General features: G+C 38.3%; 1 protein-coding gene across 1 annotated transcript; it reads left to right on the top strand.

The window, feature by feature from the left end:
* Positions 1-25,051: 25,051 nt before the first annotated feature.
* LOC133730624 (uncharacterized) lies at positions 25,052-141,872 on the top strand (the record flags this gene model as incomplete). The annotated part of the gene is made up of 6 exons (XM_062158178.1): positions 25,052-25,819; positions 77,064-77,813; positions 78,204-78,562; positions 78,698-79,442; positions 119,762-120,501; positions 140,993-141,872. Coding segments are annotated over exons 1-6 (4,242 nt in total), but the record flags the coding sequence as incomplete, so codon positions are not given.
* Positions 141,873-144,179: the final 2,307 nt, after the last annotated feature.

The raw sequence follows: 144,179 nt of genomic DNA, 5'->3' as shown, positions 1-144,179 counted from the left end.
CTTGTTTAACCATAAAATGACATTTTTCCCAATTTAGAACAAGGTTAGTCTCTTCACAACGCCTAAGTATTAATTCTAAGTTATTTAAGCAATCATCAAAGTCTTTACCAAAAACCGAAAAGTCATCCATAAATACTTCAATAATTTTCTCAATAAAATCAGAAAATATACTTACCATGCACCTTTGAAACGTACCTGGAGCATTGCAAAGTCCAAAGGGCATCCTTCTGTAGGCAAACGTCCCAAAGGGGCATGTGAATGTCGTTTTCTCTTGATCCTCATTAGCAATGGCGATTTGGTTGTAACCAGAATACCCATCCAAGAAGCAGTAGAACTCATGGCCAGCTAACCTCTCAAGCATCTGATCAATGAATGGCAAAGGGAAGTGATCCTTCCTAGTGGTGGCGTTGAGCTTCCTATAGTCTATGCAAACTCTATGTCCAGTCACAGTCCTCTGAGGCACTAACTCATTCTCTGCATTCTTCACAACAGTGATCCCAGACTTCTTTGGCACAACTTGAACTGGTGAAACCCACTTGGAGTCTGAGATAGGGTAAATGACGCCACAATCAAGGAGTTTGATGACCTCCTTCTTCACAACCTCCATCATAGGTGGATTCAAGCGTCTCTGAGCTTCCCTAGTTGGCTTAGCTCCCTCCTCAAGCAAAATTCGATGCACACAAGTGGTAGGGCTAATTCCCTTGATATCCGCTAAAGTCCAACCAATTGCAGTCTTGTGTTCCTTAAGCATCTCCACTAATCTATCCTGTTGAGTAGACGTCAATGATGAAGATATGATCACAGGTAACGTCTCCTTGTCTCCCAAGTAGGCATACTTCAAGTGATCCGGTAATTGCTTAAGTTCTAGAGTAGGTGCCTGAATCACTGAAGGTAAAGGTTTATTAGTAGATGGGGGAGATAAACAAAGAAGGACTTGACCTACTCACAAAGGGTGTTGCCTCAAGGGAGGCAACGTTTTCAAGGTGAATGTTCCCATAAGAAACCGTGAGTTCTTCCATAGGTATGGTGGCGCCATTCTCCATGTATCCAATGCCATTTGCAATGGTAGAATCCATGGTATCCTCTTCCATAATCTCCATGAATTTCTGCGCAAGATCATCAAGTACATCAATAGAAAAACATGATTGAAAATCAACTAAGGGATACCTCATAGCTTCAAAAATGTTGAAGCCAACGACTTCTCCATCAAATTCCAGTGTTAAAGTGCCAGAGTACACATCAATTTTGGTCCTAGCTGTTCTCATAAAGGGACGACCTAGCAAAAGTGGCGTTGACTTGGGAGATGGCTCCTCCATCTCTAGGACATAAAAATCAGCTGGGAAGATTAGGTCACCAACCTGCACAAGCACATCCTCTACTAACCCCTTAGGGTATGCATTAGAACGATCAGCCAATTGAATAATAACATTATCATGCTTAAGTTCACCTAGATTTAGAGTTTCATAAACAGAATAAGGCATGACATTTATAGAAGCTCCTAAATCTAGCATGGCATTTTCGAATCTAGTAGTTCCAATAACACAAGGGACAGAAAAACTCCCTGGATCCTTACACTTTTCTGGCATTCTGCGTTGAAGCACAGCTGAGACATTCTCACTTACCTTAACCACTTCTTTCTCACGGGTTTGCCTCCTTGTGGTACAAAGCTCCTTCAAGAATTTGGCATACTTAGGAATTTGTTTTATGGCCTCAAGGAGGGGGATGTTGATTTGCACCTTCTTAAAAGTTTCCAAGATGGCCTTTTCGGTCTCATCCTTCTTGGACTTAGCATATCTGCTTGGGAAAGGCAAAGGAGAAGAAGATGGATTAGCAATAACCGAATTGAAAGAGTTAGAAACATGTCCTTGAGTATTCGGTTTTGCATTGAAAGGTGGAAACGTCACTTGAGCCTTGGACGTTGCAGGGTCCTCTTCCTCCTCTATAATGGACGTTAAGTTCTTCTTGGGAGGCTTAGGAAGGTCTACAAGGGTCTTACCACTCCTTGTAGTAACGGCTTTGGCTTGCTCAAAGTGAGGATTTGGAATGGTACCACTTGGTAGCTTCCCTTGCTCATGAAACTTACCCATAAACTCCACAACTTGACTCATTTGTTTCTTTATCTCATTCACATCCGTGGATATGGCATTGATCTGATTCCCATGATGAGTTTGACCTGCAATCAAAGCTTGAGTAGATTTAGTTAGAGTTCGGATCAATTCATCATTAGAAGAAGAAGAAGCATTGGAATTAAAGTTCGAATTAAAAGGAGTAGGGTTAGGAGGTTGAGGCTTTTGATAAAAGCCTTGAGGACGAGGTTGGAACCCTTGAGGTGCACTTTGAACGTTCTCATTGTCCTTCCAACGAAAATTGGGGTGATCTCTCCATCCAGGATTGTAAGTGTTCGAGTATGGATCATTCCTAGGACGTTGAAACCCTTGTTGGAAACCTATGGCGTTGACACCTTCTTGTCCTCCACTTTCCATGAGTTGAGGGCATTGGTCAGACACGTGCCCTTGCATAGAACATACTCCACACACCATGACTTGTCCTTGTGCTCCCTGAGACACAAGAGTAGTAAGTTTGTTAATTTTTTCTTCCAATTGAGCTAAAGTACTTACTTCATGAACCCTTTCACGTGTGGTGGTGATCTTGGACCTAGAGGTCCCATATTGTTGTTGATTCAAGGCCCTATTCTCAATAAGGATCATTCCAGCCGCAGGCTCCTTGTCAACAAAAGATCCACCAGAAGCTGCATCTAGCATGTCCCTTTCCAAAGGGGTGAGACCATCATAAAAGCAAGTGAGCAAGGTCTCATCCTTCATGCCATGTTGAGGGCATTGAGTGATAAGAGACTTGAACCTCTCATAGTATTCTGCGTAGGACTCATCTTGCCCTTGTTGGATGCCACTTATCTTCTTCCTTAACATGATGATGCGAGATGTAGGAAAGTACTTCTCAAGAAACGCCTTCATCATGTCTCCCCAAGATGTAATTCGTCCACTAGGCAACTCGTAGAGCCACTGTTTTGCCTTGTCAGCCAACGAAAATGGGAAGGCCTTCAACTTCAAAATATGCTCATCAGCTCCTTGAGGCTTCATGCTAGTGCAGATGAACTGAAATTCCATCAAGTGGTTGTTGGGATCTTCCATAGGGAGTCCATGGAACGTAGGAAGACGATGAAGCAACCCAGACTTCAACTCAAAATCAGCTGTTAATCCCTCAGCTGCAGCAGGGTAGGTTATGCAGGTTGGCACTCCCCCAGGTGGGATGACGGATGTAGAGAGTTGCCTTATGGTGAGAGCCATTGGTGGTGGTGGTGGTGGTATAATCAAAGGGAGAGGGGCGTTGGGTGGTTCTTGATGTGGTGAATGTGGGGTATGTGGTGGTGATTGATCAGATGAAGTGATTGAAGCTGCTGATCCTCCTTCTATTCTGTTCCCTTCACTATCCAATTCAAGCTCACGAATTTGAAGTGGAGTGGAGACTTGAACGTCAAAGATATCCGAGTTTTGCTTTAGCCTTGCAATTCGTTCTTGAATGACGTGAAGGGGCGTTTTGGTATACTTGGGTGGTTCAGACGATCCAGACATTCATTGATTTGTAGTAAAACAAAAGAATAAAGTTAGTAAGGTATAAACAAGACGTGGACCAAGGTGCACACATTAAAAACGTCACATATATAAGCATACACATGGCCAACGAAAATTATAGTGGTTAGTTACAATCTTTTACAACTTTCGAAATAATCAACTTTAATAAGAGAATTGCAAGTCAAAGTTTAGACGTGCGGCCCAGAGATTCTAATGTTAATACAAGTCTCCCCTCCTTAATCTTTTGGTAACTCTTTTCACACAGAGCCAGGTAGTAGAGGAACGATTTTGGCGGAGCTCAGCTCACTTGATTGACAGGGGACGAGACCCTTTGTCAGCACTTCTCGTATCCAATCAACCTAGACACTCTGGCTACTAAGGTGCGCCTACTTGATAAAGAAGGTTGCTTGACAAGTATTAATAAAAGAACTCTCACCTATTCCGTTATGACTCACTTTCTTCTTACCAAAACCAATTTTCTCGAAAATTGTCTAAGTATATGATTTTAATAAAACATCATGGACTATTGTTTTGGACGTGCGGCCCAAGTCCTTGTCTTTGCACATATTTTTTCGCAAATCCTTTGGGCAACCTTACTGAAAATGGCCAGTGCGGGGGAGGACGAGCACGAGAGGTAGAAACCATTTTGGCATTGCCTTTCTAATTTCAAAACCCGTCATGAACGTTGTCCCCTTCCTAGTCACCATCTCACATAGGCTATACTTACTAGGATAAGGGAAAATTTAAGTGCAAGACATTTTTCAAGTGTTAACAAAAGCCGCCCTCAACCTTAAGAGACCTAAATTAGGTACTAATAAGGGGTTAAGGCTAATGTCAACAAAAGAGACTTCACCTATTCCATAATAGTTCATAATCCCTTACCAAAATCATACCTTAGTGGCGTTTTTCATCACATGAAGACTTTTCAATCCCCGGCAACGGCGCCAAAAATTGATACGCACAAAAGCATCGCCAATTTAAACCCTGAAAATGTCGAGCGTTAGTATAGAGTAAGCAGGGATCGTTCTAAACCGGGGATTGAGGGTGCTAACATGTGAGAAACAAATTAAAAGAAAGGATATACAAATTTACGAAATCAAAGATAAAGAATTTACAAGTTACACGAAAATATTTTACAAGTTTACAAGCATGCATAAAATTAGAACAAACAAAGAATCAAAAAGAGTTAGAGAGAGAGCACATACATTTAACATACGAATTTAGAAGACAATGAATAAAGAAAGCAACGAAATCACATATATATACTCACATAAATCGAAACAAACAAAGAAAACCAAGTTAGAATGGGTTTTGGAAATCCTACTCCTATTTATACACAATTACAAATCCATATCACATAGGGAATCCATATACAACAAGGAAACAAATTATCCCTAAAGAACACCACCAAAAATCCCTAAGAAACACAATTCCTAAAAAACACCAAAGAAATCCCTATTTTTAAGCAATCCCTAAAAAACACAAAACAATTTCCTAAAAACCACTAAATTAATTCCTAGAAAACACCAACACATATTTACTATTCACGGAGACACTATTCACGAATTTAAAAACATTTTTTTATTTCATTATTTTATTTATTTTCTAAGTTAACATGCTACCTAAAAATCTAAGTTAATTTTAATTATTTACACAAACAAGAAAACATAAAGATGGGGGGGGGGGGGGGGGGGGGTTTTTGAAGATTGAAAACTAAAATTTTCGAAAACAAATAAAAGATTAAAAACAAGAAAACATTCTATTTACAAAGGTGGGAAAAGAAGGATTTTTCGAAAACAATTCATCAAGAACCTTTCAAGAACAACATATTTCATGCATCCCTTAATCTTGTTAATTACCATGGAACATCATCAACCAAGAAACAAAGATCAACGCAACCAATGTCCCTTATTTTACTTTCAACTTAGTCAATTAAGCAACGCACTTAATCCAACATATTTCAAACGCAGGTATCACACAATCAACGCAACTCATGATCTCATGCATTCAAATCATTAAGAACAAGTGAAAGTTTGGTCAATGAACATGCAAGTCCAAGTACTCAACGCAAGTCAATTCATCACATGCATAATCTGATTTCGACCTTTGTCCAAAGCCTTTACTACTTAAGTGAATTAGGGTTACAATGCATAAACCTAATTACTAGCTCCAATTACATGCAATCACTCTAAGTTTCGAACCAAAGAACAAGAACATGCAAGAGTTTTCCATAAAACAAAATCAGATCATCATTCCATAAAATCGGCAATCAACAAGAATCAAACACACCTAAACACATCAAACATTGAAAAGACTATCCAAATCGCATTCAAAAATCAAAGTATCAAATCATTGTTTCGGTTTTACACAAAGAAAATCAAAAACAGAAAATCTAACTACAAGAACACTAAACCGTGAAGAATACATATGGAAGGTGGTATGAACAACCCTTAGAAACGTCCCAAGGTCCAACGCAGATCCAAGGCAGCGGCACCAAGTGAAGATCACGGCAAAGGTGGAGGATGGCACGGCTAGGAACTTGTAGTAGTGAAAACCTGAAACTCAAGAGCACCCAAGTGAGAAATCGAAATTGTGGAGAAAAATTGTGTGAACCTTGAGACGTCTAATACACAAGGTATATATAGGAGAACGTCTCAAAGCACTCCCAATTAGTTTCTACTTGACTTCTCCAAGTTCTTGTTGATCTAGGACTTGTTTGGCACAAAACAGATTTCCGGCAGTCTTGACCTCAGTGTACTAAAACGGCCATAACTTTCTCTAGAAAATAGCTATTGACAAGCTGTAAAATGTTCTGGAAACTAGACATCTGTAGCTTTCCAACCATATAAAGATCATAATTTTCTGAGCTCTGAGCGATTTTCTATGCTCCGTTGAAGTTGACTGTTCTGCACAGGCAGTAATCCGAATCTGTAATGGATTTGACTTTTAAAGCTTAACTTAAGTCCAACTCGGTTTTCCTTGCCATCACATGCCTCTCACATGTCTTCCACGCCTTATTGAAGAATGAAACGTCAAGAACTCCCTAGAACCTTCAAGAATCTCACGGCAATTCCAATCCATACTCAACTAGAAATCCAAACTCCACATTGCTTTGAAATCCGAATTCCTTGTTGCTTTTTCTTCCATGTGCACGGCATATGATCTTCTTGAGACTTCTAGATTCTTCATGAACGTTCCAAGGCTCTCCTAGTATGAGTAGAACTCCATATGCAAGTAGGTTTCCTAGTTGAACACTGCTTCCTTTTCCGAGATGCTTCTACACTCTTCCGGAACCTTCTTGAGTAATCCTTATCCAACAGGGACTCCTTGTCACACTAGTATTCCTTATCTGAGTAGAATTGGGTTTCCTTGTCCAGGTAGGACTCCTAGTCCAAGTCAGCTTCAGACTCCTACTTCAACTGGGATTCCTTTTCCTAGTCAGACTGGGAAAACTTCCATTTCTTCATTTCTTTCCATTTCTGCGCCACTTGTGCCTTCCTTAGCCATTTTTGGACTTTGAGACTCCATTTACACCTGTAAAACACTAACTAAGTTAAATTGATCAAGATAAAGGAAATAACTTAGCAAAATATAGGGTTTAAACATTATAAACGTCGCATTTTATGCTCCTATCAGAAGGACTTTTGCCCTTGGAAAGGCAAATGCTTGATGCTGCAGCTGGAGGAGCTTTTGTGGACAAGTCACCTGCAGCTGGGAGGGAACTTATTGAAAATCGTGCCCAAAACACTCAACAGTATGAGGGTGTGAGACAGACCACTCACAGGGTCAATGAGGTGAGCACTAGTCCTGCCATTGCGGATCAATTGAGCAAACTCACCATTCTTGTGAACAAAGTGGCGACTACTCAAGGCCAAGGAGGACCTTCTGCTTGTGGGGTATGCTTTACCCAAGGACATCCTACGGATCAATGTCCTCAACTAAGTGAGAATGGTGGTTGGGAGTCTGTGAATGCCCTAGGATGATATCAAGGGAACCAAGGGGGTCCCCAACGTCCAAGGTATGATCCATATTCGAATACCTATAACCCTGGATGGAGGGATCACCCCAACTTCAAGTGGACCAACAATGAGAATGTTCAGAACCCTCTTGGTGGGAGTTTCCAACGTCCTCAAGGACCTTCATTCCAAGGACCTTCTTTTCAAAGGCCTTACATGCCTCCTCAACACAACGTAGGGAATTCAAATTCCCACTATGATAAGACGATTGAAGCATTGACTAATTCTACTCAGGCATTGACTAGTGCCACACAGACTTTGCTACAAGGACAACAGAACCACACCAAGGACATTGCTGACCTTAAGAAGCAGATGGGACAAGTGGTGGACTTCATGACCAAGTTTCATGAAACTGGTAGGCTTCCGAGCAACACAATTCCAAACCCAAAAGGAGGCTTTGAAGGCCCACCCAGCTGAGGACGAGAGGACACCAAGTCTAGGCTGAAAGACTATAAACATTAAGCGCTGCTTGGGAGGCAACCCAATTCAGAAGTAGCTGTGGAGGAGCCTTCAACGCAGATTTACTCTTTTTCCTCCTTACTTCTTTATTTTGTCCCTTTTATTTTTCTTTGAACTTTAGTTTCGTAAAATTCCATCTCTATATGCTTAAGTGTTTCATTGCATGCTTATTCTTGATTACATTGAGGACAATGCAATATTTAAGTGTGGGGGAAGGGATTTATATTTGAGTCTTTTATTTTGAGTCATATATATTGAAAAATACAAAAAAATCGGAAAATGTCAAAAATTAAAAAAAAATAAATAAAAAATTTCGTTGCTTTTGTTTTTATTTTGAGTCTTAGGATGCCCTTTCAACTGTCTAGGATGATTCTATATCTCTGAAATCATGACTAAAAGATGATCACGAAATTGAGATGACTTAAAATGGTATTCTTTGGTTAATTGAGATATATGAAAAAGATGTGCCTTGTAGTGGATATGGATTTCGTGACTTTGGTACAGAATATGAGCATGTTAAGATGATGTAGCTTAAATAGCCTCACAATTTAACCCTGCAAAATGTAGTTGTTAGTATAGGATAAGCAGGGATCGTTCAGTCCGGGGATTATAGGGTACACCTACACAAAAAGGTCAATTAACAAATAAAAGAATAAAATGGGGGTTTTGAAATTTGGTTCCTAATCTACTTAAAATAAAAACAAAACAAATAAAACTATATACAATGATCGACTTCCCTAACCTAGACCAATACCACTCAAAAATTCATTTCAACATGCTACAAAACTGTGCCCATCTTGAATGCATAGATAAGAGCCCAAATCAAAAGCCTCAGCGGATCAATCCATTTATCTGATTCGTTCTAATGTAGGCTTGGATCAGAAAAGTCCTTACCAAGCCTAATACTACTAATTTTCGAAAACACTCAGCGTAGTTCTCTTAAGTAGTAGTATTATCTAACCCTCGAATCAACTCACACGTGCAAATTAACCATTACACATAGAATTTAACACGTAATTTCCAGAATCGTTTAATCATTAAAGCATGATTTTTACCACTTTTTAGAACTAATTGCTACTTGTTTAACTTAGCGTCTTAACAAATAACAATTACTCTTGGCAAATTAAGCAAACACACAAGAACTCTCACCATTATTCTAGCATGCAAACTTATGAACCTAACTCTGAAAATTACCTAAACACATAAAAGGGCACAAGATTGTAACATGCATCATAAAAGAATTCTCGAAATTAACTCAATAATAAACTGAAAATCTCAAAAATATTAATAAAAATATTCTGAAAATCTCATGTCTCCAATTACACAACTCGCAAATCCGAACACACAAAACCGAAACAAAAATTATAAGTAGAGTCATAGTTACACTTTGAAGCTTTCCTCAGCGGCTTGGCAACAAGGTGATGAACTCGTCTCTACTATGATGGTGGAGCGTCCTTGACTCAGCGCCTAAGAACTTCGTAGATTGATGGATGGATGGTGGTCACGGTCTTGTAAGTGATGGAAGTTTAAGGAGTGAATTGGGGAGAGTCTTGGAATAGCTTTTGGCCAGGAAGTGATAGCCGGGAAGTGATAGGCCGGGAAGTGATAGAAATTCTGTTCTGGACGTTGCCTATTTATAGGGGAGCATTGGTTGGCTTTTGTCGATCATACCCTTCATCATTGGACGGATGGGATTGCATCATAATTCCTTTAATTTTCCAACTGAAAACGTCTCCTTTATGGCCTTAACTCCTCTCATAATGGGGTCTTTTAACAGCTGAAACGTCTTTCTCCTTTATTCCCTAACTGAAAACGTCTTTCTCCTTTATTTCCCTTCTTCATTGCTTGGTCAAATGTCTTGAATGCTTTATTTTATGACTCCATCATTGCTGTTTCCAAGAGTTCCACCAGGCAAGGTTTCCTACAACAAGCAGGAGAATATCAGAATTTTCTAGAGAAAATAAAGGGAATTAAAATGTAAAGACCGCAAAAACAAGGAATCCTGATCCCGTTAGGATTTTTCATGAATTTATCTTTCTCCGCTTATTTCACGCCAAACACTCTACAAGACTCTTAAAATGACTCGATGACTCAAAACACGAAACTTAAGGAAGAAACAAGGCTAAAAATGGGGCATATACTCAATAATATCGTCGCACTTTATGCTCCTATCATAAGATGAGTTTTGATTCATATAAACCCATGTGAGATAATTGTGCCCATGTCCCTTTTCTTGGAGTGAAATGAAAAATATATTCTTAAATTCTTGGCGATGTTTTGATGATCTCATTATTCTTTCATCTTGATTGACTACTTGCCATAGATTAAGTTTGATGGACTAGAGAATGCTAGAATTCGCTCTTGTGCTTGTTGAGACGTTATATCAATACATGGCCCTGATTCTGGAAAGGATAGAGGCACCCTAGGAATTACCACCATTGCCATATAAACCTGTGTCCTTATTTGTGCCTGTCGTGGGACTCCCCTAGATAAACCCCTTTGAGCCTACGTTAAGCCTTTTCTTTCATCACCCTTAAAATCTTTAACCTAAGCCTTAGTATAGCTATAACCCTACCCTTTGTTCTAAGAACTTAGTGGAGCTAAATTGAGACTTTACTTGAAGATTTTTGGCGTCAACAATGAAGGATAAGAAGAGGTGAAAGTTCAAGTGTGGGGGTAGACTTGTCCATGGAAGAAAATGTATGAAAAAGCCGAGAAAAAGAAAAAGAAAAAAAAAAATATATGCACGGCTAGAAAATAAAAAGAAAGAAAAAGAAAGAAATATCTATGGATTTTAGTCCCCCATACTTGGTGAGTTTGGAGTTTACTTTGAATTGAAGGCCCACTACAGAAAAATTTGGCCTTTGTCCAACTCATTAGTGACCAAAGGAAGTTTAGAGTGAAGTTTGGGCCCAACATGAAGACATTAGGCCCCTTTATAACACCCCCATGGAATAGTGACATTTTTGCATACTTGGTGGATTTCTAGAAGTCTCTCTACATTTACATGAGCTCTGCTAGGTTTTTAGGACACTTTGTTAAATTCCTTACCCTTCGTTTCTTTAAACCTTGAGCCATAGCCCCATTACAACCCTTGATAAGACCTTCTTGATCCTTAAGATGGGACAGCCCTTGATGTGGAGATGAGTTACAAGAGTTGAACCTATGGCTTGGGTCCATCTGTGCAAGTAGTTGGTATCCTTCATGAGATCTTTAAAGAAAATTATACTTGTGCTTTCATTTCTTGCATTATGTGATATACTTGCTATCTTTCACATATACTTGAGTGTATAAGCTTTTAAGCATTGCCATGATCTGAGAGAAGAAAGAGTGGATATACCTTGTGAGGAATTGAATCAAACTTGTTTGAAGCATGACACGCTTTCAGCAAGCGCATAATTTAACCCTGAAATGTCATTAGTAGTATAAGTAAGTAGGGATCGTTCTATTCCGGGGATTGAGGGTACACCTGTCATTGTCAAACAATTAAACAATTAAAATTAAAACAAAGTATAATATTCACAAAGATATTCACATGTATAAACAATTATTTACGAAAAAGGGGGGATTTAGATGATACGCTCAAAGCAAGCGCATAATTTAACCCTGAAATGTCATTAGTAGTATAAGTAAATAGGGATCGTTCTATTCCGGGGATTGAGGGTACACCTGTCATTGTCAAACAATTAAACAATTAAAATTAAAACAAAGTATAATATTCACACATATATACACTATTTACGAAAAAGGGGGGTATTTTTTATTTTGGTTTTTCGAAAATAAAACTAAGTTAACAAAACAATTAAAATGCAAAAACATAAAAATACAAATGGAATGAGAGAACAAAGATCAAATCCAAACTTATGATTAAAATCGATTAAACCCTAATATTGTTCATCAAAGTCATGCAAAAGGAGTTGATCATGTAAATCGTTAGAAAGCAAACAATTCCCATATTTTACTTTTCAACGCTAATTAATCTAAGTGAAAGCACAAAGACTAATCCTATCAAACATGCATTAAAGCCCTAGCAAGCTAGTCAATCATGTCATGTTCAACGCAATAAGCACCTAGAAAGGCTATCAACTCAAGTGTGCAACTTAGTATGAAAAAGTCCACCTAATTGCAATCCTCTTTGATTAAATCCGATTTTTGTACAAAACCTTTACTACTTTTCGATTCAAGAACACAAAACCAAAAAGTTGATTCATGTTCTTAAATTCGTAGCACCACTGATAGGAGCATAAAGTGCGACGATATTATTGAGTATATGCCCCATTTTAGCCTTGTTTCTCCCTTAAGTTTCGTGTTTTGAGTCATCGAGTCATTTTAAGAGTATTGTAGAGTGTTTGGCGTGAAATAAGCGGAAAAAGATAAATTCATGAAAAATCCTAGCTGGATCAGGATTCCTCACTGTCGACCGTTTTTGTGGTCTTTACATTTTAATTCCCTTTATTTTCTCTAGAAAATTCTGATATTTTCCTGCTTGTTGTAGGAAACCTTGGCTGGTGGAACTCTTGGAAACAACAACGATGGAGTCATAAAATAAAGCATTTAAGACATTTGACCTAGCAATGAAGAAAGGAGAATAAAGGAGAAAGACGTTTTCAGTTCGAGAATAAAGGAGAAAGATGTTTCAACTGGAAAATAAATAAAGGAGAAAGACGTTTCAGCTGTTAAAAGACCCCATTATGAGAGAAGTTAAGGCCATAAAGGAGACGTTTCAGTTGGGAAATTAAAGGAATTATGATGCAATCCCATCCGTCCAATGATAAAGGGTATGATCGACAAAAGCCAACCACTGCTCCCCTATAAATAGGCAACGTCCAGACCAGAATTAGTATCACTTCCTAGCCAAGATCACTTCCCGGCCTATCACTTCCCCGACCTATCACTTCCTGGCCAAAAACTATTCCAAGACTCTGCCCAATTCACTCCTTAAACTTCCATCACCTACAAGACCGTGACCACCATCCATCCATCAATCTACGAAGTTCTTAGGCGCTGAGTCAAGGACGCTCCACCACCATAGCAGAGACGAGTTCATCACCTTGTTGCTAAGCCGCTGAGGAAAGCTTCAAAGTGTAACTATGACTCTACTTACAATTTTTATTTCGGTTTTGTGTGTTTGGATTTGCGAGTTGTGTAATTGGAGACATGAGATTTTCAGAATATTTTTATTAATATTTTTGAGATTTTCAGTTTTATTGAGTTAATTTCGAGAATTCTTTGATGATGCATGTTACAATCTTGTGCCCTTTTATGTGTTTAGGTAATTTTCAGAGTTAGGTTCATAAGTTTGCATGCTAGAATAATGGTGAGAGTTCTTGTGTGTTTGCTTAATTTGCCAAGAGTAATTGTTATTTGTTAAGGCGCTGAGTTAAACAAGTAGCTATTAGTTCTAAAAAGTGGTAAAAACCATGTTCAATGGTTAGACGATTCTGGAAATCATGTGTTAAATTCTATGTGTAATGGTTAATTTGCACGTGTGAGTTGATTCGAGGGTTAGATAATACTACTAGTTGAGAGAATTACGCTGAGTGTTTTCGAAAATTAATAGTATTAGGCTTGGTAAGGACTTTTCCGATCCAATCCTACAATAGAACGAATCAGATAAATGGATTGATCCGCTGAGGCTTTTCATTTGGGCTCTTATCTAGGCATTTTAGATGGGCACATTTTTGTAGCATGTTGAAATGAATTTTTTGTTTTTACACTTAATAATTTCTGAGTGGTATTGGTCTAGGTTAGGGAAGTCGATCATTGTATATAGTTTTATTTGTTTTGTTTTTATTTTAAGTAGATTAGGAACCAAATCTCAAAACCCCCATTTTATTCTTTTATTTGTTAATTGACCTTTTTGTGTAGGTGTACCCTACAATCCCCGGACTGAACGATCCCTGCTTATCCTATACTGACAACTACATTTTGCAGGGTTAAATTGTGAGGCTATTTTAGCCGCATCAATTTTTGGCGCCGTTGCCGGGGATTGTTAAAATCCCTAGTACTTAAAGTGTCATTGATTTTGTTGTTTATATAGAATGCATGCTCAATTTTTGTACTATACTTGTGGAATGGTGACAAATTGCGATTTATGTTAGGCCAAGCTATAATTGTGATTTAGTTTAAGTTTTATGAGTGTTACAAAATTAAACATGTCTTTTATAATTGTTGTACAATTTGTAGAAGTTTTTAAGCATGTTGTAAATTGTAGAATGAGTTTTTAAGCATGTTGTAAATTGTATGTGTTTCACTTAGATTAATAGACTTAGGTAGTCATGAATTTAGTTAAATACTTAATTGTTGTCAGTGTGTAAAATGGTATGAGTAGACAAGGGCCCTTTTGTTAATATTGGCCTAAACCCTTCATTAGTACCTTGCTAAGGTCTCTTGAGGTTGAGGGCAGCCTTTATTAGCACTTGGAGAACGGTCTAACACATAAGTTAATTTCCCAGCTGAGTAAGGGGCGCATACGGATGGTGTCTTAGGTTGGGACCCTGGGTGATGGGTTCAATTGGATCTCAGAGATACTATAGAATGAGCGTAAACCACTATGTGGGAGTAGCCGATAGGGGCCTAAACCTCAATGAGGGAGTAGCCTCCGTAGTATCACCAAAATGAGTCCTCCCTCTCACTTACCTCTTAATCTGGCCATCCAGCCTTCTGAAACAAAGGAAAGAGACTTATGTCTAGGCGACTATCCCTATATCGTATCTCACCAATAGTAGTGGTTTCTATTGGGCTCGACTTACAACTTGGGATCAATTGAGATATTAACTAAGTTTATAACAAACTTATAAAAAAAAAAATAAAAAAAAAAATTGTGACATGCTTAAGGTATATTGGATTAAACATGACCTTGTCGAGGGTAGCTGTTCTATAGTCTGATTGCACAACGAGGTCCTCTGTTCCAGTACCTAAGTATGTAAATGTAAAAGTAACTTAGAAAGTAGGAAAGACATAATGTTTGTATTTCGAACCTTATATATGTTACTAACACTTGATTGCCAGAAAGTTCTGTTATTCCAGTCCAGACTCAAGCTATTCCCAGGTAAACTTCGTTCTCGTTGGATTGGCCCATTTGTAGTTACTAATGTGTTTGTTCATGGTGCTGTAGAGATCAAGAGTGAGAAGACGGGGAAGGAGTTCAAGGTTAATGGGCATCGTCTCATGCCCTACTATGAGTACTTGGTGGAGCACACATTGGAAGAGATACCCCTCCAGGAGACACCCCAGGACATGTGAACAAGGAGAAGAGTCCAGGCTGAAGGACTATAAATATTAAGCGCTGCATGGGAGGCAACCCATTTCAACCGAAGCTGTGGAGGAGCCATCAACGAGAGTTTGACATTTCTATCCCTTCACTTGCTTAGGTTGAATTGTACTTGTGTCTTTGTTTGTTTGTTTATTTTACCCTTCCCTTATTTTTGTAGCCCCCCATATTTAGGGTCTATATACCATATTTCTTGCCTACATTGAGGACAATGTAGATTCTAAGTGTGGAGTGGGTTTACACCTTTATTTTAGTGTAAAAAAAAAAAATGTTGGTTTTATAGAGTCTTTTTGTTTGTTTGAGTCTTAGGATGTCCCTAACGTCTAGGATGAACATGTCTCTGAATTCATGGCTGAAGGTTTTCACAATCGAAATAGGACTTAATTGAATTCTGTGGTTAATCGACGTTGTGATACTTGTATGAAGATTTGAGATAGGATTGTAACTTGGTTCATTAAGCATGCTAGGATTAAGTCTAATTCATTTGACCCTAAGTGAGCTTTTGAGCTAAACTACTTTCTTTTCGAGTGCTTAATTGATAATTCCAGAATTTCATGGCTGTATTTGCAAAACCTCATCATTCTTTGAAAATCCAATGATCATGTGCCATAGATTTTAATGGACTAGAGAATACTAGAACTCGGCTGTTGTGACTGTCAAAACTTGTATGCCATAATATGCACTGATCCTGGATAGGATAGAAGGCATTAGGGTAACCACCATAGCCAAACAAGCATGTGTCCCCAATTGTGCCCGTCGTGGGACTCCTTAGAGTGAACCCCTTTGAGCCTACGTTGAAAACCTTTGTTTCATCACCCTCACTACCCTACCCTGAGCTTAGTACAGGATATCTCTACCCTTGTCCTAGGGACTTAGTAGAGCATGACATAGTGTGTAGGGGTGACGATGAAAGACAAGTGTGGGGTGGGGAAAAACCAAGAGAAAGAAAGAAAAAAAATAGCCGTAAAAAATGAAAGAAAATGGAAAAAAAGAAAGAAAGAAAAAACGGCAAAAGAAAAGAAAAATTGAAAAGAAAACTCTTGGGAAATTGTTGAAGTGTGGTTTTGGACTTTCATATTTGTAGAAGGCTCAAAGTTGAAAATTAGGCCTTTGTCCGTTTCCATGTTGGTTAGAGTGAAGGTTGGGTTCAAAACAATGATAATTGGCCCACAAAAATGGTGACATAAGGTGGTCCATATATGCTCTGCTAGGTCCTTAGGATTTTTGTATCCTTAATCTTCATTTCAAAAACCCTAGCTTAGCCCCATTGCAACCAGTTTTAAGTCCTTACTTGATCCTTGAGATGGGCAGTCTTTGGTTAGTGGAGTCAGTTACGCAGTCGAGCTTATGGTTTAGGTCCATTTGTGCACTTAGTCATTTCATGAGGTCTTTAAAAGAATTCTTCACAAAATGCTTTTATTGATGAAATATGCAAGTTGTTTGTTGCCTTACAATTTGTTCTCTTGCATATACTTGAGTGTGAAGCTTTTAAGCATAGCCATTTCTGAGAGAAAAATCGAGAGTATGCCTTGTGAGTTTGGATTGGACTTGCTCGAAACATGCTATCATTCACTGTATAACTTAAGTTCTCCATATCTTACTTAGTCATATGAGTGTCACGTGTTTATTAACCATGGAATTATCTATGCGATTTTGATTAAGTGTTTAACGTGAAAGCCATGAGTTTGGAGTCTTTGAGACAACAGTTAGGGGTAGTAGAGTCATTTACTTGCTTTTTGTGGAGTATTTGTTTTGTTTTGTATTTTTGTTTTGCTAAGGGACTAGCAAAAGCTAAGTGTGGGGTATTTGATAGGAGCATAAAGTGCGACGATATTATTGAGTATATGCCCCATTTTAGCCTTGTTTCTCCCTTAAGTTTCGTGTTTTGAGTCATCGAGTCATTTTAAGAGTATTGTAGAGTGTTTGGCGTGAAATAAGCGGAAAAAGATAAATTCATGAAAAATCCTAGCTGGATCAGGATTCCTCACTGTCGACCGTTTTTGTGGTCTTTACATTTTAATTCCCTTTATTTTCTCTAGAAAATTCTGATATTTTCCTGCTTGTTGTAGGAAACCTTGGCTGGTGGAACTCTTGGAAACAACAACGATGGAGTCATAAAATAAAGCATTTAAGACATTTGACCAAGCAATGAAGAAAGGAGAATAAAGGAGAAAGACGTTTTCAGTTCGAGAATAAAGGAGAAAGATGTTTCAACTGGAAAATAAATAAAGGAGAAAGACGTTTTCAGTTCGAGAATAAAGGAGAAAGATGTTTCAACTGGAAAATAAATAAAGGAGAAAGACGTTTCAGCTGTTAAAAGACCCCATTATGAGAGAAGTTAAGGCCATAAAGGAGACGTTTCAGTTGGGAAATTAAAGGAATTATGATGCAATCCCATCCGTCCAATGATAAAGGGTATGATCGACAAAAGCCAACCACTGCTCCCCTATAAATAGGCAACGTCCAGACCAGAATTAGTATCACTTCCTAGCCAAGATCACTTCCCGGCCTATCACTTCCCCGACCTATCACTTCCCGGCCTATCACTTCCTGGCCAAAAACTATTCCAAGACTCTGCCCAATTCACTCCTTAAACTTCCATCACCTACAAGACCGTGACCACCATCCATCCATCAATCTACGAAGTTCTTAGGCGCTGAGTCAAGGACGCTCCACCACCATAGCAGAGACGAGTTCATCACCTTGTTGCTAAGCCGCTGAGGAAAGCTTCAAAGTGTAACTATGACTCTACTTACAATTTTTATTTCGGTTTTGTGTGTTTGGATTTGCGAGTTGTGTAATTGGAGACATGAGATTTTCAGAATATTTTTATTAATATTTTTGAGATTTTCAGTTTTATTGAGTTAATTTCGAGAATTCTTTGATGATGCATGTTACAATCTTGTGCCCTTTTATGTGTTTAGGTAATTTTCAGAGTTAGGTTCATAAGTTTGCATGCTAGAATAATGGTGAGAGTTCTTGTGTGTTTGCTTAATTTGCCAAGAGTAATTGTTATTTGTTAAGGCGCTGAGTTAAACAAGTAGCTATTAGTTCTAAAAAGTGGTAAAAACCATGTTCAATGGTTAGACGATTCTGGAAATCATGTGTTAAATTCTATGTGTAATGGTTAATTTGCACGTGTGAGTTGATTCGAGGGTTAGATAATACTACTAGTTGAGAGAATTACGCTGAGTGTTTTCGAAAATTAATAGTATTAGGCTTGGTAAGGACTTTTCCGATCCAATCCTACAATAGAACGAATCAGATAAATGGATTGATCCGCTGAGGCTTTTCATTTGGGCTCTTATCTAGGCATTTTAGATGGGCACATTTTTGTAGCATGTTGAAATGAATTTTTTGTTTTTACACTTAATAATTTCTGAGTGGTATTGGTCTAGGTTAGGGAAGTCGATCATTGTATATAGTTTTATTTGTTTTGTTTTTATTTTAAGTAGATTAGGAACCAAATCTCAAAACCCCCATTTTATTCTTTTATTTGTTAATTGACCTTTTTGTGTAGGTGTACCCTACAATCCCCGGACTGAACGATCCCTGCTTATCCTATACTGACAACTACATTTTGCAGGGTTAAATTGTGAGGCTATTTTAGCCGCATCAACCACTCATACATAAACCCTAAAAGTTTCGAACCATTTAGAATTAACATACAAGAGTTATCAATTAAACAAATTTAATCAAACAATCACACATAAGCAACTTTGAATCGCAATAAAAGAATCTGAAAATTCCTCAATTAATCATAAAATTTCAGAAATAATAACTTGTTCAAACATATATGTCAACTAGTTCATATCCACGAAATTCAAGGCAAAGGTTACAAAGGAGAATCGGATTACACCGTGGATGAAGATGATGATGAACGATTGATGTGATGGTCTCTTGAATCTCGAAAGCAAACTTCAAGGTTGGAGATGGATGATGGATGCTCACGGCTATGCTTCTTCTCCCTTGGCCTTGCTTGAATTCGTGGAGATGACTAGAGGATGGAAGAACTCACGGCTATGCTAAGAAGATTTTCTGATTTTTTTCTCAAGTGTCTAACGTAAAGAATGGGAACCCTTGACGTTGAGAAGAGGTGAGTATATATAGGGAACGGCATACTTGGTCTCCAAGCCGTGCAATCTTCTTTAATTCCCACGGCAATTACTTGATAACTCCACCTAATTCCCTCCAATGGTAGCTTGCCACATAAGCCCTATGAAGTGGTGCAACCAATCACAAAATTCCAATGTTAATTCCCTAAATAATATTGCCGAAATATATAGAGATATTTTCTGATTTTCTTCACCAATTTCGGCAACAATATCTTTAGAGAATATAGGGGACGAATCTAGACTCCTTTTTGGCCGTTTCTTGGTCTCCACACTTTGGCTTTCCTTAAAACTCTCCCCTAGAATCTCTCTTGGCGTCATCCTCTAGGGTTTCACTTGACTTGGACGGCAATCCCTTCTTTTCCTCTTCATTCTTCACGGCAAACTCTTCTAGGGTAAGTCTCCAAGTATATTTCTTTCCATAAAAATAGCCCTAGAAAATCTCCATCGAAATCTTCATATATTTTCTGATTTTTCACGCCAACTTCCTTGTTTCTCTCTTGCTTTGGACGGAAAACATCTCTAAGGTTTATTCCATGCGTCACAAACCCTAATCCCTTGGGCCTTGATGGGCCATGATCCATTTTGCCGAAAATCCATAGAGTTCTTGGGCCTCGTTTCTTCATCTTCAAGCCTTCTCATTTTCCAACGCAAAACACAATATTTTTCCATTTCTTTTTCATGGTTGCGTTGGAAACTTGCTAGGGAAGCCTTCCTCCAGTTCGTAGGATTTCCTGGTTGGACTAGGAAAGCTTTTTTCTTCATTTCTGCTCAAATGTGTGGGCCGTTTTCGCTCATATTCGTTCCCCTAGGCGTATGCAAGCTCCTCTTTCATTCCGTGAGTTCATTTCCACTTTTTAGCTCGGAGGTCCTGAAAATAGAAACTAGTATGAAAAATAGAAACTTACCTAATTTGAAAAATAGAAACTTACTAAAAATGAAAAATAGAAAGTTACTAAAAATGAAAAATAGAAACTTGCCAGAAATGAGAAATGAAAACTACAAAAATAGAAACTTTATACAAATAGGAACTTTCCCAATCAAAGAATGGAAACTTTCCAAAACAAGGATTTTTCAAGGAAATGGCGCAGAAAAATGTAGAGAAATGCATTTAAAACGTCGCATTAAAATGCTCCTATCATTAGATTTTTGGTTTTTTTCGAAAATAAAACTAAGTTAACAAAACAATTAAAATGCAAAAACATAAAAATACAAATGGGATGAGAGAACAAATATCAAAAACCGAAACATATGATTAAAATCGATTCAAAACCCTAATATTGTTCATCTAAGTCATGATAAAGGAGTTGATCATGTGAAACATTCGAAAGCAAATAATTTCCCATATTTTACTTTTCAATGCTAATTAACCTAAGCGAAAGCACCTAGATCAATCCTATTAAACATGCAATCAAACCCTAGAAAGCTAGTCAATCATGCCATGTTCAACGCATTAGACATAGAGAAAGGCTATCAACTCAAGTGTACAACTTAGTATGGAAAAGTCCACCTAATTGCAATTCTCTTTAATTAAATTCGATCCTTGTACAAAACCTTTACTACTTTGATTCAAGTTTACACAAAACAAAAAGTTGATTTCATGTTCTTAAACCTAGCATCAATTATATCGAAACCCTAAGTGTTTGCAACCACATAAGATTAAAATACAAAAGTTATCTATAACGCAAATTTAATTAAACAAACCCACATAAGCAACTCTCGAAGAACAATAATATGAATCTGAAAATTTCATTCAATCATACAAAAATTTCAGAAATTAATATTCATTCAAACATATATGTCAACTAGAACAAAACCAACGAAATTCAAAGCAAAGGTTACAAAGTAGAGGTCGAATTACACCGTGGATGGAAGATGATGGTGGGTGAATAATGATGAATCCTTTGAACTCGAAAGCAAGCTTCAAAGGTGGATGGTGGAGGAATAGGTCACGGCTTCTTCTTCTCTTCGTTGGCCTTGCTTGAACTCGTGGCTTGCTCTAGAGGATGGAGAAACTCACGGCTATGCTAAGAAGATTTTCTGATTTTTTCTAAGTTGTAAATTGTATGGGAGGGAGCTTTGACGTTGAGAAGAGGTGAGTATATATTAGAAGCACCAAACTTGGTCTCCAAGCCGTGCACTCCTCCAAGAATCCTCACGGCAATTACTTGGTTAATCCACATAGTTTCCTCCAATAAAATCTTGCCAAGTAAGCCCTATGACATGGTTCAACCAATCACAAAATTCCATTTTAATTCCCTAATAATCTTGGCCGAAATACCTTGAGATATTTTCTGATTTTCGTAGTTCAATTTCGGCCAAACTACCTTTAGAGAAAATAGGGAACGAATCTAGACACCTTTTGAGAGCTCTTTGTGTTCAACACATATTCTCTTCCCTTAAAAGTCTCCCAATAAAATCTCCACGAAATCTTCTTATTATTTTCTGATTTTTCACGGCAAAACTCCTTGTTTCTCTCTTGATTTTCACGGCAAACTCTTCTAGGGTTTAGGTTTTGCGTCACAAACCCTAATTTCATGGGCCTTGATGGGCCTTGATCCATTTTGCCGAAAATCCAATTCAATCTTTGAGTTCTTGGGCCTTGTTGCTTCAACTTCAAGCCTTGTCACCTTCCAATGTCATAACACTTTATTTTTCCATTTCTTTTTCATGGTTGCGTTGGAAACTTCATTGGTAAGCTTTCCTCCTTTTCGCAGGGTTTCCTGGTTGAAGCAGGAAAACTTCTTTTCTTCATTTCTGCTCATTTCTGTGGCTCATTGTTCCTCATTTTTGCTCCCTTTGGTGTTCGCAAGCTCCTCTTTCCATTTGTGAGTTCATTTCCACTTTTTAGCTCGGAGGTCCTGAAAATAGAAACTAATAAGAAAAATAGAAACTTTCCTAAAATGAAAAATGGCAACTTTCCTAAACTGAAAATGGGAAACTTTCTAAAAATGAAAAATAGAAACTACCGAAAATGGAAACTTACTAAAAATGATAAATAGAAACTACAAAAATAGAAACTTTCTACAAAATAGGAACTTTCCCAATCAAAGAATGGAAACTTTCCTAAACAGGGTTTTAATAAGGAAATAACGCAAGAAATGTAGGGAAAAGCAAGTAAAACGTCGCATTAAAATGCTCCTATCAAAGCATGCTTAACAGAAACCATCACCATTGTTCCAACCAAGTCCTACTTGTGTATATGTGAATTATGTGTTTTAATTAACTCTCAAATGCCTAAACATTGATTCTTGGTAAAGTGCTAATCTTGGTGTTGTGAAAGTAAGAGATTGCTGAGACAAATAGTTGAAGGGCAATAGAGTCTGTTATGTGTCGAGTCTTTAATTTTCGTTGAGTCGTAGTCGTGTCTGTGTTGTGATTTTGCTAAGGGACTAGCAAAAGCTAAGTGTGGGGGAATTTGATAGGAGCATTTTAATGCGACGTTTTAACTGCATTTCCCTACATTTTTCTGCGCCATTTCCTTGAAAAATCCTTGTTTTGGAAAGTTTCCATTCTTTTATTGGGAAAGTTCCTTATTGTAGAAAGTTTCCATTTTTGTAGTTTTCATTTCTCATTTCTGGCAAGTTTCCATTTTCAGTTTAGGAAAGTTTCTATTTTTCATTTTTAGTAAGTTTCTATTTTTCATTTTTAGAAAGTTTCTATTTTTAGTACAGTTTCTATTTTCAGGACCTCCGAGCTAAAAAGTGGAAATGAACGCACGAATGGAAAGAGGAGCTTGCGAACATCAAGACAAACGAATATGAGAGAAAACGGCCCACACATTTGAGCAGAAATGAAGAAATAAGCTTTCCTAGTCCAACCAGGAAATCCTACGAAATGGAGGAAGGCTTCCCTAGAAAGTTTCCAACGCAACTATGAAAAAGAAATGGAAAAATAATGTGTTTTGCGTTGGAAGATGAGAAGGCTTGAAGATGAAGCAACGAGGCCCAAGAACTCTATGGATTTTCGGCAAAATGGATCAAGGCCCATCAAAGCCCATGACATTAGGGTTTGTGACGCATAACCCTAACCCTAGGGTTGTATTGCCGTGAAAATCAAAGGGGAGAGAGAGAAGGTGGCGTGAAAATCAAAAGAAGAATAAAAGATTACACAAGAGATTTTCTAGGGTGAAGTTTATGGAAAGAATTCATTCCTAGAAACCCTAAGCATGTTTTGGCCGAAATATCAAGAAGAAAATCAGAAAATATTCAAGGAATTTCGGCAAGAATATATTAGGGTATCTTCTTGGAGTTTTATGATTGGTTGGATGACACACTAGGGCTTACTTGGCAATTTCTCATTGGTGGAAGCTATGTGGAATTATTAATTTAATTCCTTGGAAGAAAATCAGAAAACTCACGGCTTGGAGGCCAAGACTTGACGTCTCCTATATATACTACACCCTAGACGTCTCAAAGGACGAGTACACAATTCAGAAAATTCTCTCTACGCGCGGAAGCTCTCTCCATTCTCTAGTTCAACTTTTGGCGTTTTCAAGCAAGGAAGGAAGAAGCAAGACTAGGCCGTGAGCATCATCATCCATTCCACCTTGAAGCCGTGCACTTTGAAGCTTGCTTTCAAGTTTCATTCGTTCATCATTCAAGTCATTCATCCATCTCTCCATTCACGGTGTAATTCAACCTTCTTTCTTGTAATCACTTTTGATTCTCCTTGTTTGATTTCGTTGGATGTTGCTCTAGTTAACATTGATGTTTGAACAAGGTTTATAATCTGAAATTTTATGATTGAATAAAGGATTTCGAATTCTATGTTGTGATTCCAAAGTTGCTTATGTGTGATTGGTCGATTGAATTTGCTTTATAGATATCTCTTGTATGTTAATCTTAATTGGTTCGAAACTTTTAGGGTTTATGTATGAGTGGTGCTAGATTTAAGAACATGATTCAACTTTTTGTGTTATGAACTTAAATCAAAAGTAGTAAAGGTTTTGAACAAAAATCGAATTCAATTGAAAAAGGATTGCAATTAGATGAACTTATTCATACTAAGTTGTACACTTGAGTTGATAGCCTTTCTATGTGTTTCTTGCGTTGAATATGTATGATTGAGTAGCTTTCTAGAGCTTGATTACATGTTTGATAGGATTAATCTTTGTGCTTTCACTTAGGTTAATTAGCGTTGAAAGTAAAATATGGGAAATCGTTTGCTTTCGAATGTTTCACATGATCAACTCCTTTCACATGACTTGGAAGAACAATGTAGGGTTAATTCGAATTTAATCATGAACTTGGTTTTAATCTTTGTTTCTTACATTGTATTCTTGTATTTTTGTTTTTGTTTATACTTAGTTTTAATTCTTATTTTTAATTTTCGAAAAACAAACCAAAAACCTAAAAACCCCCCTAAATTCGTGAATAGTGTTTATATGTGTAAATATTATACTTTGTTTTATTTTAATTGTTTAAATTGTCTTACATTGACAGGTGTACCCTCAATCCCCGGAATAGAACGATCCCTACTTGCTTATACTACTAATGATATTTCTAGGGTTAAATTATATGCTTGCTTTGAGCGTATCATGAATTTTGTATGACATGTGATAGATGCCAAAGAACCGGTAATTTAGGACCCAAAGATCAAATGCCTTTGAACTCTATTGTTGTTGTCGAAATTTTTGATATATGGGGTATTGATTTTATGGGACCTTTTCCTTCATCGAATGGTTTTCTCTATATTCTTTTGGCTGTTGATTATGTTTCCAAGTGGGTGGAAGCGAAAGCCACCAGGAGTAATGATTTTAAAGTTGTTGCAGAGTTTATAAGATCTCACATTTTTAGTAGGTTTGGAATGCCAAGAACTATCATTAGTGATGGAGGTTCTCACTTTTGCAACAAGACCATTGAGGCTTTGCTTAGGAAGTACAACGTTACTCATAAGGTTTCGACGCCTTATCATCCTCAAACGAGTGGACAAGCAGAAGTTTCAAATAGGGAGATCAAGAGGATACTTGAGAAAACCGTGGGGCCTTCAAGGAAAGATTGGAGTCAACGTTTAGAGGATGCATTATGGGCATATAGGACGGCCTACAAGACACCAATTGGGATGTCACCATTTCGTTTGGTGTATGGAAAGCCGTGCCACTTGCCTGTGGAGTTGGAGCATAAAGCTTGGTGGGCAGTTAAGACATTTAACTTGGATCTGGATGAAGCTGGCCTACACAGAAAGTTGCAACTCAATGAACTTGAGGAAATTCGGAATGAGGCCTATGATAGTGCACGGATTTACAAGGAAAAGACAAAGGCTTTTCATGATAAGATGATTCGTGGAAAGACCTTTGTAGTTGGTCAAAAAGTTCTTTTATTTCATTCTAGATTACGCCTTTTTCCTGGTAAGTTGCGTTCTAGATGGGTTGGTCCTTTTATTGTTACTAAAGTTTTTTCTCATGGTGCTATACAGATAAGGAGCCCCGTGATAGGAGCATTTTAATGCGACGTTTTAACTGCATTTCCTTACATTTCTTGCGTCATTTCCTTAGTAAAACTCTGTTTAGGAAAGTTTCCATTCTTTGATTGGGAAAGTTCCTATTTGTAGAAAGTTTCCATTTTTCTTAGTTTCTATTTTCCATTTTTAGAAAGTTTCTATTCTTGTAGTTTTCATTTCTCATTTCTGGCAAGTTTCTATTTTTCATTTTTAGTAACTTTCTATTTTTCATTTTTGGTAAGTTTCTATTTTTCAAATTAGGTAAGTTTCTATTTTCTCATACTAGTTTCTATTTTCAGGACCTCCGAGCTAAAAAGTGGAAATGAACGCACGAATGGAAAGAGGAGCCTGCGAACATCAAGACAAACAAATATGAGAGAAAACGGTCCACACATTTGAGCAGAAATGAAGAAACAAGCTTTCCTAGTGCAACCAGGAAACCCTGCGAAATGGAGGAGAGCTTACCAATGAAGTTTCCAACGCAACTATGAAAAGAAATGAAGAAAATAAAGTGTTGTGACGTTGGAAGATGACATGGCATAGAAGTGACGCATGGGGGCCCAAAAACTCTCAAGACTTGTTGGATTTTCGGCTAATTGGATAAAAGCCCACCAAAGCCCATGGAACTAGGGTTTGTGACGCAAAACCTAGCCCTAAAGATGTTTTGCCGTGAACTTGCAAGAGAGAAACAAGGAAGAGGCGTCCAAAAATCAGAAATTAAAAAGAGATTTTCTAGGGAGATTATCTAGGGCTATTTTTATGGAAAGAAAATACTTGGAGATAAACCCTAGAAGCTTTGCCGTGAAAAAGGAAGAGATAAACAAGGGAGAACGTGAAATTCCTAGGGTTTTGGACGGCAAAGATATTCCCTAGAGAGTTTTAAGGAAAGAGAAAAAGGTGGAGACCAAGAAAAGCTCAAATGAAGTCTAGATACATTCCTACATTCCCTAAAGAGTTTTGGCCGAATTTAAAGACAGAAAATCAGAAATTATCTCAAGAATTTCGGCAAGAAAATCAAGGGAAATATTCTAGGAAATTATGTGATTGGTTGAGACACCTTATAGGGCTTATGTGGCAAGAAGTCATTGGAGGAAATTATGTGGAAGTGCAAGCAATAGCCGTGAGCTTTTCTAGGGTTTTGGACGGCATGGAGACCTAGTGGCCGTCCCCTATATATTCCTCTCTTCTCTCAACGTCAAGAGTTTCCACTTTTGCGTTTTACAACTTTAGAAAAAAATCAGAAAACTCTCTCTAGCTTAGCCGTGTTCTTCTCCATCCTCTAGGGCAACCACGAAGTTCAAGCAAGGCCAAGGAAGAAGAGGACAAGCCGTGCACATCATCCATCACCATCCTTGAAGATTGCTTTCGAAATTCAAGAGACCATTCATCCATCTCCATCTCTTGGTGTAATTCGATTCTCCTTGTAACCTTTGCTTTGTAATTTTCGTTGGTTATGCCCTAGTTGACACATATGTTGATAGGAGCATTTTAATGCGACGTTTTAACTGCATTTCCTTACATTTCTTGCGTCATTTCCTTAGTAAAACTCTGTTTAGGAAAGTTTCCATTCTTTGATTGGGAAAGTTCCTATTTGTAGAAAGTTTCCATTTTTCTTAGTTTCTATTTTCCATTTTTAGAAAGTTTCTATTCTTGTAATTTTCATTTCTCATTTCTGGCAAGTTTCTATTTTTCATTTTTAGTAACTTTCTATTTTTCATTTTTGGTAAGTTTCTATTTTCAGGACCTCCGAGCTAGAAAGTGGAAATGAACTCACAAATGGAAAGAGGATCTTGCGATCACCAAGGGGAGCAAAGATGAAGAACAATGAGCCACAGAAATGAGCAGAAATGAAGGAAAGAAGTTTTCCTGGTCCAACCAGGAAACCCTGCGGAAAGGAGGAAAGCCCACCAATGAAGTTTCCAACGTTACTATGAAAAAAAAAGAAATGGAAAAATAAAGTGTTGTGACGTTGGAAGATGACATGGCATAGAAGTGACGCATGGAGGCCCAAAAACTCTCAAGACTTGTTGGATTTTCGGCTAATTGGATAAAAGCCCACCAAAGCCCATGGAACTAGGGTTTGTGACGCAAACCCTAGCCCTAAAGATGTTTTGCCGTGAAATTGCAAGAGAGAAACAAGGAAGAGGCGTCCAAAAATCAGAAATTAAAAAGAGATTTTCTAGGGAGATTATCTAGGGCTATTTTTATGGAAAGAAAATACTTGGAGATAAACCCTAGAAGCTTTGCCGTGAAAAAGGAAGAGATAAACAAGGGAGAACGTGAAAATCCTAGGGTTTTGGACGGCAAAGATATTCCCTAGAGAGTTTTAAGGAAAGAGAAAAAGGTGGAGACCAAGAAAAGCTCAAATGAAGTCTAGATACATTCCTACATTCCCTAAAGAGTTTTGGCCGAATTTAAAGACAGAAAATCAGAAATTATCTCAAGAATTTCGGCAAGAAAATCAAGGGAAATATTCTAGGAAATTATGTGATTGGTTGAGACACCTCATAGGGCTTATGTGGCAAGAAGTCATTGGAGGAAATTATGTGGAAGTGCAAGCAATAGCCGTGAGCTTTTCTAGGGTTTTGGACGGCATGGAGACCTAGTGGCCGTCCCCTATATATTCCTCTCTTCTCTCAACGTCAAGAGTTTCCACTTTTGCGTTTTACAACTTTAGAAAAAAATCAGAAAACTCTCTCTAGCTTAGCCGTGTTCTTCTCCATCCTCTAGGGCAACCACGAAGTTCAAGCAAGGCCAAGGAAGAAGAGGACAAGCCGTGCACATCATCCATCACCATCCTTGAAGATTGCTTTCGAAATTCAAGAGACCATTCATCCATCTCCATCTCTTGGTGTAATTCGATTCTCCTTGTAACCTTTGCTTTGTAATTTTCGTTGGTTATGCCCTAGTTGACACATATGTTGATAGGAGCATTTTAATGCGACGTTTTAACTGCATTTCCTTACATTTCTTGCGTCATTTCCTTAGTAAAACTCTGTTTAGGAAAGTTTCCATTCTTTGATTGGGAAAGTTCCTATTTGTAGAAAGTTTCCATTTTTCTTAGTTTCTATTTTCCATTTTTAGAAAGTTTCTATTCTTGTAATTTTCATTTCTCATTTCTGGCAAGTTTCTATTTTTCATTTTTAGTAACTTTCTATTTTTCATTTTTGGTAAGTTTCTATTTTCAGGACCTCCGAGCTAGAAAGTGGAAATGAACTCACAAATGGAAAGAGGATCTTGCGATCACCAAGGGGAGCAAAGATGAAGAACAATGAGCCACAGAAATGAGCAGAAATGAAGGAAAGAAGTTTTCCTGGTCCAACCAGGAAACCCTGCGGAAAGGAGGAAAGCCCACCAATGAAGTTTCCAACGTTACTATGAAAAAAAAAGAAATGGAAAAATAAAGTGTTGTGACGTTGGAAGATGACATGGCATAGAAGTGACGCATGGAGGCCCAAAAACTCTCAAGACTTGTTGGATTTTCGGCTAATTGGATAAAAGCCCACCAAAGCCCATGGAACTAGGGTTTGTGACGCAAACCCTAGCCCTAAAGATGTTTTGCCGTGAAATTGCAAGAGAGAAACAAGGAAGAGGCGTCCAAAAATCAGAAATTAAAAAGAGATTTTCTAGGGAGATTATCTAGGGCTATTTTTATGGAAAGAAAATACTTGGAGATAAACCCTAGAAGCTTTGCCGTGAAAAAGGAAGAGATAAACAAGGGAGAACGTGAAAATCCTCGGGTTTTGGACGGCAAAGATATTCCCTAGAGAGTTTTAAGGAAAGAGAAAAAGGTGGAGACCAAGAAAAGCTCAAATGAAGTCTAGATACATTCCTACATTCCCTAAAGAGTTTTGGCCGAATTTAAAGACAGAAAATCAGAAATTATCTCAAGAATTTCGGCAAGAAAATCAAGGGAAATATTCTAGGAAATTATGTGATTGGTTGAGACACCTCATAGGGCTTATGTGGCAAGAAGTCATTGGAGGAAATTATGTGGAAGTGCAAGCAATAGCCGTGAGCTTTTCTACGGTTTTGGACGGCATGGAGACCTAGGGGCCGTCCCCTATATATTCCTCTCTTCTCTCAACGTCAAGAGTTCCCACTTTTTGCGTTTTACAACTTTAGAAAAAATCAGAAAACTCTCTCTAGCCTAGCCGTGTTCTTCTCCATCCTCTAGGGCAACCACGAAGTTCAAGCAAGGCCAAGGTAGAAGAGGACAAGCCGTGCACATCATCCATCACCATCCTTGAAGATTGCTTTCGAAATTCAAGAGACCACATCACCTTTTCGTTCATCACCATCTCCATCTCTTGGTGTAATCCGATTCTCCTTGTAACCTTTGCTTTGTAATTTTCGTTGGTTATGCCCTAGTTGACACATATGTTAGAACAAATATTGGTTTCTGAAATTTTATGATTAATTGTTAATTTTCAGATTCATGTTTTGCGATTTATGGTTGCTTATGTGTGAGTGTTTGATTAAATTTGCATGATAGAAATCTTTTGTATGTTAATCTTAAAGGGTTCGAAACTTTTAGGGTTTTTATATAATTGGTGCTACGAATTTAAGAACATGAATCAACTTTTTGGTTTTGTGTTCTTAAATCAGTAAGTAGTAAAGGTTTTGTACAAAAACCGAATTTAATCAAAGAAGATTGCAATTAGGTGGACTTTTTCATACTAAGTTGCACATTTGAATTGATAGCCTTTCTAGATGCTTAATGCGTTAAACGTGTATGATTGACTAGCTTTCTAGGGCTTGAATGCATGTTTGATAGGATTAGTCTATGTGCTTTCACTTAGATTAATTAGCGTTGAAAGTAAAATATGGGAAATTGTTTGCTTTGAACGTTTCACATGATCAATTCCTCTTGCATGACTATGATGAACAATGATGAACTTGGATTAATTTTAATCATATGTTTCAATTTTGATCTTTGTTCTTGCATTCCATTTATATTTTTATGTTTTAGCATTTTAATTATTTTGTTAACTTAGTTTAATTTTCAGAAAAACCAAAATCAAAAACCCCCTTTTAATTCGTAAATAATGTGCATATGTGTAAATATTATACTTTGTTTTAATTTTAATTGTTTAATTGTTTGACAATGACAGGTGTACCCTCAATCCCCGGAATAGAACGATCCCTATTTACTTTGTACTACTAATGACATTTCAGGGTTAAATTATGCGCTTGCTTTAAGCGTATCAATTTTTGGCGCCGTTGCCGGGGATTGAAAAATCATTTGTCATATTGTGAATATATGTTGTTTTGTTTATATTGTGATCGTAAAAAAAAAAAAAAATAAATAAATAAATAAATAAATATTACTTGTTAATTATTTTGTAATTGTCGAAAATTAGTTAATTAATTACTTAGTGATAGGAGCATAAAATGCGACGTTAATAATGTTTAAACCCTATATTTTGCTAAGTTATTTCCTTTATCTTGATCACTTTAACTTAGTTAGTGTTTTTACAGGTAAAATGGAGTCTCAAAGTCCAAAAATGGCTAAGGAAGGCACAAGTAGTGCAGAAATGAAGAAAAATGAAGAAATGGAAGTTTCCCAGTTTGACTAGGAAAAAGAATCCCAGTTGGAGTAGGAGTCTGAAGCTGACTTGGACTAGGAGTTCTACTTGGACAAGGAAACCCAATTCTACTCAGATAAGGAAATCTAGTATGATAAGGAGTCCCTGCTGGATAAGGATTACTCAAGAAGGTTCCGGAAGAGTGTAGAAGTATCTCGGAAAAGAAAGCAGTATTCAACTAGGAAACCTACTTGCATATGGAGTTCTACTCATACTAGGAGAGCCTTGGAATGTTCATGAAGAATCTAGAAGTCTCAAGAAGATCATATGCCGTGCACATGGAAGAGAAAGCAACAAGGAATTCGGATTTCAAAGCAATATGGAGTTTGGATTTCTAGTTGAGTATGGATTGGAATTGCCGTGAGATTCTTGAAGGTTCTAGGGAGTTCTTGACGTTTCATTCTTCAATAAGGCGTGGAAGACATGTGAGAGGCATGTGATGTGAAGGAAAACCTAAATGGACTTAAGTTGTGCTTTAAAAGTCAAATCCATTACAGATTCGGATTACTGCCTGTGCAGATCAGTCAACTTCAACGGAGCATAGAAAATCGCTCAGAGCTCAGAAAATTATGATCTTTATATGGTTGGAAAGCTACAGATGTCTTGTTTCCAGAACATTTTACAGCTCGTCGATATCTATTTTCTAGAGGAAGTTATGGCCGTTTTAGTACACTGAGGTCAAGACTGCCGGAAATCTACTTTGTGCCAAACAAGTCCTAAATCAACACAACTTTGGAGAAACCAAGTAGAAACGAATTGGGAGTGCCTTGGGACGTTCTCCTATATATACCTTGTGTATTAGACGTCTCAAGGTTGACACAGATTCTCCACAATTTCGTGTCTCACCGGTTTGCTCTTGAGTTTCAGGTTTTCGCATCTTGCAAGTTCTTGCCGTGCCATCCTCCATCCTTTGCCGTGATCTTCATCTTGTGTTGCTGCCTTGGATCTGCTTTGGACCTTGGGACGTAGTCAAGGGTTGTTCTTACCATCTTCATCATGTTTTCTTCTCGGTTTTGTGACTTGTTAGATAGAAATTCTGTTTTTGTTTTTCTTTGTGTAAAACCGAAACCATGAGTTAACTTTCTGAATTTTGGATGCAATTTTGATATGCTTTTCTATGATTGATGTGTTTGTGTGTTTTTGATCTTGATTAATTGCCGAAATATGGAATGATAATCTGGTTTTGTTTTATAGATAACTTTTATGTGTTCTTGTTCTTTGGTGGCCAACTTAGGATGATTGCATGTAATTGGAGCTAGTAATTAGGTAAAACGCTTCGGGACCCTAATTCGATATAGTAGTAAAGGCTTTGTACAAAGGTCGAGATCAGATTATGCATGTAATGAAAAGATTCGCTTCGAGTACTTGAATTTGCATGTTTATTGACTAAACTTTCACTTGCTCTTAATGATTTGAATGCATGAGATTATGAGTCGCTTCGATTGTGTGATACTTGCATTTGAAATATGTTGGTTTGGCGCTTCGTCGATCAATTGCGTAAAGGGAAGTCATATAAGGGACATTGGGCGCTTGTAACTTTGTTTCTTGGTTGATATCTTTCCATGGTAATTAACAAGATTAAGGGATGCATGAATATGTTGTTCTTGAAAGGTTCTTGATAAATTGTTTTCCAAAAATTCTTCTTTTCCCACCTATGTAAATAAAATGTTTTAATCTTTTATTTGTTTCTGAAAATTTCTGTTTTCAATCTTCAAAAAAACCCCCCATTTTTATGTTATGTGTTTTTGTATATTTGTAAATAATTAAAATTAACTTAGAGTTTTTAGGTAGCATGTTCATATAAATAATAAATAAAATAAAAAAATGTTTTTAAATTCGTGAATAGTGATCCGTGAATAGTAAATATGTGTTAGTGTTTTCTAGGAATTAATTTGGTGTTTTTTAGGGATTTGTTTTGTGTTTTTTAGGGATTGCTAAAATTTAGGGATTCTCTTGGTGTTTTTTAGGGATTTTGTTTTCTTGTAGATTAAGTAATTCTAAGTAGATAATAACTAGTAATCCTTGTTGTATATGGATTCCCTATGTGATATGGACTTGTAAATTGTGTATAAATAGGAGTGGGATTTCCAAAACCTTTTCTAACTTGTTTTCACTCTTTCCTTCGAATTCTTTGTGTATATATATGTGATTTTCGTTGCTCTCTATTGTTCATTGTTCTCTAGATTCGTGTGAATGTATGTATGTTCTCTCTCTTTTCTTTGTTGTTCTAATTCTAAGCATGCTTGTAACTTGTAAAATATTTTTGTGAAATTGTATATGTTTGTTCTTTAATTTCGTGACTTGTAAATTCTTTTCTTTAATTTGTTCTCACATGTTAGCACCCTCAATCCCCGGTTTAGAACGATCCCTGCTTACTCTATACTAAAGCTCGACATTTTCAGGGTTTAAATTGGCGATGCTTTTGCACGTATCACTTAGGTTGTTATTTTTATTGTTGAACACGAGTTTAATTGTTAGTTGTAAATTAAAGAAGGAATAGGTGAAGTCGTGTTTATTAATATTGGCCTAAACCCCTTATTGGTACCTAGTTCAGGTCCCTTAAGGTTGAGGGCGGCCTTTATTAACATTCATTGATCTGTCTTCACACTTAGGACCTTTTATATCCAAGTAAGTATAGCCTATGTGAAATGGTGTCTAGGAAGGGGACAACGTTCATAACGGGTTTTGGATTCAGAAGTGCTTACAAATGGGCGTAAACCTCAATGAGGGAGTAGCCTATGCCAAAATGGATCCTACCTCTTGTGTTCGCCCTCCCCTACCTGGCCATTTCAGTAAGGTTGCCCAAAGGATGTAGGAGGGACTTAGTGTCTAGACGACTATACTTGGGCCGCACGTCCACTTGATTTACCGCTTGGAATTAAAGTTGATATCAATAATATTTATGACAAAAGAAAATGTAAGAAATTGTTGTGACACTTACGGTATATTGGATTAAACATAATCTCGGAAAGGAAGCTGTTACAGCCCATTGCACTCTGAGATTCCCTGTTCCCGTACCTAAGTGTTGAAAATAAATTTAAAAATAAAAGAAGAAAAAAAAAATAATAAAAAAAAATAAAAAAAAAAATAATAAAATAAAAAAAGTTAATTAGATGTGAATAGTGACGTTTTGTACGTTCTGTGAAAGTTTTGTGTGTTTTATGTCTAATTATACTTGTAAAGAAATATACTTAAAGATAATAAAATGGAGTTATGAATTTTGTTAAATACTTAATTGTTGTGAGTGTGTAAAATCGTATGAGTAGACAAGGGCCCTTTTGTTAATATTGGCCTTAACCCTTCATTCGTACCTTTCTAAGGTCGTATGAGGTTGAGGGCGGCCTTTATTAGCACTTGGAGAACAGTTTAACACATGAGTCATTTCCAAGCTGAGTAAGGGGCATTACAGATGGTGTCTTAGGTTGAGACCCTGGGTGATGGGTTCAAATTGGATCTCAGAGATACTACAGACTGTGCGTAAACCACAATGTGGAAGTAGCCGATAGGGGCGTAAACCTCAATGAGGGAGTAGCCTCCGTAGTATCACCAAAATGAGTCCTCCCTCTCACTTACTTCTTAATCTGGCTATCTGGCCTTCTGAAACAAAGGAAAGTGACTTATGTCTAAGCGACTATCCCTATATCGTAGCTCACCAATAGTAGTGGTTTCTATTGGGCTCGACTTACAACTTGGAATCAAGTGAGTTCTTAACTATGTTTATAACATTTCTATGTAAAAATAAAATATTTGTACATACCCTTCACATGTAAATTGGTTTGTTTTCTTACTTCTCTTACTTGTACACACTTTGTAAGTCTCTTTTGTTGAATTGTGAATAGTGACGTTCTTGTATAAAATATTAATTTGTATTTCTTGTATTTTGTAATTTACTAACTTGTGTACTTCTTAATGTTGTTCAGGATATCCATGAATGACCGAGCCTTCTAAAATCCCTAGTGTACGAGAGATTGAAGAAAGACTTGCTCGTTTGAAGAATCCTCCACAACTTGAGTACAGAAGACCTTCCTCTTTGCCATTCAAAGATTACAAATTTAACGAGCAAGGGAAGAGGATCTATTCTTCTGAGGAGTCCACATCACCTACACCTACTCCATCTCCACCTTCACGTACACCTTCACCTTTGGTTTCGTCCAACTCCACACCACCACCTTCACCACCACCTGAAGAAGTTCAAGAAGAGAGAATGGCATCCATTAGGGAACTATCCACAGCAACAGTCGAGGGAGGACCCCCTACGGGCATTGTGTACCCTGCCCCTGCTGCAGGAAGACAAGCAGAGTTTGAACTGAAGCGTGGGCTGTTACACCAACTCCCTATGTTCCATGGGCTACCTATGGAGGACGCCAACAGGCATCTTAGAGCATTTCAGGTTGTGTGTTCTAACATGCAACCACAAGGAGCAGATGAGAACATTCTGAAGATGAAGGCATTTCCATTCTCCTTAGCTGACAGAGCCAAAGATTGGCTATATGAGATTCCTGCTGGACGTATCACCTCTTGGGAAACAATGAGGAAGGCCTTCTTGGAACGATACTTCCCAGCTTCCAAGGTCATCACACTCAGGAAGAAGCTTAGTGGAATTGAACAAGCTCCAGATGAGTCCTATTCTGCCTATTTTGAGAGGTTCAATTCCTTACTTGCGCAATGTCCTCAACATCAGATGAAGGATGAGACCCTACTGACATGCTTTTATGAGGGACTCTTACCCTTAGAGAGGCAAATGCTCGATGCTGCAGCTGGAGGAGCTTTTGTGGACAAGTCACCTGCAGCTGGAAAGGAACTTATTGAAAATCGTGCCCTAAACACTCAACAGTATGAGGGTGTGAGACAGACCACTCGTAGGGTCAATGAGGTGAGCACTAGTCCTGCCATTGCGGATCAATTGAGCAAACTCACCCTTCTTGTGAACAAGGTAGCGACTATTCAAGGCCAAGGAGGACCTTCTGCTTGTGGGGTATGCTCTACCCAAGGACATCCTACGGATCAATGTCCTCAACTAAGTGAGAATGGTGGTTGGGAGTCTGTGAATGCCATAGGAGGCTATCAAAGGAACCAAGGGGGTCCCCAACGTCCAAGGTATGATCCATATTCGAATACCTATAACCCTGGATGGAGGGATCACCCCAACTTCAAGTGGACCAACAATGAGAATGTTCAGAATCCTCTTGGTGGGAGTTTCCAACGTCCTCAAGGACCTTCATTTCAAGGACCTTCTTTTCAAAGGCCTTACATGCCTCCACAACACAACTCAGGGAATTCAAACTCCTACTATGATAAGACTATTGAGGCATTGACTAATTCCACTCAGGCATTGACTAGTGCCACACAGACTTTGATGCAAGGACAACAGACCCACACCAAGGACATTGCTGAACTCAAAAAGCAGATGGGACAAGTGGTGGACTTCATGACCAAGTTTCATGAAACTGGTAGGCTTCCGAGCAACACAATTCCAAACCCAAAAGGAGGCTCTGAAGGCCCACCCAACTGAGGACGAGAGGAAACCAAGTCTAGGCTGAAAGACTATAAACATTAAGCGCTGCTTGGGAGGCAACCCAATTCAGAAGTAGCTGTGGAGGAGCCTTCAACGCAGATTTTCTTCTTCTTCCCTACTTCTTTATTTTTGTAACTTTTGTTTTTCTTTGAACTTTATTTTCGTAAGTTTCATCTCTTATTGCTTAAGTGTTTCATTGCATGCTTGTGATTGATTACATTGAGGACAATGCAATATTTAAGTGTGGGGGAAGGGATTTATATTTTGTCTTTTATTTTTTGAGTCATATATTGAAAACTACAAAAAAAAAAAACAAAATCGAAAAATGTCATAAAAATAAAAATTTCGTTGCTTTTGTTTTTGTTTTGAGTCTTAGGATGCCCTTTCAACTGTCTAGGATGATTCTATATCTCTGAAATCATGACTAACAGAGGATCACGAAATTGAGATGACTTAAAATGGTATTCTTTGGTTAATTGAGATATATGAAAAATATGTGCCTTGTAGTGGATATGGATTTCGAAACTTTGGTACAGAATATGAGCATGTTAAGATGAGTTTTGATTCATATAAACCCATGTGAGATAATTGAACCATGTTCCTTTTTCTTGGAGTGAATGAAAAATATATATTCTTAATTTCTTGGCGATGTTTTGATGATCTCATTATTCTTTCATCTTGATTGACTACTTGCCATAGATTAAGTTTGATGGACTAGAGAATGCTAGAATTCACTCTTGTGCTTGTTGAGACGTTATATCAATACATGACCCTGATTCTGGAAAGGATAGAGGCACCCTAGGAATTACCACCATTGCCAAATGAACCTGTGTCCCTAATTGTGCCCGTCGTGGGACTCCCCTAGATAAACCCCTTTGAGCCTACGTTAAGCCTTTTCTTTCATCACCCTTAAAATCTTTAACCTAAGCCTTAGTATAGCTATAACCCTACCCTTTGTCCTAAGGACTTAGTGGAGCTAAATTGAGATTTTACTTGAAGATTTGACGTCAATATTGAAGAATAAGAAGAGGTGAAAGTTCAAGTGTGGGGGTAAACTTGTCCATGAATGAAAAATGTATGAAAAAGCCGAGAAAAAGAAAAAGAAAAAGGAAAAAATGAAAATATGTAAACGGCTAAGAAAAAGAAAAGAGAATATGTTATGGACTTTAGTACCCCATACTTAGTGATCTTGGAGTTTGCTTTGAATTGAAGGCCCACTACAGAAAAATTTGGCCTTTGTCCATTTCACTAGAGTTCAAGGGAAGTTTACAATGAAGATTGGGCCCAACATGAAGACATTAGGCCCTTTTATGTGACCACTAGGAGAAAGTGACGTTTTTGCAATGCCTTGGTGACATATTTCGAGGACTCTCTACATTTACAGAAGCTCTACTAGGTTTTTAGGACACTTTGTTAAATTCCTTACCCTTCGTTTCTTTAAACCTTGAGCCATGGCCCCATTACAACCTTTGAGGGGACCTTCTTGATCCTTAAGATGGGACAGCCTTTGATGTGGAGATGAGTTACAAGAGTTGAACCTATGGCTTGGGTCCATCTGTGCAAGTAGTTGATATCCTTCATGAGATCTTTAAAGAAAATTATACTTGTGCTTTCGTTTCTTGCATTATGTGATATACTTGCTATCTTTCACATATACTTGAGTGTATAAGCTTTTAAGCATTGCCATGATCTGAGAGAAGAAAGAGTGGATATACCTTGTGAGGGATTGAATCAAACTTGTTTGAAGCATGCTTAACAGAAACCATCACCATTGTTCCAACCAAGTCCTACTTGTGTATACGTGAATTATGTGTTTGAATTAACTCTCGAATGCCTAAACAATGATTCTTGGTGAAGTGCTAATCTTGGTGTTGTGAAAGTAAGAGATTGCTGAGACAAAAAGTTAAAGGGCAATAGAGTCTGTTTGTTTGAGTCTTTAATTTTCGTTGAGTCTTAGTGTGATTTTGCTAAGGGACTAGCAAAAGCTAAGTGTGGGGGAATTTGATAGGAGCATTTTAATGCGACGTTTTAACTGCATTTCCTTACATTTCTTGCGTCATTTCCTTAGTAAAACTCTGTTTAGGAAAGTTTCCATTCTTTGATTGGGAAAGTTCCTATTTGTAGAAAGTTTCCATTTTTCTTAGTTTCTATTTTCCATTTTTAGAAAGTTTCTATTCTTGTAATTTTCATTTCTCATTTCTGGCAAGTTTCTATTTTTCATTTTTAGTAACTTTCTATTTTTCATTTTTGGTAAGTTTCTATTTTCAGGACCTCCGAGCTAGAAAGTGGAAATGAACTCACAAATGGAAAGAGGAGCTTGCGATCACCAAGGGGAGCAAAGATGAAGAACAATGAGCCACAGAAATGAGCAGAAATGAAGGAAAGAAGTTTTCCTGGTCCAACCAGGAAACCCTGCGGAAAGGAGGAAAGCCCACCAATGAAGTTTCCAACGTTACTATGAAAAAAAAAGAAATGGAAAAATAAAGTGTTGTGACGTTGGAAGATGACATGGCATAGAAGTGACGCATGGGGGCCCAAAAACTCTCAAGACTTGTTGGATTTTCGGCTAATTGGATAAAAGCCCACCAAAGCCCATGGAACTAGGGTTTGTGACGCAAACCCTAGCCCTAAAGATGTTTTGCCGTGAAATTGCAAGAGAGAAACAAGGAAGAGGCGTCCAAAAATCAGAAATTAAAAAGAGATTTTCTAGGGAGATTATCTAGGGCTATTTTTATGGAAAGAAAATACTTGGAGATAAACCCTAGAAGCTTTGCCGTGAAAAAGGAAGAGATAAACAAGGGAGAACGTGAAAATCCTAGGGTTTTGGACGGCAAAGATATTCCCTAGAGAGTTTTAAGGAAAGAGAAAAAGGTGGAGACCAAGAAAAGCTCAAATGAAGTCTAGATACATTCCTACATTCCCTAAAGAGTTTTGGCCGAATTTAAAAACAGAAAATCAGAAATTATCTCAAGAATTTCAGCAAGAAAATCAAGGGAAATATTCTAGGAAATTATGTGATTGGTTGAGACACCTCATAGGGCTTATGTGGCAAGAAGTCATTGGAGGAAATTATGTGGAAGTGCAAGCAATAGCCGTGAGCTTTTCTAGGGTTTTGGACGGCATGGAGACCTAGGGGCCGTCCCCTATATATTCCTCTCTTCTCTCAACGTCAAGAGTTCCCACTTTTTGCGTTTTACAACTTTAGAAAAAATCAGAAAACTCTCTCTAGCCTAGCCGTGTTCTTCTCCATCCTCTAGGGCAACCACGAAGTTCAAGCAAGGCCAAGGAAGAAGAGGACAAGCCGTGCACATCATCCATCACCATCCTTGAAGATTGCTTTCGAAATTCAAGAGACCACATCACCTTTTCGTTCATCACCATCTCCATCTCTTGGTGTAATCCGATTCTCCTTGTAACCTTTGCTTTGTAATTTTCGTTGGTTATGCCCTAGTTGACACATATGTTAGAACAAATATTGGTTTCTGAAATTTTATGATTAATTGTTAATTTTCAGATTCATGTTTTGCGATTTATGGTTGCTTATGTGTGAGTGTTTGATTAAATTTGCATGATAGAAATCTTTTGTATGTTAATCTTAAAGGGTTCGAAACTTTTAGGGTTTTTATATAATTGGTGCTACGAATTTAAGAACATGAATCAACTTTTTGGTTTTGTGTTCTTAAATCAGTAAGTAGTAAAGGTTTTGTACAAAAACCGAATTTAATCAAAGAAGATTGCAATTAGGTGGACTTTTTCATACTAAGTTGCACATTTGAATTGATAGCCTTTCTAGATGCTTAATGCGTTAAACGTGTATGATTGACTAGCTTTCTAGGGCTTGAATGCATGTTTGATAGGATTAGTCTATGTGCTTTCACTTAGATTAATTAGCGTTGAAAGTAAAATATGGGAAATTGTTTGCTTTGAACGTTTCACATGATCAATTCCTCTTGCATGACTATGATGAACAATGATGAACTTGGATTAATTTTAATCATATGTTTCGATTTTGATCTTTGTTCTTGCATTCCATTTATATTTTTATGTTTTAGCATTTTAATTATTTTGTTAACTTAGTTTAATTTTCAGAAAAACCAAAATCAAAAACCCCCTTTTAATTCGTAAATAATGTGCATATGTGTAAATATTATACTTTGTTTTAATTTTAATTGTTTAATTGTTTGACAATGACAGGTGTACCATCAATCCCCGGAATAGAACGATCCCTATTTACTTTGTACTACTAATGACATTTCAGGGTTAAATTATGCGCTTGCTTTAAGCGTATCATATGTTTGAACAAGTATTGTTTTCTGAGATTTTATGATTAATTGTTAATTTTCAGATTCATGTTTTGCGATTTATAGTTGCTTATGTGTGAGTGTTTGATTAAATTTGCATGATAGAAATTGTAATACCCCGAAAAATCCAAATTAAATTCTGTGGATTTTTAGAAATGATTTCACGATAGTGGGAGCGAGTACGAGGCTCGGAGGAATTGTGGAATTAGTTCGAACGATTAATTTTCGAAAAACGAACGTTATTTAGGGGGTCTCAAAAAGTGACTTTTTATACATTGGGAATTTGGGAAAACTTCCTTCATGAAAGTTGTAGAGGACATTAAACCGAGTGCGTGCATATGTGGTACGTAAAAATCGGAGTTCGTATGCGAAAGTTATAAGCAAAATATGAAAGTTACTGTTTATGGTAGATTGGTATAAATTTGAAATGTTACTGTAGCCAGGTAACTTTTCTTTCTTTTCTCTCTCCTTCCCCCGTGCTCTCTCATCTCTCTCTTCTGCAACTCTCTCTTTCTCTCTTCTGCAACCTCCTCTTTCACCACCTCTAGACCACCAAATGGCGAGCTGCGAGCATCGATAGACTCGTCTCTTCCTCCTTATCACGCATGTGGGAGTTGTTTACGACGATTTGGCCGGAAATGTGGAGATCGAAGCCAACATTTTTACTGTAGCAAATTAGTCAACGCCGATTTCCGGCCACCTCCAGTCATAAACCCAGGTCCATTAGAAGCGCCTTAAGCCGCTCTTCATGCTCGCCAAGTCTCATAACCCAGATCGAAGCATGGAGGAAGAAAGCATAATTGGAAAATTTCACTGTACATCGGAGTGCTTAATTGTTCGGCTACTTCAAGGTATTTTCTGACTTTGTCACAGTTGAGAAAGTGATTGGAAATGTTGAGATGATGCTGTGGATGAAATTTGGTGGCCAGAGGAGGTGGTTGACCGCCGCGTTGACCGCCGTTGACCGCCCACTGACCGCCGCTTGTGGCGGCGTATTCGACCATATTTTGAGTTTTTATTATCTAGGTGATGATCTACGCATCCTTACGAGCGTTTTGATATATTACAAGGTCATTTTAGAAAACGTTGATAAATAGTGAATTTATGTTTTGACGTTACTATTTAACGTTTTTACGTTTTATCTTCGGTTTACGATCTGTGAGGATCTGACCATCGGTTTTACTTCAAATTTGGATATGATGATCTTATGACTGTCCCAGTGGCTTTGTGTGGTCATGGGCGAAGATCCGACCGTTGGATCTTCGTATAAATGTAAAACAATGATTCGGAAGGCGATTCGTGAGAATCCGACCGTCAGATTTTCGTATAATTTTATGGAGATGTTTGTTAGAGTGATTCAAGAAGATCTGACCATTGGATCTTTGTGATAATTTTGGAGGATGATCCTAAGGGCGATCCGTGAGGATCTGACCGTTGGATCATCGTATAATTAGGATCCGACCGTTGGATCATCGTATAAATTCGATCTGACCGTTGGATCATCATTAAATTAGAATCCGACCGTTGGATTTCCGTATATGTGTTGTTTATGAATGATTGCTAAGTTAAGATCGTATCTGACTAGGTGATTGACGGTTTGAGTTGGTGGACGATTGTGGATCGTATTTTGAGCTGAATTGAAGACGCAGCGGGATTATCGAGGTGAGTAAACCTCACGTGGTTCATATTACGAACCCAATACAATTAATTGCTTATTTTGTTGCAATCATATGAACTATTGTTGGTATTACTAGACATTCCTGTGTGAATGTCTGTATATATATTATTACGTGAAATAATATGTATTGTTGGAGTTGTGTTGAGTTTATTGTTGAGAAACAATATATTGTGAGAGGTATTGAGTTTATTGTTGAGAAACAATATATTGTGAGAGGTGTTGAGTTTTATTGTTGAGGAACAATAAATTGTTGTGATCTGTGGAGATCACTAGGTCACGAGGTGACCATGGCATCTATTAGTGAATCACGCTCTCGTACCGGGCTGGTGGTTATTAATAGTATTAAATCGTAATCACGTCTGTGGCCGGACGAGTGGTTACGTTCAGTTAGAGCTCTAGTCTGTCTGCCAAATGTGGAGTGACCTTATGAGTGAAATTGAGAGTAACTCATAAGTGTCAATATATATATGGTAACCTTATGAGGGAAATTGAGAGTAACTCATAAGGGTCTATATATATATATGAGTCTGTCTACCAAATGTTGGGAAATCTTATGAGCGAATTTGAGAGTAACTCATAAGTGTCTATATATATATATGAGAGTGAGTGATCTTATGAGCTAAATTGAGAGTAACTCATAAGTGTCTACATATATATATGAGAGTGAGTGATCTTATGAGCTAAATTGAGAGTAACTCATAAGTGTCTATATATATATATGAGAGTGAGAAAGTAACGTGGGTTTGTGGTAGTCTTGAAATCTAATAAATCAACAGTTCTTTCTTGTTTACTCATACTGGCTGTAAAAAGCTTACCGGGTTTTGTGTTGTTGCAACTCCCGGTACACTATTCAAATTGTGTAGCGGGTAATCCTACAGGACAGGAGAACCAGGACGGTGATCGCGCGGTTAGAGCAATTGTTAGAGTTTTACAACAATTGTAAGTTGTGAGGTGTGTTATGCTCATTTGAGCTTTATAATATATTGTGAGAGTGAATTGTAATAATGAACTCGAAGTTTCGAGATTTGGATTTTGTAATTGTAATTATTCAGGTTTCGGATTTGAATTTATCATTCAAAATCCGGGGCGTGACAGTTTGGTATCAGAGCGTAAGGTGCATATTTGGTGATGTGTCAATACCTTCCGAGTGATGGCCCGTCTGCAGCGGATCCCCATCGTGTGCTCTTTGGTATTGGCTAAGTCATTGGGTATGCGTGAGTGTTGGGAGTTGTTTAGGCCGCTAGGTCGTTTAGGGAACGTGAATACATTCCCTATAGTATTGACTTGGTTAATATGAATTTGTATTTGACTTATACTGTGTTTTAAGTGTTATACAAGTATTAGCCAAGCATACTATACTCCTTAGGTGATGGATATTCGAAGGGGTTGTACTTAGAACCTTACAGTTGTCTTGTAGGTTCGTATGAGAATAAGTTCAGTGGCCGCGAGTTACAATCCTTGAGGAATAGGAACCTCTTGATTCAACTCTGTTAAGTCAACGAGGATTGTTTTATGGAAATGAGGTTCTTTTGATTGTTGAAGTGTTTGGTTGAAGGCATGGTCTGGACCTATGCTCGTCTGTAATGTGGATACGAGTATTAATCGATGGTAATTTTGCCTTTTTAAGTTGGATATACTAATGTTCTTGAATAGATTCTTGACTCATGTGGAGTTGTGAGTAGTGTTGCGGTTAGGGAAGGAATTATTGCGGTTACTTCTTCCTTGTGCTTGTAAGTTGTTAAGCAGGGTTTAAGGTGCGAGACAAGAATTTTATTTTGTGCTCGATGGTTAGAGAGGAGAGACCATTGTTTTGGGTTGTCGTTGAGTACTATAATTCCTTCAGAATCAGGATTGTTGGTAGAATTGGAATTAGTAGTAGTTTTGGTGATTCTGAATTTGAATTGAGTTCGCGAGATGTGTCTTATATACGTGGTTGATGTTACTTGCATCATTTTGGAACGATACGTTACGATTCACAAGGAAAACTGGATTTGAAATTTATTCATTTGAACACCATGGGTTGATGACCTGACCGTGACTTGTGAATATAGTTTTGTTCAAGTGAATGAAATTGAATTTTGTGGCCTTTGTGTGGTGAACTAGTTTTCTTAAGTTTTGGATCGTAGTATGGAGATGGGCTGCAGTGAATTTGAAGTTGTTGTGTGTTTTAAGTTTAAGTAGGCGGGACACTTAAAGTTTTGCAATGGAGTTGATTTTGGTGTAATTAATTGGGAGAGTTAGAATCAGTTCTTGTGAATGATGTTGGATGAGAGTGTGTGCCTTTGGTGATTGATTTTAGGTGTTATAGTTAAACGCAATTTCGGATATTGATTTTAGTGATTTTGTTAGGTATCCATAGTGGTTCAAGTGAATTACTATGTGATATGGAGTTTGATTTGATTTCTGAATCGCTAAATGTTAGGGATTGAATTGTGGTGAGTTTTTGTTGAAACAATTGATAGATGGAATTATCGAGATTCTATAAGAGTTGTAAGAGTAACTCTAAAAACGTGGGTTTTTCCTAGCTAACTCAGGATGTGTTTAGCTTTATAAATCCCTAATCCTATCGATGAAATTGTTGTGTTTGGTTTGACTCAGAGGATACTAGCTAGACCTCGATGCGACTTAATTGATTGTTGGATTCTTTTTGAGTGATTGTTTTTATTGCATCATTATGAAAGATGTGTGCAGTAGAGTTGTTTATGGTTTTGAAAATAGTATTGGGTGACCAAGGTTCGATCCTTGGTGTTGTTGTTGGTTAAACAAACAGGAAAGAAAACATGCACACCATCTTATTGAGTTTATATTACAAAAAAAAAAAAGAAAAAAAAAAAAGAAAAAGGAAAACGAGGACTATGCTGTACTAAGCCTAGTCAGCAGCTCCGGATGGGTTGAGGCTGAGCTCAAGAGAAACTGGAGATCCACGGTTGTAACCGCCTGAGCCACCGAAATAGTAATCATGTGCACTACCTTCCTCGGAAGTAGTCTTCAGGTTACCAAAGACGTCCTCGCCGTGCACGGGGAACAGAGGAAGAGTTTGAACCTCCTGGTGATCTCCTCCTCGTTGTTGCAGGGATGTTTGTCCTCCTGTTGTGCCAAAAGAGTTGTACTAGTATTAGTGTTGAAGTGTGAGGAAGAATATGAAACAGAATTTAAATCAAGAAATCCTACATTACCAGTAGAATAGGTGGAACCAAAGTTGAGATCAATGGATCTACCATCATCAGTAGAACTAGTGGACCCAAAATTGATGTCAATGGATCCACCAGCTGGCCCAAAATTGATGTCGATGGATCCACCAGCACCAGTAGAACCAGTGGACCCAAAATTGAGATCAATGGATCTACCAGTACCAAGAGAACTAGTTCTCATGGGCACTGGAGCGGCCTGATTACACCTATTCATCTGCTTCTCTCGAGCCCTGACGTTCTGGAACCAAAAGTAAATGTTCTTACCCTCAACATACCCATACTGGTTCAGCTGGAGACAGATCTCGTGAATCTGCTCTGTAGTTGGGCACTTAAATCCCTTGACATAGTAAAGATCCTTGAGGATTCTTATTTGTTCTGGAGTAGGAATCCACCTGGTACGGCTTCGCCAGAAATCCATGTTGGCACTACTTCCAGCTGCTTGGGTGTTTCCTCCCTCCTCTGTTGGTTGCTGTTGTTGTGGTTCCATTTGTTGCGGGGTTTGGAGCTCCATTAGTTGCAGAGTTCGTGGCTCTTGGGTCATGGGGTGAGAGGATGTGGAAATCGAGGAATACATGGTTTAGTGTTTGAGGGAGATTTTGTTAGAAGGATTGGAGTTGTTGAACTGGTGATTGGAGATCTGAGATTCTCAGAGGAAAGATGAGATCGAATCTTCAAATGGAAGAAAAGATCTGAGAAAGAAGGATTGAAGATTTGGAGGAAAAGATTGAAGATCTGAAAGTTCAGAGGAAAGATGGGATTGAATCAACTAGATGGGAGAGAAGATCAGAAGAGAAGGATTGAAATTGATGAAGAAAGGATTTGAGTTTCGAGAGGAAGGCTGCAGAGTTTGAGAGAGAATGGCTGGGGAAAATTTCTTTTCTTTGGTGTGAACAGTTTTTCTCCAGGATGCACCTATTTATAGAACGAGGTGAGCAGATCTCCACCGTTGGATGGACGATCTCTGAGATTCAATCCACGCGTTGGATTAAAGTCGCCCCGAAACCCGGAAAAGCTGTTGGCGCGTGGAGAGCGTGTAAGGGGACCGAGGGAATCTCGAGGCGCTGTGGCAGACAGCTGTAGCCGAAAGCAGATTTGACTGCCGTAAATCACGGAAGGGATAAGCCGTGACACAAGTGGGCCGTACTTGGGCCTGTCTCGGATCAAGGCATCACTGTAGCTGTGGGTGGAGGCCTGATGGGCCGAGTTTCAGAAACAGTTTTGGACATGATGGGCCGAGTTTCTGAAACAGTTTTGGATGAGTTGGGCTGGATTTCTGTAACAGTTTTGGATACGTTGGGCTGGGTTTCTGCAACAGTCTTGGATGTTTTGGGCCGAATTGTTTAAACAGTTGAAACAGTTGGTTTAAATAAAAGGATTTGTATGGATAATAACGTGAGCAGCCGTGCTCGAGTGGTTGAGTGTACAGTTCGTGTACAAGAGGTCTGAGGTTCGAACCTCGCCTCTCGTTTATTTTTATTATGTTCGTTATGACATAATAAGTATAAAATTTGTACACATTATATTAAGCACAGCTTGTGCTCCAGTGGTTGGGGGACAAAGGTTTCGTGCGGCAGGTTGAGGTTTCGAACCTTGCCTTCCCCGTTATTTTATTTATGTCGCTTATGACATAATAAATATAACACGTGAGCATATATTAATGAAGGCAGCTCTTGCTTCAGTGGTTGGGAGCAAAACCTTCGTGTTCGAGGTCGGGAGTTCGAACCTTACCTCTTACAAATATTTTTGGATCTCGTATATGCTTGATATACGGACGTGTATACGGTATGTACGGTATACATACGTATATACGGTCTGTACGGTATGTATACGTATATACAGTTGTACAGTATGCATACGTATATACGGTCTGTACGGTATACATACGTATATACAGTTGTACGGCATGCATACGTATATACGGTCTGTACGGTATGCATACGTATATACGGTATGTACAATTTCATACCGTAGCCGAGCTGGAAGTTGGTGGGCCGATTGGTAGGCCCAAATAGTAAGCCCAATTGTTCGGCCCGAATGGTAGGCCCAAATGTTAAGCCCAATCGTTCGGCCCGAATAGTAGGCCCAAATGTTAAACCCAAAGTGGTTTGGGCCGGTTCGAAATGTGGATGGTTCGGTTTCTTCGGCTCAATTGGCCAGCCTTAATGCTTAGCCCAAGGATTGAGCAAGCCCAAGTCATCATCACTGGGTCACATGTTTTATTGGCGTGCTTTGGAGAATGATTTGTTTTGAGTGATGCTAATTGAGTAGCGAAACGCTTTGTGGGAGTGTTTACTGTGCTTGTATGCCAGTACAGGGTGAAGATCTATGTGAGGATCTATGAGATAATCTCTGTGAAGATCTAAGTAATGATCTATGTGATGATCCATGTGATGATTTTGTGTAATTGATGTGGAGTGATGTTGAGCAGTTGTGTTGTGAGTTTACGTTTGTGATGAAAGGATTTAGTGGCCATAGGAATGTATTTTTATACAAAGGGCTGAGGCTTTGTAGATTACTACAGATTTGGAAAAGATGGAGATTCTATAGTTAGGTCAACCTTAATCGAGAGGAATTGACTTACGCTTAAATTTCGGGACGAAATTTCTTTAAGGAGGGTAGATTGTAATACCCCGAAAAATCCAAATTAAATTCTGTGGATTTTTAGAAATGATTTCACGATAGTGGGAGCGAGTACGAGGCTCGGAGGAATTGTGGAATTAGTTCGAACGATTAATTTTCGAAAAACGAACGTTATTTAGGGGGTCTCAAAAAGTGACTTTTTATACATTGGGAATTTGGGAAAACTTCCTTCATGAAAGTTGTAGAGGACATTAAACCGAGTGCGTGCATATGTGGTACGTAAAAATCGGAGTTCGTATGCGAAAGTTATAAGCAAAATATGAAAGTTACTGTTTATGGTAGATTGGTATAAATTTGAAATGTTACTGTAGCCAGGTAACTTTTCTTTCTTTTCTCTCTCCTTCCCCCGTGCTCTCTCATCTCTCTCTTCTGCAACTCTCTCTTTCTCTCTTCTGCAACCTCCTCTTTCACCACCTCTAGACCACCAAATGGCGAGCTGCGAGCATCGATAGACTCGTCTCTTCCTCCTTATCACGCATGTGGGAGTTGTTTACGACGATTTGGCCGGAAATGTGGAGATCGAAGCCAACATTTTTACTGTAGCAAATTAGTCAACGCCGATTTCCGGCCACCTCCAGTCATAAACCCAGGTCCATTAGAAGCGCCTTAAGCCGCTCTTCATGCTCGCCAAGTCTCATAACCCAGATCGAAGCATGGAGGAAGAAAGCATAATTGGAAAATTTCACTGTACATCGGAGTGCTTAATTGTTCGGCTACTTCAAGGTATTTTCTGACTTTGTCACAGTTGAGAAAGTGATTGGAAATGTTGAGATGATGTTGTGGATGAAATTTGGTGGCCAGAGGAGGTGGTTGACCGCCGCGTTGACCGCCGTTGACCGCCCACTGACCGCCGCTTGTGGCGGCGTATTCGACCATATTTTGAGTTTTTATTATCTAGGTGATGATCTACGCATCCTTACGAGCGTTTTGATATATTACAAGGTCATTTTAGAAAACGTTGATAAATAGTGAATTTATGTTTTGACGTTACTATTTAACGTTTTTACGTTTTATCTTCGGTTTACGATCTGTGAGGATCTGACCATCGGTTTTACTTCAAATTTGGATATGATGATCTTATGACTGTCCCAGTGGCTTTGTGTGGTCATGGGCGAAGATCCGACCGTTGGATCTTCGTATAAATGTAAAACAATGATTCGGAAGGCGATTCGTGAGAATCCGACCGTCAGATTTTCGTATAATTTTATGGAGATGTTTGTTAGAGTGATTCAAGAAGATCTGACCATTGGATCTTTGTGATAATTTTGGAGGATGATCCTAAGGGCGATCCGTGAGGATCTGACCGTTGGATCATCGTATAATTAGGATCCGACCGTTGGATCATCGTATAAATTCGATCTGACCGTTGGATCATCATTAAATTAGAATCCGACCGTTGGATTTCCGTATATGTGTTGTTTATGAATGATTGCTAAGTTAAGATCGTATCTGACTAGGTGATTGACGGTTTGAGTTGGTGGACGATTGTGGATCGTATTTTGAGCTGAATTGAAGACGCAGCGGGATTATCGAGGTGAGTAAACCTCACGTGGTTCATATTACGAACCCAATACAATTAATTGCTTATTTTGTTGCAATCATATGAACTATTGTTGGTATTACTAGACATTCCTGTGTGAATGTCTGTATATATATTATTACGTGAAATAATATGTATTGTTGGAGTTGTGTTGAGTTTATTGTTGAGAAACAATATATTGTGAGAGGTATTGAGTTTATTGTTGAGAAACAATATATTGTGAGAGGTGTTGAGTTTTATTGTTGAGGAACAATAAATTGTTGTGATCTGTGGAGATCACTAGGTCACGAGGTGACCATGGCATCTATTAGTGAATCACGCTCTCGTACCGGGCTGGTGGTTATTAATAGTATTAAATCGTAATCACGTCTGTGGCCGGACGAGTGGTTACGTTCAGTTAGAGCTCTAGTCTGTCTGCCAAATGTGGAGTGACCTTATGAGTGAAATTGAGAGTAACTCATAAGTGTCAATATATATATGGTAACCTTATGAGGGAAATTGAGAGTAACTCATAAGGGTCTATATATATATATGAGTCTGTCTACCAAATGTTGGGAAATCTTATGAGCGAATTTGAGAGTAACTCATAAGTGTCTATATATATATATGAGAGTGAGTGATCTTATGAGCTAAATTGAGAGTAACTCATAAGTGTCTACATATATATATGAGAGTGAGTGATCTTATGAGCTAAATTGAGAGTAACTCATAAGTGTCTATATATATATATGAGAGTGAGAAAGTAACGTGGGTTTGTGGTAGTCTTGAAATCTAATAAATCAACAGTTCTTTCTTGTTTACTCATACTGGCTGTAAAAAGCTTACCGGGTTTTGTGTTGTTGCAACTCCCGGTACACTATTCAAATTGTGTAGCGGGTAATCCTACAGGACAGGAGAACCAGGACGGTGATCGCGCGGTTAGAGCAATTGTTAGAGTTTTACAACAATTGTAAGTTGTGAGGTGTGTTATGCTCATTTGAGCTTTATAATATATTGTGAGAGTGAATTGTAATAATGAACTCGAAGTTTCGAGATTTGGATTTTGTAATTGTAATTATTCAGGTTTCGGATTTGAATTTATCATTCAAAATCCGGGGCGTGACAGAAATCTTTTGTATGTTAATCTTAAAGGGTTCGAAACTTTTAGGGTTTTTATATAATTGGTGCTACGAATTTAAGAACATGAATCAACTTTTTGGTTTTGTGTTCTTGAATCAATAAGTAGTAAAGGTTTTGTACAAAAACCGAATTTAATCAAAGAAGATTGCAATTAGGTGGACTTTTTCATACTAAGTTGCACATTTGAATTGATAGCCTTTCTAGGTGCTTATTGCGTTAAACATGTATAATTGACTAGCTTTCTAGGGCTTGAATGCATGTTTGATAGGATTAGTCTATGTGCTTTCACTTAGATTAATTAGCGTTGAAAGTAAAATATGGGAAATTGTTTGCTTTGAACGTTTCACATGATCAATTCCTCTTGCATGACTATGATGAACAATGATGAACTTGAATTAATTTTAATCATATGTTTCGATTTTGATCTTTGTTCTTGCATTCCATTTGTATTTTTATGTTTTTGCATTTTAATTATTTTGTTAACTTAGATTTATTTTCAGAAAAACCAAAATCAAAATACCCCCCTTTTTCGTAAATAATGTATATATGTGTGAATATTATACTTTGTTTTAATGTTAATTGTTTAATTGTTTGACAATGACAGGTGTACCCTCAATCCCCGGAATAGAACGATCCCTATTTACTTTATACTACTAATGACATTTCAGGGTTAAATTATGCGCTTGCAAAAAGCGTACCAATTTTTGGCGCCGTTGCCGGGGATTGAAAAATCATTTGTCACTTTGTGAATATATTGTTTTGTTTATAATGTGACCGAAAAAAAAAAAAAAAAAAAATTTTTACTTGTTAATTATTTTGTAGTTGTCGAAAATTAGTGGATTAATTATTTAGGTTGTTATTTATATTGTTGAATACGAGTTTAATTGTGAGTTGTAAATTAAAGAAGGAATAGGTGAAGTCGTGTTTATTAATATTGGCCTAAACCCCTTATCGGTACCTAGTCCAGGTCCCTTAAGGTTGAGGGCGGCCTTTATTAACATTCATTGAACTGTCTTCACACTTAGGACCTTTTATATCCAAGTAAGTATAGCCTATGTGAGATGGTGTCTAGGAAGGGGACAACGTTCATAACGGGTTCTGGATTCAGAAGTGCTTACAAATGGGCGTAAACCTCAATGAGGGAGTAGCCTATGCCAAAATGGATCCTACCTCTTGTGTTCGCCCTCCCCTACCTGGCCATTTCAGTAAGGTTGCCCAAAGGATGTAGGAGGGACTTAGTGTCTAGACGATTATACTTGGGCCGCACGTCCACTTGATTTACCGCTTGGAATTAAATTTGATATCAATAATATTCATGACAAAAGAAAATGTAAGAAATTGTTGTGACACTTAAGGTATATTGGATTAAACATAATCTCGGAAAGGAAGCTGTTACAGCCCATTGCACTCTGAGATTCCCTGTTCCCGTACCTAAGTGTTGAAAATAATTTTAATTAAAAAATAAAAGAAAAAAAAAAAAACAAAAAAAAAAAAACAAAAAAAAAGATAATTAGATGTGAATAGTGACGTTTTGTACTTTGTGTGAAAGTTTGTGTTTATATTTTGTCTAATTATATTTGTAAAGAATTAAAATTAAAAATAATAAAAATGGAGTTATAAATTTTGTTAATTACTTAATTGTTGTGAGTGTGTAAAATCGTATGAGTAGACAAGGGCCCTTTTGTTAATACTGGCCTTAACCCTTCATTCGTACCTTTCTAAGGTCGTATGAGGTTGAGGGCGGCCTTTATTAACATTTGGAGAACAGTTTAACACATGAGTAATTTCCAAGCTGAGTAAGGGGCATTACAGATGGTGTCTTAGGTTGAGACCCTGGGTGATGGGTTCAAATTGGATCTCAGAGATACTACAGACTGTGCGTAAACCAAAATGTGGAAGTAGCCAATAGGGGCGTAAACCTCAATGAGGGAGTAGCCTCCGTAGTATCACCGAAATGAGTCCTCCCTCTCACTTACCTCTTAATCTGGCTATCTGGCCTTCTGAAACAAAGGAAAGTGACTTATGTCTAAGCGACTATCCCTATATCGTAGCTCACCAATAGTAGTGGTTTCTATTGGGCTCGACTTACAACTTGGAATCAATTGAGTTATTAACTTTGTTTATGACATTTCCATGACAAAAATACAATACTCGTACATAACTTTCAATTGTAAATTGGTCTGTTTTCTTACTTCTCTCACTTGTACAAACTTTGGAAGTCTCTTTTGTTGCATTGTGAATAGTGACGTTTTTGTACTAAAATATTAACTTGTATTTTGTTTATTTTTGTAAGTTACTCACTTTTGTACATCTTAATGTTGTTCAGGAATTCCATGAATGTCCGAGTCTTCTAAAATCCCTACCATACAAGAGATTGAAGAAAGGCTTGCTCGTTTGAAAAATCCTCCTACACTTGAGTGATAGGAGCATTTTAATGCGACGTTTTACTTGTTTTTCCCTACATTTTCTGCGCCATTTCCTTGAAAAATCCTTGTTTAGGAAAGTTTCCATTCTTTGATTGGGAAAGTTCCTATTTGTGTAAAGTTTCTATTTTCGTAGTTTTCATTTCTCATTTCTGGCAAGTTTCCATTTTCAGTTTAGGAAAGTTTCTATTTCTCATTTTTAGTAAGTTTCTATTTTTCATTTTTAGTAAGTTTCTATTTTTCAAATTAGGAAAGTTTCTATTTTTCTTACTAGTTTCTATTTTCAGGACCTCCGAGCTAAAAAGTGGAAATGAACACACGAATGGAAAGAGGAGCTTGCGAACGTCAAGGGGAACAAAAATGAAGAACATTGGACCACACATTTGAGCAGAAATGAAGAAACAAGCTTTCCTAGTGCAACCAGGAAACCCTGCGAACTGGAGGAGAGCTTACCAATGAAGTTTCCAACGCAACTATGAAAAGAAATGAAAGAAATGAAGTATTTTGCGTTGGAAAATATGAAGACTTGAAGATGAAGCAACGTGGCCCAAGAACTCTCAAGAATGAAGTGGAGTTTCGGCAAAATGGACCAAGGCCCATCTAAGCCCATGACATTAGGGTTTGAGACGCAAAACTCTAACCCTAGAGATGTTTTGCCGTGAAAACCAAAGAGAGAAACAAGGAGATGGCGTGAGAATCAAGAAGAACCTAGAAGATTTCGGTTGAGATTTTCTAGGGCTATTTTTATGGAAAGAGATTTACTTGGAGACAAACCCTAGAAGATTGCCGTCCAAGTCAAGAGAAACCCTAGATGAGTTGCCGTCCAAAATGAAGAGAGAAACTAGGGTTTTGCCGTGGGAAAAATCAGAAAATAAAAAGAGATTTCGATGGAGATTTTTGAGGGAGAAATAAAAGGAAAGAGAAGATGTGTTGAACACAAAAAGCTCCCAAAAGGTGACTAGATTCATTCCTAGAATCTCTAAAGGAGTTTTGGCCGAAATACAAGAGATAAAATCAGATTATTGTCATGGTATTTCGGCAAGAAAATCAAGGGAAATATTCTAGGAAATTATGTGATTGGTTGAGACACATCATAGGGCTTACTTGGCAAGATTTCATTGGAGGGAATTATGTGGAGTTAACAAGAATTGCCGTGAGTTTCTCTAGGGTTTTACACGGCCTTGGAGACCAAGAAGCCGTCCCCTATATAATCTCCCCTCTTCTCAACGTCAAGGGTGCCCATTTTTGCGTTTTACAACTTTAGAAAAAATCAGAAAACTCTCTCTAGCCTAGCCGTGTTCTTCTCCATCCTCTAGGGCAACCACGAAGTTCAAAGCAAGGCCAAGGAAGAAGAGGACAAGCCGTGCACATCATCCATCACCATCCTTGAAGATTGCTTTCGAAATTCAAGAGACCATTCATCACTTCATTCATCCCATTTTCATCACGGTGTAATCCGATTCTCCTTGTAACCTTTGCTTTGTAATTTTCGTTGGTTATGCCTTAGTTGACACATATGTTTGAACAAATTTCGAATTCTGAAATTTTATGATTAATTGTTAATTTTCAGATTCATGTTTTGCGATTTATGGTTGCTTATGTGTGAGTGTTTGATTAAATTTGCGTTATAGATAACTTTTGTATTTTAATCTTATGTGGTTGCAAACACCTAGGGTTGTTATATAATTGGTGCTACGAATTTAAGAACATGAATCAACTTTTTGGTTTTGTGTTCTTGAATCAATAGGTAGTAAAGGTTTTGTACAAAAACCGAATTTAATCAAAGAAGATTGCAATTAGGTGGACTTTTTCATACTAAGTTGCACATTTGAATTGATAGCCTTTCTAGATGCTTATTGCGTTAAACATGTATGATTGACTAGCTTTCTAGGGCTTGAATGCATGTTTGATAGGATTAGTCTATGTGCTTTCACTTAGATTAATTAGCGTTGAAAGTAAAATATGGGAAATTGTTTGCTTTGAACGTTTCACATGATCAATTCCTCTTGCATGACTATGATGAACAATGATGAACTTGAATCAACTTTAATCATGAGTTTCGATTTGATCTTGCATTCCATTTATATTTTGATGTTTTAGCATTTTAATTATTTTGTTAACTTAGTTTAATTTTCAGAAAAACCAAAATCGAAAACCCCCTTTTAATTCGTAAATAATGTGCATATGTGTAAATATTATACTTTGTTTTAATTTTAATTGTTTAATTGTTTGACAATGACAGGTGTACCCTCAATCCCCGGAATAGAACGATCCCTACTTACTTATACTACTAATGACATTTCAGGGTTAAATTGCGCGCTTGCAAAAAGCGTATCAATTTTTGGCGCCGTTGCCGGGGATTGAAAAATCATTTGTCACTTTGTGAATATATTGTTTTGTTTATAATGTGACCGAAATAAAAAAAAAAAATAATAAAAAAAAAATATTACTTGTAAATTATTTGTAATTGTCGAAATTTACTTAGATCAATTATTTAGGTTGTTATTTATATTGTTGAATACGAGTTTAATTGTGAGTTGTAAATTAAAGAAGGAATAGGTGAAGTCGTGTTTATTAATATTGGCCTAAACCCCTTATTGGTACCTAGTCCAGGTCCCTTGAGGTTGAGGGCGGCCTTTATTAACATTCATTGAACTGTCTTCACACTTAGGACCTTTTATATCCAAGTAAGTATAGCCTATGTGAGGTGGTGTCTAGGAAGGGGACAACGTTCATAACGGGTTCTGGATTCAGAAGTGCTTACAAATAGGCGTAAACCTCAATGAGGGAGTAGCCTATGCCAAAATGGATCCTACCTCTTGTGTTCGCCCTCCCCTACCTGGCCATTTCAGTAAGGTTGCCCAAAGGATGTAGGAGGGACTTAGTGTCTAGACGATTATACTTGGGCCGCACGTCCACTTGATTTACCGCTTGGAATTAAATTTGATATCAATAATACTTATGACAAAAGAAAATGTAAGAAATTGTTATGACACTTAAGGTATATTGGATTAAACATAATCTCGGAAAGGAAGCTGTTACAGCCCATTGCACTCTGAGATTCCCTGTTCCCGTACCTAGGTGTTGAAAATAATTTTAAAAATAAAAGAAGAAAAAGAAGAAAAAACCGAAAAAAAAAAAAAAAAAAAAAAAAAAAAAAAGAATGAAGATAAATAAATGAATAGTGACGTTGTGTACTTTGTGTGAAAGTTTTGTGTGTTTTGTGTCTAATTTTACTTGTAAAGAAATAAAATTAAAAATAATAAAATGGAGTTATAAATTTTGTTAATTACTTAATTGTTGTGAGTGTGTAAAATCGTATGAGTAGACAAGGGCCCTTTTGTTAATATTGGCCTTAACCCTTCATTTGTACCTTTCTAAGGTCTTATGAGGTTGAGGGCGGCCTTTATTAACACTTGGAGAACAGTTTAACACATGAGTAATTTCCAAGCTGAGTAAGGGGCATTACAGATGGTGTCTTAGGTTGAGACCCTGGGTGATGGGTTCAAATTGGATCTCAGAGATACTACAGACTGTGCGTAAACCACAATGTGGAAGTAGCCGATAGGGGCGTAAACCTCAATGAGGGAGTAGCCTCCGTAGTATCACCAAAATGAGTCCTCCCTCTCACTTACTTCTTAATCTGGCTATCTGGCCTTCTGAAACAAAGGAAAGTGACTTATGTCTAAGCGACTATCCCTATATCGTAGCTCACCAATAGTAGTGGTTTCTATTGGGCTCGACTTAAAACTTGGAATCAATTGAGTTATTAACCTTGTTTATGACATTTCCATGACAAAAATTAAATACTTGTACATAACTTTCAATTGTAAATTGGTCTATTTTCTTACTTCTCTTACTTGTACAAAATTTGTAAGTCTCTTTTGTTGCATTGTGAATAGTGACGTTTTTGTATGAAAATATTAACTTGTATTTTGTTTATTTTCGTAAGTTACTCACTTTTGTACATCTTAATGTTGTTCAGGAATTCCATGAATGTCCGAGTCCTCTAAAATCCCCTTCCATACAAGAGATTGAAGAAAGGCTCGCTCGTTTGAAAAATCTTCCTACACTTGAGTACAGAAGACCTTCTTCCTTGCAATTCAAAGAGTACAAGTTTAACGAGCAAGGGAAGAGAATCTATCCTTCTGAGGAATCTACATCACCTACACCTACCCCATCTCCTCCTTCACGTTCACCTTCACCTGTGATTTCGTCTAACTCTACACCACCACCTTCACCACCACCTGAAGAAGTTCAAGAAGAGAGAATGGCATCCATTAGGGAACTATCCACAGCAACAGTCGAGGGAGGACCCCCTACGGGCATTGTGTACCCTGCCCCTGCAGCAGGAAGACAAGCAGAGTTTGAACTGAAGAGTGGGCTGTTACACCAACTCCCTATGTTCCATGGGCTACCTATGGAGGACGCCAACAGGCATCTTAGAGCATTTCAGGTTGTGTGTTCTAACATGCAACCACAAGGAGCAGATGAGAACATTCTGAAGATGAAGGCATTTCCATTCTCCTTAGCTGACAGAGCCAAAGATTGGCTATATGAGATTCCTGCTGGACGTATCACCTCTTGGGAAACAATGAGGAAGGCCTTCTTGGAACGATACTTCCCAGCTTCCAAGGTCATCACACTCAGGAAGAAGCTTAGTGGAATTGAACAAGCTCCAGATGAGTCCTATTCTGCCTATTTTGAGAGGTTCAATTCCTTACTTGCGCAATGTCCTCAACATCAGATGAAGGATGAGACCCTACTGACATGCTTTTATGAGGGACTCTTACCCTTAGAGAGGCAAATGCTCGATGCTGCAGCTGGAGGAGCTTTTGTGGACAAGTCACCTGCAGCTGGAAAGGAACTTATTGAAAATCGTGCCCTAAACACTCAACAGTATGAGGGTGTGAGACAGACCACTCGTAGGGTCAATGAGGTGAGCACTAGTCCTGCCATTGCGGATCAATTGAGCAAACTCACCCTTCTTGTGAACAAGGTAGCGACTATTCAAGGCCAAGGAGGACCTTCTGCTTGTGGGGTATGCTCTACCCAAGGACATCCTACGGATCAATGTCCTCAACTAAGTGAGAATGGTGGTTGGGAGTCTGTGAATGCCATAGGAGGCTATCAAAGGAACCAAGGGGGTCCCCAACGTCCAAGGTATGATCCATATTCGAATACCTATAACCCTGGATGGAGGGATCACCCCAACTTCAAGTGGACCAACAATGAGAATGTTCAGAATCCTCTTGGTGGGAGTTTCCAACGTCCTCAAGGACCTTCATTTCAAGGACCTTCTTTTCAAAGGCCTTACATGCCTCCTCAACACAATTCAGGGAATTCAAACTCCCACTATGATAAGACGATTGAGGCATTGACTAATTCCACTCAGGCATTGACTAGTGCCACACAGACTTTGCTACAAGGACAACAGAACCACACCAAGGACATTGCTGAACTCAAAAAGCAGATGGGACAAGTGGTGGACTTCATGACCAAGTTTCATGAAACTGGTAGGCTTCCGAGCAACACAATTCCAAACCCAAAAGGAGGCTCTGAAGGCCCACCCAACTGAGGACGAGAGGAAACCAAGTCTAGGCTGAAAGACTATAAACATTAAGCGCTGCTTGGGAGGCAACCCAATTCAGAAGTAGCTGTGGAGGAGCCTTCAACGCAGATTTTCTTCTTCTTCCCTACTTCTTTATTTTTGTAACTTTTGTTTTTCTTTGAACTTTATTTTCGTAAATTCCATCTCTATATGCTTAAGTGTTTCATTGCATGCTTATAATTGATTACATTGAGGACAATGCAATATTTAAGTGTGGGGGAAGGGATTTACATTTTTATTTTGAGTCATATATATTGAAAAATACAAAAAAAAAAAGAAAAAAAAAAAAATCGAAAAATGTCAAAAATAACAAAAATTTTCGTTGCTTTTATTGAGTCTTAGCCTTTTGTTTTTGTTTTCGAGTCTTAGGATGCCCTTTCAACTGTCTAGGATGATTCTATATCTCTGAAATCATGACTAAAAGAGGATCACAACATTGAGATGATTTTAACATGGTATTCTTTGGTTAATTGAGATATATGAAAAATATGTGCCTTGTAGTGGATATGGATCTCGTAACTTTGGTACAGAATATGAGCATGTTAAGATGAGTTTTGATTCATATAAACCCATGTGAGATAATTGTGCCATGTCCCTTTTTCTTGGAGTGAAATGAAAAATATATTCTTAATTTCTTGGCGATGTTTTGATGATCTCATTATTCTTTCATCTTGATTGACTACTTGCCATAGATTAAGTTTAATGGACTAGAGATGCTAGAATTCGCTCTTGTGCTTGTTGAAACGTGATATCAATACATGGCCCTGATTCTGGAAGGGATAGAGGTACCTTAGGAATTACCACCATTGCCATATAAGCTTGTGTCCCCATTTGTGCCCGTCGTGGGACCCCCCTAGATAAGCCCCTTTGAGCCTACATTAAGCCTTTTTGTTCATCACCTTTTAAATCCTTAACCATGAAGCTTAGTATAGTTACGACTCTACCCTTTGTTCTAAGAACTAGTAGAGCTATCTTTTGAGACATATTACATGGGTTTGGTGCTAAAGATGAAGATTGAGAAAAGGTGAAAGTTCAAGTGTGGGGGTAGACTTGTCCATGAAAAGAACAAAAAAAAAAAAAAAAAAAAAACAAAAAAATATGAGAAAGCCGTGAAAAATGAAAAGAAAGAAATGTTTATGGATTAAGTCCCCTATACTTAGTGATTTTGGAGTTCTGCTTTAAATTGAAGGCCCACTACAGAAAAATTTGGCCTTTGTCCATTTCACTAGAGTCAAGGGAAGTTTACATTGAAGATTGGGCCCAACATGAAGACATTTGGCCCTTTTATGTGACCTATATGGGGAAGTGACGTTTTTGAAATGCCTTGGTGGAATTTTCGAGATCTCTACATTCATATGAGCTCTACTAGGTTTTTAGGACACTTTGATAAATCCTTACCTTTCGTTTCTTTAAACCTTGAGCCTGAGCCCCATTACAACCCTTGAGAGAGAGGACCTTCTTGATCCTTAAGATGGGACAGCCCTTGATGTGGAGATGAGTTACAAGAGTTGAACCTATGGCAGTCCATTCGTGCAAGTAGTTGATATCCTTCATGAGATCTTTAAAAGAAAAGAAAATTATACTTGTGCTTTCGTTTCTTGCATTATGTGATATACTTGCTATCTTTCACATATACTTGAGTGTATAAGCTTTTAAGCATTGCCATGATCTGAGAGAAGAAAGAGTGGATATACCTTGTGAGGAATTGAATCAAACTTGTCTGAAGCATGCTTAACAGAACCCATCACCATTGTTACAACCAAGTCCTACTTGTGTATGTGCGAATTACATGTTTTAATTAACTCTCGAATGCTTCACATTGATTCTTGGTTGAGTGCTAATCTTGGTGTTGTGAAAGTAAGAGATTGCTGAGACAAATAGTTGAAGGGCAATAGAGTCATTGTATCTATAGAGTCTTTAATTTTCGTTGAGTCTTAGTGTGTGTCTATGTTGTGATTTTGCTAAGGGACTAGCAAAAGCTAAGTGTGGGGGAATTTGATAGGAGCATTTTAATGCGACGTTTTACTTGTTTTTCCCTACATTTTCTGCGCCATTTCCTTGAAAAATCCTTGTTTAGGAAAGTTTCCATTCTTTGATTGGGAAAGTTCCTATTTGTGTAAAGTTTCTATTTTCGTAGTTTTCATTTCTCATTTCTGGCAAGTTTCCATTTTCAGTTTAGGAAAGTTTCTATTTCTCATTTTTAGTAAGTTTCTATTTTTCATTTTTAGTAAGTTTCTATTTTTCAAATTAGGAAAGTTTCTATTTTTCTTACTAGTTTCTATTTTCAGGACCTCCGAGCTAAAAAGTGGAAATGAACACACGAATGGAAAGAGGAGCTTGCGAACGTCAAGGGGAACAAAAATGAAGAACATTGGACCACACATTTGAGCAGAAATGAAGAAACAAGCTTTCCTAGTGCAACCAGGAAACCCTGCGAACTGGAGGAGAGCTTACCAATGAAGTTTCCAACGCAACTATGAAAAGAAATGAAAGAAATGAAGTATTTTGCGTTGGAAAATATGAAGACTTGAAGATGAAGCAACGTGGCCCAAGAACTCTCAAGAATGAAGTGGAGTTTCGGCAAAATGGACCAAGGCCCATCTAAGCCCATGACATTAGGGTTTGAGACGCAAAACTCTAACCCTAGAGATGTTTTGCCGTGAAAACCAAAGAGAGAAACAAGGAGATGGCGTGAGAATCAAGAAGAACCTAGAAGATTTCGGTTGAGATTTTCTAGGGCTATTTTTATGGAAAGAGATTTACTTGGAGACAAACCCTAGAAGATTGCCGTCCAAGTCAAGAGAAACCCTAGATGAGTTGCCGTCCAAAATGAAGAGAGAAACTAGGGTTTTGCCGTGGGAAAAATCAGAAAATAAAAAGAGATTTCGATGGAGATTTTTGAGGGAGAAATAAAAGGAAAGAGAAGATGTGTTGAACACAAAAAGCTCCCAAAAGGTGACTAGATTCATTCCTAGAATCTCTAAAGGAGTTTTGGCCGAAATACAAGAGATAAAATCAGATTATTGTCATGGTATTTCGGCAAGAAAATCAAGGGAAATATTCTAGGAAATTATGTGATTGGTTGAGACACATCATAGGGCTTACTTGGCAAGATTTCATTGGAGGGAATTATGTGGAGTTAACAAGAATTGCCGTGAGTTTCTCTAGGGTTTTACACGGCCTTGGAGACCAAGAAGCCGTCCCCTATATAATCTCCCCTCTTCTCAACGTCAAGGGTGCCCATTTTTGCGTTTTACAACTTTAGAAAAAATCAGAAAACTCTCTCTAGCCTAGCCGTGTTCTTCTCCATCCTCTAGGGCAACCACGAAGTTCAAAGCAAGGCCAAGGAAGAAGAGGACAAGCCGTGCACATCATCCATCACCATCCTTGAAGATTGCTTTCGAAATTCAAGAGACCATTCATCACTTCATTCATCCCATTTTCATCACGGTGTAATCCGATTCTCCTTGTAACCTTTGCTTTGTAATTTTCGTTGGTTATGCCTTAGTTGACACATATGTTTGAACAAATTTCGAATTCTGAAATTTTATGATTAATTGTTAATTTTCAGATTCATGTTTTGCGATTTATGGTTGCTTATGTGTGAGTGTTTGATTAAATTTGCGTTATAGATAACTTTTGTATTTTAATCTTATGTGGTTGCAAACACCTAGGGTTGTTATATAATTGGTGCTACGAATTTAAGAACATGAATCAACTTTTTGGTTTTGTGTTCTTGAATCAATAGGTAGTAAAGGTTTTGTACAAAAACCGAATTTAATCAAAGAAGATTGCAATTAGGTGGACTTTTTCATACTAAGTTGCACATTTGAATTGATAGCCTTTCTAGATGCTTATTGCGTTAAACATGTATGATTGACTAGCTTTCTAGGGCTTGAATGCATGTTTGATAGGATTAGTCTATGTGCTTTCACTTAGATTAATTAGCGTTGAAAGTAAAATATGGGAAATTGTTTGCTTTGAACGTTTCACATGATCAATTCCTCTTCCATGACTATGATGAACAATGATGAACTTGAATCAACTTTAATCATGAGTTTCGATTTGATCTTGCATTCCATTTATATTTTGATGTTTTAGCATTTTAATTATTTTGTTAACTTAGTTTAATTTTCAGAAAAACCAAAATCGAAAACCCCCTTTTAATTCGTAAATAATGTGCATATGTGTAAATATTATACTTTGTTTTAATTTTAATTGTTTAATTGTTTGACAATGACAGGTGTACCCTCAATCCCCGGAATAGAACGATCCCTACTTACTTATACTACTAATGACATTTCAGGGTTAAATTGCGCGCTTGCAAAAAGCGTATCAATTTTTGGCGCCGTTGCCGGGGATTGAAAAATCATTTGTCACTTTGTGAATATATTGTTTTGTTTATAATGTGACCGAAATAAAAAAAAAAAAAATAATAAAAAAAAAATATTACTTGTAAATTATTTGTAATTGTCGAAATTTACTTAGATCAATTATTTAGGTTGTTATTTATATTGTTGAATACGAGTTTAATTGTGAGTTGTAAATTAAAGAAGGAATAGGTGAAGTCGTGTTTATTAATATTGGCCTAAACCCCTTATTGGTACCTAGTCCAGGTCCCTTGAGGTTGAGGGCGGCCTTTATTAACATTCATTGAACTGTCTTCACACTTAGGACCTTTTATATCCAAGTAAGTATAGCCTATGTGAGGTGGTGTCTAGGAAGGGGACAACGTTCATAACGGGTTCTGGATTCAGAAGTGCTTACAAATAGGCGTAAACCTCAATGAGGGAGTAGCCTATGCCAAAATGGATCCTACCTCTTGTGTTCGCCCTCCCCTACCTGGCCATTTCAGTAAGGTTGCCCAAAGGATGTAGGAGGGACTTAGTGTCTAGACGATTATACTTGGGCCGCACGTCCACTTGATTTACCGCTTGGAATTAAATTTGATATCAATAATACTTATGACAAAAGAAAATGTAAGAAATTGTTATGACACTTAAGGTATATTGGATTAAACATAATCTCGGAAAGGAAGCTGTTACAGCCCATTGCACTCTGAGATTCCCTGTTCCCGTACCTAGGTGTTGAAAATAATTTTAAAAATAAAAGAAGAAAAAGAAGAAAAAACCGAAAAAAAAAAAAAAAAAAAAAAAAAAAAAGAATGAAGATAAATAAATGAATAGTGACGTTGTGTACTTTGTGTGAAAGTTTTGTGTGTTTTGTGTCTAATTTTACTTGTAAAGAAATAAAATTAAAAATAATAAAATGGAGTTATAAATTTTGTTAATTACTTAATTGTTGTGAGTGTGTAAAATCGTATGAGTAGACAAGGGCCCTTTTGTTAATATTGGCCTTAACCCTTCATTTGTACCTTTCTAAGGTCTTATGAGGTTGAGGGCGGCCTTTATTAACACTTGGAGAACAGTTTAACACATGAGTAATTTCCAAGCTGAGTAAGGGGCATTACAGATGGTGTCTTAGGTTGAGACCCTGGGTGATGGGTTCAAATTGGATCTCAGAGATACTACAGACTGTGCGTAAACCACAATGTGGAAGTAGCCGATAGGGGCGTAAACCTCAATGAGGGAGTAGCCTCCGTAGTATCACCAAAATGAGTCCTCCCTCTCACTTACTTCTTAATCTGGCTATCTGGCCTTCTGAAACAAAGGAAAGTGACTTATGTCTAAGCGACTATCCCTATATCGTAGCTCACCAATAGTAGTGGTTTCTATTGGGCTCGACTTAAAACTTGGAATCAATTGAGTTATTAACCTTGTTTATGACATTTCCATGACAAAAATTAAATACTTGTACATAACTTTCAATTGTAAATTGGTCTATTTTCTTACTTCTCTTACTTGTACAAAATTTGTAAGTCTCTTTTGTTGCATTGTGAATAGTGACGTTTTTGTATGAAAATATTAACTTGTATTTTGTTTATTTTCGTAAGTTACTCACTTTTGTACATCTTAATGTTGTTCAGGAATTCCATGAATGTCCGAGTCCTCTAAAATCCCCTTCCATACAAGAGATTGAAGAAAGGCTCGCTCGTTTGAAAAATCTTCCTACACTTGAGTACAGAAGACCTTCTTCCTTGCAATTCAAAGAGTACAAGTTTAACGAGCAAGGGAAGAGAATCTATCCTTCTGAGGAATCTACATCACCTACACCTACCCCATCTCCTCCTTCACGTTCACCTTCACCTGTGATTTCGTCTAACTCTACACCACCACCTTCACCACCACCTGAAGAAGTTCAAGAAGAGAGAATGGCATCCATTAGGGAACTATCCACAGCAACAGTCGAGGGAGGACCCCCTACGGGCATTGTGTACCCTGCCCCTGCAGCAGGAAGACAAGCAGAGTTTGAACTGAAGAGTGGGCTGTTACACCAACTCCCTATGTTCCATGGGCTACCTATGGAGGACGCCAACAGGCATCTTAGAGCATTTCAGGTTGTGTGTTCTAACATGCAACCACAAGGAGCAGATGAGAACATTCTGAAGATGAAGGCATTTCCATTCTCCTTAGCTGACAGAGCCAAAGATTGGCTATATGAGATTCCTGCTGGACGTATCACCTCTTGGGAAACAATGAGGAAGGCCTTCTTGGAACGATACTTCCCAGCTTCCAAGGTCATCACACTCAGGAAGAAGCTTAGTGGAATTGAACAAGCTCCAGATGAGTCCTATTCTGCCTATTTTGAGAGGTTCAATTCCTTACTTGCGCAATGTCCTCAACATCAGATGAAGGATGAGACCCTACTGACATGCTTTTATGAGGGACTCTTACCCTTAGAGAGGCAAATGCTCGATGCTGCAGCTGGAGGAGCTTTTGTGGACAAGTCACCTGCAGCTGGAAAGGAACTTATTGAAAATCGTGCCCTAAACACTCAACAGTATGAGGGTGTGAGACAGACCACTCGTAGGGTCAATGAGGTGAGCACTAGTCCTGCCATTGCGGATCAATTGAGCAAACTCACCCTTCTTGTGAACAAGGTAGCGACTATTCAAGGCCAAGGAGGACCTTCTGCTTGTGGGGTATGCTCTACCCAAGGACATCCTACGGATCAATGTCCTCAACTAAGTGAGAATGGTGGTTGGGAGTCTGTGAATGCCATAGGAGGCTATCAAAGGAACCAAGGGGGTCCCCAACGTCCAAGGTATGATCCATATTCGAATACCTATAACCCTGGATGGAGGGATCACCCCAACTTCAAGTGGACCAACAATGAGAATGTTCAGAATCCTCTTGGTGGGAGTTTCCAACGTCCTCAAGGACCTTCATTTCAAGGACCTTCTTTTCAAAGGCCTTACATGCCTCCTCAACACAATTCAGGGAATTCAAACTCCCACTATGATAAGACGATTGAGGCATTGACTAATTCCACTCAGGCATTGACTAGTGCCACACAGACTTTGCTACAAGGACAACAGAACCACACCAAGGACATTGCTGAACTCAAAAAGCAGATGGGACAAGTGGTGGACTTCATGACCAAGTTTCATGAAACTGGTAGGCTTCCGAGCAACACAATTCCAAACCCAAAAGGAGGCTCTGAAGGCCCACCCAACTGAGGACGAGAGGAAACCAAGTCTAGGCTGAAAGACTATAAACATTAAGCGCTGCTTGGGAGGCAACCCAATTCAGAAGTAGCTGTGGAGGAGCCTTCAACGCAGATTTTCTTCTTCTTCCCTACTTCTTTATTTTTGTAACTTTTGTTTTTCTTTGAACTTTATTTTCGTAAATTCCATCTCTATATGCTTAAGTGTTTCATTGCATGCTTATAATTGATTACATTGAGGACAATGCAATATTTAAGTGTGGGGGAAGGGATTTACATTTTTATTTTGAGTCATATATATTGAAAAATACAAAAAAAAAAAGAAAAAAAAAAAAATCGAAAAATGTCAAAAATAACAAAAATTTTCGTTGCTTTTATTGAGTCTTAGCCTTTTGTTTTTGTTTTCGAGTCTTAGGATGCCCTTTCAACTGTCTAGGATGATTCTATATCTCTGAAATCATGACTAAAAGAGGATCACAACATTGAGATGATTTTAACATGGTATTCTTTGGTTAATTGAGATATATGAAAAATATGTGCCTTGTAGTGGATATGGATCTCGTAACTTTGGTACAGAATATGAGCATGTTAAGATGAGTTTTGATTCATATAAACCCATGTGAGATAATTGTGCCATGTCCCTTTTTCTTGGAGTGAAATGAAAAATATATTCTTAATTTCTTGGCGATGTTTTGATGATCTCATTATTCTTTCATCTTGATTGACTACTTGCCATAGATTAAGTTTAATGGACTAGAGATGCTAGAATTCGCTCTTGTGCTTGTTGAAACGTGATATCAATACATGGCCCTGATTCTGGAAGGGATAGAGGTACCTTAGGAATTACCACCATTGCCATATAAGCTTGTGTCCCCATTTGTGCCCGTCGTGGGACCCCCCTAGATAAGCCCCTTTGAGCCTACATTAAGCCTTTTTGTTCATCACCTTTTAAATCCTTAACCATGAAGCTTAGTATAGTTACGACTCTACCCTTTGTTCTAAGAACTAGTAGAGCTATCTTTTGAGACATATTACATGGGTTTGGTGCTAAAGATGAAGATTGAGAAAAGGTGAAAGTTCAAGTGTGGGGGTAGACTTGTCCATGAAAAGAACAAAAAAAAAAAAAAAAAAAAAACAAAAAAATATGAGAAAGCCGTGAAAAATGAAAAGAAAGAAATGTTTATGGATTAAGTCCCCTATACTTAGTGATTTTGGAGTTCTGCTTTAAATTGAAGGCCCACTACAGAAAAATTTGGCCTTTGTCCATTTCACTAGAGTCAAGGGAAGTTTACATTGAAGATTGGGCCCAACATGAAGACATTTGGCCCTTTTATGTGACCTATATGGGGAAGTGACGTTTTTGAAATGCCTTGGTGGAATTTTCGAGATCTCTACATTCATATGAGCTCTACTAGGTTTTTAGGACACTTTGATAAATCCTTACCTTTCGTTTCTTTAAACCTTGAGCCTGAGCCCCATTACAACCCTTGAGAGAGAGGACCTTCTTGATCCTTAAGATGGGACAGCCCTTGATGTGGAGATGAGTTACAAGAGTTGAACCTATGGCAGTCCATTCGTGCAAGTAGTTGATATCCTTCATGAGATCTTTAAAAGAAAAGAAAATTATACTTGTGCTTTCGTTTCTTGCATTATGTGATATACTTGCTATCTTTCACATATACTTGAGTGTATAAGCTTTTAAGCATTGCCATGATCTGAGAGAAGAAAGAGTGGATATACCTTGTGAGGAATTGAATCAAACTTGTCTGAAGCATGCTTAACAGAACCCATCACCATTGTTACAACCAAGTCCTACTTGTGTATGTGCGAATTACATGTTTTAATTAACTCTCGAATGCTTCACATTGATTCTTGGTTGAGTGCTAATCTTGGTGTTGTGAAAGTAAGAGATTGCTGAGACAAATAGTTGAAGGGCAATAGAGTCATTGTATCTATAGAGTCTTTAATTTTCGTTGAGTCTTAGTGTGTGTCTATGTTGTGATTTTGCTAAGGGACTAGCAAAAGCTAAGTGTGGGGGAATTTGATAGGAGCATTTTAATGCGACGTTTTACTTGTTTTTCCCTACATTTTCTGCGCCATTTCCTTGAAAAATCCTTGTTTAGGAAAGTTTCCATTCTTTGATTGGGAAAGTTCCTATTTGTGTAAAGTTTCTATTTTCGTAGTTTTCATTTCTCATTTCTGGCAAGTTTCCATTTTCAGTTTAGGAAAGTTTCTATTTCTCATTTTTAGTAAGTTTCTATTTTTCATTTTTAGTAAGTTTCTATTTTTCAAATTAGGAAAGTTTCTATTTTTCTTACTAGTTTCTATTTTCAGGACCTCCGAGCTAAAAAGTGGAAATGAACACACGAATGGAAAGAGGAGCTTGCGAACGTCAAGGGGAACAAAAATGAAGAACATTGGACCACACATTTGAGCAGAAATGAAGAAACAAGCTTTCCTAGTGCAACCAGGAAACCCTGCGAACTGGAGGAGAGCTTACCAATGAAGTTTCCAACGCAACTATGAAAAGAAATGAAAGAAATGAAGTATTTTGCGTTGGAAAATATGAAGACTTGAAGATGAAGCAACGTGGCCCAAGAACTCTCAAGAATGAAGTGGAGTTTCGGCAAAATGGACCAAGGCCCATCTAAGCCCATGACATTAGGGTTTGAGACGCAAAACTCTAACCCTAGAGATGTTTTGCCGTGAAAACCAAAGAGAGAAACAAGGAGATGGCGTGAGAATCAAGAAGAACCTAGAAGATTTCGGTTGAGATTTTCTAGGGCTATTTTTATGGAAAGAGATTTACTTGGAGACAAACCCTAGAAGATTGCCGTCCAAGTCAAGAGAAACCCTAGATGAGTTGCCGTCCAAAATGAAGAGAGAAACTAGGGTTTTGCCGTGGGAAAAATCAGAAAATAAAAAGAGATTTCGATGGAGATTTTTGAGGGAGAAATAAAAGGAAAGAGAAGATGTGTTGAACACAAAAAGCTCCCAAAAGGTGACTAGATTCATTCCTAGAATCTCTAAAGGAGTTTTGGCCGAAATACAAGAGATAAAATCAGATTATTGTCATGGTATTTCGGCAAGAAAATCAAGGGAAATATTCTAGGAAATTATGTGATTGGTTGAGACACATCATAGGGCTTACTTGGCAAGATTTCATTGGAGGGAATTATGTGGAGTTAACAAGAATTGCCGTGAGTTTCTCTAGGGTTTTACACGGCCTTGGAGACCAAGAAGCCGTCCCCTATATAATCTCCCCTCTTCTCAACGTCAAGGGTGCCCATTTTTGCGTTTTACAACTTTAGAAAAAATCAGAAAACTCTCTCTAGCCTAGCCGTGTTCTTCTCCATCCTCTAGGGCAACCACGAAGTTCAAAGCAAGGCCAAGGAAGAAGAGGACAAGCCGTGCACATCATCCATCACCATCCTTGAAGATTGCTTTCGAAATTCAAGAGACCATTCATCACTTCATTCATCCCATTTTCATCACGGTGTAATCCGATTCTCCTTGTAACCTTTGCTTTGTAATTTTCGTTGGTTATGCCTTAGTTGACACATATGTTTGAACAAATTTCGAATTCTGAAATTTTATGATTAATTGTTAATTTTCAGATTCATGTTTTGCGATTTATGGTTGCTTATGTGTGAGTGTTTGATTAAATTTGCGTTATAGATAACTTTTGTATTTTAATCTTATGTGGTTGCAAACACCTAGGGTTGTTATATAATTGGTGCTACGAATTTAAGAACATGAATCAACTTTTTGGTTTTGTGTTCTTGAATCAATAGGTAGTAAAGGTTTTGTACAAAAACCGAATTTAATCAAAGAAGATTGCAATTAGGTGGACTTTTTCATACTAAGTTGCACATTTGAATTGATAGCCTTTCTAGATGCTTATTGCGTTAAACATGTATGATTGACTAGCTTTCTAGGGCTTGAATGCATGTTTGATAGGATTAGTCTATGTGCTTTCACTTAGATTAATTAGCGTTGAAAGTAAAATATGGGAAATTGTTTGCTTTGAACGTTTCACATGATCAATTCCTCTTGCATGACTATGATGAACAATGATGAACTTGAATCAACTTTAATCATGAGTTTCGATTTGATCTTTGTTCTTGCATTCCATTTATATTTTGATGTTTTAGCATTTTAATTATTTTGTTAACTTAGTTTAATTTTCAGAAAAACCAAAATCGAAAACCCCCTTTTAATTCGTAAATAATGTGCATATGTGTAAATATTATACTTTGTTTTAATTTTAATTGTTTAATTGTTTGACAATGACAGGTGTACCCTCAATCCCCGGAATAGAACGATCCCTACTTACTTATACTACTAATGACATTTCAGGGTTAAATTGCGCGCTTGCAAAAAGCGTATCATTGAGTACAGAAGACCTTCTTCCTTGCAATTCAAAGAGTACAAGTTTAACGAGCAAGGGAAGAGAATCTATCCTTCTGAGGAATCTACATCACCTACACCTACCCCATCTCCTCCTTCACGTTCACCTTCACCTGTGATTTCGTCTAACTCTACACCACCACCTTCACCACCACCTGAAGAAGTTCAAGAAGAGAGAATGGCATCCATTAGGGAACTATCCACAGCAACAGTTGAGGGAGGACCCCCTATAGGTATTGTGTACCCTGCCCCTGCTGCAGGAAGAAATGCAGAGTTTGAGCTGAAGAGTGGGTTATTGCACCAACTCCCTAAGTTTCATGGGCTCCCTATGGAGGACGCCAACAAGCATCTTAGAGCGTTTCAGGTTGTGTGTTCTAACATGCAACCACAAGGAGCAGATGAGAACATTCTAAGGATGAAAGCATTTCCATTTTCCTTAGCTGACAGAGCCAAAGATTGGCTATATGAGATCCCTGCTGGACGTATCACCTCTTGGGACACTATGAGGAAGGCCTTCTGATAGGAGCATAAAATGCGACGTTTATAATGTTTAAACCCTATATTTTGCTAAGTTATTTCCTTTATATTGATCAATTTAACTTAGTTAGTGTTTTTACAGGTAAAATGGAGTCTCAAAGTCCAAAAATGGCTAAGGAAGGCACAAGTGGCGTGAAAATGGAAAGAAATGAAGAAATGGAAGTTTTCCCAGTTTGACTAGGAAAAGGAATCCCAGTTGAAGTAGGAGTCTGAAGCTGACTTGGACTAGGAGTTCTACCTGGACAAGGAAACCCAATTCTACTCAGATAAGGAAATCTAGTATGACAAGGAGTCCCTGTTGGATAAGGATTACTCAAGAAGGTTCCGGAAGAGTGTAGAAGCATCTCGGAAAAGGAAGCAGTATTCAACTAGGAAACCTACTTGCATATGGAGTTCTACTCATACTAGGAGAGCCTTGGAACGTTCATGAAGTACCTAGAAGTCTCAAGAAGATCATATGCCGTGCACATGGAAGAGAAAGCAACAAGGAATTCGGATTTCAAAGCATTATGGAGTTTGGATTTCTAGTTGAGTATGGATTGGAATTGCCGTGAGATTCTTGAAGGTTCTAGGGAGTTCTTGACGTTTCATTCTTCAATAAGGCGTGGAAGACATGTGAGAGGCATGTGATGTGAAGGAAAACCGAATTAGACTTAAGTTATGCTTTAAAAGTCAAATCCATTACAGATTCGGATTACTGCCTGTGCAGATCAGTCAACTTCAACGGAGCATAGAAAATCGCTCAGAGCTCAGAAAATTATGATCTTTATATGGTTGGAAAGCTACAGATGTCTAGTTTCCAGAACTTTTTACATCTCAGCGATATCTATTTTCTAGAGAAAGTTATGGCCATTTTAGTGCACTGAGGTCAAGTCTGCCGGAAATCTACTTTGTGCCAAACAAGTCCTAAATCAACACAACTTTGGAGAAACCAAGTAGAAACGAATTGGGAGTGCCTTGGGACGTTCTCCTATATATACCTTGTGTATTAGACGTCTCAAGGTTGACACATATTCTCCACTATTTCGTTTCTCACCGGTTTGCTCTTGAGTTTCAGGTTTTTGCATCTACAAGTTCCTAGCCGTGCCATCCTCCATCCTAGCCGTGAATTCTACCTTGTGTTGCTGCCTTGGATCTGCTTTGGACCTTGGGACGTAGTCAAGGGTTGTTCATACCATCTTCCCTATGTGTTCTTTACGGTTTAGTGTTCTTGTATTTGTATTTTTCTGTTTTGATTTCTTTATGTGTAAAACCGAAACCATGAGTTAACTTTCTGAATTTTGGATGCAGTTTTGATATGCTTTTCTATGATTGATGTGTTTGTGTGTTTTTGATCTTGATTAATTGCCGAAATATGGAATGATAATCTGGTTTTGTTTTATAGATAACTTTTGCATGTTCTTGTTCTTTGGTTCGAAACATAGAGTGATTGCATGTAATTGGAGCTAGTAATTAGGTAAAACGCTTCGGGACCCTAATTCGATATAGTAGTAAAGGCTTTGTACAAAGGTCGAGATCAGATTATGCATGTAATGAAAAGATTCGCTTCGAGTACTTGAATTTGCATGTTTATTGACTAAACTTTCACTTGCTCTTAATGATTTGAATGCATGAGATTATGAGTCGCTTCGATTGTGTGATACTTGCATTTGAAATATGTTGGTTTGGCGCTTCGTCGATCAATTGCGTAAAGGGAAGTCATATAAGGGACATTGGGCGCTTGTAACTTTGTTTCTTGGTTGATATCTTTCCATGGTAATTACAAGATTAAGGGATGCATGAATATGTTGTTCTTGAAAGGTTCTTGATAAATTGTTTTTCCAAAAATTCTTCTTTTCCCACCTATGTAAATAAAACGTTTTATTCTTTTATTTATTTTCTGAAAATTTATGTTTTTCAATCTTCAAAAACCCCCTATCTTTTATGTTATGTGTTTTTGTATATGTGTAAATAATTAAAATTAACTTAGAGTTTTTAGGTAGCATGTTAACTTAAATAATAAATAAATGTTTTTAAATTCGTGAATAGTGTCTCCGTGAATAGTAAATATGTGTTAGTGTTTTCTAGGAATTAATTTAGTGGTTTTTAGGAAATTGTTTTGTGTTTTTTAGGGATTGCTAAAAAATAGGGATTTCTTTGGTGTTTTTTAGGAATTGTGTTTCTTAGGGATTTTTGGTGGTGTTCTTTAGGGATTTTTGTTTCCTTGTTGTATATGGATTCCCTATGTGATATGGACTTGTAAATTGTGTATAAATAGGAGTGGGATTTCCAAAACCTTTTCTAACTTGTTTTCTCTCTTTCCTTCGAATTCTTTGTGTATATATATGTGATTTTCGTTGCTCTCTATTGTTCATTGTTCTCTAGATTCGTGTGAATGTATGTATGCTCTATCTCTTTTCTTTTGTTGTTCGAAATTTATGCATGCTTGTTCTTGTAAACTTGTAATATTTTCGTAAAAACTTATATGTTTGTTCTTTGACTTCGTAAATTGTATATTCTATTCTTTAATTTGTTTCTCACATGTTAGCACCCTCAATCCCCGGTTTGTTCGATACCCTATTTGCTCTATACTAATGATGATATTTTTCAGGGTTTAAATTGGCGATGCTTTGCACGTATCACCTTCTTGGAAAGATACTTCCCAGCTTCCAAGGTCATCACACTCAGGAAGAAGCTCAGTGGAATTGAACAAGCTCCAGATGAATCCTATTCTGCCTATTATGAGAGGTTCAACTCCTTACTTGCTCAATGTCCTCAACATCAGATGAAGGATGAGACCCTACTGACATGCTTTTATGAGGGACTCTTACCCTTAGAGAGGCAAATGCTTGATGCTGCAGCTGGAGGAGCTTTTGTGGACAAGTCACCTGCAGATGGAAAGGAACTTATTGAGAATCGTGCCCTCAACAGTCAACAATATGAGGGTATAGGGCACTCCATTCGAAAGGTACATGAAGTGGGCAGGAATAATGCCATTGAGGATCAACTGAATAAGCTCACCTTGCTCATGAACCAAGTCATAAGTTCCAAAGGACCTAGTGCATCCATAGCTTGTGGGGTATGCTCTATGCAAGGGCATGTTACTGATCAATGCCCTCAACTCAATGAAAATGGAGGATGGGAATCTGCCAATGCTATTGGAGGATACCAAGGGGGATTTCAAGGAGGATATCAGGGAGGACCTCAACGTCCTAGACATGACCCTTATTCCAATACTTATAACCCAGGATGGAGGGACCATCCCAACTTCAAGTGGACCAACAATGACAATGTTCAGAATCCTCTTGGTGGGAACTTTCAACGTCCTCAAGGGCCTACTTTTCAACGTCCTCAAGCTCCTTACATGCCTCCTCCTCAACAGAACTCTGGGAATTCCAATTCCCATTATGATAAGACGTTGGAGGCCTTGACTGCTTCTACACAAGCCTTGACAAACTCTACTCAGGCTTTAATCCAAGGGCAACAGACCCATACTAAGGACATTGCAGAACTCAAGAAGCAGATGGGCCAAGTTGTGGATTTCATGAGCAAGATTCATGAGAATGGGAAGCTCCCTAGTGTCACAATACCTAATCCTAAGGGTAATGTGGAGAATGCATCAGTTGTGACTACAAGGAGTGGAAGGCCATTTGTGGATCAACCCAAGCCACCCAAGAAGGCCCAAGTGAGCATAGAGATTGAGGAAGACCATGAACCCACAAAGTTGGGTATTGAAAAGGACCCTGCAACGTCCAAGGAAGAACTCAAGGCGTCCTCCCCACCAAAGGCCAAACCGGATATTCAAGGTATTAATTCCAACTTATCCAATTCGGTTATTGCTAACCCTTCTTCTTCTTGCATGCCCTTCCCACGCAGGTTTGCCAAATCCAAGAAGGATGAAAGTGACCAAGCTATCTTGGAAACTTTCAAGAAGGTGCAAGTAAACTTACCCCTCCTAGAGGCCATCAAACAAGTCCCTAAGTATGCCAAGTTCCTTAAAGAGCTTTGCACTACTAGGAGAGTAAACCGTGAAAAGGAGGTGGTAAAGGTAAGTGAGAACGTTTCTGCCTTGATTCAGAGGAAGATTCCTCCAAAGTGTAAGGATCCTGGAAGCTTTACTATTCCATGTACTATTGGTAACTCCAGATTTAAGAATGCCATGCTAGATCTAGGTGCATCTGTTAATGTTATGCCCTACTCTGTTTATGAAACCCTAGGTCTAGGGGAACTTAAATCTGATAATGTTATCATTCAGTTAGCTGACAGATCCAATGCATACCCTAGAGGTTTGTTGGAGGATGTGCTTGTGCAGGTTAACCATCTTATCTTCCCAGCTGATTTTTATGTGTTGGAAATGGAGGACTCCCCTGTGAGTTCCACTCTTTTGCTTTTGGGACGTCCTTTCTTAAGGACAGCTAGGACGAAGATAGATGTGTATGCAGGCTCTCTCACCATGGAGTTTGATGGTGACGTTATTGGCTTCAACATTTTTGAAGCCATGAGGTATCCTCTTGATATAAATGACTGTTATTCTATTGATATTTTGGATGACCTTGCCCAGAAAATGTTTGAGGCCATGAATGAGGATACCCTAGCCACAACACTCGAACAAGGAGTAGGGTATACAAAAGGTGGTGCCATTATCTCAGAGGAGGAATTGAAGGACACTTGTGAAGGAAAGATAATTGAAAACGTCTCCTTCCTTGAAGCATCCCCTTATATAGGTAAGTCTAATTCTCCTTTGTCCATTCAGTTATCTACTAACAAGACTTTACCTTCAGTGGTCCAGGCCCCAGAACTTGAGCTTAAACCTCTTCCAGACCATTTGAAGTATGTCTACTTAGGAGACAAGGAAACCTTACCAGTGATAGTGTCCTCTGCACTTACGACTCCACAAGAAGAGAAGTTGGTGGAGATGCTGAAGCAACACAAGACCGCCATAGGATGGACATTGGCGGACATCAAGGGAATTAGCCCTACAACTTGCGTCCATAGGATACTTCTAGAGGAGGGGTCTAAACCCACTAGAGAGGCTCAACGTCGTCTCAACCCTCCAATGATGGAAGTTGTGAAGAAGGAGGTTATCAAACTCCTAGATTGTGGGGTGATCTACCCCATTTCAGACTCCAAGTGGGTCTCTCCAGTTCAGGTTGTGCCCAAGAAATCTGGGGTAACTGTGGTGAAGAATGCTGAGAACGAACTGGTGCCCCAAAGGACAGTCACAGGTCACAGAGTGTGCATTGATTACAGGAAGCTCAACGCAACAACAAGGAAAGATCACTTTCCTCTTCCATTCACAGATCAGATGCTTGAGCGCCTAGCTGGACATGACTACTACTGCTTCTTGGATGGCTACTCAGGCTACAATCAGATTGCCATAGCCAATGAAGATCAAGAGAAGACTACCTTCACTTGCCCCTTTGGGACGTTTGCCTATAGACGTATGCCCTTTGGCCTTTGCAACGCTCCCGGTACCTTTCAGAGGTGTATGGTAAGTATCTTTTCAGATTATATTGAGAAAATCATAGAGGTATTTATGGATGACTTTTCAGTCTTTGGAAAGAATTTCGATGATTGTCTTAATAATCTGGAAATAATTCTCAAACGTTGCATGGAAACTAACCTTGTACTTAATTGGGAGAAATGCCATTTTATGGTTAAACAAGGAATAGTTTTAGGACATATTGTCTCTGCTAGGGGAATAGAGGTCGATAAGGCCAAGGTTGATATTGTGCGTTACTTACCCTCTCCCACTTCTGTGAGAGAGATTCGTTCTTTTCTTGGCCATGCAGGTTTTTATAGGAGGTTTATCAAGGACTTCTCCAAGATTTCGAGACCTCTATGTCAACTACTCCAGAAGGATGTGCCCTTTCACTTTGACAAGGAATGTCAAGATGCTTTTGACAAGCTTAAGGAGTTGTTGACGTCAGCCCCCATCATGCTACCTCCAGATTGGTCCTTGCCCTTTGAGTTGATGTGTGATGCCTCTGACTATGCAGTTGGAGCTGTTTTGGGGCAAAGGAAGGACAAACGACCCTATGCCATCTACTACGCCTCAAGGACTCTGAATGATGCACAAATGAATTATTCCACCACAGAGAAAGAGCTCCTTGCAGTCGTCTTTGCCCTTGAAAAGTTTCGTTCCTACTTACTTGGTACCAAGGTAATTATTTATACTGACCATGCAGCTTTGAAGTACTTGATGACCAAGAAGGAGGCGAAACCTAGGCTTATCAGATGGGTCCTACTCTTACAAGAGTTTGACGTTGAAATCAAGGACAAGAAGGGTAGTGAAAACGTGGTAGCTGACCACTTGAGTCGTTTGGTGCATGCAGAAGACCCCCTCCCTCTGGTGGAGACGTTTCCAGATGAGCAGCTCTTTGGACTTCAGGTAAGTGAACCATGGTATGCTGATATTGTGAACTATATTGTTTCTAGGAAGATTCCTGATACCATGTCACGTGCTCATAGAGATAGGCTTAAGAAAACTGTTAAGCAATATGTTTGGGATGAACCTTATTTGTGGAAATATTGCTCTGATCAACTTATTAGGAGATGTGTGCCTGACCATGAACATAATGCCATACTTTCTTTTTGCCATTCTAAAGCATGTGGAGGTCACTTTGGGTCTAAAAAGACTGCTTTTAAGGTGTTAGAGTCTGGGTTCTTTTGGCCAACGTTATTTAAGGATGCACATGCATATTGTTTAACTTGTGATAGATGCCAACGAACCGGAAATCTAAGTTCTAGAGATCAAATGCCATTGTCTAATATTATAACTGTTGAAATATTTGATGTCTGGGGCATAGATTTCATGGGACCTTTCCCTTCATCTTTTGGGTTTCTATATATCTTACTTGCAGTGGATTATGTTTCCAAATGGGTGGAAGCAAAGGCCACTCGAACTAATGACTCTAAGGTTGTTGCAGATTTTATCAAGTCTAACATCTTTAGCAGGTTTGGAATGCCTAGAGTTCTCATTAGTGATGGTGGATCCCACTTTTGCAATCGGACGATTGAGGCCTTGTTGAAGAAATATGATGTTACCCATAAGGTTTCTACACCTTATCACCCCCAAACTAGTGGGCAGGCTGAGGTCTCAAATCGTCAGATCAAGGGGATATTGGAAAAGACTGTGAACCCCAACAGGAAGGATTGGTCCCTACGCTTGGAGGATGCTTTGTGGGCCTACAGAACTGCATACAAGACTCCCATAGGTATGTCCCCATATCGAATTGTTTATGGCAAACCTTGCCATTTACCTGTGGAGTTAGAGCACAAAGCTTGGTGGGCTGTGAAGCAGTTCAACAAGGATATTGATGAAGCTGGGCTTCATAGGAAGCTGCAGTTGCAAGAGTTAGAGGAGATTAGGAATGATGCTTTCGAAAGTGCAAACATCTATAAAGAAAAGACTAAGGCATTCCATGATAAAATGATTCGAAGGAAGACTTTTGTTGTGGGTCAAAAAGTTCTTCTCTTCCATTCTCGTCTCAAACTCTTCCCAGGTAAACTTCGTTCTCGTTGGATTGGACCTTTTGTTATCACTAATGTGTTTTCTCATGGAGCTGTGCAGATAAAGAGTGAACAAACAGGTAACGAGTTCAAAGTGAATGGCCATCGCTTGAAACCTTACTATGAGGCCTTTGTGGAACACGAAGTGGAGGAAGTACCCCTCCAAAACGTTCCACCTCTTGAGGATTAAATGGAGGTACAAGTCTAGGCTGAAAGACTATAAACATTAAGCGCTGCTTGGGAGGCAACCCAATTCAGAAGTAGCTGTGGAGGAGCCTTCAACGCAGATTTGCTCTTTTTCCTCCCTACTTCTTTATTTTATGCTTTTTATTTTGTTTTTCTTTGAACCTTATTTTCATAAATTTCATCCTTATATGCTTAAGTATTTCATTGCATGCTTATGATTGATTACATTGAGGACAATGCAATATTTAAGTGTGGGGGAAGGGATTTATATTGTGAGTCTTTTATTTTTGAGTCATATATTGGAAAATACAAAAAAAATCGAAAAATGTCATAAAAATAAAAATTTCGTTGCTTTTGTTTTTGTTTTGAGTCTTAGGATGCCCTTTCAACTGTCTAGGATGATTCTATATCTCTGAAATCATGACTAAAAGAGGATCACGAAATTGAGATAACTTAAAATGGTATTCTTTGGTTAATTGAGATATATGAAAAATACATGCCTTGTAGTGGATATGGATCTCGTAACTTTGGTACAGAATATGAGCATGTTAAGATGAGTTTTGATTCATATAAACCCATGGGAGATAATTGAACCATGTTCCTTTTTCTTGGAGTGAAAATGAAAATATATTCTTAATTTCTTGGCGATGTTTTGATGATCTCATTATTCTTTCATCTTGATTGACTACTTGCCATAGATTAAGTTTGATGGACTAGAGAATGCTAGAATTCACTCTTGTGCTTGTTGAGACGTTATATCAATATATGGCCCTGATTCTGGAAGGGATAGAGGCACCCTAGGAACTACCACCATTGCCAAATGAACCTGTGTCCCTAATTGTGCCCGTCGTGGGACTCCCCTAGATAAACCCCTTTGAGCCTACGTTAAGCCTTTTCTTTCATCACCCTTAAAATCTTTAACCTAAGCCTTAGTATAGCTATAACCCTACCCTTTGTCCTAAGGACTTAGTGGAGCTAAATTGAGATTTTACTTGAAGATTTGACGTCAATATTGAAGAATAAGAAGAGGTGAAGGTTCAAGTGTGGGGGTAAACTTGTCCATAAACGAAAAATGTATGAAAAAGCCGAGAAAATGAAAAGAAAAGAAAAATGTACACGGCTAGAAAAGAAAAGAAAGAAATATCTATGGATTTTAGTCCCCCATACTTAGTGATTTCGGAGTTTACTTTAAATTGAAGGCCCACTACAGAAAAATTTGGCCTTTGTCCATTTCACTAGAGTCAAGGGAAGTTTACATTGAAGATTGGGCCCAACATGAAGACATTTGGCCCTTTTATGTGATCTATATGGGGAAGTGACGTTTTTGAAATGCCTTGGTGGATTTTTCGAGATCTCTACTTTCATATGAGCTCTACTAGGTTTTAGGACAATTTGATAAATCCTCACCTTTCGTTTCTTTAAACCTCGAGCCTGAGCCCCATTACAACCTTTGAGAAGACCTTCTTGATCCTTAAGATGGGACAGCCCTTGATGTGGAGATGAGTTACAAGAGTTGAACCTATGGCTTGGGTCCATCTGTGCAAGTAGTTGATATCCTTCATGAGATCTTTAAAAGAAAATTATACTTGTGCTTTCGTTTCTTACATTATGTGATATACTTGCTATCTTTCACATATAATTGAGTGTATAAGCTTTTAAGCATTGCCATGATCTGAGAGAAGAAAGAGTGGATATACCTTGTGAGGAATTGAATCAAACTTGTTTGAAGCATGCTTAACAGAAACCATCACCATTGTTTCAACCAAGTCCTACTTGTGTATATGTGAATTATGTGTTTTAATTAACTCTCGAATGCCTAAACATTGATTCTTGGTAAAGTGCTAATCTTGGTGTTGTGAAAGTAAGAGATTGCTGAGACAAATAGTTGAAGGGCTGATACGCTCAAAGCAAGCGCATAATTTAACCCTGAAATGTCATTAGTAGTATAAAGTAAATAGGGATCGTTCTATTCCGGGGATTGAGGGTACACCTGTCATTGTCAAACAATTAAACAATTAAAATTAAAACAAAGTATATTATTTACACATATGCACATTATTTACGAATTAAAAGGGGGTTTTTGATTTTGGTTTTTTCTGAAAATTAAACTAAGTTAACAAAATAATTAAAATGCTAAAACATAAAAATATAAATGGAATGCAAGAACAAAGATCAAAATCGAAACATATGATTAAAATTAATCCAAGTTCATCATTGTTCATCATAGTCATGCAAGAGGAATTGATCATGTGAAACGTTCAAAGCAAACATTTTCCCATATTTTACTTTCAACGCTAATTAATCTAAGTGAAAGCACATAGACTAATCCTATCAAACATGCATTCAAGCCCTAGAAAGCTAGTCAATCATACATGTTTAACGCAATAAGCACCTAGAAAGGCTATCAATTCAAATGTGCAACTTAGTATGAAAAAGTCCACCTAATTGCAATCTTCTTTGATTAAATTCGGTTTTTGTACAAAACCTTTACTACTTATTGATTCAAGAACACAAAACCAAAAAGTTGATTCATGTTCTTAAATTCGTAGCACCAATTATATAAAAACCCTAAAAGTTTCGAACCCTTTAAGATTAACATACAAAAGATTTCTATCATGCAAATTTAATCAAACACTCACACATAAGCAACCATAAATCGCAAAACATGAATCTGAAAATTAGTAATTAACCATAAAATTTCAGAATTCGAAAATTGTTCAAACACATGTGTCAACTAGGGCATAACCAACGAAAATTACAAAGCAAAGGTTACAAGGAGAATCGGATTACACCGTGATGAAGATGGGATGAATGGTCTCTTGAATTTCGAAAGCAATCTTCAAGGATGGTGATGGATGATGTGCACGGCTTGTCCTCTTCTTCCTTGGCCTTGCTTGAACTTCGTGGTTGCCCTAGAGGATGGAGAAGAACACGGCTAAGCTAGAGAGAGTTTTCTGATTTTTTCTAAAGTTGTAAAACGCAAAAGTGGGAACCCTTGACGTTGAGAGAAGAGAGGAATATATAGGGGACGGCCCCTAGGTCTCCATGCCGTCCAAAACCCTAGAAAAGCTCACGGCTATTGCTTGCACTTCCACATAATTTCCTCCAATGACTTCTTGCCACATAAGCCCTATGAGGTGTCTCAACCAATCACATAATTTCCTAGAATATTTCCCTTGATTTTCTTGCCGAAATTCTTGAGATAATTTCTGATTTTCTGTCTTTAAATTCGGCCAAAACTCTTTAGGGAATGTAGGAATGTATCTAGTCTTCATTTGAGCTTTTCTTGGTCTCCACCTTTTTCTCTTTCCTTAAAACTCTCTAGGGAATATCTTTGCCGTCCAAAACCCTAGGATTTTCACGTCCTCCCTTGTTTATCTCTTCCTTTTTCACGGCAAAGCTTCTAGGGTTTATCTCCAAGTATTTTCTTTCCATAAAAATAGCCCTAGATAATCTCCCTAGAAAATCTCTTTTTAATTTCTGATTTTTGGACGCCTCTTCCTTGTTTCTCTCTTGCAAATTCACGGCAAAACATCTTTGAGGCTAGGGTTTGCGTCACAAACCCTAGTTCCATGGGCTTTGGTGGGCTTTTATCCAATTAGCCGAAAATCCAACAAGTCTTGAGAGTTTTTGGGCCTCCATGCGTCACTTCTATGCCATGTCATCTTCCAACGTCACAACACTTTATTTTTTTCCATTTCTTTTCATAGTTGCGTTGGAAACTTCATTGGTAAGCTCTCCTCCATTTCGCAGGGTTTCCTGGTTGCACTAGGAAAACTTCTTTCCTTCATTTCTGCTCATTTCTGTGGCTCATTGTTCTTCATCTTTGCTCCCCTTGGTGATCGCAAGCTCCTCTTTCCATTTGTGAGTTCATTTCCACTTTCTAGCTCGGAGGTCCTGAAAATAGAAACTAGTAAGAAAAATAGAAACTTTCTAAAATGAAAAATGGCAACTTTCCTAAACTGAAAATGGGAAACTTTCTAAAAATGAAAAATAGAAACTACTGAAAATGGAAACTTACTAAAAATGATAAATAGAAACTACAAAAATAGAAACTTTCTACAAATAGGAACTTTCCCAATCAAAGAATGGAAACTTTCCTAAACAGAGTTTTACTAAGGAAATGACGCAAGAAATGTAAGGAAATGCAGTTAAAACGTCGCATTAAAATGCTCCTATCAAATTCCCCCACACTTAGCTTTTGCTAGTCCCTTAGCAAAATCAAACAAAGACACACACTAAGACTCAACGAAAATTAAAGACTCAAACAAACAAAGACTCTATTGCCCTTTAACTTTTTGTCTCAGCAATCTCTTACTTTCACAACACCAAGATTAGCACTTCACCAAGAATCAATGTTTAGGCATTCGAGAGTTAATTAAAACACATAATGCACATATACACAAGTAGGACTTGGTTGGAACAGTGGTGATGGTTTCTGTTAAGCATGCTTCAAACAAGTTTGATTCAATTCCTCACAAGGTATATCCACTCTTTCTTCTCTCAGATCATGGCAATGCTTAAAAGCTTATACACTCAAGTATATGTGAAAGATAGCAAGTATATCACATAATGCAAGAAACGAAAGCACAAGTATAATTTTCTTTAAAGATCTCATGAAGGATATCAACTACTTGCACAGATGGACCCAAGCCATAGGTTCAACTCTTGTAACTCATCTCCACATCAAAGGCTGTCCCATCTTAAGGATCAAGAAGGTCCCCTCAAAGGTTGTAATGGGGCCATGGCTCAAGGTTTAAAGAAACGAAGGGTAAGGAATTTAACAAAGTGTCCTAAAAACCTAGTAGAGCTTATGTAAATGTAGAGAGTCCTCGAAAAATCCACCAAGGCATTTCAAAAACGTCACTTCCCCATATAGGTCACATAAAAGGGCCAAATGTCTTCATGTTGGGCCCAATCTTCAATGTAAACTTCCCTTGACTCTAGTGAAATGGACAAAGGCCAAATTTTTCTGTAGTGGGCCTTCAATTCAAAGCAAACTCCAAGATCACTAAGTATGGGGTACTAAAGTCCATAAACATATTCTCTTTTCTTTTTCTTAGCCGTTTACATATTTTCATTTTTTCCTTTTTCTTTTTCTCGGCTTTTTTGATACGTGCAAAGCATCGCCAATTTAAACCCTGAAAAATATCATCATTAGTATAGAGCAAATAGGGTATCGAACAAACCGGGGATTGAGGGTGCTAACATGTGAGAAACAAATTAAAGAATAGAATATACAATTTACGAAGTCAAAGAACAAACATATACAAGTTCACGAAAATATTACAAGTTTACAAGAACAAGCATGCATAAATTTCGAACAACAAAAGAAAAGAGATAGAGAACATACATACATTCACACGAAATTAGAAAGAAAAGAATGAGAGAACAACAAAAATCACAAGTATATATATAGGCATGAACGAAATTAGAGAGAAAACTAAGTTAGAAAAGGTTTTGGAATCCCACTCCTATTTATACACAATTTACAAATCCATATCACATAGGGAATCCATATACAACAAGGATTACTAATTATTATTTAATTAGAATACTTAATCTCTAAGAAAACAAAATCCCTAAAAAACACCAAGAGAATCCCTAAATTTTAGCAATCCCTAAAAAACACAAAACAAATCCCTAAAAACCACTAAATTAATTCCTAGAAAACACCAACACATATTTACTATTCACGGATCACTATTCACGAATTTAAAAACAATTTTTAATTTATTTTACTATTTATATGAACATGCTACCTAAAAACTCTAAGTTAATTTTAATTATTTACACAAACAAGAAAACATAAAGATGGGGGGTTTTTTTGAAGATTGAAAACTAGAATTTTCGAAAACATTAAAAGAATTAAAAACAAGAAAACGTTTTATTTTACAAAGGTGGGAAAAGAAGGATTTTTTCGAAAACAATTCATCAAGAACCTTTCAAGAACAACATATTCATGCATCCCTTAATCTTGTTAATTACCATGGAACATCATCAACCAAGAAACAAAGATCAACGCAACCAATGTCCCCTATTTTACTTTCCTTTACTTTGTCAATTAAGCAACGCACTTAATCCAACATATTTCAAACGCAGGTATCACACAATCAACGCAACTCATGATCTCATGCATTCAAATCATTAAGAACAAGTGAAAGTTTGGTCAATGAACATGCAAATCTAAGTACTCAACGCAAGTCAATTCATCACATGCATAATCTGATTTCGACCTTTGTCCAAAGCCTTTACTACTTAAGTGAATTAGGGTTACAACGCATAAACCTAATTACTAGCTCCAATTACATGCAATCACTCTAAGTTTCGAACCAAAGAACAAGAACATGCAAGAGTTTTCCATAAAACAAAATCAGATCATCATTCCATAAAATCGGCAATCAACAAGAATCAAACACACATAAACACATCAAACATTGAAAAGACTATCCAAATCGCATTCAAAAATCAAAGTATCAAATCATTGTTTCGGTTTTACACAAAAGAAATTCAAAAACAGAAAATCTAACTACAAGAACACTAAACCGTGAAGAATACATATGGAAGGTGGTATGAACAACCCTTAGAAACGTCCCAAGGTCCAACGCAGATCCAAGGCAGCGGCACAAAGTGAAGATCACGGCAAAAGTGGAGGATGGCACGGCTAGGAACTTGTAGTAGCGAAAACCTGAAACTCAAGAGCACCCAAGTGAGAAATCGAAATTGTGGAGAAAATTGTTAACCTTGAGACGTCTAATACACAAGGTATATATAGGAGAACGTCTCAAAGCACTCCCAATTCGTTTCTACTTGACTTCTCCAAGTTCTTGTTGATCTAGGACTTGTTTGGCACAAAACAGATTTCCGGCAGTCTTGACCTCAGTGCACTAAAACGGCCATAACTTCCTCTAGAAAATAGATATCGACGAACTGTAATAAGCTCTGGAAACTAGACATCTGTAGCTTTCCAACCATATAAGGATCATAATTTTCTGAGCTCTGAGCGATTTTCTATGCTCCGTTGAAGTTGACTGATCTGCACAGGCAGTAATCCGAATCTGTAATGGATTTGACTTTTAAAGCTTAACTTGAGTCCAATTCGATTTTCCTTCACATCACATGCCTCCCACATGTCTTCCACGCCTTATTGAAGAATGAAACGTCAAGAACTCCCTAGAACCTTTAAGAATCTCACGGCAATTCCAATCCATACTCAACTAGAAATCCAAACTCCACATTGCTTTGAAATCCGAATTCCTTGTTGCTTTCTCTTCCATGTGCACGGCATATGATCTTCTTGAGACTTCTAGATACTTCATGAACGTTCCAAGGCTCTCCTAGTATGAGTAGAACTCCATATGCAAGTAGGTTTCCTAGTTGAATACTGCTTTCTTTTCCGAGATGCTTCTACACTCTTCCGGAACCTTCTTGAGTAATCCTTATCCAACAGGGACTCCTTGTCACACTAGGTTTCCTTATCTGAGTAGAATTGGGTTTCCTTGTCCAAGTAGAACTCCTAGTCCAAGTCAACTTCAGACTCCTACTTCAACTGGGATTCCTTCTCCTAGTCAAACTGGGAAAACTTCCATTTCTTCATTTTTCTTCATTTCTGCGCCACTTGTGCCTTCCTTAGCCATTTTTGGACTTTGAGACTCCATTTTACCTGTAAAAACACTAACTAAGTTAAATTGATCAAGATAAAGGAAATAACTTGGCAAAATATAGGGTTTAAACATTATAAACGTCGCATTTTATGCTCCTATCAAATTCCCCCACACTTAGCTTTTGCTAGTCCCTTAGCAAAATCAACATAACAAACCAAAAGACTAAGAAACAAAAACAAAGAAACCAACGAAAATACTAAGTATAGAAAACGAAAACACAAGGACACAAGGACTCAAACAAAAGAAAACGCAAAAGACACTTAGACAATTTCAAGACACAAACGTAACAAGTAATGACTCCAACGTTGCACACACAAAATGACTTCTAAGCCCTTTAACATATTGTCTCAGCAATCTCATACTTTCAAGTCACCAAGATTAGCACTTAACCAAGCATCACATCTTCAAGATATTCGAGAGCTAATTACAAAATATAATCCACATATAAGCATGTAAGACTTGGGAGTAAACAATGGTGATGGTTTATCTCAACACATTTCAAACAAGTCATGATTCAACCTCACATAGGTATATCACTCTTTCTTCTCTCAGATTCAAGGCTCATGCTTAAAAGCTTATCACTCAATGGTATGTGAAAGATTACAAAGTAGATCACATACATAAGAAACGAAAGCACACATATATTTTCTTTTAAAGATCTCATGAAAGATATCAACTACATGCACGAATGAACCCAAGCCATAAGTTCAACAGTTATAACTCATCTCCACATCAAAGGCTGTCCCATCTTAAGGATCAAAGAGGTCTTACAATTAAGGGTTGTAATGGGGCCAAGGCTTAAGGTTTAAAGAAACGAAGGGATAGGAAAATCACAAAGTATCCTAAAAACCTAGTAGAGCACTTGCTAATGTAGAGAGACTATCTTCGAAATCCACCAAGCTTGCAAAACGTCATGTCCTCCTTCTTGGGCTTATAAAAGGGCCAAGTGTCATCATGTTGGGCCCAAACTTCATCCTAACCTTCTTTTGAACAAGTGTGAATCGGACAAAGACCAAATTCTTCAACAATGGGCCTTCAATTAAAAACAAACTCCAAATCCACTAAGTATAGGGGACTAAAATCCATAGAACTAAACAATAATACACTTTTTTTTTTCTTTAATTGCCGAAATGTATATTCTTGTTTTTTTTTCTTTTCGATTTCTTTTCTTTTTTTTTCTTCTTCGGCAATTACATACAATTTTTCTTATGGACAAGTCTATCCCCACACTTGAACTTCTTCATGCCTTCAAAAATCTTCCTTGACGCCAAAACTCCAAGCAAAGTCTCAAAATAAGCTCCACTAAGTCTTTAGAACAAAGGGTAAGGATGTAACTATACTAGGGTTAAGGGTTAAGGAATTTTGAGGGTGATGAAAGAAAAGGCTTAATGTAGGCTCAAATGGGTTAAACTAGGGGGGTCCCACGACGGGCACAAATGGGGACACAGGCTATATTTGGCAATGGTGGTAAAATCCTAAGTAAGTACCTTTATCCTTTCCAGAATCAGGGCCATATATTGATCATAAACGTCTCAACAAGCATAACAGTGAATTCTAGCATTCTCTAGTCCATTAAACTTAATCTATGGCATGTAATCAATCAAGATGAAAGAATAATGAGATCAACAAAATCATCGCCAAGAAAATTAGAGTATAATTCATTTTTCGTTAATCACTCACAAAGAAAGGGCACATGGCTCAATTACGCATGCATCATATCTACTACACATTCATATGCTTTTCATAAATCATAATTAACCAAAGAATATCATCAAACATTATCTCAATCTTGTGATCCTCTTTTAGCCTTAATTTCAGAGATATAAGCACATCCTAGACAGTTAAAAGGGCATCCTAAGACTCGATCACAAAACATAAACAAAAACACACAAAAGTGACGCAACAAACATGACAAAAACGTTTGGACTTAGGGTTATTTCCCTTCTCCTTTCGGTAACTCCTTTGGAACATGACCAGGTGAAGAGAGGAACGATTTTGGCGGAGCTCAGCTCACTTGATTGACAGGGGACGAGACCCTTTGTCAGCTCTTCTCATATCCAAACTAGACCTTAGACATCACATCCCATTGGATGCGCCTACGATGAAGAAGATATTTACCCAAAATTTATTTTGACTCTAACAATAAATAAACAAAACAAAACAAACAAACAACACATAGAACAAAACCTAAAACACTTTTTATTTTCTGATTTTTCCGATTTTTTATTTTGTTTTCTTTTTATAACCACAAAAACTAGCTAAGTGAAACGTTATACCCTTCCCCCACACTTAAATCATGCATTGTCCTCAATGTATAAACAAGTATAAAGCATACAAAGCATCAAGCAAGCATGGCATAAGAGATAACGCAACAAATCCTAAAACAAAAACAAAGTGTACGAAATTAAAAGAGAAGGGAAGAGTTCAAGAAAGCAAATCTGCGTTGATGGCTCCTCCACAGCTACGGATGAAATGGGTTGCCTCCCATGCAGCGCTTAATGTTTAAAGTCTTTCAGCCTAGACTTGCACCTTCATTTAATCCTCAGTTGGTGGCGCCTCTTGGAGGGGTACATCCTCCACATTGTGCTCCACAAATGCCTCATAGTAAGGCTTGAGACGATGGCCATTCACCTTGAACTCACTTCCAGTTGCAGGGCTCCTTATCTGTATAGCACCATGAGAAAAAACTTTAGTAACAAGAAAAGGACCAACCCATCTAGAACGCAACTTACCAGGAAAAAGTCTTAATCTAGAATGAAATAAAAGAACTTTTTGACCAACTATAAAGGTCTTTCCACGAATCATCTTATCATGAAAAGCCTTTGTCTTTTCCTTGTAAATCCGTGCACTATCATAGGCCTCATTTCGAATTTCCTCAAGCTCATTGAGTTGCAACTTTCTGTGGAGTCCAGCTTCGTCCAGATCCAAGTTGAATGTCTTAACTGCCCACCAAGCTTTATGCTCCAACTCCACAGGCAAGTGACAAGGCTTTCCATACACCAAACGAAATGGTGACATCCCAATTGGTGTCTTGTAGGCCCTCCTATATGCCCAAAGAGCATCATCCAAACGTTGGCTCCAATCCTTCCTTGAAGGTCCCACGGTTTTCTCAAGTATCCTCTTGATCTCCCTATTCGAAACTTCTGCTTGTCCACTTGTTTGAGGATGATAAGGCGTTGAAACCTTATGTGTCACATGATATTTCCTAAGCAAAGCTTCAATGGTTTTGTTGCAAAAGTGAGAACCTCCATCACTAATGATAGCTCTAGGCATGCCAAACCTATTCAAGATGTTAGACTTTATAAACTCTGCAACAACCTTAGAATCATTAGTCCTGGTGGCTTTCGCTTCCACCCACTTAGAAACATAATCAACAGCCAAAAGAATATAAAGAAAACCATTAGATGAAGGAAAAGGTCCCATAAAATCAATACCCCATATATCAAAAATTTCGACAACAACTATAGAATTCAAAGGCATTTGATCTTTAGGTCCTAAATTACCGGTTCTTTGGCATCTATCACATGTCATACAGAATTCATATGCATCTTTAAACAAAGTAGGCCAATAAAAACCACATTCCAACACCTTCCTAGCAGTTCTATCAGAGCCAAAGTGACCACCACATTGTCTAGAATGGCAAAACTCAAGTATAGCTTTTTGTCCAGTATTAGGCACACATCTCCTTATCAATTGATCAGAACCATATTTCCACAAGTAAGGATCATCCCAAACATATTGCCTAGCTAAATTCTTAAGTCTAGCACGTTGAGCACTTAGCATATTACTAGGAAACGTTTTAGACACCAAGTAGTTAACAATATCAGCATACCAAGGCTCACTTACCTGGATTCCGAAGAGTTGTTCATCCGGAAACATCTCCACTATAGGTATGGCGTCCTCCTCACTCACTAGTCTGCTCAAGTGGTCTGCCACAACGTTGTCAGAGCCCTTCTTGTCCTTGATCTCCACATCAAACTCTTGAAGCAAGAGTATCCAACGAATTAGCCTTGGTTTTGCCTCCTTCTTTGACATTAGGTACCTTAAAGCTGCATGATCAGAATAAATAATAACTTTAGTACCTAATAAATAAGATCGAAATTTTTCTAAGGCAAAAACAACAGCTAAAAGTTCTTTTTCAGTTGTAGAGTAATTGAGTTGAGCATCATTGAGTGTCCTTGACGCATAGTAGATGGCATAAGGCTTCTTGTCCTTCCTTTGGCCTAGCACGGCCCCAATGGCATAGTCTGAGGCGTCACACATGATCTCAAAGGGAAGAGACCAATCTGGAGGAAGCATGATGGGAGCAGACGTCAGAAGCTCCTTTAAAGCATTGAATGCATCCTTGCAATCCTCCTTGAACTCAAATGCCACTTCTTTTTGGAGAAGACGACATAGAGGTCTAGAAATCTTGGAGAAATCCTTGATGAAGCGCCTGTAGAAACCTGCATGTCCAAGAAAAGAGCGGACCTCCCTCACACTTGTGGGGTATGGTAAGTACTTAACAAGATCTACTTTAGCTTTATCAACTTCTATTCCACGTTTTGAAACAATATGCCCTAAGACTATCCCTTGTTTCACCATAAAGTGGCACTTTTCCCAATTAAGCACAAGATTAGTCTCTTCACAACGCCTAAGTATTAGTTCTAAGTTATTTAAGCAATCATCAAAGTCTTTACCAAAAACCGAAAAGTCATCCATAAACACTTCAATAATTTTCTCAATAAAATCAGAAAATATACTTACCATGCACCTCTGAAACGTACCTGGAGCATTGCAAAGTCCGAAAGGCATCCTTCTGTAGGCAAACGTCCCAAATGGACATGTGAATGTTGTTTTCTCTTGATCCTCATTAGCAATGGCGATTTGGTTGTAACCAGAATACCCATCCAGAAAGCAATAGAACTCATGGCCAGCTAACCTCTCAAGCATCTGATCAATGAATGGCAAGGGGAAGTGATCCTTCCTAGTGGTGGCGTTTAGCTTCCTATAGTCTATGCAAACTCTATGTCCAGTCACAGTCCTCTGAGGCACTAACTCATTCTCTGCATTCTTCACAACAGTGATCCCAGACTTCTTTGGCACAACTTGAACTGGTGAAACCCATTTGGAGTCTGAGATAGGGTAAATGACGCCACAATCAAGGAGCTTGATGACCTCCTTCTTCACAACCTCCATCATAGGTGGATTCAAGCGTCTCTGAGCTTCCCTTGTTGGCTTAGCTCCCTCCTCAAGCAAAATTCGATGCACACAAGTGGTAGGGCTAATTCCTCTAATATCCGCTAAAGTCCAACCAATTGCAGACTTGTGTTCCTTAAGCATCTCCACTAATCTATCCTCTTGAGTAGACGTTAATGATGAAGAAATGATCACAGGTAACGTCTCCTTGTCTCCCAAGTAGGCATACTTCAAGTGATCCGGTAATTGCTTAAGTTCTAGAGTAGGTGCCTGAATCACTGAAGGTAAAGGTTTATTAGTAGATGGGGAGATAAACAAAGAAGGACTTGACCTACTCACAAAGGGTGTTGCCTCAAGAGAGGCAACGTTTTCAAGGTGAATTTTCCCATAAGAAACCGTGAGCTCCTCCATAGGTATGGTGGCGCCATTCTCCATGTATCCAACGCCATTTGCAATGGTAGAAGCCATGGTATCCTCCTCCATAATCTCCATGAATTTCTGCGCAAGATCATCAAGTATATCAATAGAAAAACATGTTTGAAAATCAACTAAGGGATACCTCATAGCTTCAAAAATGTTGAAGCCAACGACTTCTCCATCAAATTCCATTGTTAAAGTGCCAGAGTACACATCAATTTTGGTCCTAGCTGTTCTCATAAAGGGACGACCTAGCAAAAGTGGCGTTGACTTGGGAGATGGCTCCTCCATCTCTAGGACATAAAAATCAGCTGGGAAGATTAGGTCACCAACCTGCACAAGCACATCCTCTACTAACCCCTTAGGGTATGCATTAGAACGATCAGCCAATTGAATAATAACATTATCATGCTTAAGTTCACCTAGACTTAGAGTTTCATAAACAGAATAAGGCATGACATTTATAGAAGCTCCTAAATCTAGCATGGCATTTTCGAATCTAGTAGTTCCAATAACACAAGGGACAGAAAAACTTCCTGGATCCTTACACTTTTCTGGCATTCTGCGTTGAAGCACAGCTGAGACATTCTCACTTACCTTAACCACTTCTTTCTCACGGTTTTGCCTCCTTGTGGTACAAAGCTCCTTCAAGAATTTGGCATACTTAGGAATTTGCTTTATGGCCTCAAGGAGGGGGATGTTGATTTGCACCTTCTTAAAAGTTTCCAAGATGGCCTTTTCGGTCTCATCCTTCTTGGACTTAGCATATCTGCTTGGGAAAGGCAAAGGAGAAGAAGATGGATTAGCAATAACCGAATTGAAAGAGTTAGAAACATGTCCTTGAGTATTCGGTTTTGCATTGAAAGGTGGAGACGTCACTTGAGCCATGGACGTTGCAGGGTCATCCTCCTCCTCTATAATGGACGTTGAGACCTTCTTGGGAGGCTTTGGAGGATCTACAAGGGTCTTACCACTCCTTGTAGTGACGACTTTGGCTTGCTCAAAGTGAGGATTAGGGATAGTGCCACTTGGAAGCTTCCCTTGCTCATGAAACTTACCCATAAATTCCACAACTTGACTCATTTGCTTCTTCATCTCATTCACATCCGTGGATATGGCATTGATCTGATTCCCATGATGAGTTTGACCTGCAATCAAAGCTTGAGTAGACTTAGTTAGAGTTCTGATCAATTCATCATTAGAAGAAGAAGAAGAATTTGAATTATAATTAGAATTGAAAGGAGTAGGGTTAGGAGGTTGAGGCTTTTGATAAAAGCCTTGAGGACGTGGTTGGAACCCTTGAGGTGCACTTTGAACATTCTCATTGTCCTTCCAACGAAAATTAGGGTGATCCCTCCATCCAGGATTGTAAGTGTTCGAATATGGATCATTCCTAGGACGTTGGAACCCTTGTTGAAAACCTATGGCGTTGACACCTTCTTGTCCTCCTTCCTCCATGAGTTGAGGGCATTGGTTAGAGGCATGCCCTTGCATAGAACAAACTCCACACACCATGACTTGTCCATGTGATCCCTGAGAGACAATAGAAGTAAGTTTGTTAATTTTCTCTTCCAATTGAGCTAAAGTACTTACCTCATGGACCCTTTCACGTGTGGTGGTGGTCTTGGACCTAGAGTTCCCATATTGTTGTTGATTCAAGGCCCTATTCTCAATAAGGATCATTCCAGCCGCAGGCTCCTTGTCAACAAAAGATCCACCAGAAGCTGCATCTAGCATATCTCTTTCCAAAGGTGTGAGACCATCATAAAAACAAGTGAGCAAGGTCTCATCCTTCATGCCATGTTGAGGGCATTGAGTGATAAGAGACTTGAACCTCTCATAGTATTCTGCGTAGGACTCATCTTGCCCTTGTTGGATGCCACTTATCTTCTTCCTTAACATGATGATGCGAGATGTAGGAAAGTACTTCTCAAGAAACGCCTTCATCATGTCTCCCCAAGATGTAATTCGTCCACTAGGCAACTCGTAGAGCCACTGTTTTGCCTTGTCAGCCAACGAAAATGGGAAGGCCTTCAACTTCAAAATATGCTCATCAGCTCCTTGAGGCTTCATGCTAGTGCAGATGAACTGAAATTCCATCAAGTGGTTGTTGGGATCTTCCATAGGGAGTCCATGGAACGTAGGAAGACGATGAAGCAACCCAGACTTCAACTCAAAATCAGCTGTTAATCCCTCAGCTGCAGCAGGGTAGGTTATGCAGGTTGGCACTCCCCCAGGTGGGATGACTGATGTAGAGAGTTGCCTTATGGTGAGAGCCATTGGTGGTGGTGGTGGTAAAAGTAAAGGTAATGGAGCGTTGGGTGGTTCTTGATGTGGTGGATGTGGGGTATGTGGTGGTGATTGATCAGATGAAGCGATTGAAGCAGCTGATCCTCCTTCTACTTGATGCCCTTCACTATCTATTTCAAGCTCACGAATTTGAAGTGGAGTAGAGACTTGAACGTCAAAGATATCCGAGTTCTGCTTCAACCTCTCAATTCTTTCTTGAATGACGTGGAGGGGCGTTTTGGTGTACTTGGGTGGTTCAGACGATCCAGACATTCATTGATCTGTAGTAAAACGAAAGAACAAAGTTAATAAGGTATAAACAAGACGTGGACCAAGGTGCACACATTAAAACGTCACATATATGCAAGTATACACAAGGCCAACGAAAATTTTTTATAGTGGTTAGTTACAATCTTTTACAACTTTCGAAATAATCAACTTTAATAAGAGAATTGTAAGTCAAAGTTTAGACGTGCGGCCCAGAGATTCTAATGTTAATACAAGTCTCCCCTCCTTAATCTTTTGGTAACTCTTTTCACACAGAGCCAGGTAGTAGAGGAACGATTTTGGCGGAGCTCAGCTCACTTGATTGACAGTGGACGAGACCCTTTGTCAGCACTTCTCGTATCCAATCAACCTAGACACTCTATGCTACTAAGGTGCGCCTACTTGATAAAGGAGGTTGCTTGACAAGTATTAATAAAAGAACTCTCACCTATTCCGTTATGACTTACTTTCTTCTTACCAAAACCAATTTTCTCGAAAATTGTCTAAGTATATGATTTTAATAAAACATCATGGACTATTGTTTTGGACGTGCGGCCCAAGTCCTTGTCTTTACACATATTTTTTCGCAAATCCTTTGGGCAACCTTACTGAAAATGGCCAGTGCGGGGGAGGACGAGCACGAGAGGTAGAAACCATTTTGGCATTGCTTTTCTGATTTCAAAACCCGTCATGAACGTTGTCCCCTTCCTAGTCACCATCTCACATAGGCTATACTTACTAGGATAAGGGAAAATTTAAGTGCAAGACATTTTTCAAGTGTTAACAAAAGCCGCCCTCAACCTTAAGAGACCTAAATTAGGTACTAATAAGGGGTTAAGGCTAATGTCAACAAAAGAGACTTCACCTATTCCATAATAGTTCATAATCCCTTACCAAAATCATACCTTAGTGGCGTTTTTCATCACATGAAGACTTTTCAATCCCCGGCAACGGCGCCAAAAATTGATACGTGCAAAGCATCGCCAATTTAAACCCTGAAAAATATCATCATTAGTATAGAGCAAATAGGGTATCGAACAAACCGGGGATTGAGGGTGCTAACATGTGAGAAACAAATTAAAGAATAGAATATACAATTTACGAAGTCAAAGAACAAACATATACAAGTTCACGAAAATATTACAAGTTTACAAGAACAAGCATGCATAAATTTCGAACAACAAAAGAAAAGAGATAGAGAACATACATACATTCACACGAAATTAGAAAGAAAAGAATGAGAGAACAACAAAAATCACAAGTATATATATAGGCATGAACGAAATTAGAGAGAAAACTAAGTTAGAAAAGGTTTTGGAATCCCACTCCTATTTATACACAATTTACAAATCCATATTACATAGGGAATCCATATACAACAAGGATTACTAATTATTATATAATTAGAATACTTAATCTCTAAGAAAACAAAATCCCTAAAAAACACCAAGAGAATCCCTAAATTTTAGCAATCCCTAAAAAACACAAAACAAATCCCTAAAAACCACTAAATTAATTCCTAGAAAACACTAACACATATTTACTATTCACGGATCACTATTCACGAATTTAAAAACAATTTTTAATTTATTTTACTATTTATATGAACATGCTACCTAAAAACTCTAAGTTAATTTTAATTATTTACACAAACAAGAAAACATAAAGATGGGGGGTTTTTTGAAGATTGAAAACTAGAATTTTCGAAAACATTAAAAGAATTAAAAACAAGAAAACGTTTTATTTTACAAAGGTGGGAAAAGAAGGATTTTTTCGAAAACAATTCATCAAGAACCTTTCAAGAACAACATATTCATGCATCCCTTAATCTTGTTAATTACCATGGAACATCAAAACATCGCCAAGAAATTAAGAATATATTTTTCATTCACTCCAAGAAAAAGGGACATGGCTCAATTATCTCACATGGGCTTAATGCATCACAACTCATCTTAACATGCTCATATTCTGTACCAAAGTTTCGAAATCCATATCCACTACAAGGCACATATTTTTCATATATCTCAATTAACCAAAGAATACCATTTTAAGTCATCTCAATTTCGTGATCCTCTTTTAGTCATGATTTCAGAGATATAGAATCATCCTAGACAGTTGAAAGGGCATCCTAAGACTCAAAACAAAAACAACGAAATTTTTTTTTTATTTTCTGACATTTTTCGATTTTTTTGTATTTTCCAATATATGACTCAAAAATAAAAGACTCACAATATAAATCCCTTCCCCCACACTTAAATATTGCATTGTCCTCAATGTAATCAATCATAAGCATGCAATGAAACACTTAAGCATATAAGGATGAAATTTATGAAAATAAGGTTCAAAGAAAAACAAAACAAAAAGCATAAAATAAAGAAGTAGGGAGGAAAAAGAGCAAATCTGCGTTGAAGGCTCCTCCACAGCTACTTCTGAATTGGGTTGCCTCCCAAGCAGCGCTTAATGTTTATAGTCTTTCAGCCTAGACTTGTACCTCCATTTAATCCTCAAGAGGTGGAACGTTTTGGAGGGGTACTTCCTCCACTTCGTGTTCCACAAACGCCTCATAGTAAGGCTTCAAGCGATGGCCATTCACTTTGAACTCGTTACCTGTTTGTTCACTCTTTATCTGCACAGCTCCATGAGAAAACACATTAGTGATAACAAAAGGTCCAATCCAACGAGAACGAAGTTTACCTGGGAAGAGTTTGAGACGAGAATGGAAGAGAAGAACTTTTTGACCCACAACAAAAGTCTTCCTTCGAATCATTTTATCATGGAATGCCTTAGTCATTTCTTTATAAATGTTGGCACTTTCGAAAGCATCATTCCTAATCTCCTCTAACTCTTGCAACTGCAGCTTCCTATGAAGCCCAGCTTCATCCAGATCCATATTGAACTGCTTCACAGCCCACCAAGCTTTGTGCTCTAACTCCACAGGTAAATGGCAAGGTTTGCCATAAACAATTCGATATGGGGACATACCTATGGGAGTCTTGTATGCAGTTCTGTAGGCCCACAAAGCATCCTCCAAGCGTAGGGACCAATCCTTCCTGTTGGGGTTCACAGTCTTTTCCAATATCCCCTTGATCTGACGATTTGAGACCTCAGCCTGCCCACTAGTTTGGGGGTGATAAGGTGTAGAAACCTTATGTGTAACATCATATTTCTTCAACAAGGCCTCAATCGTCCGATTGCAAAAGTGGGATCCACCATCACTAATGAGAACTCTAGGCATTCCAAACCTGCTAAAGATGTTAGACTTGATAAAATCTGCAACAACCTTAGAGTCATTAGTTCGAGTGGCCTTTGCTTCCACCCATTTGGAAACATAGTCCACTGCAAGTAAGATATATAGAAACCCAAAAGATGAAGGGAAAGGTCCCATGAAATCTATGCCCCAGACATCAAAAATTTCAACAGTTATGATATTAGACAATGGCATTTGATCTCTAGAACTTAGATTTCCGGTTCTTTGGCATCTATCACAAGTTAAACAATATGCATGTGCATCCTTAAATAACGTAGGCCAAAAGAACCCAGACTCTAACACCTTAAAAGCAGTCTTTTTAGACCCAAAGTGACCCCCACATGCTTTAGAATGGCAAAAAGAAAGTATAGCATTATGTTCATGTTCAGGCACACATCTCCTAATCAATTGATCAGAGCAATATTTCCACAAATAAGGTTCATCCCAAACATATTGCTTAACAGTTTTCTTAAGCCTATCTCTATGAGCACGTGACATGGTATCAGGAATCTTCCTAGAAACAATATAGTTCACAATATCAGCATACCATGGTTCACTTACCTGAAGTCCAAAAAGCTGCTCATCTGGAAACGTCTCCACCAGAGGGAGAGGGTCTTCTGCATGTACCAAACGACTCAAGTGGTCAGCTACCACGTTTTCACTACCCTTCTTGTCCTTGATGTCAACGTCAAACTCTTGTAAGAGTAGGACCCATCTGATAAGCCTAGGTTTCGCCTCCTTCTTGGTCATCAAGTACTTCAAAGCTGCATGGTCAGTATAAATAATTACCTTGGTACCAAGTAAGTAGGAACGAAACTTTTCAAGGGCAAAGACTACTGCAAGGAGCTCTTTCTCTGTGGTGGAATAATTCATTTGTGCATCATTCAGAGTCCTTGAGGCGTAGTAGATGGCATAGGGTCGTTTGTCCTTCCTTTGCCCCAAAACAGCTCCAACTGCATAGTCAGAGGCATCACACATCAACTCAAAGGGCAAGGACCAATCTGGAGGTAGCATGATGGGGGCTGACGTCAACAACTCCTTAAGCTTGTCAAAAGCATCTTGACATTCCTTGTCAAAGTGAAAGGGCACATCCTTCTGGAGTAGTTGACATAGAGGTCTCGAAATCTTGGAGAAGTCCTTGATAAACCTCCTATAAAAACCTGCATGGCCAAGGAAAGAACGAATCTCTCTCACAGAAGTGGGAGAGGGTAAGTAACGCACAATATCAACCTTGGCCTTATCGACCTCTATTCCCCTAGCAGAGACAATATGTCCTAAAACTATTCCTTGTTTAACCATAAAATGGCATTTCTCCCAATTAAGTACAAGGTTAGTTTCCATGCAACGTTTTAGAATTATTTCCAGATTATTAAGACAATCATCAAAATTCTTTCCAAAGACTGAAAAGTCATCCATAAATACCTCTATGATTTTCTCAATATAATATGAAAAGATACTTACCATACACCTCTGAAAGGTACCTGGAGCGTTGCAAAGGCCAAAGGGCATACGTCTATAGGCAAACGTCCCAAAGGGGCAAGTGAAGGTTGTCTTCTCTTGATCTTCATTGGCTATGGCAATCTGATTGTAGCCTGAGTAGCCATCCAAGAAGCAGTAGTAGTCATGTCCAGCTAGGCGCTCAAGCATCTGATCAATGAATGGAAGAGGAAAGTGATCTTTCCTTGTTGTTGCGTTGAGCTTCCTATAATCAATGCACACTCGGTGACCTGTGACTGTCCTTTGGGGCACCAGTTCGTTCTCAGCATTCTTCACCACAGTTACCCCAGATTTCTTGGGCACAACCTGAACTGGAGAGACCCACTTGGAGTCTGAAATGGGGTAGATCACCCCACAATCTAGGAGTTTGATAACCTCCTTCTTCACAACTTCCATCATTGGAGGGTTGAGACGACGTTGAGCCTCTCTAGTGGGTTTAGACCCCTCCTCTAGAAGTATCCTATGGACGCAAGTTGTAGGGCTAATTCCCTTGATGTCCGCCAATGTCCATCCTATGGCGGTCTTGTGTTGCTTCAGCATCTCCACCAACTTCTCTTCTTGTGGAGTCGTAAGTGCAGAGGACACTATCACTGGTAAGGTTTCCTTGTCTCCTAAGTAGACATACTTCAAATGGTCTGGAAGAGGTTTAAGCTCAAGTTCTGGGGCCTGGACCACTGAAGGTAAAGTCTTGTTAGTAGATAACTGAATGGACAAAGGAGAATTAGACTTACCTATATAAGGGGATGCTTCAAGGAAGGAGACGTTTTCAATTATCTTTCCTTCACAAGTGTCCTTCAATTCCTCCTCTGAGATAATGGCACCACCTTTTGTGTACCCTACTCCTTGTTCGAGTGTTGTGGCTAGGGTATCCTCATTCATGGCCTCAAACATTTTCTGGGCAAGGTCATCCAAAATATCAATAGAATAACAATCATTTATATCAAGAGGATACCTCATGGCTTCAAAAATGTTGAAGCCAATAACGTCACCATCAAACTCCATGGTGAGAGAGCCTGCATACACATCTATCTTCGTCCTAGCTGTCCTTAAGAAAGGACGTCCCAAAAGCAAAGGAGTGGAACTCACAGGGGAGTCCTCCATTTCCAACACATAAAAATCAGCTGGGAAGATAAGATGGTTAACCTGCACAAGCACATCCTCCAACAAACCTCTAGGGTACGCATTGGATCTGTCAGCTAACTGAATGATAACATTATCAGATTTAAGTTCCCCTAGACCTAGGGTTTCATAAACAGAGTAGGGCATAACATTAACAGATGCACCTAGATCTAGCATGGCATTCTTAAATCTGGAGTTACCAATAGTACATGGAATAGTAAAGCTTCCAGGATCCTTACACTTTGGAGGAATCTTCCTCTGAATCAAGGCAGAAACGTTCTCACTTACCTTTACCACCTCCTTTTCACGGTTTACTCTCCTAGTAGTGCAAAGCTCTTTAAGGAACTTGGCATACTTAGGGACTTGCTTGATGGCCTCTAGGAGGGGTAAGTTTACTTGCACCTTCTTGAAAGTTTCCAAGATAGCTTGGTCACTTTCATCCTTCTTGGATTTAGCAAATCTGCGTGGAAAGGGCATGCAAGAAGAAGAAGGGTTAGTATTAACCGAATTGGATAAGTTGGAATTAATATCTTGAATATCCGGTTTGGCCTTTGGTGGTGAGGACGCCTTGACTTCTTCCTTGGACGTTGCAGGGTCCTTTTCAATACCCAACTTTGTGGGTTCATGGTCTTCCTCAATCTCTATGCTTACTTGGGCCTTTTTGGGTGGATTGGGTTGATCCACAAATGGCCTTCCACTCCTTGTAGTCACAACTGATGCATTCTCCACATTACCCTTGGGATTAGGTATTGTGACACTAGGGAGCTTCCCATTCTCATGAATCTTGCTCATGAAATCCACAACTTGGCCCATCTGCTTCTTGAGTTCTGCAATGTCCTTAGTATGGGTCTGTTGTCCTTGGATCAAAGCCTGAGTAGAGTTTGTCAAGGCTTGTGTAGAAGCAGTCAAGGCCTCCAACGTCTTATCATAATGGGAATTGGAATTCCCAGAGTTCTGTTGAGGAGGAGGCATGTAAGGAGCTTGAGGACGTTGAAAAGTAGGCCCTTGAGGACGCTGAAAGTTCCCACCAAGAGGATTCTGAACATTGTCATTGTTGGTCCACTTGAAGTTGGGATGGTCCCTCCATCCTGGGTTATAAGTATTGGAATAAGGGTCATGTCTAGGACGTTGAGGTCCTCCCTGATATCCTCCTTGAAATCCTCCTTGGTATCCTCCAATAGCATTGGCAGATTCCCATCCTCCATTTTCATTGAGTTGAGGGCATTGATCAGTAACATGCCCTTGCATAGAGCATACCCCACAAGCTATGGATGCACTAGGTCCTTTGGAACTTATGACTTGGTTCATGAGCAAGGTGAGCTTATTCAGTTGATCCTCAATGGCATTATTCCTGCCCACTTCATGTACCTTGCGAATGGAGTGCCCTATACCCTCGTATTGTTGACTGTTGAGGGCACGATTCTCAATAAGTTCCTTTCCATCTGCAGGTGACTTGTCCACAAAAGCTCCTCCAGCTGCAGCATCAAGCATTTGCCTCTCTAAGGGTAAAAGTCCCTCATAGAAGCATGTCAGTAGGGTCTCATCCTTCATCTGATGTTGAGGACATTGAGCAAGTAAGGAGTTGAACCTCTCATAATAGGCAGAATAGGACTCATCTGGAGCTTGTTCAATTCCACTAAGCTTCTTCCTGAGTGTGATGACCTTGGAAGCTGGGAAGTATCTTTCCAAGAAGGCCTTCCTCATAGTGTCCCAAGAGGTGATACGTCCAGCAGGAATCTCATATAGCCAATCTTTGGCTCTGTCAGCTAAGGAAAATGGAAATGCTTTCATCCTTAGAATGTTCTCATCTGCTCCTTGTGGTTGCATGTTAGAACACACAACCTGAAATGCTCTAAGATGCTTGTTGGCGTCCTCCATAGGAAGCCCATGAAACTTAGGGAGTTGGTGCAATAATCCACTCTTCAGCTCAAACTCTGCATTTCTTCCTGCAGCAGGGGCAGGGTACACAATACCTATAGGGGGTCCTCCCTCAACTGTTGCTGTGGATAGTTCCCTAATGGATGCCATTCTCTCTTCTTGAACTTCTTCAGGTGGTGGTGAAGGTGGTGGTGTAGAGTTAGACGAAATCACAGGTGAAGGTGAACGTGAAGGAGGAGATGGGGTAGGTGTAGGTGATGTAGATTCCTCAGAAGGATAGATTCTCTTCCCTTGCTCGTTAAACTTGTACTCTTTGAATTGCAAGGAAGAAGGTCTTCTGTACTCAAGTGTAGGAGGATTTTTCAAACGAGCGAGCCTTTCTTCAATCTCTTGTATGGAAGGGATTTTAGAGGACTCGGACATTCATGGAATTCCTGAACAACATTAAGATGTACAAAAGTGAGTAACTTACGAAAATAAACAAAATACAAGTTAATATTTTCATACAAAAACGTCACTATTCACAATGCAACAAAAGAGACTTACAAAGTGTGTACAAGTAAGAGAAGTAAGAAAACAAACCAATTTACATGTGAAGAGTATGTACAAGTATTTTATTTTTGTCATGGAAATGTTATAAACAAAGTTAATAACTCAATTGATTCCAAGTTGTAAGTCGAGCCCAATAGAAACCACTACTATTGGTGAGCTACGATATAGGGATAGTCGCTTAGACATAAGTCACTTTCCTTTGTTTCAGAAGGCCAGATAGCCAGATTAAGAGGTAAGTGAGAGGGAGGACTCATTTTGGTGATACTACGGAGGCTACTCCCTCATTGAGGTTTACGCCCCTATCGGCTACTTCCACATTGTGGTTTACGCACAGTCTGTAGTATCTCTGAGATCCAATTTGAACCCATCACCCAGGGTCTCAACCTAAGACACCATCTGTAATGCCCCTTACTCAGCTTGGAAATTACTCATGTGTTAAACTGTTCTCCAAGTGCTAATAAAGGCCGCCCTCAACCTCATACGACCTTAGAAAGGTACGAATGAAGGGTTAAGGCCAATATTAACAAAAGGGCCCTTGTCTACTCATACGATTTTACACACTCACAACAATTAAGTAATTAACAAAATTCATAACTCCATTTTATTATCTTTAATTCTGTTTCTTTACAAGTATAATTAGACAAGATATACACAAAGCTTTCACACAAGTACAAAACGTCACTATTCACATCTAATTAACTTCTTTTGTTTTTTTTTTTTTTTTTTTTTTTTTTTCTTTTTTTTTCTTTTTCTTCTTTTATTTTTTAATTAAAATTATTTTCAACACTTAGGTACGGGAACAGGGAATCTCAGAGTGCAATGGGCTGTAACAGCTTCCTTTCCGAGATTATGTTTAATCCAATATACCTTAAGTGTCACAACAATTTCTTACATTTTCTTTTGTCATGAATATTATTGATATCAAATTTAATTCCAAGCGGTAAATCAAGTGGACGTGCGGCCCAAGTATAATCGTCTAGACACTAAGTCCCTCCTACATCCTTTGGGCAACCTTACTGAAATGGCCAGGTAGGGGAGGACGAACACAAGAGGTAGGATCCATTTTGCCATAGGCTACTCCCTCATTGAGGTTTACGCCCATTTGTAAGCACTTCTGAATCCAGAACCCGTTATGAACGTTGTCCCCTTCCTAGACACCACCCCACATAGGCTATACTTGGATATAAAAGGTCCTAAGTGTGAAGACAGTTCAATGAATGTTAATAAAGGCCGCCCTCAACCTTAAGGGACCTGAACTAGGTACCAATAAGGGGTTTAGGCCAATATTAATAAACACGACTTCACCTATTCCTTCTTTAATTTACAACTCACAATTAAACTCGTATTCAACAATATAAATAACAACCTAAATAATTAATCTAAGTAAATTTCGACAATTACAAAAATAATTAACAAGTAATTTTTTTTTTTTTTTTTTTTTCGGTCACAATATAAACAAAACACATATTCACAAAGTGACAAATGATTTTTCAATCCCCGGCAACGGCGCCAAAAATTGATACGCTCAAAGCAAGCGCATAATTTAACCCTGAAATGTCATTAGTAGTATAAAGTAAATAGGGATCGTTCTATTCCGGGGATTGAGGGTACACCTGTCATTGTCAAACAATTAAACAATTAAAATTAAAACAAAGTATATTATTTACACATATGCACATTATTTACGAATTAAAAGGGGGTTTTTGATTTTGGTTTTTTCTGAAAATTAAACTAAGTTAACAAAATAATTAAAATGCTAAAACATAAAAATATAAATGGAATGCAAGAACAAAGATCAAAATCGAAACATATGATTAAAATTAATCCAAGTTCATCATTGTTCATCATAGTCATGCAAGAGGAATTGATCATGTGAAACGTTCAAAGCAAACATTTTCCCATATTTTACTTTCAACGCTAATTAATCTAAGTGAAAGCACATAGACTAATCCTATCAAACATGCATTCAAGCCCTAGAAAGCTAGTCAATCATACATGTTTAACGCAATAAGCACCTAGAAAGGCTATCAATTCAAATGTGCAACTTAGTATGAAAAAGTCCACCTAATTGCAATCTTCTTTGATTAAATTCGGTTTTTGTACAAAACCTTTACTACTTATTGATTCAAGAACACAAAACCAAAAAGTTGATTCATGTTCTTAAATTCGTAGCACCAATTATATAAAAACCCTAAAAGTTTCGAACCCTTTAAGATTAACATACAAAAGATTTCTATCATGCAAATTTAATCAAACACTCACACATAAGCAACCATAAATCGCAAAACATGAATCTGAAAATTAGTAATTAACCATAAAATTTCAGAATTCGAAAATTGTTCAAACACATGTGTCAACTAGGGCATAACCAACGAAAATTACAAAGCAAAGGTTACAAGGAGAATCGGATTACACCGTGATGAAGATGGGATGAATGGTCTCTTGAATTTCGAAAGCAATCTTCAAGGATGGTGATGGATGATGTGCACGGCTTGTCCTCTTCTTCCTTGGCCTTGCTTGAACTTCGTGGTTGCCCTAGAGGATGGAGAAGAACACGGCTAAGCTAGAGAGAGTTTTCTGATTTTTTCTAAAGTTGTAAAACGCAAAAGTGGGAACCCTTGACGTTGAGAGAAGAGAGGAATATATAGGGGACGGCCCCTAGGTCTCCATGCCGTCCAAAACCCTAGAAAAGCTCACGGCTATTGCTTGCACTTCCACATAATTTCCTCCAATGACTTCTTGCCACATAAGCCCTATGAGGTGTCTCAACCAATCACATAATTTCCTAGAATATTTCCCTTGATTTTCTTGCCGAAATTCTTGAGATAATTTCTGATTTTCTGTCTTTAAATTCGGCCAAAACTCTTTAGGGAATGTAGGAATGTATCTAGTCTTCATTTGAGCTTTTCTTGGTCTCCACCTTTTTCTCTTTCCTTAAAACTCTCTAGGGAATATCTTTGCCGTCCAAAACCCTAGGATTTTCACGTCCTCCCTTGTTTATCTCTTCCTTTTTCATGGCAAAGCTTCTAGGGTTTATCTCCAAGTATTTTCTTTCCATAAAAATAGCCCTAGATAATCTCCCTAGAAAATCTCTTTTTAATTTCTGATTTTTGGACGCCTCTTCCTTGTTTCTCTCTTGCAAATTCACGGCAAAACATCTTTGAGGCTAGGGTTTGCGTCACAAACCCTAGTTCCATGGGCTTTGGTGGGCTTTTATCCAATTAGCCGAAAATCCAACAAGTCTTGAGAGTTTTTGGGCCTCCATGCGTCACTTCTATGCCATGTCATCTTCCAACGTCACAACACTTTATTTTTTTCCATTTCTTTTCATAGTTGCGTTGGAAACTTCATTGGTAAGCTCTCCTCCATTTCGCAGGGTTTCCTGGTTGCACTAGGAAAACTTCTTTCCTTCATTTCTGCTCATTTCTGTGGCTCATTGTTCTTCATCTTTGCTCCCCTTGGTGATCGCAAGCTCCTCTTTCCATTTGTGAGTTCATTTCCACTTTCTAGCTCGGAGGTCCTGAAAATAGAAACTAGTAAGAAAAATAGAAACTTTCTAAAATGAAAAATGGCAACTTTCCTAAACTGAAAATGGGAAACTTTCTAAAAATGAAAAATAGAAACTACTGAAAATGGAAACTTACTAAAAATGATAAATAGAAACTACAAAAATAGAAACTTTCTACAAATAGGAACTTTCCCAATCAAAGAATGGAAACTTTCCTAAACAGAGTTTTACTAAGGAAATGACGCAAGAAATGTAAGGAAATGCAGTTAAAACGTCGCATTAAAATGCTCCTATCAAGGGCAATAGAGTCTTTGTTTGTTTGAGTCTTTAATTTTCGTAGTCTTAGTGTGTGTCTTTGTTTGATTTTGCTAAGGGACTAGCAAAAGCTAAGTGTGGGGGAATTTGATAGGAGCATTTTAATGCGACGTTTTAACTGCATTTCCTTACATTTCTTGCGTCATTTCCTTAGTAAAACTCTGTTTAGGAAAGTTTCCATTCTTTGATTGGGAAAGTTCCTATTTGTAGAAAGTTTCCATTTTTCTTAGTTTCTATTTTCCATTTTTAGAAAGTTTCTATTCTTGTAGTTTTCATTTCTCATTTCTGGCAAGTTTCTATTTTTCATTTTTAGTAACTTTCTATTTTTCATTTTTGGTAAGTTTCTATTTTTCAAATTAGGTAAGTTTCTATTTTCTCATACTAGTTTCTATTTTCAGGACCTCCGAGCTAAAAAGTGGAAATGAACGCACGAATGGAAAGAGGAGCCTGCGAACATCAAGACAAACAAATATGAGAGAAAACGGTCCACACATTTGAGCAGAAATGAAGAAACAAGCTTTCCTAGTGCAACCAGGAAACCCTGCGAAATGGAGGAGAGCTTACCAATGAAGTTTCCAACGCAACTATGAAAAGAAATGAAGAAAATAAAGTGTTGTGACGTTGGAAGATGACATGGCATAGAAGTGACGCATGGGGGCCCAAAAACTCTCAAGACTTGTTGGATTTTCGGCTAATTGGATAAAAGCCCACCAAAGCCCATGGAACTAGGGTTTGTGACGCAAACCCTAGCCCTAAAGATGTTTTGCCGTGAACTTGCAAGAGAGAAACAAGGAAGAGGCGTCCAAAAATCAGAAATTAAAAAGAGATTTTCTAGGGAGATTATCTAGGGCTATTTTTATGGAAAGAAAATACTTGGAGATAAACCCTAGAAGCTTTGCCGTGAAAAAGGAAGAGATAAACAAGGGAGAACCTGAAATTCCTAGGGTTTTGGACGGCAAAGATATTCCCTAGAGAGTTTTAAGGAAAGAGAAAAAGGTGGAGACCAAGAAAAGCTCAAATGAAGTCTAGATACATTCCTACATTCCCTAAAGAGTTTTGGCCGAATTTAAAGACAGAAAATCAGAAATTATCTCAAGAATTTCGGCAAGAAAATCAAGGGAAATATTCTAGGAAATTATGTGATTGGTTGAGACACCTCATAGGGCTTATGTGGCAAGAAGTCATTGGAGGAAATTATGTGGAAGTGCAAGCAATAGCCGTGAGCTTTTCTAGGGTTTTGGACGGCATGGAGACCTAGGGGCCGTCCCCTATATATTCCTCTCTTCTCTCAACGTCAAGAGTTTCCACTTTTGCGTTTTACAACTTTAGAAAAAAATCAGAAAACTCTCTCTAGCTTAGCCGTGTTCTTCTCCATCCTCTAGGGCAACCACGAAGTTCAAGCAAGGCCAAGGAAGAAGAGGACAAGCCGTGCACATCATCCATCACCATCCTTGAAGATTGCTTTCGAAATTCAAGAGACCATTCATCCATCTCCATCTCTTGGTGTAATTCGATTCTCCTTGTAACCTTTGCTTTGTAATTTTCGTTGGTTATGCCCTAGTTGACACATATGTTTGAACAAGTATTGTTTTCTGAGATTTTATGATTAATTGTTAATTTTCAGATTCATGTTTTGCGATTTATAGTTGCTTATGTGTGAGTGTTTGATTAAATTTGCATGATAGAAATCTTTTGTATGTTAATCTTAAAGGGTTCGAAACTTTTAGGGTTTTTATATAATTGGTGCTACGAATTTAAGAACATGAATCAACTTTTTGGTTTTGTGTTCTTGAATCAATAAGTAATAAAGGTTTTGTACAAAAACCGAATTTAATCAAAGAAGATTGCAATTAGGTGGACTTTTTCATACTAAGTTGCACATTTGAATTGATAGCCTTTCTAGGTGCTTATTGCGTTAAACATGTATAATTGACTAGCTTTCTAGGGCTTGAATGCATGTTTGATAGGATTAGTCTATGTGCTTTCACTTAGATTAATTAGCGTTGAAAGTAAAATATGGGAAATTGTTTGCTTTGAACGTTTCACATGATCAATTCCTCTTGCATGACTATGATGAACAATGATGAACTTGAATTAATTTTAATCATATGTTTCGATTTTGATCTTTGTTCTTGCATTCCATTTGTATTTTTATGTTTTTGCATTTTAATTATTTTGTTAACTTAGATTTATTTTCAGAAAAACCAAAATCAAAATACCCCCCTTTTTCGTAAATAATGTATATATGTGTGAATATTATACTTTGTTTTAATGTTAATTGTTTAATTGTTTGACAATGACAGGTGTATCCTCAATCCCCGGAATAGAACGATCCCTATTTACTTTATACTACTAATGACATTTCAGGGTTAAATTATGCGCTTGCTTTAAGCGTATCACCCCGCAACTGGAAGTGAGTTCAAGGTGAATGGCCATCGTCTTAAGCCTTACTATGAGGCGTTTGTGGAGCACAATGTGGAGGATGTACCCCTCCAAGAGGCGCCACCAACTGAGGATTAACTGAAGGTGCAAGTCTAGGCTGAAAGACTTTAAACATTAAGCGCTGCATGGGAGGCAACCCATTTCATCCGCAGCTGTGGAGGAGCCATCAACGCAGATTTGCTTTCTTGAACTCTTCCCTTCTCTTTTAATTTTGTACACTTTGTTTTTGTTTTAGGATTTGTTGCGTTAACTCTTCTGCCATGCTTGCTTGATGCTTTGTATGCTTTATACTTGTTTATACATTGAGGACAATGCATGATTTAAGTGTGGGGGAAGGGTTTAACGTTTCACTTAGCTAGTTTTTGTGGTTATAAAAAAAAAACAAAATAAAAAATCGGAAAATACAGAAAAATAAAAAAAATTTGCGTTAACTTTGTTTAGGTTTTTTGTTTCGGTTTTATACTTGTGTTCTTTGTTTGTTTGTTTTTTTATTTATTGTAAGAGTCAAAATGAATTTTGGGTAAATATCTTCTTCATCGTAGGCGCATCCAATGGGATGTGACGTCTAAGGTCTAGTTTGGATATGAGAAGTGCTGACAAAGGGTCTCGTCCCCTGTCAATCAAGTGAGCTGAGCTCCGCCAAAATCGTTCCTCTCTTCACCTGGTCATGTTCCAAAGGAGTTACCGAAAGGAGAAGGGAAATAACCCTAAGTCCAAAACGTTTTTGTCATGTTTGTTGCGTCATTTATGTATTGTTGTTGTTTTGTTTTGTGATCGAGTCTTAGGATGCCCTTTTAACTGTCTAGGATGTGCTTATATCTCTGAAATTAAGGCTAAAAGAGGATCACAAGATTGGGATAATGTTTGATGATATTCTTTGGTTAATTATGATTTATGAAAAGCATATGAATGTATAGTAGATATGGTGCATGCGTAACTTTGGTACAGAATATGAACATGTGGAAGATAAGTTGTGATTCATAATAACCCTTGTGAGAATTTGAGCCATGTGCCCTTTCTTTGTGAGTGATTAATGAAAAAATGATTATGCTCTTATTTTCTTGGCGATGATTCTGTTGATCTCATTATTCTTTCATCTTGATTGACTACATGCCATAGCTCTTTAATGAACTAGAGAATGCTAGAATTCATTGTTATGCTTGTTGAGACTTTTATAATCAATATATGGCCCTGATTCTGGAAAGGATAAAGGTACTTACTTAGGATTTTACCACCACTGCCAAATAGAGCCTGTGTCCCCATTTGTGCCCGTCGTGGGACCCCCTTAGTTTAGCCCCTTTGAGCCTACATTGAACCTTTTCTTTCATCACCCTCAAAATTCCTTAACCCTTAACCCTAGTATAGTTACATCCTTACCCTTTGTTCTAAAGACTTAGTGGAGCATATTGTCGAGACTTTGCTTGGAGTTTTGGCGTCAAGGATGAATTTTGAAGGCATGAAGAAGTTCAAGTGTGGGGGTGGACTTGTCCATATGAATATTTGTAAGTAATTGCCGAAAGAAAGAAGAAAGAAAAGAGAAAAAGAAATCGTAAAAAAAAGAAAGAATTTTCGGCAATTAAAAAAAAAATGTGTGTTATTGTGTTATGTTTATGGATTTTAGTCCCCTATACTTAGTGGATTTGGAGTTTGTTTTAAAGTGAAGGCCCATTGTTGAAGAATTTGGTCTTTGTCCAATTCATACTTGTTCAAAAGAAGGTTAGAATGAAGTTTGGGCCCAACATGATGACACTTGGCCCTTTTATAAAGCCCTAAGGATACATGACGTTTTGCTATGCACGGTGGATTTCGAAGATAGTCTCTCTACATCAGCAAGTGCTCTGCTAGGTTTTTAGGATACTTTGTGATTTTCCTATCCCTTCGTTTCTTTAAACCTTAAGCCTTGGCCCCATTACAACCCTTAATTGTAAGACCTCTTTGATCCTTAAGATGGGACAGCCTTTGATGTGGAGATGAGTTATAACTGTTGAACTTATGGCTTGGGTTCATTCGTGCATGTAGTTGATATCTTTCATGAGATCTTTAAAAGAAAAATATATATGTGCTTTCGTTTCTTATGTATGTGATCTACTTTGTAATCTTTCACATATACTTGAGTGATGAAGCTTTTAAGCATGAGCCTTGAATCTGAGAGAAGAAAGAGTGATATATCCATGTGAGTTTTGAATCATGACTTGTTTGAAATGTGTTGAGCTAAACCATCACCACTGTTTACTCCCAAGTCTTACATGCTTATATGTGGATTATGTTTTGTAATTAGCTCTTGAATATCTTGAAGATGTGATGCTTGGTTAAGTGCTAATCTTGGTGACTTGAAAGTATGAGATTGCTGAGACAATATGTTGAAGGGCTTAGAGGTCATTGTGTGAGTCAACGTTGGAGTCTTTGTTTGTGATGTTTGAGTCTTGATTTTTGTTTAAGTGTTTTTCGTTTTTGAGTCTTGAGTCTTTGTGTTTTTCGTTTCCATACTTAGTTTATTTTCGTTTTTCGTTGTTTTTGTTTTGTAGTCTTTTTGGTTTGTTATGTTGATTTTGCTAAGGGACTAGCAAAAGCTAAGTGTGGGGGAATTTGATAGGAGCATTTTAATGCGACGTTTTAACTGCATTTCCCTATGTTTTCTGCGCCATTTCCTTGGAAAAATCCCTGTTTTGGAAAGTTTCCATTCTTTGATTGGGAAAGTTCCTATTTGTATAAAGTTTCTATTTTTGTAGTTTTCATTTCTCATTTCTGGCAAGTTTCCATTTTTCAGTTTAGGAAAGTTTCTATTTTTCATTTTTAGTAACTTTCTATTTTTCATTTTTAGTAACTTTCTATTTTTCATTTTTAGTAAGTTTCTATTTTTCAAATTAGGTAAGTTTCTATTTTTCATACTAGTTTCTATTTTCAGGACCTCCGAGCTCAAAAGTGGAAATGAACGCGCAAATGGAAAGAGGAGCTTGCGAACATCAAGACGAACAAATATGAGAGAAAACGGCCCACACATTTGAGCAGAAATGAAGAAACAAGCTTTCCTAGTGCAACCAGGAAACCCTGCGAAATGGAGGAGAGCTTACCAATGAAGTTTCAACGCAACTATGAAAAGAAATGAAAGAAATGAAGTGTTTTGCGTTGGAAAATAAGAAGGCTTGAAGATGAAGCAACGAGGCCCAAGAACTCTATGGATTTTCGGCAAAATGGATCAAGGCCCACCAAAGCCCATGACATTAGGGTTTGTGACGCAAAACCCTAACCTTAAAGATGTTTGCCGTCCAAAGCAATGAGAGAAACAAGGAAGAGGCGTGGAAAATCAGAATATTAAAGAGAAATTCGGTAGAGATTTTTGAGGGAGAAATAAAAGGAAGGAGAATATATGTTGAACTCGAAAATCTCTCAAAAGAAGTCTAGATACATTCCTTGAAACCCTAAAGGAAGTTTGGCCGAATTGGAAGTGCAAAATCAGAAAATATCTCAAGGAATTTCGGCAAGTTTATTTAGGGAGATATTCTAGAAAATTATGTGATTGGTTGAACCATGTCATAGGGCTTATGTGGCAAGCTTACATTGGAGGAAGATATGTGGATTAAACAAGTCATTGCCGTGAGAAACCCTAGAGAATTGCACGGCTTGGAGACCAAGTTTGCCGTCCCCTATATAGTCTCTCTTCTTCTCAACGTCAAGGGTTCCTCTCTCCATACAATTTACAACTTAGAAAAAAATCAGAAAACTCTCTAGCCTAGCCGTGCTCCTCTCCATCCTCTAGGGCAACCACGAAGTGCAAGCAAGGCCAAGGAAGAAGAAGACAAGCCGTGAACACCATCCATCCTCCACCTTGAAGATTGCTTTCGAAATTCAAGAGACCACATCATCACTTCATTCATCTCACCTTCATCACGGTGTAATCCGATTCTCCTTGTAACTTTGCTTTGTATTTTCGTTGGTTTTGCCCTAGTTGACACACATGTTTGAACAAGTGTTGATTTCTGAAATTTTGTGATTAATTGTTAATTTTCAGATTCATATATTGCGATTTATGGTTGCTTTTGTGTGAGTGTTTGATTAAATTTGCATGATAGAAATCTTTTGTATGATAATCTTGAATGGTTCGAAACATTTAGGGTTTTTATGTGAATGTTGCTACGAATTTGAGAACATGAATCAACTTTTTGGTTTTGTGTTCTTGAATCGAATAAGTAGTAAAGGTTTTGTACAAAAACCGAATTTAATCAAAGAAGATTGCAATTAGGTGGACTTTTTCATACTAAGTTGCACATTTGAGTTGATAGCCTTTCTAGGTGCTTATTGCGTTAAACATGTATGATTGACTAGCTTTCTAGGGCTTGAATGCATGTTTGATAGGATTAGTCTATGTGCTTTCACTTAGATTAATTAGCATTGAAAGTAAAATATGGGGAATTGTTTGCTTTTAACGTTTCACATGATCAACTCCTCTTGCATGACTATGATGAACAATGATGAACGTGAATCAATTTTAATCATGAGTTTCGACTTTGATCTTTGTTCTTGCATTCCATTTGTATTTTTATGTTTTTGCATTTTAATTATTTAGTTAACTTAGTATTTATTTTCGGAAATAGAAAACCAAAAACAAAATCCCCCCTTATTTTCGTAAATATGTATATACTTGTGAATATCTTTGTGATTATTATACTTTGTTTTAAATTTTGATTGTTTAATTGTTTGACAATGACAGGTGTACCCTCAATCCCCGGAATAGAACGATCCCTATTTACTTTATACTACTAATGACATTTCAGGGTTAAATTATGTGCTTGCTTTGAGCGTATCAATTTTTGGCGCCGTTGCCGGGGATTGAAAAATCATTTGTCACTTTGTGAATATATTGTGTGTTTATAATGTGACCGAAAAAAAAAAAAAAAAAAAAAAAAATTTACTTGTTAATTATTTTGTAATTGTCGAAATTTAGTTTATTTATTTAGGTTGTTATTTTTATTGTTGAACACAAGTTTAATTGTTAGTTGTAAATTAAAGAAGAAATAGGTGAAGTCGTGTTTATTAATATTGGCCTAAACCCCTTATTGGTACCTAGTTCAGGTCCCTTAAGGTTGAGGGCGGCCTTTATTAACATTCATTGAACTGTCTTCACACTTAGGACCTTTTATATTCAAGTAAGTATAGCCTATGTGAGATGGTGTCTAGGAAGGGGACAACGTTCATAACGGGTTCTGGATTCAGAAGTGCTTACAAATGGGCGTAAACCTCAATGAGGGAGTAGCCTATGCCAAAATGGATCCTACCTCTTGTGTTCGCCCTCCCCTACCTGGCCATTTCAGTAAGGTTGCCCAAAGGATGTAGGAGGGACTTAGTGTCTAGACGACTATACTTGGGCCGCACGTCCACTTGATTTACCGCTTGGAATTAGATTTGATATCAATAATATTTATGACAAAAGAAAATGTAAGAAATTGTTGTGACACTTAAGGTATATTGGATTAAACATAATCTCGGAAAGGAAGCTGTTACAGCCCATTGGACTCTGAGATTCCCTGTTCCCGTACCTAAGTGTTGAAAATAATTTTAAAAATAAAAGAAGAAAAAGAGAAAAGAAAACGAAAAAAAAAAAAAAAAAGTTGTTGTAAATAGTGACGTTTTGTATATGTGTTTTGTGTGAAAGTTTTGTGTCTAATTATACTTGTAAAGAAATAGAATTAAACATAAAGAAAAATGGAGTTATAAATTTTGTTAATTACTTAATTGTTGTGAGTGTGTAAAATCGTATGAGTAGACAAGGGCCCTTTTGTTAATATTGGCCTTAACCCTTCATTCGTACCTTTCTAAGGTCGTATGAGGTTGAGGGCGGCCTTTATTAGCACTTGGAGAACAGTTTAACACATGAGTAATTTCCAAGCTGAGTAAGGGGCATTACAGATGGTGTCTTAGGTTGAGACCCTGGGTGATGGGTTCAAATTGGATCTCAGAGATACTACAGACTGTGCGTAAACCACAATGTGGAAGTAGCCGATAGGGGCGTAAACCTCAATGAGGGAGTAGCCTCCGTAGTATCACCAAAATGAGTCCTCCCTCTCACTTACCTTTTAATCTGGCTATCTGGCCTTCTGAAACAAAGGAAAGTGACTTATGTCTAAGCGACTATCCCTATATCGTAGCTCACCAATAGTAGTGGTTTCTATTGGGCTCGACTTACAACTTGGAATCAATTGAGTTATTAACTTTGTTTATGACATTTCCATGACAAAAATAAAATACTTGTACATAACCTTCACGTGTAAATTGGTTTGTTTTATACTTCTCTTACTTGTACAAACTTTGTAAGTCTCTTTTGTTTTATTGTGAATAGTGACGTTTTTGTATGAAAATATTAACTTGTATTTTGTTTATTTTCGTAAGTTACTCACTTTTGTACATCTTAATGTTGTTCAGGAATTCCATGAATGTCCGAGTCCTCTAAAATCCCTACCAAACAAGAGATTGAAGAAAGGCTCGCTCGTTTGAAAAATCGTCCTACACTTGAGTACAGAAGACCTTCCTCCTTGCAATTCAAAGAGTACAAGTTTAACGAGCAAGGGAAGAGAATCTATTCTTCTGAGGAATCTACATCACCTACACCTACTCCATCTCCTCCTTCACGTTCACCTTCACCTGTGGTTTCGTCTAACTCTACACCACCACCTTCACCACCACCTGAAGAAGTTCAAGAAGAGAGAATGGCATCCATTAGGGAATTATCCACAGCAACAGTCGAGGGAGGACCCCCTATAGGCATTGTGTACCCTGCCCCTGCAGCAGGAAGACAAGCAGAGTTTGAACTAAAGAGTGGACTATTGCATCAACTCCCTATGTTCCATGGGCTTCCTATGGAGGACGCCCACAAGCATCTTAGAGCATTCCAGGTTGTGTGTTCTAACATGCAACCACAAGGAGCTGATGAAAATATTCTGAAGATGAAGGCATTCCCATTCTCCTTAGCTGACAGAGCCAAAGATTGGCTATATGAGATTCCTGCTGGACGTATCACCTCTTGGGACACAATGAGGAAGGCCTTCTTGGAAAAATACTTCCCAGCTTCAAAGGTCATCGCACTCAAGAAGAAGCTCAGTGGAATTGAACAAGCCCCAGATGAGTCTTATGCTGCCTACTATGAGAGGTTCAATTCCTTACTTGCCCAATGTCCTCAACATCAGATGAAGGATGAGACCCTACTTACATGCTTTTATGAGGGACTCTTACCCTTAGAGAGGCAAATGCTTGATGCTGCAGCTGGAGGAGCTTTTGTGGACAAGTCACCTGCAGCTGGAAAGGAACTTATTGAGAATCGTGCCCTCAACAATCAACAATATGAGGGTATAGGGCACTCCATTCGAAAGGTGCATGAAGTGGGCAGGAATAATGCCATTGAGGATCAACTGAACAAGCTCACTCTCCTAATGAACCAAGTCGTCACTTCTAAGGGAATTGGTGCACCAATAGCTTGTGGGGTATGCTCTATGCAAGGGCATGTTACAGATCAGTGCCCTCAACTCAATGAGAATGGAGGATGGGAATCCGCAAATGCTATTGGAGGATTTCAAGGTGGATATCAGGGAGGACCTCAACGTCCTAAGTATAATCCTTATTCCAATACCTACAACCCTGGATGGAGGGACCATCCCAACTTCAAGTGGACCAACAATGAAAACACTCAGAATCCTCTTGGTGGGAACTTCCAACGTCCTCAAGGGCCTTCATTTCAAGGATCATCTTTTCAAAGGCCTTACATGCCTCCTCCTCCACAGAACTCTGGGAATTCCAATTCTCATTATGATAAGGCATTGGAAGCCTTGACTAGCTCTACACAAGCCTTGACAAACTCCACTCAGGCTTTGATCCAAGGACAACAGACCCATACTAAGGACATTGCAGAACTCAAGAAGAAGATGGGCCAAGTTGTGGACTTCATGAGCAAGATTCATGAGAATGGGAAGCTCCCTAGTGTCACAATACCTAATCCTAAGGGTAATGTGGAGAATGCATCAGTTGTGACTACAAGGAGTGGAAGGCCATTTGTGGATCAACCCAAGCCACCCAAAAAGGCCCAAGTGAGCATAGAGATTGAGGAAGACCATGAACCCACAAAGTTGGGTATTGAAAAGGACCCTGCAACGTCCAAGGAAGAAATCAAGGCGTCCTCACCACTAAAGGCAAAACCGGAAATTCAAGGTACTAATTCTAACTTATCAAATTCGGTTATTGCTAACCCTTCTTCTTCTTGCATGCCCTTTCCACGCAGGTTTGCCAAATCAAAGAAGGATGAAAGTGACCAAGCTATCTTGGAAACTTTCAAGAAGGTGCAAGTAAACTTACCCCTCCTGGAGGCCATCAAACAAGTCCCTAAGTACGCCAAGTTCCTTAAAGAGCTTTGCACTACTAGGAGAGTAAACCGTGAAAAGGAGGTGGTAAAGGTAAGTGAGAACGTTTCTGCCTTGATTCAGAGGAAGATTCCTCCAAAGTGTAAGGATCCTGGAAGCTTTACTATTCCATGTACTATCGGTAACTCCAGATTTAAGAATGCCATGCTAGATCTAGGTGCATCTGTTAATGTTATGCCCTATTCTGTTTATGAAACCCTAGGTCTAGGGGAACTTAAATCTGATAATGTTATCATTCAGTTAGCTGACAGATCCAATGCCTACCCTAGAGGTTTGTTAGAGGATGTGCTTGTGCAGGTTAACCATCTTATCTTCCCAGCTGATTTTTATGTGTTGGAAATGGAGGACTCCCCTGTGAGTTCCACTCCTTTGCTTTTGGGACGTCCTTTCTTAAGGACAGCTAGGACGAAGATAGATGTGTATGCAGGCTCTCTCACCATGGAGTTTGATGGTGACGTTATTGGCTTCAACATTTTTGAAGCCATGAGGTATCCTCTTGACATAAATGATTGTTATTCTATTGACATTTTGGATGACCTTGCCCAGAAAATGTTTGAGGCCATGAATGAGGATACCCTAGCCACAACACTCGAACAAGGAGTAGGGTACACAAAAGGTGGTGCCATTGTCTCAGAGGAGGAATTGAAGGACACTTGTGAAGGAACGATCATTGAAAACGTCTCATTCCTTGAAGCTTCACCCTATGTAGGTAAGTCTACTTCACCCTTGTCCATTCAGTTATCTGCTAATAAGACTTTACCTTCAGTGGTTCAGGCACCAGAACTTGAACTTAAACCTCTACCAAACCACTTGAAGTATGTCTACTTAGGAGACAAGGAGACTTTACCAGTGATTGTGTCCTCCTCTCTTACTTTGTCTCAAGAGGAGAGATTGGTGGAGATGTTGAAGCAACACAAGACCGCCATAGGATGGACGTTGGCGGATATCAAGGGAATAAGCCCTACTACTTGCGTCCATAGAATACTTCTTGAGGAGGGGACAAAACCCACTAGAGAGGCTCAACGTCGTCTCAACCCTCCTATGATGGAAGTTGTGAAGAAGGAGGTCATCAAGCTCCTTGATTGTGGGGTGATCTACCCTATTTCAGACTCCAAGTGGGTCTCTCCAGTTCAGGTTGTGCCCAAGAAATCTGGGGTAACTGTGGTGAAAAATGCTGAGAACGAACTGGTGCCCCAAAGGACAGTCACAGGCCACAGAGTTTGCATTGATTATAGGAAGATCAACGCAACAACAAGGAAAGATCACTTTCCTCTTCCATTCATTGATCAGATGCTTGAGCGTTTGGCTGGCCATGACTACTACTGCTTCCTGGATGGCTACTCAGGATACAATCAGATTGCCATAGCCAATGAAGACCAAGAGAAGACAACCTTCACTTGCCCCTTTGGGATATTTGCCTATCGACGTATGCCCTTTGGACTTTGCAACGCCCCAGGTACCTTTCAGAGGTGTATGGTAAGTATTTTTTCAGATTATATTGAGAAAATCATAGAGGTATTCATGGATGACTTTTCAGTTTTTGGAAAGAATTTTGATGATTGTCTTAATAATCTGGAAATAATTCTAAAACGTTGCATGGAAACTAACCTTGTACTTAATTGGGAGAAATGCCATTTTATGGTTAAACAAGGAATAGTTCTAGGACATATTGTTTCTGCTAGGGGAATAGAGGTTGATAAGGCCAAGGTGGATATTGTGCGTTACTTACCCTCTCCCACTTCTGTGAGAGAGATTCGTTCTTTCCTTGGCCATGCAGGTTTTTATAGGAGGTTTATCAAGGACTTCTCCAAGATTTCGAGACCTCTATGCCAACTACTCCAGAAGGATGTACCGTTTCACTTTGACAAGGAATGTCAAGATGCTTTTGACAAGCTTAAGGAGTTGTTGACGTCAGCCCCCATCATGCTACCTCCAGATTGGTCCTTGCCCTTTGAGTTGATGTGTGATGCCTCTGACTATGCAGTTGGAGCTGTTTTGGGGCAAAGGAAGGACAAACGACCCTATGCCATCTACTACGCCTCAAGGACTCTGAATGATGCACAAATGAATTACTCTACCACAGAGAAAGAGCTCCTTGCAGTTGTCTTTGCCCTTGAAAAGTTTCGTTCCTACTTACTTGGTACCAAGGTGATTATTTATACTGACCATGCAGCTTTGAAGTACTTGATGACCAAGAAGGAGGCGAAACCAAGGCTTATCAGATGGGTCCTACTCTTACAAGAGTTTGACGTTGAAATCAAGGACAAGAAGGGTAGTGAAAACGTGGTAGCTGACCACTTGAGTCGTTTGGTGCATGCAGAAGACCCTCTCCCTCTGGTGGAGACGTTTCCAGATGAGCAGCTCTTTGGACTTCAGGTAAGTGAACCATGGTATGCGGATATTGTGAACTATATTGTTTCTAGGAAGATTCCTGATACCATGTCACATGCTCATAGAGATAGGCTTAAGAAAACTGTTAAGCAATATGTTTGGGATGAACCTTATTTGTGGAAATATTGCTCTGATCAACTGATTAGGAGATGTGTGCCTGAACATGAACATAATGCCATACTTTCTTTTTGCCATTCTAAAGCATGTGGGGGTCACTTCGGGTCTAAGAAAACTGCATTTAAGGTATTGGAATCTGGGTTCTTTTGGCCAACGTTATTTAAGGATGCACATGCTTATTGTTTGACTTGTGATAGATGCCAAAGAACAGGAAATTTAAGCTCTAGAGATCAAATGCCATTGTCTAATATCATAACTGTTGAAATATTTGATGTCTGGGGTATAGATTTCATGGGCCCTTTCCCTTCATCTTTTGGGTGTTTATATATTCTGCTTGCAGTGGACTATGTTTCCAAATGGGTGGAAGCAAAGGCCACTCGAACTAATGACTCTAAGGTTGTTGCAGATTTTATCAAGTCTAACATCTTTAGCAGGTTTGGAATGCCTAGAGTTCTCATTAGTGATGGTGGATCCCACTTTTGCAATAGGACGATTGAGGCCTTGTTGAAGAAATATGATGTTACACATAAGGTTTCTACACCTTATCACCCCCAAACTATTGGGCAAGCTGAAGTCTCAAATCGTCAGATCAAGGGGATATTGGAAAAGACTGTGAACCCTAACAGGAAGGATTGGTCCCTACGCTTGGAGGATGCTTTGTGGGCTTACAGAACTGCATATAAGACTCCCATACGAATTGTCTATGGCAAACCTTGCCATTTACCTGTGGAGTTAGAGCACAAAGCTTGGTGGGCTGTGAAGCAGTTCAACATGGATCTTGATGAAGCTGGGCTTCATAGGAAGCTGCAGTTGCAAGAGTTAGAGGAAATTAGGAATGATGCTTTCGAAAGTGCCAACATTTATAAAGAAAAGACTAAGGCATTCCATGATAAAATGATTCGAAGGAAGACTTTTGTTGTGGGTCAAAAAGTTCTTCTCTTCCATTCTCGTCTCAAACTCTTCCCAGGTAAACTTCGTTCTCGTTGGATTGGACCTTTTGTTATCACTAATGTGTTTTCTCATGGAGCTGTGCAGATAAAGAGTGAACAAACAGGTAACGAGTTCAAAGTGAATGGCCATCGCTTGAAGCCTTACTATGAGGCGTTTGTGGAACACGAAGTGGAGGAAGTACCCCTCCAGAACGTTCCACCTCTTGAGGATTAAATGGAGGTACAAGTCTAGGCTGAAAGACTATAAACATTAAGCGCTGCTTGGGAGGCAACCCAATTCAGAAGTAGCTGTGGAGGAGCCTTCAACGCAGATTTGCTCTTTTTCCTCCCTACTTCTTTATTTTATGCCTTTTGTTTTTCTTTGAACTTTATTTTCGTAAATTTCATCCCTATATGCTTAAGTGTTTCATTGCATGCTTATAATTGATTACATTGAGGACAATGCAATATTTAAGTGTGGGGGAAGGGATTTATACCTTTGTCTTGAGTCATATATATTGAAAAATACAAAAAAATCGAAAAATGTCAAAAATAACAAAAATTTTCGTTGATTTTATTGAGTCTTAGTCTTTTGTTTTTGTTTTCGAGTCTTAGGATGCCCTTTCAACTGTCTAGGATGATTCTATATCTCTGAAATCATGACTAAAAGAGGATCACGAAATTGAGATGACTTAAAATGGTATTCTTTGGTTAATTGAGATATATGAAAAATATATGCCTTGTAGTGGATATGGATTTCGTAACTTTGGTACAGAATACGAGCATGTTAAGATGAATTTGGATTCATATAAACTCATGTGAGATAATTGTGCCCATGTCCCTTTTCTTGGAGTGAAATGAAAAATATATATTCTTAATTTCTTGGCGATGTTTTGATGATCTCATTATTCTTTCATCTTGATTGACTACTTGCCATAGATTAAGTTTGATGGACTAGAGAATGCTAGAATTCGCTCTTGTGCTTGTTGAGACGTTATATCAATACATGGCCCTGATTCTGGAAAGGATAGAGGCACCCTAGGAATTACCACCATTGCCAAATGAACCTGTGTCCCTAATTGTGCCCGTCGTGGGACTCCCCTAGATAAACCCCTTTGAGCCTACGTTAAGCCTTTTCTTTCATCACCCTTAAAATCTTTAACCTAAGCCTTAGTATAGCTATAACCCTACCCTTTGTCCTAAGGACTTAGTGGAGCTAAATTGAGACTTTACTTGAAGATTTTTGGCGTCAACAATGAAGGATAAGAAGAGGTGAAAGTTCAAGTGTGGGGGAATTTTGTCCATAAAGAAAAAAAATATGTGAAAGCCGTGAAAAATGAAAAAGAAAAAGAAAAAGAAAAATGTGTACGGCTAAAAAGAAAGGAAAGAAAGAAAAATATATGTTTATGGATTCTAGTCCCCCATACTAAGTGATTTAGGAGTTTGTTTTGAATTGAAGGCCCACTATAGAAAAATTTGGCCTTTGTCCATTTCACGAGAGTTCAAGGGAAGTTTACAATGAAGATTGGGCCCAACATGAAGACATTAGGCCCCTTTTATAACACCCCCATGGGATAGTGACGTTTTGGCATACTTGGTGGATTTCTAGAAGTCTCTCTACATTTACATGAGCTCTACTAGGTTTTTAGGACACTTTGTTAATTTCCTTACCCTTCGTTTCCTTAAACCTTAAGCCATGGCCTCATTACAACCCTTGAGAAGACCTTCTTGATCCTTAAGATGGGACAGCCCTTGATGTGGAGATGAGTTGCAAGAGTTGAACCTATGGCTTGGGTCCATCTGTGCAAGTAGTTGATATCCTTCATGAGATCTTTAAAGAAAATTATATTTGTGCTTTCGTTTCTTGCATTATGTGATATACTTGCTATCTTTCACATATAATTGAGTGTATAAGCTTTTAAGCATTGCCATGATCTGAGAGAAGAAAGAGTGGATATACCTTGTGAGAAATTGAATCAAACTTGTTGAAGCATGCTTAACAGAAACCATCACCATTGTTCCAACCAAGTCCTACTTGTGTACACGTGAATTATGTGTTTTAATTAACTCTCGAATGCCTAAACATTGAATCTTGGTTGAGTGCTAATCTTGGTGTTGTGAAAGTAAGAGATTGCTGAGACAAATAGTTGAAGGGCAATAGAGTCATTTTGGTTGTTTGATTCTTTAATTTTCGTTGAGTCTTAGTGTATGTCTTAGTGTGATTTTGCTAAGGGACTAGCAAAAGCTAAGTGTGGGGGAATTTGATAGGAGCATTTTAATGCAACGTTTTAACTGCATTTCCCTATGTTTTCTGCGCCATTTCCTTGGAAAAATCCCTGTTTTGGAAAGTTTCCATTCTTTGATTGGGAAAGTTCCTATTTGTATAAAGTTTCTATTTTTGTAGTTTTCATTTCTCATTTCTGGCAAGTTTCCATTTTTCAGTTTAGGAAAGTTTCTATTTTTCATTTTTAGTAACTTTCTATTTTTCATTTTTAGTAACTTTCTATTTTTCATTTTTAGTAAGTTTCTATTTTTCAAATTAGGTAAGTTTCTATTTTTCATACTAGTTTCTATTTTCAGGACCTCCGAGCTCAAAAGTGGAAATGAACGCGCAAATGGAAAGAGGAGCTTGCTGATACGCTTTAAGCAAGCGCATAATTTAACCCTGAAATGTCATTAGTAGTATAAGTAAGTAGGGATCGTTCTATTCCGGGGATTGAGGGTACACCTGTCATTGTCAAACAATTAAACAATTAAAATTAAAACAAAGTATAATATCTACACATATGCACATTATTTACGAATTAGGGGGGTATTTTTGATTTTGGTTTTCTTCGAAAATTAAACTAAGTTAACAAAACAATTAAAATGCTAAAACATAAAAATACAAATGGAATGCAAGAACAAAGATCAAAATCGAAACATATGATTAAAATTAATTCAAGTTCATCATTGTTCATCATAGTCATGCAAGAGGAATTGATCATGTGAAACGTTCAAAGCAAACAATTTCCCATATTTTACTTTCAACGCTAATTAATCTAAGTGAAAGCACATAGACTAATCCTATCAAACATGCATTCAAGCCCTAGAAAGCTAGTCAATCATACATGTCTAACGCATTAAGCATCTAGAAAGGCTATCAATTCAAATGTGCAACTTAGTATGAAAAAGTCCACCTAATTGCAATCTTCTTTGATTAAATTCGGTTTTTGTACAAAACCTTTACTACTTATTGATTCAAGAACACAAAACCAAAAAGTTGATTCATGTTCTTAAATTCGTAGCACCAATTATATAAAAACCCTAGGTGTTTGCAACCACATAAGATTAAAATACAAAAGTTATCTATCATGCAAATTTAATCAAACACTCACACATAAGCAACCATAAATCGCAAAACATGAATCTGAAAATTAACAATTAATCATAGAATTTCAGAATTCGAAAATTGTTCAAACACATGTGTCAACTAGGGCATAACCAACGAAAATTACAAAGCAAAGGTTACAAGGAGAATCGGATTACACCAAGAGATGGAGATGGGATGAATGGTCTCTTGAATTTCGAAAGCAATCTTCAAGGATGGTGATGGATGATGTGCACGGCTTGTCCTCTTCTTCCTTGGCCTTGCTTGAACTTCGTGGTTGCCCTAGAGGATGGAGAAGAACACGGCTAAGCTAGAGAGAGTTTTCTGATTTTTTTTTCTAAAGTTGTAAAACACAATGGAAGGGGCCCCTTGACGTTGAGAAGAAGGGAGACTATATAGGGAACGGCAACTTGGTCTCCAAGGCCGTGCAAAACCCTAGAGAAACTCACGGCAACAATGTCTAACTCCACATAATTTCCTCCAATAGAATCTTGCCAAGTAAGCCCTATGACATGTATCAACCAATCACATAATTTTCTAGAATATTTCCCTTGATTTTCTTGCCGAAATACCATGATAATATTCTGATTTTATCTCTTGAAATTCGGCAACAACTCCTTTAGAGAATATAGGAATGTATCTAGACTTCCTTTGAGAGCTCTTTGTGTTCAACACATATTCTCTTCCCTTAAAAGTCTCCCAATAAAATCTCCACGAAATCTTCTTATTATTTTCTGATTTTCACGGCAAGACTCCTTCTTTCTCTCTTGCTTTGGACGGCAAACCTTTCTAGGGTTTCTTCCATGCGTCACAAACCCTAGTGTCATGGGCTTAGGTGGGCCTTGGTCCATTTTGCCGAAAACCCACTTCATTCTTGAGAGTTCTTGGGCCACGTTGCTTCATCTTCAAGTCTTCATATTTTCCAACGCAAAACACTTCATTTCTTTCATTTCTTTTCATAGTTGCGTTGGAAACTTCATTGGTAAGCTCTCCTCAAGTTCGCAGGGTTTCCTGGTTGCACTAGGAAAGCTTGTTTCTTCATTTCTGCTCAAATGTGTGGTCCAATGTTCTTCATTTTTGTTCCCCTTGACGTTCGCAAGCTCCTCTTTCCATTCGTGTGTTCATTTCCACTTTTTAGCTTGGAGGTCCTGAAAATAGAAACTAGTAAGAAAAATAGAAACTTTCCTAATTTGAAAAATAGAAACTTACCAAAAATGAAAAATAGAAAGTTACTAAAAATGAAAAATAGAAACTTGCCAGAAATGAGAAATGAAAACTACAAGAATAGAAACTTTCTAAAAATGGAAAATAGAAACTAAGAAAAATGGAAACTTTCTACAAATAGGAACTTTCCCAATCAAAGAATGAAAACTTTCCTAAACAGAGTTTTACTAAGGAAATGACGCAAGAAATGTAAGGAAATGCAGTTAAAACGTCGCATTAAAATGCTCCTATCAAATTCCCCCACACTTAGCTTTTGCTAGTCCCTTAGCAAAATCAAACAAAGTCACACACTAAGACTCAACGAAAATTAAAGACTCAAACAAACAAAGACTCTATTGCCCTTCAACTATTTGTCTCAGCAATCTCTTACTTTCACAACACCAAGATTAGCACTTCACCAAGAATCAATGTTTAGGCATTCGAGAGTTAATTAAAACACATAATTCACATATACACAAGTAGGACTTGGTTGGAACAATGGTGAAGGTTTCTGTTAAGCATGCTTCAAACAAGTTTGATTCAATTCCTCACAAGGTATATTCACTCTTTCTTCTCTCAGATCATGACAATGCTTAAAAGCTTATACACTCAAGTATATGTGAAAGATAGCAAGTATATCACATAATGCAAGAAACGAAAGCACAAGTATAATTTTCTTTAAAGATCTCATGAAGGATATCAACTACTTGCACGAATGGACTGCCATAGGTTCAACTCTTGTAACTCATCTCCACATCAAGGGTTGTCCCATCTTAAGGATCAAGAAGGTCTTCTCAAGGTTTGTAATGGGGCCATGGCTCAAGGTTTAAAGAAACGAAGGGTAAGGAATTTAACAAAGTGTCCTAAAAACCTAGTAGAGCTCATATGAATGTAGAGATCTCGAAAAATCCACCAAGGCATTTCAAAAACGTCACTTCCCCATATAGGTCACATAAAAGGGCCAAATGTCTTCATGTTGGGCCCAATCTTCAATGTAAACTTCCCTTGACTCTAGTGAAATGGACAAAGGCCAAATTTTTCTGTAGTGGGCCTTCAATTTAAAGTAAACTCCGAAATCACTAAGTGTGGGGGACTAAAATCCATAGATATTTCTTTCTTTTCTTTTCTAGCCGTGTACATTTTTCTTTTCTTTTCATTTTCTCGGCTTTTTCATACATTTTTCGTTCATGGACAAGTTTACCCCCACACTTGAACCTTCACCTCTTCTTATTCTTCAATATTGACGTCAAATCTTCAAGTAAAATCTCAATTTAGCTCCACTAAGTCCTTAGGACAAAGGGTAGGGTTATAGCTATACTAAGGCTTAGGTTAAAGATTTTAAGGGTGATGAAAGAAAAGGCTTAACGTAGGCTCAAAGGGGTTTATCTAGGGGAGTCCCACGACGGGCACAATTAGGGACACAGGTTCATTTGGCAATGGTGGTAATTCCTAGGGTGCCTCTATCCTTTCCAGAATCAGGGCCATGTATTGATATAACGTCTCAACAAGCACAAGAGCGAATTCTAGCATTCTCTAGTCCATCAAACTTAATCTATGGCAAGTAGTCAATCAAGATGAAAGAATAATGAGATCATCAAAACATCGCCAAGAAATTAAGAATATATATATATATTTTTTTTTTTTTTTTTCACTCCAAGAAAAAGGAACATGGTTCAATTATCTCACATGGGTTTATATGAATCAAAACTCATCTTAACATGCTCATATTCTGTACCAAAGTTTCGAAATCCATATCCACTACAAGGCATATATTTTTCATATATCTCAATTAACCAAAGAATACCATTTTAAGTCATCTCAATTTTTGTGATCCTCTTTTAGTCATGATTTCAGAGATATAGAATCATCCTAGACAGTTGAAAGGGCATCCTAAGACTCAAAACAAAAATAAAAGCAACGAAATTTTTATTTTTATGACATTTTTTCGATTTTTTTTTGTATTTTTCAATATATATGACTCAAAATAATAAAAGACAAAATATAAATCCCTTCCCCCACACTTAAATATTGCATTGTCCTCAATGTAATTAATCATAAGCATGCAATGAAACACTTAAGCATATAGGGATGAAATTTACGAAAATAAAGTTCAAAGACAAACAAAAAGCTACAAAAATAAAGAAGTAGGGAAGAAGACGAAAATCTGCGTTGAAGGCTCCTCCACAGCTACTTCTGAATTGGGTTGCCTCCCAAGCAGCGCTTAATGTTTATAGTCTTTCAGCCTAGACTTGGTTTCCTCTCGTCCTCAGTTGGGTGGGCCTTCAGAGCCTCCTTTGGGGTTTGGAATTGTGTTGCTCGGAAGCCTACCAGTTTCATGAAACTTGGTCATGAAGTCCACCACTTGTCCCATCTGCTTTTTGAGTTCAGCAATGTCCTTGGTGTGGGTCTGTTGTCCTTGCATCAAAGTCTGTGTGGCACTAGTCAATGCCTGAGTGGAATTAGTCAATGCCTCAATTGTCTTATCATAGTGGGAATTTGAATTCCCTGAGTTGTGTTGAGGAGGCATGTAAGGCCTTTGAAAAGAAGGTCCTTGAGGACGTTGGAAACTCCCACCAAGAGGATTCTGAACATTCTCATTGTTGGTCCACTTGAAGTTGGGGTGATCCCTCCATCCAGGGTTATAGGTATTCGAATATGGATCATACCTTGGACGTTGGAGACCCCCTTGGTTCCCTTGATAGCCTCCTATGGCATTCACAGACTCCCAACCACCATTCTCACTTAGTTGAGGACATTGATCCGTAGGATGTCCTTGGGTAAAGCATACCCTACAAGCAGAAGATCCTCCATGGCCTTGAGTAGTCGCTACCTTGTTCACAAGAAGGGTGAGTTTGCTCAATTGATCCGCAATGGCAGGACTGGTGCTCACCTCATTGACCCTACGAGTGGTCTGTCTCACACCCTCATACTGTTGAGTGTTGAGGGCACGATTTTCAATAAGTTCTTTCCCAGCAGCAGGTGACTTATCCACAAAAGCTCCTCCAGCTGCAGCATCAAGCATTTGCCTTTCCAAAGGTAGGAGTCCTTCATAAAAGCAAGTAAGGAGGGTCTCATCCTTCATCTGATGTTGAGGACATTGCGCAAGTAAGGAATTGAACCTCTCAAAATAGGCAGAATAGGACTCATCTGGGGCTTGTTCAATTCCACTGAGCTTCTTCCTAAGTGTGATGACCTTTGAAGCTGGGAAGTATTTTTCCAAGAAGGCCTTCCTCATTGTTTCCCAAGAGGTGATACGTCCAGCAGGAATCTCATATAGCCAATCTTTGGCTCTGTCAGCTAAGGAAAATGGAAATGCCTTCATCTTCAGAATGTTCTCATCTGCTCCTTGTGGTTTCATGTTAGAACACACAACCTGGAATGCCCTAAGGTGCTTGTGGGCGTCCTCCATAGGAAGTCCATGGAAAATAGGGAGTTGGTGCAATAGTCCACTCTTCAGTTCAAACTCTGCTTGTCTTCCTGCTGCAGGGGCAGGGTACACAATGCCTGTAGGGGGTCCTCCCTCAACTGTTGCTGTAGATAGTTCCCTAATGGATGCCATTCTCTCTTCTTGAACTTCTTCAGGTGGTGGTGTAAGTGGTGGTGAAGGTGAAAGAGGGGAAGTAATTTGTGGTGATGGTAAGTTAGGCGAAATCAAAGGTGATGGTGAAAGTGGTTGAGATGGAGTTGGTGTAGGTGATGTGGATTCCTCTGAAGGATCTAAGATTCTTTTCCCTTGCTCGTTGAATGTATATGGCTTGAATTGCAAGGGAGAAGGTCTTCTGTACTCAAGTTGTGGAGGATTCTTCAAACGAGCAAGTCTTTCTTCAATCTCTCGTATGGTAGGGAGTTTAGAGGACTCGGACATTCATGGAATTCCTGAACAACATTAAGATATACAAAAGTGAGTAACTTACGAAAACAAACAAAATACAAGTTAATATTTTCATACAAAAACGTCACTATTCACAATGCAACAAAAGAGACTTACATTTTGTACAAGTAAGAGAAGTAAAAACAAAACACTTTACACGTGAAGGGTATGTACAAGTATTTTATTACTATTTTTTTTTTTAGAACTTATAAACATCGTTAATAACTCAATTGATTCCAAGTTGTAAGTCGAGCCCAATAGAAACCACTACTATTGGTGAGCTACGATATAGGGATAGTCGCCTAGACATAAGTCTCTTTCCGTGGTTTCAGAAGGCCAGATAGCCAGATTAAGAGGTAAGTGAGAGGGAGGACTCATTTTGGTGATACTACGGAGGCTACTCCCTCATTGAGGTTTACGCCCCTATTGGCTACTTCCACATTGTGGTTTACGCACAGTCTATAGTATCTCTGAGATCCAATTTGAACCCATCACCCAGGGTCTCAACCTAAGACACCATCTGTAATGCCCCTTACTCAGTTTGGAAAGTACTCATGTGTTAGACTGTTCTCCTAATGCTAATAAAGGCCGCCCTCAACCTCATAAAACCTTAGAAAGGTACCAATGAAGGGTTAAGGCCAATATTAACAAAAGGGCCCTTGTCTACTCATACGATTTTACACACTTATAACAATCAAATAATTAACAACATTTATAAATCAATTTTTTTTACTTTTTCTTTCTTTTCCTTTACAAGTATATTAGACAAATTACACACAAAACTTTCACACAAAACACATGTACAAAACGTCACTATTCACAACTATTTTATTTTTTTTTATTTTTATTTTTTTCTGATTTTTTTTTTTTTTTTTTTTTTTTTTTTTTTTTTTTTTTTTTTCTTTTATTTACAATTATTTTCAACACTTAGGTACGGGAACAGGGAATCTCGTTGTGCAATGGGGCTGAAACAGCTACCCTTCCAAGATTATGTTTAATCCAATATACCTTAAGTGCCACAACAATTTCTTACATTTTCTTTTTGCTATAAATACTATTGATATCGAATTTAATTCCAAGCGGTAAATCAAGTGGACGTGCGGCCCAAGTATAATCGTCTAGACACAAAGTCCCTCCTACATCCGTTGGGCAACCTTACTGAAATGGCCAGGTAGGGGAGGGCGAACACAAGAGGTAGGATCCATTTTGGCATAGGCTACTCCCTCATTGAGGTTTACGCCCATTTGTAGCACTTCTGAATCCAGAACCCGTTATGAACGTTGTCCCCTTCCTAGACACCATCTCACATAGGATATTCTTACTAGGATGTAAAAGGTCCTAAGTGTGTTAGACAGTTCAATGAATGTTAATAAAGGCCGCCCTCAACCTTAAGGGACCTGAACTAGGTACCAATAAGGGGTTTAGGCCATTATTAATAAACACGACTTCACCTATTCCTTCTTTAATTTACAACTCACAATTAAACTAGTATTCAACAATAAAAATAACAACCTAAGTAATTAATTAACTAATTTTCGAGACTTACAAAATAATTAACAAGTAATATTTTTTTTTTTTTTTTTTTTTTCTTTTTTTTTTTCGGTCAAAATATAAACAAAACAATTTAACAAAATAACAAATGATTTTTCAATCCCCGGCAACGGCGCCAAAAATTGATACGCTTTAAGCAAGCGCATAATTTAACCCTGAAATGTCATTAGTAGTATAAGTAAGTAGGGATCGTTCTATTCCGGGGATTGAGGGTACACCTGTCATTGTCAAACAATTAAACAATTAAAATTAAAACAAAGTATAATATCTACACATATGCACATTATTTACGAATTAGGGGGGTATTTTTGATTTTGGTTTTCTTCGAAAATTAAACTAAGTTAACAAAACAATTAAAATGCTAAAACATAAAAATACAAATGGAATGCAAGAACAAAGATCAAAATCGAAACATATGATTAAAATTAATTCAAGTTCATCATTGTTCATCATAGTCATGCAAGAGGAATTGATCATGTGAAACGTTCAAAGCAAACAATTTCCCATATTTTACTTTCAACGCTAATTAATCTAAGTGAAAGCACATAGACTAATCCTATCAAACATGCATTCAAGCCCTAGAAAGCTAGTCAATCATACATGTCTAACGCATTAAGCATCTAGAAAGGCTATCAATTCAAATGTGCAACTTAGTATGAAAAAGTCCACCTAATTGCAATCTTCTTTGATTAAATTCGGTTTTTGTACAAAACCTTTACTACTTATTGATTCAAGAACACAAAACCAAAAAGTTGATTCATGTTCTTAAATTCGTAGCACCAATTATATAAAAACCCTAGGTGTTTGCAACCACATAAGATTAAAATACAAAAGTTATCTATCATGCAAATTTAATCAAACACTCACACATAAGCAACCATAAATCGCAAAACATGAATCTGAAAATTAACAATTAATCATAGAATTTCAGAATTCGAAAATTGTTCAAACACATGTGTCAACTAGGGCATAACCAACGAAAATTACAAAGCAAAGGTTACAAGGAGAATCGGATTACACCAAGAGATGGAGATGGGATGAATGGTCTCTTGAATTTCGAAAGCAATCTTCAAGGATGGTGATGGATGATGTGCACGGCTTGTCCTCTTCTTCCTTGGCCTTGCTTGAACTTCGTGGTTGCCCTAGAGGATGGAGAAGAACACGGCTAAGCTAGAGAGAGTTTTCTGATTTTTTTTTCTAAAGTTGTAAAACACAATGGAAGGGGCCCCTTGACGTTGAGAAGAGGGGAGACTATATAGGGAACGGCAACTTGGTCTCCAAGGCCGTGCAAAACCCTAGAGAAACTCACGGCAACAATGTCTAACTCCACATAATTTCCTCCAATAGAATCTTGCCAAGTAAGCCCTATGACATGTATCAACCAATCACATAATTTTCTAGAATATTTCCCTTGATTTTCTTGCCGAAATACCATGATAATATTCTGATTTTATCTCTTGAAATTCGGCAACAACTCCTTTAGAGAATATAGGAATGTATCTAGACTTCCTTTGAGAGCTCTTTGTGTTCAACACATATTCTCTTCCCTTAAAAGTCTCCCAATAAAATCTCCACGAAATCTTCTTATTATTTTCTGATTTTCACGGCAAGACTCCTTCTTTCTCTCTTGCTTTGGACGGCAAACCTTTCTAGGGTTTCTTCCATGCGTCACAAACCCTAGTGTCATGGGCTTAGGTGGGCCTTGGTCCATTTTGCCGAAAACCCACTTCATTCTTGAGAGTTCTTGGGCCACGTTGCTTCATCTTCAAGTCTTCATATTTTCCAACGCAAAACACTTCATTTCTTTCATTTCTTTTCATAGTTGCGTTGGAAACTTCATTGGTAAGCTCTCCTCAAGTTCGCAGGGTTTCCTGGTTGCACTAGGAAAGCTTGTTTCTTCATTTCTGCTCAAATGTGTGGTCCAATGTTCTTCATTTTTGTTCCCCTTGACGTTCGCAAGCTCCTCTTTCCATTCGTGTGTTCATTTCCACTTTTTAGCTTGGAGGTCCTGAAAATAGAAACTAGTAAGAAAAATAGAAACTTTCCTAATTTGAAAAATAGAAACTTACCAAAAATGAAAAATAGAAAGTTACTAAAAATGAAAAATAGAAACTTGCCAGAAATGAGAAATGAAAACTACAAGAATAGAAACTTTCTAAAAATGGAAAATAGAAACTAAGAAAAATGGAAACTTTCTACAAATAGGAACTTTCCCAATCAAAGAATGAAAACTTTCCTAAACAGAGTTTTACTAAGGAAATGACGCAAGAAATGTAAGGAAATGCAGTTAAAACGTCGCATTAAAATGCTCCTATCACTTGCGAACATCAAGACGAACAAATATGAGAGAAAACGGCCCACACATTTGAGCAGAAATGAAGAAACAAGCTTTCCTAGTGCAACCAGGAAACCCTGCGAAATGGAGGAGAGCTTACCAATGAAGTTTCCAACGCAACTATGAAAAGAAATGAAAGAAATGAAGTGTTTTGCGTTGGAAAATAAGAAGGCTTGAAGATGAAGCAACGAGGCCCAAGAACTCTATGGATTTTCGGCAAAATGGATCAAGGCCCACCAAAGCCCATGACATTAGGGTTTGTGACGCAAAACCCTAACCTTAAAGATGTTTGCCGTCCAAAGCAATGAGAGAAACAAGGAAGAGGCGTGGAAAATCAGAATATTAAAGAGAAATTCGGTAGAGATTTTTGAGGGAGAAATAAAAGGAAGGAGAATATATGTTGAACTCGAAAATCTCTCAAAAGAAGTCTAGATACATTCCTTGAAACCCTAAAGGAAGTTTGGCCGAATTGGAAGTGCAAAATCAGAAAATATCTCAAGGAATTTCGGCAAGTTTATTTAGGGAGATATTCTAGAAAATTATGTGATTGGTTGAACCATGTCATAGGGCTTATGTGGCAAGCTTACATTGGAGGAAGATATGTGGATTAAACAAGTCATTGCCGTGAGAAACCCTAGAGAATTGCACGGCTTGGAGACCAAGTTTGCCGTCCCCTATATAGTCTCTCTTCTTCTCAACGTCAAGGGTTCCTCTCTCCATACAATTTACAACTTAGAAAAAAATCAGAAAACTCTCTAGCCTAGCCGTGCTCCTCTCCATCCTCTAGGGCAACCACGAAGTGCAAGCAAGGCCAAGGAAGAAGAAGACAAGCCGTGAACACCATCCATCCTCCACCTTGAAGATTGCTTTCGAAATTCAAGAGACCACATCATCACTTCATTCATCTCACCTTCATCACGGTGTAATCCGATTCTCCTTGTAACTTTGCTTTGTATTTTCGTTGGTTTTGCCCTAGTTGACACACATGTTTGAACAAGTGTTGATTTCTGAAATTTTGTGATTAATTGTTAATTTTCAGATTCATATATTGCGATTTATGGTTGCTTTTGTGTGAGTGTTTGATTAAATTTGCATGATAGAAATCTTTTGTATGATAATCTTGAATGGTTCGAAACATTTAGGGTTTTTATGTGAATGTTGCTACGAATTTGAGAACATGAATCAACTTTTTGGTTTTGTGTTCTTGAATCGAATAAGTAGTAAAGGTTTTGTACAAAAACCGAATTTAATCAAAGAAGATTGCAATTAGGTGGACTTTTTCATACTAAGTTGCACATTTGAGTTGATAGCCTTTCTAGGTGCTTATTGCGTTAAACATGTATGATTGACTAGCTTTCTAGGGCTTGAATGCATGTTTGATAGGATTAGTCTATGTGCTTTCACTTAGATTAATTAGCATTGAAAGTAAAATATGGGGAATTGTTTGCTTTTAACGTTTCACATGATCAACTCCTCTTGCATGAGTATGATGAACAATGATGAACGTGAATCAATTTTAATCATGAGTTTCGACTTTGATCTTTGTTCTTGCATTCCATTTGTATTTTTATGTTTTTGCATTTTAATTATTTAGTTAACTTAGTATTTATTTTCGGAAATAGAAAACCAAAAACAAAATCCCCCCTTATTTTCGTAAATATGTATATACTTGTGAATATCTTTGTGATTATTATACTTTGTTTTAAATTTTGATTGTTTAATTGTTTGACAATGACAGGTGTACCCTCAATCCCCGGAATAGAACGATCCCTATTTACTTTATACTACTAATGACATTTCAGGGTTAAATTATGTGCTTGCTTTGAGCGTATCAATTTTTGGCGCCGTTGCCGGGGATTGAAAAATCATTTGTCACTTTGTGAATATATTGTGTGTTTATAATGTGACCGAAAAAAAAAAAAAAAAAAAAAAAAATTTACTTGTTAATTATTTTGTAATTGTCGAAATTTAGTTTATTTATTTAGGTTGTTATTTTTATTGTTGAACACAAGTTTAATTGTTAGTTGTAAATTAAAGAAGAAATAGGTGAAGTCGTGTTTATTAATATTGGCCTAAACCCCTTCTTGGTACCTAGTTCAGGTCCCTTAAGGTTGAGGGCGGCCTTTATTAACATTCATTGAACTGTCTTCACACTTAGGACCTTTTATATTCAAGTAAGTATAGCCTATGTGAGATGGTGTCTAGGAAGGGGACAACGTTCATAACGGGTTCTGGATTCAGAAGTGCTTACAAATGGGCGTAAACCTCAATGAGGGAGTAGCCTATGCCAAAATGGATCCTACCTCTTGTGTTCGCCCTCCCCTACCTGGCCATTTCAGTAAGGTTGCCCAAAGGATGTAGGAGGGACTTAGTGTCTAGACGACTATACTTGGGCCGCACGTCCACTTGATTTACCGCTTGGAATTAGATTTGATATCAATAATATTTATGACAAAAGAAAATGTAAGAAATTGTTGTGACACTTAAGGTATATTGGATTAAACATAATCTCGGAAAGGAAGCTGTTACAGCCCATTGGACTCTGAGATTCCCTGTTCCCGTACCTAAGTGTTGAAAATAATTTTAAAAATAAAAGAAGAAAAAGAGAAAAGAAAACGAAAAAAAAAAAAAAAAAGTTGTTGTAAATAGTGACGTTTTGTATATGTGTTTTGTGTGAAAGTTTTGTGTCTAATTATACTTGTAAAGAAATAGAATTAAACATAAAGAAAAATGGAGTTATAAATTTTGTTAATTACTTAATTGTTGTGAGTGTGTAAAATCGTATGAGTAGACAAGGGCCCTTTTGTTAATATTGGCCTTAACCCTTCATTCGTACCTTTCTAAGGTCGTATGAGGTTGAGGGCGGCCTTTATTAGCACTTGGAGAACAGTTTAACACATGAGTAATTTCCAAGCTGAGTAAGGGGCATTACAGATGGTGTCTTAGGTTGAGACCCTGGGTGATGGGTTCAAATTGGATCTCAGAGATACTACAGACTGTGCGTAAACCACAATGTGGAAGTAGCCGATAGGGGCGTAAACCTCAATGAGGGAGTAGCCTCCGTAGTATCACCAAAATGAGTCCTCCCTCTCACTTACCTCTTAATCTGGCTATCTGGCCTTCTGAAACAAAGGAAAGTGACTTATGTCTAAGCGACTATCCCTATATCGTAGCTCACCAATAGTAGTGGTTTCTATTGGGCTCGACTTACAACTTGGAATCAATTGAGTTATTAACTTTGATTATGACATTTCCATGACAAAAATAAAATACTTGTACATAACCTTCACGTGTAAATTGGTTTGTTTTATACTTCTCTTACTTGTACAAACTTTGTAAGTCTCTTTTGTTTTATTGTGAATAGTGACGTTTTTGTATGAAAATATTAACTTGTATTTTGTTTATTTTCGTAAGTTACTCACTTTTGTACATCTTAATGTTGTTCAGGAATTCCATGAATGTCCGAGTCCTCTAAAATCCCTACCAAACAAGAGATTGAAGAAAGGCTCGCTCGTTTGAAAAATCGTCCTACACTTGAGTACAGAAGACCTTCCTCCTTGCAATTCAAAGAGTACAAGTTTAACGAGCAAGGGAAGAGAATCTATTCTTCTGAGGAATCTACATCACCTACACCTACTCCATCTCCTCCTTCACGTTCACCTTCACCTGTGGTTTCGTCTAACTCTACACCACCACCTTCACCACCACCTGAAGAAGTTCAAGAAGAGAGAATGGCATCCATTAGGGAATTATCCACAGCAACAGTCGAGGGAGGACCCCCTATAGGCATTGTGTACCCTGCCCCTGCAGCAGGAAGACAAGCAGAGTTTGAACTAAAGAGTGGACTATTGCATCAACTCCCTATGTTCCATGGGCTTCCTATGGAGGACGCCCACAAGCATCTTAGAGCATTCCAGGTTGTGTGTTCTAACATGCAACCACAAGGAGCTGATGAAAATATTCTGAAGATGAAGGCATTCCCATTCTCCTTAGCTGACAGAGCCAAAGATTGGCTATATGAGATTCCTGCTGGACGTATCACCTCTTGGGACACAATGAGGAAGGCCTTCTTGGAAAAATACTTCCCAGCTTCAAAGGTCATCGCACTCAGGAAGAAGCTCAGTGGAATTGAACAAGCCCCAGATGAGTCTTATGCTGCCTACTATGAGAGGTTCAATTCCTTACTTGCCCAATGTCCTCAACATCAGATGAAGGATGAGACCCTACTTACATGCTTTTATGAGGGACTCTTACCCTTAGAGAGGCAAATGCTTGATGCTGCAGCTGGAGGAGCTTTTGTGGACAAGTCACCTGCAGCTGGAAAGGAACTTATTGAGAATCGTGCCCTCAACAATCAACAATATGAGGGTATAGGGCACTCCATTCGAAAGGTGCATGAAGTGGGCAGGAATAATGCCATTGAGGATCAACTGAACAAGCTCACTCTCCTAATGAACCAAGTCGTCACTTCTAAGGGAATTGGTGCACCAATAGCTTGTGGGGTATGCTCTATGCAAGGGCATGTTACAGATCAGTGCCCTCAACTCAATGAGAATGGAGGATGGGAATCCGCAAATGCTATTGGAGGATTTCAAGGTGGATATCAGGGAGGACCTCAACGTCCTAAGTATAATCCTTATTCCAATACCTACAACCCTGGATGGAGGGACCATCCCAACTTCAAGTGGACCAACAATGAAAACACTCAGAATCCTCTTGGTGGGAACTTCCAACGTCCTCAAGGGCCTTCATTTCAAGGATCATCTTTTCAAAGGCCTTACATGCCTCCTCCTCCACAGAACTCTGGGAATTCCAATTCTCATTATGATAAGGCATTGGAAGCCTTGACTAGCTCTACACAAGCCTTGACAAACTCCACTCAGGCTTTGATCCAAGGACAACAGACCCATACTAAGGACATTGCAGAACTCAAGAAGAAGATGGGCCAAGTTGTGGACTTCATGAGCAAGATTCATGAGAATGGGAAGCTCCCTAGTGTCACAATACCTAATCCTAAGGGTAATGTGGAGAATGCATCAGTTGTGACTACAAGGAGTGGAAGGCCATTTGTGGATCAACCCAAGCCACCCAAAAAGGCCCAAGTGAGCATAGAGATTGAGGAAGACCATGAACCCACAAAGTTGGGTATTGAAAAGGACCCTGCAACGTCCAAGGAAGAAATCAAGGCGTCCTCACCACTAAAGGCAAAACCGGAAATTCAAGGTACTAATTCTAACTTATCAAATTCGGTTATTGCTAACCCTTCTTCTTCTTGCATGCCCTTTCCACGCAGGTTTGCCAAATCAAAGAAGGATGAAAGTGACCAAGCTATCTTGGAAACTTTCAAGAAGGTGCAAGTAAACTTACCCCTCCTGGAGGCCATCAAACAAGTCCCTAAGTACGCCAAGTTCCTTAAAGAGCTTTGCACTACTAGGAGAGTAAACCGTGAAAAGGGGGTGGTAAAGGTAAGTGAGAACGTTTCTGCCTTGATTCAGAGGAAGATTCCTCCAAAGTGTAAGGATCCTGGAAGCTTTACTATTCCATGTACTATCGGTAACTCCAGATTTAAGAATGCCATGCTAGATCTAGGTGCATCTGTTAATGTTATGCCCTATTCTGTTTATGAAACCCTAGGTCTAGGGGAACTTAAATCTGATAATGTTATCATTCAGTTAGCTGACAGATCCAATGCCTACCCTAGAGGTTTGTTAGAGGATGTGCTTGTGCAGGTTAACCATCTTATCTTCCCAGCTGATTTTTATGTGTTGGAAATGGAGGACTCCCCTGTGAGTTCCACTCCTTTGCTTTTGGGACGTCCTTTCTTAAGGACAGCTAGGACGAAGATAGATGTGTATGCAGGCTCTCTCACCATGGAGTTTGATGGTGACGTTATTGGCTTCAACATTTTTGAAGCCATGAGGTATCCTCTTGACATAAATGATTGTTATTCTATTGACATTTTGGATGACCTTGCCCAGAAAATGTTTGAGGCCATGAATGAGGATACCCTAGCCACAACACTCGAACAAGGAGTAGGGTACACAAAAGGTGGTGCCATTGTCTCAGAGGAGGAATTGAAGGACACTTGTGAAGGAACGATCATTGAAAACGTCTCATTCCTTGAAGCTTCACCCTATGTAGGTAAGTCTACTTCACCCTTGTCCATTCAGTTATCTGCTAATAAGACTTTACCTTCAGTGGTTCAGGCACCAGAACTTGAACTTAAACCTCTACCAAACCACTTGAAGTATGTCTACTTAGGAGACAAGGAGACTTTACCAGTGATTGTGTCCTCCTCTCTTACTTTGTCTCAAGAGGAGAGATTGGTGGAGATGTTGAAGCAACACAAGACCGCCATAGGATGGACGTTGGCGGATATCAAGGGAATAAGCCCTACTACTTGCGTCCATAGAATACTTCTTGAGGAGGGGACAAAACCCACTAGAGAGGCTCAACGTCGTCTCAACCCTCCTATGATGGAAGTTGTGAAGAAGGAGGTCATCAAGCTCCTTGATTGTGGGGTGATCTACCCTATTTCAGACTCCAAGTGGGTCTCTCCAGTTCAGGTTGTGCCCAAGAAATCTGGGGTAACTGTGGTGAAAAATGCTGAGAACGAACTGGTGCCCCAAAGGACAGTCACAGGCCACAGAGTTTGCATTGATTATAGGAAGCTCAACGCAACAACAAGGAAAGATCACTTTCCTCTTCCATTCATTGATCAGATGCTTGAGCGTTTGGCTGGCCATGACTACTACTGCTTCCTGGATGGCTACTCAGGATACAATCAGATTGCCATAGCCAATGAAGACCAAGAGAAGACAACCTTCACTTGCCCCTTTGGGATATTTGCCTATCGACGTATGCCCTTTGGACTTTGCAACGCCCCAGGTACCTTTCAGAGGTGTATGGTAAGTATTTTTTCAGATTATATTGAGAAAATCATAGAGGTATTCATGGATGACTTTTCAGTTTTTGGAAAGAATTTTGATGATTGTCTTAATAATCTGGAAATAATTCTAAAACGTTGCATGGAAACTAACCTTGTACTTAATTGGGAGAAATGCCATTTTATGGTTAAACAAGGAATAGTTCTAGGACATATTGTTTCTGCTAGGGGAATAGAGGTTGATAAGGCCAAGGTGGATATTGTGCGTTACTTACCCTCTCCCACTTCTGTGAGAGAGATTCGTTCTTTCCTTGGCCATGCAGGTTTTTATAGGAGGTTTATCAAGGACTTCTCCAAGATTTCGAGACCTCTATGCCAACTACTCCAGAAGGATGTACCGTTTCACTTTGACAAGGAATGTCAAGATGCTTTTGACAAGCTTAAGGAGTTGTTGACGTCAGCCCCCATCATGCTACCTCCAGATTGGTCCTTGCCCTTTGAGTTGATGTGTGATGCCTCTGACTATGCAGTTGGAGCTGTTTTGGGGCAAAGGAAGGACAAACGACCCTATGCCATCTACTACGCCTCAAGGACTCTGAATGATGCACAAATGAATTACTCTACCACAGAGAAAGAGCTCCTTGCAGTTGTCTTTGCCCTTGAAAAGTTTCGTTCCTACTTACTTGGTACCAAGGTGATTATTTATACTGACCATGCAGCTTTGAAGTACTTGATGACCAAGAAGGAGGCGAAACCAAGGCTTATCAGATGGGTCCTACTCTTACAAGAGTTTGACGTTGAAATCAAGGACAAGAAGGGTAGTGAAAACGTGGTAGCTGACCACTTGAGTCGTTTGGTGCATGCAGAAGACCCTCTCCCTCTGGTGGAGACGTTTCCAGATGAGCAGCTCTTTGGACTTCAGGTAAGTGAACCATGGTATGCGGATATTGTGAACTATATTGTTTCTAGGAAGATTCCTGATACCATGTCACATGCTCATAGAGATAGGCTTAAGAAAACTGTTAAGCAATATGTTTGGGATGAACCTTATTTGTGGAAATATTGCTCTGATCAACTGATTAGGAGATGTGTGCCTGAACATGAACATAATGCCATACTTTCTTTTTGCCATTCTAAAGCATGTGGGGGTCACTTCGGGTCTAAGAAAACTGCATTTAAGGTATTGGAATCTGGGTTCTTTTGGCCAACGTTATTTAAGGATGCACATGCTTATTGTTTGACTTGTGATAGATGCCAAAGAACAGGAAATTTAAGCTCTAGAGATCAAATGCCATTGTCTAATATCATAACTGTTGAAATATTTGATGTCTGGGGTATAGATTTCATGGGCCCTTTCCCTTCATCTTTTGGGTGTTTATATATTCTGCTTGCAGTGGACTATGTTTCCAAATGGGTGGAAGCAAAGGCCACTCGAACTAATGACTCTAAGGTTGTTGCAGATTTTATCAAGTCTAACATCTTTAGCAGGTTTGGAATGCCTAGAGTTCTCATTAGTGATGGTGGATCCCACTTTTGCAATAGGACGATTGAGGCCTTGTTGAAGAAATATGATGTTACACATAAGGTTTCTACACCTTATCACCCCCAAACTATTGGGCAAGCTGAAGTCTCAAATCGTCAGATCAAGGGGATATTGGAAAAGACTGTGAACCCTAACAGGAAGGATTGGTCCCTACGCTTGGAGGATGCTTTGTGGGCTTACAGAACTGCATATAAGACTCCCATAGGTATGTCCCCATATCGAATTGTCTATGGCAAACCTTGCCATTTACCTGTGGAGTTAGAGCACAAAGCTTGGTGGGCTGTGAAGCAGTTCAACATGGATCTTGATGAAGCTGGGCTTCATAGGAAGCTGCAGTTGCAAGAGTTAGAGGAAATTAGGAATGATGCTTTCGAAAGTGCCAACATTTATAAAGAAAAGACTAAGGCATTCCATGATAAAATGATTCGAAGGAAGACTTTTGTTGTGGGTCAAAAAGTTCTTCTCTTCCATTCTCGTCTCAAACTCTTCCCAGGTAAACTTCGTTCTCGTTGGATTGGACCTTTTGTTATCACTAATGTGTTTTCTCATGGAGCTGTGCAGATAAAGAGTGAACAAACAGGTAACGAGTTCAAAGTGAATGGCCATCGCTTGAAGCCTTACTATGAGGCGTTTGTGGAACACGAAGTGGAGGAAGTACCCCTCCAGAACGTTCCACCTCTTGAGGATTAAATGGAGGTACAAGTCTAGGCTGAAAGACTATAAACATTAAGCGCTGCTTGGGAGGCAACCCAATTCAGAAGTAGCTGTGGAGGAGCCTTCAACGCAGATTTGCTCTTTTTCCTCCCTACTTCTTTATTTTATGCCTTTTGTTTTTCTTTGAACTTTATTTTCGTAAATTTCATCCCTATATGCTTAAGTGTTTCATTGCATGCTTATAATTGATTACATTGAGGACAATGCAATATTTAAGTGTGGGGGAAGGGATTTATACCTTTGTCTTGAGTCATATATATTGAAAAATACAAAAAAATCGAAAAATGTCAAAAATAACAAAAATTTTCGTTGATTTTATTGAGTCTTAGTCTTTTGTTTTTGTTTTCGAGTCTTAGGATGCCCTTTCAACTGTCTAGGATGATTCTATATCTCTGAAATCATGACTAAAAGAGGATCACGAAATTGAGATGACTTAAAATGGTATTCTTTGGTTAATTGAGATATATGAAAAATATATGCCTTGTAGTGGATATGGATTTCGTAACTTTGGTACAGAATACGAGCATGTTAAGATGAATTTGGATTCATATAAACTCATGTGAGATAATTGTGCCCATGTCCCTTTTCTTGGAGTGAAATGAAAAATATATATTCTTAATTTCTTGGCGATGTTTTGATGATCTCATTATTCTTTCATCTTGATTGACTACTTGCCATAGATTAAGTTTGATGGACTAGAGAATGCTAGAATTCGCTCTTGTGCTTGTTGAGACGTTATATCAATACATGGCCCTGATTCTGGAAAGGATAGAGGCACCCTAGGAATTACCACCATTGCCAAATGAA

This window comes from Rosa rugosa, chromosome 2, assembly GCF_958449725.1.
Source record: "Rosa rugosa chromosome 2, drRosRugo1.1, whole genome shotgun sequence".
Taxonomy (NCBI): Eukaryota; Viridiplantae; Streptophyta; class Magnoliopsida; order Rosales; family Rosaceae; genus Rosa; species Rosa rugosa.
This window is presented reverse-complemented; position numbering and strand designations above follow the sequence as displayed.